The sequence below is a fragment of the Chiloscyllium punctatum genome, chromosome 8 (assembly GCF_047496795.1).
Source record: "Chiloscyllium punctatum isolate Juve2018m chromosome 8, sChiPun1.3, whole genome shotgun sequence".
Lineage (NCBI taxonomy): Eukaryota > Metazoa > Chordata > Chondrichthyes > Orectolobiformes > Hemiscylliidae > Chiloscyllium > Chiloscyllium punctatum.
In genome coordinates this window covers 93,342,121-93,460,358 of record NC_092746.1, presented here as the reverse complement: position 1 = coordinate 93,460,358, position 118,238 = coordinate 93,342,121, and the positions used below count along the sequence as shown (strand labels likewise).

Here is a 118,238-nt window from a genome sequence, read left to right as displayed (position 1 = left end):
TGAAATGAGTTTTAGACAGTGAGAGAATGAGGTGTTAACACTAAATCATATGGAAGTGGAAAAGAAAATGAAGACATATTTGTATGTCTTCACGGATGAGGAGAAATAAGCATTCCAGTAAATGAGGAGGTGGAAGAGAGAGAGGAACTTGCTGAAATTACAAATCACTAGGTAGTGAGCAAACCGATATAGTTGCGAGCTGATAAATATCTGTTTCTAATTAACTTCCTTCTTGTAAAACAGGACATTTGAACACACATTTGGCCCAAAGATCATGAAGTAGGGATTCTTTATTCCACTGGCATCAGGACATTACAGACAGGAAGGAGAAATTAGGATAAACATGTACATTGAATGACTGTCTGAGTTATGTTAAACTTAGAAATTCAGTTGTCTGTCTCTATCCCTTCCCATTAACACTATCTTGTACCAGCAAGTCCATTTGACTGCTCCAGCTGCTCTCCCACTCTATTGCCACCTATTGGTGGACATCACACAGACTTGTTCAACTTTCTCGCGCTGTGCGTACCCTCATTGTCACAACCAGTGACTGGAGTTCTAGGGTCTTAAAAGAGGTGGCTAATGAGGTAGTAGATGCATTGGTATTAATTTTCCAAATTTCCTTAGAATTAGTAAAATTCCTATAGGACAGGAAAATAGCAAATATAACCGTTCTGTTAAAGAAGGGAGGAAGAAACATGAAACTTTCAGCTAGTTAACTTGACATCCGTCATGGAGAAGCTGTTACAATTAATCATTTATGAGTATACAGGATACTTTCAAAACACAAGGAAATCAGGAAGAGACTTGTGAAAGAGAAATCATGTTTCATTAATTTACTGAAGTTCTTTGAAGGAGCAACATAAGCTGTGAATAAAGGGGAGCCTATAGATATAGAAGAAGATATAGATATAGATATAGATACTGAAGAAGCCTAGGTAAATGCTCCGGACATGTTCCGATCCCATCACAGCAGATGAAGTAATTGAATTCAATTCATAAATTCAGGAATTATAAAAAGCTAGATGCAATGTACTCAACACTTCCAGAAGGAATTTGACAAGGTGCCACATAAAAACTGTTATGATATGGGGTAACCAACCCCCCGCAAATTTAAACCAGCAACACTGAAAAGATTTACCGGTCAGTAATCTGTGAAAAGTCAAACTAGTACTATAGAAGGAAAAGTAAAAGATAGGTTAAAGGAAGGAGTTGTAAATAGGTGATAGTTAATTGTTCTCTATTATACTTTAAGAAATAAAGTTGTTAATTTTTACTTTAAAAGTGACCTTTGGGATAGTTCTTGGATTTCAAAACTAGCCAGCGGGCGAATCTTCTCTTTATATCTTCCTCTGTAGATTTACCCTCCAGGTCGGTGTTGATGTTTTGCTCTGTGCAAACTCTTTTTCCGGACAGGTACCTCTCAGAGAGTTCTGACTAGATGCCTACATCTGTTGGTCTTTTGGCAGTTCTCCCCCATCAGATGTGTCATTGGTTTTTAATATTGTCAATATACTAAATTCAAGCTTGATTGGGGTTCGGGTTTTTTTTAGGTATAATTGAAACTGATTGGCCTAATTCAAATTTGTTTTTGTCTCCAGGCAACCAACTACCCTAGCTGCTGGTCCACATGTTACATTGTATCTTATTCAGAACACTTGGTGCTGCTAGCTTTTATCTTTCTTAAAGGTACAGTACACCCACATCTTCACAACACCTCTCCTATTAAGAAAAAATGAACCACCATAATGAAAAGATAGCTTGTTTTTTTCTCTATTCCTTTAACACATTATCCTAACATACTGATAACTTTAATCTAAGTTCACTATAACTTCTTCCCATCTAACTGTATGTGTATATAAAACATTAAATAACTACAAATCTCATCTAAACTTTATCAGTTAAATCAGTGATAACAGCATCTGCAATTACATTCTTACGACCCACAACATGTACGATTTTAAAATTAAAAGTCTGTAACATAAGACTCCAATGAAATAGTCTTATTTTCTTGTCTTTAAAGTGTTCTAAGAATGGAGGAGGATTGTGATCCATGTACACCACCGTCTCCGACACATTGTTCATGACATACACAGTAAAATGTCGTGAGGCCAGTACCAAACTCAATTGTTCTTTTTTGATTGTGTAGTATTTCCTCTGATGGATGTTGACCTTCTTTGAAAAGTAACCAATTGGCAGTTCAATCCCATCCTCATCTTCCTGTAGTGGTACAGCTCCAACTCCTATGTCACTAGCATCGATGGTGACTTTCAAAGATTTTGAAAAGCTTGGTGTAGCAAAATCTAGTTTGGTGGTTAATATGGCTTTCAAATGGTTGAATGCCTCCTGGCATGGTTCTGTCCACCATAACTTTGTGTTCTTCTTCAGCAAATCGGTTAACGGTGCTACTACGCTGCTGAAGTTTGGAACAAACTTCCAATAGAATTTGCTGTGCCCAAAGAACTGAAGCACCTCTTTCTTCGAAGTTGGTCATGGAAATTCCTCAACAGCCTTTGTCTTTGCATTCCATTGGGTCAACCTTCCATGGCCAATATTATATCTAACGAACGTCACCTCTGCTTTCGCGAATTCAGTTTTATTTAGGTTTATCACCAGTTTTGCTTCTTGTGGTCGTTCAAAGAGCTCTGCCAACTGTGATCTTTCCAGGACTTATTAAAGATCACTACATTGTCCAAATGGACAGCACAGTTTGTTAATCCAGCCACAACTCTGTTCATGAGTCTTTGGAATGTGGCAGGTGCATTCTTAATTCCAAAGGGCATTACTTTAAACTGATATAGAGTCAAGATTAGAGTGGTGCTAGAAAAGCACAGCAGCTCAGGCAGCATCAGAGGAGCAGGAAAATTGACATTTCGGTCAGGAGGAAGCATGTCCTCCTCCACCTCCATCTGGACCCATCTGGCTTTGAAAGGATTAAACCGATAGGGGTATTGGTTTATTGGAGCAGTATTGCATACGTCTACTTCATGTACAACAGTCCTCCCCATCTGATTTTACTTATGTCCTTATACTGAAGTAACAAATCTTTCAATTGTATTCTGTGCTCCTGAGACAGATAGCTTACTAACCTATCTCACTCCTCAAGGCCTTCTTCATTTTTTAATCTATTTTGAGGCACATCAAAATCCACATCATCTGGATTTGATTCCTCACTCTGCAGGATAGTGACTAACACCTGTTTCTCCAGTTCTTTCTCTCTAGTATAATATGGTTTCAACATGTTAACATGACATACCCGATACTTTTTAAAAATCTATCTGGCATCTTTACTAGATATTTCACCTACTCAACTTTGCCTCAATTTGATAGTGACCACTAAACCTGGCTTTGAAGGTGAAGCCCTGAAACCTGAGGTAACTAGTTGTTGTCAGGAACAACCGCTCAACACATGCTCTTAGGTGGCAATAAAATGGCTTCTCAATATAAATACAATGACAAAATGGCTTCTAGGCTGCAAATTGACAATTCTGCTAAAAGCTGCATAAAATGGCATTCAATTCTGCTATAGCTGCATAATTGACTAAACCACAGTCTGCTTCAAGAGATTAGCAGACAACGCTTTCTTTACAACATAGAAATAACTAGACAAGACATTACCGACCATCCTAACTGACCTTCAAATGCAGGTGCAATGGCTCTGTTAGTGAGATAGGGTGGCTTGAGGATTGGAAAACAAAGCTGGTTCCCAGGAAATATCATTGGACCAAGTAACTGTCAAATAAAGGAATGTCGTATATTGATTGGTAATTGTCTGAATGTACTATGTGATCATAGCCTGTACCTTTCTTTAAGAAAAGTATAAAAATGTCTTTGTTTTAAGCCATGTGTGCAGCTCCTCCGAGGAATAAGGATGTATACAACCTCTGTGTTTCCAGATGCTTTGTACCAGGCCGTATGAAAAAATAAAGAATGAAGCCTTAAAGAACCAGACTGATTGTGAGTGCTTATTGACCAATTACGGAACAGAGAGACGTCCCCCACCCCACCTCCCAAACCGAGGGGTCCAGATCTTCAAAGGGATCTCCTACCACTGGTAACAGTACTAACACGTCATCCCCTCGGGAAAACGTCCGAGTCTCAGAGCTTTTATCTGCCACCTGCTTCATTCTACACTGTGCCCTTTTTATGTGCTGTTTAGCTACTCATCTACTTGATTTAGTCTCTCCCTTACCTCTGATACATAATCTAAGTATGAGATCTCAGACTTTGGGCCTGTCAATTTTTCTTTAATTAATTTCAAAGGGCTTCTCACTTCATGCCCGAATATTAATTCAAAGGGAGTGAACTGAATAGATTTATTTGGGGCCTCTCTAATGGCAAACAATACGAATGGGATACCTTTAACCTGATCATTCAGGTAATCCTGACAGTATGCACTCAACGTGGTCTTCAAGGTCTGATGCCACCTTTCTAAAGCTCTCTGGGATACAGGATGATACGCACTGGATTTAAAGTGCTGCATACCTAAGCTATCCATAACCTTCTTAAAAAGCCTAGCAGTAATAATTGACCCTTAGTCTCTCTGGGTAGCCCATACCGTGTAAAGAAAGCTACCAACTCCTCTACTATCCTTTTTGCCTTGATACTCCATGATGGAATTGCCTTCTGAAATCTAGTTGACACATCCAGTATGGTTAACAAGTACTGGTTCCCACTTTTAGTTCTCAGGAAGGGACCTACACAATTAGTTATAACCTGCGTGAAAAGTTCTTCAAATGCAGGAATTGGCAATAAAGGCGCTGGTTTTATTGCTGCCAGTGCTTTACCTAGCATTTGGCATGTATGATATGTGTGGCGAAAGTTAACCACATCCTTGTGCATTGCAGGCCAGTAAAAATGGTTATGTACTTTAACCCAAGTCTTTTGAATCCTTAGGTGACCTCCTACAGGTAGTTCATGTGCTACCCATAACACCCCTTGTCTGTATGCTACCAACAACACAATCTGGTGCAATTTGCCCATTTCTCCTCTGCACTAACCTGCCGTGGTCTCCACTTTCGCCTTAGGATTCTATCTTTCAGATAATAGCCCTATAGAATATTCTCTGCTTCCTTTTCAGATTACGCATCCACATATATATCTTTTATTGTCTTGTCTTGCTGTCACAAGTCTCTTAGTCTTTCAGGGGTAAACAGTTCTGTTTGACCCTCTGCATGTTCAGGTTTTTCCTGCATCATTACGTCAAACAGGGTGTCCACTAAGTGAACCTCAACTCCTTCACCTTTCTCTTTACTTTTTGCTTCGTGCTGTGACTTATGATAGTGGGATCTAGTTACCACACAGTCTGGGAAAATGCCAAGATATTTCTGTTTTAACTCTTCAGTTTCTTGGTCTTCCTTCGGCTTCTCCACAAGGGGTGTCACTCCCACCTTGGATCCTGCCACATCATTCCCAAGAACAAACTGAATTCCTGGAGCTGACACTCTGTCAATCACTCCCACTGTAACTTTCCCAGTCTTAAGTTGGTACTCCAACCTGATCTTACATAGGGGAATGCTAAATTTCTGTCCATCTATCCCACAAATTACCACACTCTTGGTTAACAGATCAGAAAGAGTGCATATTCGCTCATCCTTTCTATTAGCAACTGGTTAGATCCGGTATCTCTCCCTGTTCTTTCTGAGTAAACTTTACCCACACAGGCAAATTTTTTGTAGAGATCAGGTACTAACTCCATACCCAGCCCCTGCTTGGGTGTGCACTCTCCTGCAGCTCCTCGGCTCTTCTTGGGGTCTCCTTTACCACCTTCACTAATGCCACTGACTTAGCTGCTTTTATCACATCTTTTCCTACAGTGCCTTTCTTTAACGACCAGCACTATGACTTTACATGTCCCACTTTACCACAGTGGAATCACCTGAGGCCTTTCACCTCCTTTCCACCATCTTGAACTTCCCTTTTTATCCTGTGCTAAATTCTTACCAGTGCTCTCTACTCTTGGTTTTGGAGTGTAAGATCTCCCAGTCTCCTAATTTCTATTCCTCATGGGATGAAATTTTGGCTGGAAGCTTGTCTTATGCAACAACATGTATTCATCTGCTAATTTTGCTGCCCTTCTCACATCCTGGACTTTCTGTTCCTCCATGTGAACTCTTACCATCTCTGGAAATGAGTTTTTAAACTTCTCCAGCAGAATATCCTCTTGTAGAGCCTCAAAGATTCTAGCTATTTTCAAAGCACACACCCATCTATCAAAATGACTATGTTTAATTCTTTCAAATTCAACATAAGTCTGACCTGGTTCTGTCTTTGAGTTTCTAAACCTGCTGTCCATATGCTTCAGGTACCAATTCATAAGCATTTAAAATAGCCTGTTTAACCTCTTCATAATCTCTTGACCCCTCATATGACAGCACTGCAAATAACTTACTAGCTCTGCTTACCAGTTTAGTCTAAACTTACATTACTCCTAAATCCTCAGACCACTCCATCTGCATAACCAATTTTTCAAATGAAATAAAGAAGGCTTCAACAATGTTCTCATCAAAATGTGGCAGAGCTTTGACATATTTGTATATATCACTATCATCTCTTTTACTCTCCATCCTGCATTTATCTGTTTCTCTAACACACCTAAGTGTTTGAGTAAATCTCTTACAATTTCAGTTTTACTTTTTCCTTGGTTCAGCCCAAATCTAATTTCTTTGCTAATTCTAAAAGTTTGGTTTTTTTCTTTCCTTCTAAACTTTCTTTGCAAATTTGAGAATCATCTTCAAATCTGAGAACCTCTTTAGCAATTTTCAGAGCCAATTCTCTCACTTTTAACTTAATCAACCACAAGTCACCTAAAGTAGACAAATTGCCACACCTATGTTTTATTTAAATATCTAGGACATTAACCTATGAGTGTTTAAATCTGCTGGGATTTTTCATACCCTGAAATCTATTCAAATCTGTCTAAACCAGTTCAAATCACAAATCCAAGACCCAAACTGTTCAAATCACTGACAAAAGCTCCTCAAACCGTTCAAGTTTCGGATGAGCCCCCAAACTGTTATGACATGGGATAAACCCCCCCCACTAATTTAAACCAGCAACACTGAAAAGATTTACTGTACACTAATCTGTGAAAATTCAAGGGGCCAAGAACTATTCCAAAGGTCACTATTTAAAGTAGAAATTAACAACTTTATTTCTTAAATTATAACAGAGAATAATTAACTAACAATTATTTAAACTCCTTCCTCTAACCTATCTTTTACGTTCCCTTCTATAATACTAGTCCGAAAAAACCCCCTCAAGTAAGATTTACCAGTCATCAAATCTTAGCTTTGTCTTCCTCTGTAGATTTGCTCTCTAGGTCAGTGTTGACATTTTTCTCTGTGCAAACTCCTTCCCCAGACAGGTACCTCTCAGAGGGTTCCGACTAGCAACTTACATCTGTTGGTCTTTTGGCAATCCTCCACCAACTGTTCAATTTTTCCCAGTCTTATTCCCCCAAAGCATCGGATTGTTTTGGATGTAGGTTTGCTTGCTGAGCTGGAAGGTTCATTTCCAGATGTTTCATCACCCTACTAGGTAACATCTTCAGTGGCCCTCCAGGCGAAGCACTGAACATGATTCCTGCTTTCTATTTATATGTTTGGATTTCTTTGGACTGGTGATGTCATTTCCTGTTCTTTTTCTCATGGGGTGGTAGATGGGGTCTAACTCGATCTGTTTGTTGATAGAATTCCAGTTGGAATGCCATGCTTCTAGGAATTCTTATGCATGTCTCTGTTTGGCTTGTCATAAGATGGATGTGTTGTCCCAGTCAAAGTCTTGTCCTTCCTCATCTGTATGTAAGGATACTAATGAGAGAGGGTCATGTTGTTTTGTGGCTAGTGTTCATGTATCCTGGTGGCTAGTTTTCTGTCTGTTTGTCCAATGTAGTGTTTGTTACAGTTCTTGCACGATATTTTGTAAATAACATTATTTTTCCTTGTTGTCGTATAGGGTCTTTCAAATTCATTAGCTGCTGTTTTAGTGTGTTGGTGAGTTCGTGGGCTACCATGATGCCAAGGGGTCTGAGTAGTCTGACAGTCACTTTCGAGATGTCTTTGATGTAGGGGAGAGTGGCTAGAGTTTCTGGACGTGTTTTGTCTGCTTGTTTGGGTTTGTTGCTGAGAAATTGGTGTACTCAGACCCCTTGGCACCATGGTAGCCCACGAACCCACCAACACACTAAAACAGCAGCTAATGAACTTGAAAGACCCTCGACAGACAACAAGCAAAACTAATGTCATTTACAAAATACTGTGCAAGAACTGTAACAAACACTAATTGGATGAACAGGTGGAAAACTAGCCACCAACTTGCTACAAAACGACATGACCCTCTCTCACCACTATCCTTACATACAGATAAGGAAGGACACCATTTCGACTGGGACAAAATATCCATCTTAGGACAAGCCAAACAGAGACATGTGCAAGAATTCCTAGAAGCATGGCATTCCTACGAGAAGTCCATCAACAAACACATCGAGTTAGACCCCATCTCCCACCCCTTGAGAAAAAGAACAGGAAATGACATCACCAACCCAAAGAAATCCAAACATATAAATAGAAAGCAGGAATTGTGTACAGTGCTTCGCCTGGAGGGCCACTGAAGATGTTACCTAGTAGGGTGACGAAATGTCTGGAAATGAACCTTCCAGCTCACAAGCAAACCTACATCCAGAACCTCAACCTGAACTACAAATCTTCTCAAAACTTGCGAAGACCTATGGGCGCATCAGATTGTGTCATTCGCTTTTACTGTTGTCAATATACTAAATTGAAACTTGATTGGAGTTTGGGTTTTTTTGGGATATAATTGAAACTCATTGGCCTAATTCAAATTTGTTTTTGTCTCCAGCCAACCAGCTGCTGGCCCATGTTACATTGTATCTTATTCAGAACACTTAGTGCTGTCAGGTAGTTCTGCTAGCTTTTAACTCTCTTAAAGGTACAGTACACACACATATTCATAACAAAACATTTCTGTGCAAAGTAGAATCTCATGGAGTAGCGGCTAACATATTAGATGGATGGAAGATTGGCTGGCAGAAAATAGAACGTATAAATGGATCTTCTACTGATTGGCAGAATGTAACATGTGGAATCCTATAGAGGTCTGTACTGAGGCTTCAGCTTTGATAACTTATATCAATTAAAAGAGGGGAGCACAGGCATGATAGCTAGACTTGCAGAAGATACTAAGAAAGCTAGGAAATGTTGTTGTGATGAGGACGTGGGGATGCAGACAGATATAAATAAGTTGAGAGTGGACAGAAATCTGGCAGATTGGAGTATAATGTAGGAATACAGGGAGTTGCTAAAGGTGCTGAATGTCTTCTGCTCTTAATTTATATTTAGGTCTTGGTGTCACACTTTATAAAAGGCAAGAACACTTTAAAGAGACTATTTTAAAATTCACTCGTGGCATTTGGGGATCACTGTATAGGCAGCATTTATTACTTGTCCCTAGTTGCCCTTATGAAGGTGGTAGTGACCTGTCTTCTTGAACCGTTGCATATGCTATAGATACATCAACTACTCTGTTAGGGAGGAGTTCTAGGATTTTGATCTAATGACAATGAAGGAAAGGTAACATATTTCCAAGTCAGGATGATGAGTGGCTTGAAGGAGAACTTGTCACTGATGGTAACTTTCCATGTATCTGCTGTCCCAGTCCTTCCAGGCAGAACTGGGTGTGGATTTGGAAGGTTTAAGGTGCCTTGGTGAATTTTGCAGCTCACCTTGTAAATGGCACACACTGCTGCTATTGAGTGTTGATGGTAGAAGGAGTGGATGTTTATGGATGTGGTGGCAATCAAGCCAGTTGCTTTATCCTGGATGGTGTCAAGCTTTTTGAGTGTTCTTAGAATTGTACTCATCCAGGCAAGTGAGACTATTCCATCACAATCCTAACTTCTGCCTTATAAATGGCGGACAAGCTTTTGGGAATCAGGAGATGAGTTACTTACTGCAGTTCTCCTGTTCTTGTAGCCACTGGATGTTTGTGGCGAGTCCAGTTGAGTTTCTGGTTGACAATAGCCCCCAGAATGTTGATAGGTGGGGATTCAGTAAAGTCAATGCCATTGATTAATTAGATTGGTGGTTAGATTGTCCCTCATTGAAAATACTAATTATTTGGTATTTGTGTGACATGAATGTTACTTACCACTTTTCAGCCTAAGCCTGGATATTGTCTATTTTTAATAAGACTGCTTGAGTATCTAAGGAGTTGCAAATGGTGCTGTATCTTGTTGCAATCATTGGTGTACTGAATTCTATACCATTTGTCAAGGGCTGTCACTATCACCTCACCTATGGAATTCAACTCTTTTGCTGATATTTGAACCAAGACTGTAATGAGGTCAGACACTAAATGACAGTGGTGGAACCCAGACTGGACAATGAGCAGGTTATTGTTGAGCAGGAGTTGCTTGATAGTACTATTGATGACAACTTCCATTACTTTACTAATCATCAAGAGTAAATGATGATCAAGGTTGCAGAAAGGAATCATGAGAATGATTCCAGGAATGAAAAGAACTTCAATTAAATAGATAGATTGGAGAAGTTGGGGCTGTTTTCTTCTGAGAGGTTTGGCAAGAGATTTAATTGAAGTATTCAAAATCACAAGCAGTCTGTATACAGTATAGAGAAAAATAAGTGCTATTCATAGAGTATTTGGAAACAAAGCAAAGTAGACATAATGTAGTGAGCGACTGGGATCTGATCATATATAGGTTGAGAGTGGTGGAAGCAGGTTCAATAACGTATTTAAGAGGAAATTGGATTTTAATCTGAAAAAATTGCAGATCTTTGGGCAAAGAAACAGGCATATAGCAATAGATAATTTGTTCATCGAAGAGAAATTAGATTAAATGGCCTTCTTCTGTGATATAATAATTCCGTGATTCTGATTATTCACTTTGCTAATCAGCATAATCCTCCAGATTGTCCTGGAGTCTACATAAACGAATGCTTGATATTCAAGTTGCTGTTATGACAAATCATAGGGGCATCAATAACAATTGTCATTGAATCTAATCTAATTAAATGGCCTTCTTCTGTGATATAATAATTCCGTGATTCTGATTATTCACTTTGCTAATCAGCATAATCCTCCAGATTGTCCTGGAGTCTACATAAACGAATGCTTGATATTCAAGTTGCTGTTATGACAAATCATAGGGGCATCAATAACAATTGTCATTATAATTTTTAAAAAACTTTGTTTAATAGTTATAAAGGCATTAGAACTCGGAGGTAGGCAGAGGGAACTGAATGGATGAAGAGTAAGCAACAGGATGTCATATGATGTAACCTTTACAGAGCACAGCTGGTAAACTTATTAGTTATCTATTACTGTTGTATAAGTGCTTCAGGACCTTGGAGCAACTGTGCAATGATATTACAGGTTTTCACATCACTGAGTAGAAAGAGCAGCACGTGGGTGGAGTCTCGAATTACAGACTGGACAGCACACGAGGAAGAGGTTACCAGGTGCATAATAGCTTGGTATGGCAACTGCTCTATCCAGGATTGTAAGAAACAACCCAGACCCACATGGAAGTCAATCACAACCTCCATTTACATAGCTCATTGCCATGGAAAGACTACCAACATCAAAGACCCATCACACTCCAATAATAGCCTCCTGCAACCTGTTCCACCAGATAGAAAATACAGAAGCTTGAACACACACACACACACACCAGAAGGTTCAGGAACAGCTTCTTCCCAGTTGTTATTCGACTGATGAACAGATTGTCTGGCTTCAAATAATGCTGATCTTGCTAATATTGATCTTGCCTATCTCACATGCCACATGACATAACCTTTATGGCTCAAATCTTTTTTACTCTGTGATCTGTATGTCCTCACTTACTTGTACCACTCATAAACAAAGTTTTGCACTATACTTAAGTACATGACAATAAATAAATTAAATTAAACTTTAGTCTATATCTAATATTTAAAGTCTGTTGGATCTATGATTACCATGTACAGCCATACTTAGTTTAGTATATAATAAATAATACTACATTGAAACCTAAATCTGGAGACAGCTTTTAACTTTGCCTTCTCCATCATTGTCTTGAACCCAAACTCATTGTACGATATCAAAGCATATGATAACCAAATTGTAGAGTTTTTACAAGATGCTTTTCTGTTCATCACTGGACATCAAACTCTGGATTAGTGGTGCTGGAAGAGCACAGCAGTTCAGGCAGCATCCAAGTACCTTCGAAATCGACGTTTCGGGCAAAAGCCCTTCATCAGGAATAAAGGCAGTGAGCCTGAAGCGTGGAGAGATAAGCTAGAGGAGGGTGGGGGTGGGGAGAAAGTACAATGGGTGAGTGGGGGAGGGGATGAAGGTGATAGGTCAAGGAGGAGAGGGTGGAGTGGATAGGTGGAAAAGGAGATAGGCAGGTAGGACAAGTCACGGGGACAGTTACTGAGCTGGAAGTTTAGAACTAGGGTGAGGTGGGGGAAGGGGAAATGAGGAAACTGTTGAAGTCCACATTGATGCCGTGGGGTTGAAGAGTTCCAAGGCGGAAGATGAGGCGTTCTTCCTCCAGGCGTCTGGTGGTGAGGGAGCGGCGGTGAAGGAGGCCCAGGACCTCCATGTCCTCGGCAGAGTGGGAGGGGGGGAGTTGAAATGTTGGGCCACGGGGCGGTGTGGTTGATTGGTGCGGGTGTCCCAGAGATGTTCCCTAAAGCGCTCTGCTAGGAGGCGCCCAGTCTCCCCAATGTAGAGGAGACCGCATCGGGAGCAACGGATACAATAAATTATATTAGTGGATGTGCAAGTAAAACTTTGATGGATGTGGAAGGCTCCTTTAGGGCCTTGGGTAGAGGTGAGGGAGGAGGTGTGGGCGCAGGTTTTACAGTTCCTGCGGTGGCAGGGGAAAGTGCCAGGATTGGAGGGTGGGTTGTTTGGGGGCGTGGACCTGACCAGGTAGTCGCGGAGGGAACGGTCTTTGCGGAAGGCGAGGGAGGTGTCAGAGATGGTCCAGGTAAATTTAAGGTCAGGGTGGAATGTATTGGTGAAGTTGATGAATAGCTCAACCACCTCGCGGGAGCACAAGGTGACGCCAATGCAGTCATCAATGTAGTGGAGGAAGAGGTGGGGAGTGGTGCCGGTGTAATTACGGAAGATCAACTGCTCTACGTAGCCAACAAAGAGACAGGCATAGCTGGGGCCCATACGTGTGCCCATGGCTACCCCTTTGGTCTGGAGGAAGTGGGAGGATTCAAAGGAGAAATTGTTAAGGGTGAGGACCAGTTCGGCGAAACGAATGAGAGTGTCGGTGCAAGGGTACTGTTGGGGACGTCTGGAGAGGAAAAAACGGAGGGCTTGGAGGCCCTGGTCATGACGGATGGAAGTGTAGAGGGATTGGATATCCGTGGTGAAGATGAGGCGTTGGGGGCTAGGGGGGCCCGTGGACCAACATTTCAACTCCCCCTCCCACTCTGCCGAGGACATGGTGATCCTGGGCCTCCTTCACCGCCGCTCCCTCACCACCAGATGCCTGGAGGAAGAACGCCTCATCTTCCGCCTCGGAACACTTGAACCCCAGGGCATCAATGTGGACTTCAACAGTTTCCTCATTTCCCCTTCCCCCACCTCACCCTAGTTCTAAACTTCCAGCTCAGTAACTGTCCCCGTGACTTGTCCGGACTTGTCCTACCTGCCTATCTCCTTTTCCACCTATCCACTCCACCCTCTCCTCCTTGACCTATCACCTTCATCCCCTCCCCTACTCACCCATTGTACTCTATGCTACTTTCTCCCCACCCCCACCCTCCTCTAGCTTATCTCTCCACACTTCAGGCTCACTGCCTTTATTCCTGATGAAGGGCTTTTGCCCGAAACGTCAATTTCGAAGCTACTTGGATGCTGCCTGAACTGCTGTGCTCTTCCAGCACCACTAATCCAGAATCTGGTTTCCAGCATCTGCAGTCATTGTTTTTACCTCACTGGACATCAAACGTCCACTTGTTCTCCTGTTCCAGTAGAATCATAGAATCCCTGGCAGACCATTTCACCTATCGAGTGCACACCGACCCTCCTAAAGGTACCCCACCCAGGCCCCCTACCCTAATCTCTGATACTCTGCATTTCCCATGACTAACCCATCTAGCCTGAACATTCCTGGGCACTGGGCAATTTAACATGGCCAATCCGCCTATCCACACACTTTAGGACTGTGGGAGGAAACCCACGCCGAAACAGGGTGAATGTGCAAACTCCACACAATCAGGCTGGAATCAGTCCCTACCACGAGCATTCACTCCCTTCTTAGGTGGGCATTTATTACAGGTAGCCCGGCAAAAGATGGATCTTATTTGCAACAAATGCACCCCTCCAGTTCTAGAACAAACCACGTGGCTCAGCTGCCCACGTTCAGCCATTCCATGGTACGTCCCGCGCCCGCCTGCTGACGTCAGTCCCGACCCCTCCATCACAAATAGGCGCGTTTTTACCCATAATGCCCGACGAGCGTAGGCACCAAGAAGGGATCTTTTCCCTCCTACTGGGATAGCAGCCTTTTTTTGAGGAGGGGGGGAAAAAACAAAATTAGCGTTGTAAAAGCCTTAAAGAAACACAGCAAGGACAATGCCGGTGAAATCTTGCTGTTGATTTGGCCTTGTCTCTCCTTATTACCATAAACTGCCGATGCCATTGGGAAGTGTGGGGAATGGAAGGCACGGCGCATGCGCAATTGGTTGGGAGCGCGCGTTAGCTTGATCTGCAGATGTGACGTCAGACCCCAGCCCCACTCGGGCGCGCGCTGAATGAGAGCGAGGCTGCGGCCGGGAGACGCCGGTTTAATGGCGGCCATGCTGGATCGGAAGTGAAGTGGAAACGAGAGAGAGGGGACAAAAAAAATAGAAACTCTTCAGTCAGGAACGGAAACCGGTTCTCCGCCGTTCCCCGGAGAAACGGTACCCACTGATCCGGAGGACAAAAGGCACCCACTACTTTTAAGGAGAAGGGGGGGAAGTTTGACTTGTATTTTTTATATTTACCCCCCCCCCCCCTTCCTCGCTACAATATATAAAAAAGGACAATGGCGGATCCGGCAGAGTGCAGTATAAAAGTGATGTGCCGTTTCAGGCCGCTGAATAACTCGGAGATCCAACGCGGGGACAAATATATCTGCAAATTTCAAGGGGGTGAAACCGTGGCGGTTGGGGTGAGTTTTTATTTTTGGTTTCCTACGCTGTTATTCTTTGTTCTTTCTGAGGCCGGATTTTGTTCAGTGTTATGTGTTAATATCGACTATATTAACTTTGAGATGTGAGTGAATCCCCTCTAAGTAGGAGACTTGAAAGTGATTGCGGCTGTTTATTTAAAAAGTGCGTTCATCTGTCAAGGCGTCTCCCCGAAGTGCGCCTGTTGTTTCAAAACTTCTCCCAGGTTTGCTACTGCTTGCCTTGGTGTTTTATTTTCTTAGTACAAATCAATTTATTTATTTTACTGTCGAATTTTTAGAAATTGCCACGTCTTATTTTAGAGCCATAGGGAGCATAACGTAGGGTGTGGAATTTTAAATCGACAAAAAGGAACCGTAAATCTTCCTCTTGAGTAATTCTTAGTGCTTCAGGCGAATGGGATGCGCCATATATTGACATTCGGGAGGATCTTTTCTGAATGCTTCTTTTGAAGGGTGGGGGCAATAATTATAATTCAATACAAATATGTCTTTGTCGTGATCTTAATTGTTTAAAAAGGCAAGTTCATACATTAATTAGAAGTTGAAGTCAACCTGGTAGTTATGAATTGTTTTCGGATTGAGATTATGACAATCAAATAGTACATATTGAAGTTGAAATTCTAACTAGTTTGGATATGCTGTTGACCTGGAGTGATTTTCCCCACCCTAAAAGTGGTAATTAGTTATGATGTAATTTGTGTTTTAATGGGTGTAGATTGGTAAATATTGAGTATGAAACATGTTTTAAAATTTTATTTATTGGTTGGTTTGAGTAAAGATTGATCTCTTGTGCTGTTTCATGGCCTTTGTTTGTCTTGGAACTGCTGTGTAAGAATGGTACTCCAGGGTTATAATTCCAGCAATGCTCACTTAACTTCTAGAATCCCTTTTTAAAAATAAATCCTTAAACGTCAGAATTTAAGCAGCGTCCCTTTTCAACAAGGGAAGCTGATAATTCAGAACTTCTGAAATGAATGTTATCTGTACAGAGATTCATTTGCAGGTCTTTAAAACAGGCTATCATTTTCAAGGTACCACCTGTTATGTAGAGTAACTGCTGGATATTTCCTATCTGAAGTCTTAACAATGCTCTAGATATTTTAAAAATATGTAAAAACAGAAAATGTTGGGGAAACTCAGCAGGTCTGGCAGCATCCCTGTGTGGAGGGAGAGGGGAGGGGATAGACAGCTAACGTTTCAAGTTCTATGTGAATTTTCTTGAACTTTCTACTTTTGTCATTATTTAAAGCATTGTAAAAGCTGTTCAATAATGTGTATTTAAATTAAAGAACAGTGAAATAGTTAAAGTAAATCAAGTGAAACTGTACTTTTATTTCTGGGTTAACTCTTGTGTAATGTACACAAGCTTCCTGTCACATCAGAATGTTTTTAAGCAAGGGTGACTTGTCAATTAACAAAAACAAACTACTGTAATGCTGGAAATCTGAAATAACAATGTTGGCAAAACTCAGCAAGTCTGGCAACATCTCTGGAGTGAGAAACCGTTAATGTTTAAAGTGCAATATGATTCTTCAGAACTGAAGAACATGTGTTCTGAAGTAGTCATATCAGACGTGAAACGTTAACTGTCTTTCTCTCTCCAGAGATGCAGACAGATCTGTTCAGTATTTCCAGCTTTTATTGTTTTTGGATTTTTTAACCAATCTTTTCAGACGTGTGTAATGTATATCTGGAGCAAGTGGAACCCTCCTGGCTCAGAGGTGGGCCAAAACACCTTTTAAGCCATCAATACTAGTTACTTGTTCCCTTGAGCTGATGTACTTGAGGCATTGGTTATAGAATAATTGAATTGTAGCATAGTTTTCTGAAAATGTACCTCTTCAAATTTTGAAACCTCATTGATTTAGTTTATCACTAAAATGGTCTTATTCATATCAAATATATGGTTCATTTTGGGATAGAAGCTTGGAAAATAAATCAATCTGAGAACTATTACAATAAGCTGATTTGTTCCTTAAACACTGACTTCTTGTGTGGTTTTGTTAGAGGAAATAGTACAGTTCTGATGTTAGGCATTTATAATCCCTTAACCTTGTCCCAAGATGTCAGTTGAGTTTAGACAACTTGGTGTCAGTTTCTATCTAGAAAATTAAAGGAGATGTTTTCTTCATGTATAATTATAAATAATCTCTATCTGTAAGGTGGTTTGTTTCGGAATATTTAGTTGTAGCTTTCTGGCAAAAAGCTTAAGCTTTTTTAAAAACTTGCTGTTCACCTTAACTTCTGAGTTGGGTGTACTTTTTCAGAATTAATATTTTGGACAAATTTTAACATTTGTTATTCTTTTTCCTCTTTTCCCCACCCCTAACATGAAATTGGTACCTGGTGCTTTGTAGAATTTTAATACCTTTCTATTGTCTATTCATACTTGAAAGCTTTAAATAGTAATATCACTGTGCTGATCAATTTTTGAGGTTGTTGAAGTTGAACAGGATTCTTATCTGCTGTCAAAACATGCAGTGACCAGGAGGGGTTACTTAAATAGAGTTTCAATCATATTTTCTATTAATTAAATCTGCCATTTTTTTTCCCAACTTGGGCCACATATACTAATTATGCTCCCGCTGATGTTTTGAAAAATTTCATGCCTGATTAAATGGATAAACTGAGAGATACTCATTTTCACAGTTGTCTTGTTTAGTGTTGAGATTGAGCACTGGCCTGTTTAACTGAACACTGACCCCTTAAGTCTAGGACTGGATTGGTATAGCATACACCGTGGTCTGGGCAAGGTCACTGTCTCTCTTTCGCCTTTCCTTTAGGCCTTCTATGGTTAAACATATCCTACTTTTGATTGTTGGAAGTTTTTTTTTATTCAACTAGCTGATGTAATTGGTAGGATTTTTTTAGAGTAGATTACTTAGTGTGGAAACAGGCCCTTCAGCCCAACAAGTCAAAACTGACCCTCTGAAGTGCAACCCACCTAGACCTATTCCCCTACATTTACCCCTTCACCTAACACTACGGGCAATTTAGCATAGCCAATTCACCTAACATGCACATTTTTTGGATTGTGGGAGGAAACCGGAGCACCCGGAGAAAACCCACACAGACACGGGGAGAATGTACAAACTCCACACAGACAGTTGCCTTGAGGTGGGAATTGAACCCAGGTTTCTGGTGCTGTACGGCAGCATTGCTAACCCCTGTGCCACCGTGCATGTGGTTAGTCTGTTTGTTTGTGCCCCACATTAGGATTTGAGCCTCCAGTGCAGTTTGTGGAAGTTGGATTTATTTTTCTTTGAATAGAGTCATAGAGGCCTACAGCACAGAAAAAAACTTTTTGGCTTTTAAAATCTCTGTAGGTTTAAAAGAACTTTCTACATTATCATCCTATTTACCAGCGGTTGGCCTGTGGTCTTGTATGTTTTTGTATTGTAGGTGTACTTCTAACATGTTGTGAGCTCTTCTGTTCCTACCGCGCTTACAAGCAGCAAGCTCTAGATTCCTACCACCATCCAGGAGGAAGAAAAGCTTTCCTCTCATCCCCTGTAAACGTCCTGCCCATTACCTTTAAATCTATACCCCGGTCGTTGATCCTTCCACCAAAGGGAAAAGTTTCTTCCTGTCTACCCTATTTATGAAACCTTAAGCTATCATCTTGTCAACTGGTTCTGAGAAGGTTAAAGGTATTGAACCTATTTGAAAAGAGTTTGCACACTGTCCAGATGAAATTTACTCCTTTCAACCAACATTAAAAACTGATTATTTTGCGATCACAGTAGGGAAGAGCTTTTCTGAAGTATATCTTAGGTTCATGATTAGCTCTGCTGAGATTGAATTGTTCAGAAATGCAAAATCAATTTGCTGCAGGCATATTTCTCAAACTTGTATTTCGTTGACAAATTTGGAATTAAAAGAATTTTAAAATTGAGCAGCAAGCATTGTATACTAATTCCGCCTAAAAGCAAAGTTTTTAAATTAATTTATTTCAAACTCTGCACATTTCCATGTGAAGTTATTAGAATAACTTGCAGTTGAGGCATAGATGACCGATCTTTCGTTTTGACTTGATCTCATAAAATAAAGCTTAGATTCATGTTGCTTTTGGATTTTGCAGCTCTTTCCTATTTCCTGCAGCTACAGAGCATCACATGGTAAATAGGGATGAGGGCCATATTATCCATTATACCTTATCTAACTGAGAAAAGATCGTAGCTCCACTTGTTAGCCGTCCTAAACATCATTTGAGTGTTTTTACACATTATGCACAAAAGAACTGTTTTTGGGCCCAAAGCCACAATAGATAAATTTCTTTTGACCTAGTGTACATATCTAATTGAGTAGTTGCTTGGCTTTGTATATCTTCACTACTTATTATCTTGTATGACAGTGTGAAATCAAAGATCCTCATCATTCAGATTTTTGCGCATTGATCACTGATTCGTGTTTATTTTAACACTTTGTCCTGACTTTACCCATGTTTGAGGATAGCATTCTATTATGTAGTCAATTCACAATATAACTCATCTATTTGTACAAATTGGACATGTTACATTCCAATTTGATCCTATAATCTTAGTGTTGTTTCAAGGACCATATTCTGCAATGTTTTCATCTTGTGAAATCCAGTTAGTGGACATGCTCATATCCCAGTCCTTTGTCACGAGTGAGCAACCTCAATCTTGGAGGCTGATTGTCTCTTGAGGAAATCCTCTGACTTAGTCCTTTATAAACATGATTTTTGAATTGTTCTCCATCATTTGTTTTAAAGAACCATACAATCTAATTTCAATCCAGTTAGATAATACAAATTACAGTTTTAGTTTTCATGCAGGGCAGTTGTGCAATGATCAATGTTTGCCTGACTTTATGGCACTATATAGTCTCTAGGTCAAAGTGGATTAATCTGTATTACAGCTAGCTACTGATTTTTTAAATATATTTTCTAATCAACCTGTTCAGAGATAGTATTGCACACCTCTGGAGTGGATAAGATATGAACCCAGCTCTCCTAGTCCAGAGGTAGAGATTTGATACTGGTTAGCCGGCCAGCCTAAAAATCAGTGGTTTAATCATTGTGCTTTTTCTAAAGAACAAAAATCACAACTGTCAGGGTCTTTTGTTACAGGATTATTTGATTTTAAAATTACTGTTTATCTGTTAATTGTTCCCTCAACCTGCATGTTGCACTGTAAACACAAGATGTGCTAGCAGTATTGTATTGAAATGATTTGTAAACTTTCCAACAATGCCAGTGAATTAAAAGTAATATTTGCAACAAATATTAACAATTGGGATTAATAATTTTTGCATTTTGTGACAACGCTGTGGCAAACAACACTTTCAAATTGTCAAGGATGTTGCTGATGAAATAACAGTATTTTTGCAAGGATATTACACAGCAAAATAACTTGTGCTCTTAAATTAGATTTAGCTTTGATTTATTGTTTTGATCTGGGTGTTTTGCTGGAAAGGCCAAAATTGATTGTCTATCCCTAATTGTCTTTGAAGGTGGTGATTGCTCGAGTTCTGCTATATAGACCCATATGCAGTCAGGGAGTGTTCCAAGATTTTACCTGTGCAAATGGTGAAGCTAGGGGTAATCTAGTTCCAAATGAAGATGGTGGATAGCTTGAATTGTCCCTATTTATGCTAAGCATTTTGCTCATTAGTTGCAGTGTTAAATGTTGAGTACAATAAGAAGGACATGAAAAAGTCTCTTTTTTTAAAAAATCGGTTTTGCATCATCCTGACTGAATTTAAATTCCTACTTGCAAAATTCATCACTTGCCATTATTATAAAATAGTTTTAATTTTGCTTTTCATAATTTGTGGAATTTCATTTTGCTAAATATTATTCTTGAAATAATTTAAGGTAACAGAACTAATAGCAACTGGACTTTTTACAGAGCAAACTGGAATCTTGATACTTCAGGATAGTAGTTTCGCTCAATACATGGATCCACAGTATGTTTGCACTGTTTGGAGTTTATTTTTGCACTTAATCAAGGTCAGTACTGGAAAGTAGAATGTGGTCACTGAGTTAGCATCCAATGTTCCTACTGGCTTTTTGAGATTGGGTCTAGCATGGGTAAATACAGAATTATTGATAATTTCAAAATTCAGACATATCTAGTGTCTATGATAATGCTTATGTTTTGCATATCAGTTTTCGGCAGATAGTTTATAAGCATATTGAGTTGTTAGTAATATAACAATGACCCTTTCAGAGATTTGTTTGGGAGTAGCTGGCATTACATACATGGCATTGGTTCATTTGTAACAGTGGCCTGTATCATGTAGTATGAAGTGTACATTGTTTTTTAATTATTGAATGATTTTCAGGTTAATGTTTGCAGTAGCTAATGTGCAAATATTCAAGTTTCTTTTTAAGAGCCAGTGGTAGAGAGGACGTAATCAGTTTTAATTCAGTGTAGTAAATGTAGATGTTGGTGATGATTGCATTGATTTTTTTTTCCTCTATAATCCTTCTGCAGACACTGTTCATTCTTTCGTTAGGTCTCCATACCCATCCTTTTCAAATATGTTTAATCGAACATTTTAATTCGTGTTTGACATGTTATTGTGATTTATTGACCTCTTTATATTTTAGATCTCAGAAGTTTCAAAGAAAACCGTTGAAGTGGAGTTGCACAAGTCGTCACCTCGTTGTATACCTCACTTAGCATTTGTGATAGGGGGTCAAAAAACAATTTCGTGGATAAATTTGGCATATAAGTTGTCTTAATTAGACACTTCAGTTTACATTCAGGCTATGTGAGCAACTTAAAATTAAAATTTTAGATTGTTTAACTGTGGAATGAGAATTTTTTTGTTGTCATGCATTAAATTAATTTAATTCTGGCTTCTGATCATCCACTATTTTAACCCATTGATTGTACCTTCAGTTCTCCTCATCTTTGGAATACCCTCTCTGCACCTCTTTATTTTTTCCACTTTGATATTATTCCTTATTAAACACTCCTTAAATTGCTGTTTTAACTAATATTTTAGTCATCTGGTCTAATATTGCTGAATGTGATGTTCTTTTTCTTTGTTCCTGTGAAGCACTTTGGGGGAGTTTTTTTTCCAATTTTACTGTATGTTATGACTTTAAAATTTGAGATAGGAGCAGAGATGGTAGTTTCAAAGGTTGGGAGAATGTAATGGCGGATGAGATATTAAAGGGTTAGGACATATATCAGCTATATTTATAACTCTATATTAAGCAGAGTTTGTGAACATGGTGATGGTTAATTTTAATTGTCGTCATGTCTAATGAATAAACGTTGGAGTATAAATATAGAAGCAGAGGCCGTAAAAGTGCTTGTTCTGGTGTTTTGGCTCTTTAATCTGAAGTTAATTCTCACTACTCACCTAAGATATTTTGTCCTGGGTGCAGTGAGTACCCTGATTCTTTGACTGTTCACATGTTTGTTTTCAACTTTCCCCAACAATGTATCTGATCAAACTCCGGAGTTGTGATGGTACACAACTTTCATTTGTAATTTCGGCTTTCCAGCATTTCAAAGCCCATTTACTTGGGTGTGAAGCAGTTAAAACATGTTTACATAATCATATTCTTCAACCCAAAGTGACCTACTTCAGAATCATTTGCATTTTTATTAGGTGCTGTTTCTGTTGGGTAAGCAAACAAAAAGCCAGCTTACATATCAGGGTCCCAAAATGACACAATTAGTGGCCAGCTAAGATACCCTTTCTTTGGTTGTATTGTGAGTTGAATGTTGCCAGTTGCACACAAGTCTGGGCTTTGATTATTGGTTTGGAATCTCTTGATTTTTGCCTAAATAGGAATGGGAAACTCTTGTATATTGCATTTGAAAGGTACTGTTTCCATTACTCTCCTGAAGCACTTATAGGATGATTTTTTTAAAAAAAATCTAAAGATGAGTAACAATGACAAGGAACACCCCAATATGCCTAAGAAGGCTCATGCTGCATGTTTCAATGGTGACCACCTAACTTTGGTCATGAAGTGCTTTTGAAAGGCTGCTCGTGGATTAATCAACTCCAGCCTCCTCACTACTCTTGACCCACTCCAATTTACCTATCGGACCAACAGACCCACGTCCAATGCCCACATCACTTGCTCTTCACTCCTCCCTAGAATATCTTGACGCCTAGAACAGCTGCCTAAGAATCCTACCTCATTGACTACAGTTCAGCCTTCAACACTATTATCCCCTCGAGACTGATTACTAAACTTAGTGGTCTTGGACTAAGGTAAAAACAATGACTGCAGATGCTGCCCCACTCTCTGCAACTGGTTCCTCAGTTTCCTGACCTGCAGGCCATAATCAGTGAAGATTGGGGCCAATATTTCATCCCCACTAACGCTCAACTCTGGAGCCTCCCAGGGGTGTGTACTCAGCCCCCTACTGTACTCACTGTATACCCATGACTGTGTTGCCAAATACCAGACAAATGCCATTTACAAGTTTGCTGATGACGCCACCATAGTCGGTTGAATCTCCTATGACGACAAAACAGACTACAAACAGGGGTTGGAAGATCTGGAAAAATGGTGCACTGAGAACAACCTAGCTCTCAGTGCCAGCAAAACCAAGGAACACATTATTGACTTTCGGTGGGATGTTAATCATACCCCCCCCCCCCCCCCCCCCCCCGACACGCCAGACATGCCGCTGGAACGAGTGTATAGTGTCAAGCTCCTGGGAATGGTCGTCATCAACAAGCTTTGTTGATCTCTTCACGTGGACGTGCTGGTTACAGAGGCCTAACAACGTCTCTTCCTCAGGCAGCTGAGAAAATTTGGCAATAGGCTAATACCCTTGTCAACTTTTGTAGGTGTGCCATTGAGAGCATTCTGCCACCGGGTATGGCAACCGTATCATTAAAGATCGGAGATGGTTACAGAGAATGGTGAACTCAGCCCGGATAATCAAAGGTCAACCTCCCATCTATAGAATCGATCTACCAGGTCTGAGGTCAAGGAAAGGCCACCAGGGTTCTCAAAGATCCATCCCACCCTACAATCTCAACCATCAGGGAGAGAAGGTGCAGAAGCCTAAACAAGCACTAACTGGTTTCGAAACAGTTTCTATCCTACTGTGAAAATACTGAATGGGTACTCGAACGCTTAGCATTTGCCTGTACCTGTGTTTTTGTTTTGCTGCTGTTTACCTATTATTTACTTATCTGTGCTATTTACACGTGATCTGCCTGTATTGCTCGAAGACGCAACTTTTCACTGCGCCTCTGTACACGTAACAATCAATTCAATTCAAAGTAGTTGGACTGTTCCACATCACTTGTTCTTAAGAGAAATTTGCAAAAAAAACCACTTTTTTTTTTGACCACCAGTCCATCAGGAAGTGGTCAACAGTGTCCTTGAGACCATGAGGGAAAAGGGCAGGGTGAATGGATCCTCTCACAAGGTTACCTGATCAGACTGTCAAAATCATTTGGCAGAATGTCTAATCAACCAGAAATTTCCAACAAACACCAAGATATTATTTGGCTGGTGGTAAGAAGAGTTTAAGTATGACCGGTCAGTCCGTGCTACCGCACACTGCCCTGGAAGTAGCTGTGACGAGGGGGGCTGTTGAGATTGTCTTGGATCTGCTGGAATGTGCCTTTGCAAAGGAAGTTTGGAGAAAAATTTAGTGGTTTTTGTGGCAGTTTGTCCTGAGCAGCTCCATGACGTGGAACTGTGGTCTGCAGTCTGTTCCCTGGGTTGCAAACCTCAGTTGCGTCTGGAGGGCCATCAACTCTGTGAAAGACTCTTTGGTCCGCCCAAAACTTGTTGGTCTTCCAGACCAACAGGTTGAACCCGATTTTGAGTGTTGCAGACTGGCACATTCCAGGGTTCAGGACTACGTGCTGAGTGCATTAAAGCTTAGGGCGGCCTTCACCAAGGCATAGTGGGGACAGACCACTGTCTGACATCTTCCTGCTGATGGCAAGTGGGGGTCTGTTCAGTTATCGGACCCTCCCAGTGTCTCAAGTATATGTAAATATTAGTATTGTCTGTTTGAGAGGGTTTTGGTTTTTGGTTTGAGTCAAAGTTCATTTGTGACTGTGTGTGTATTTTTGAAGTAGAAAGGGAAACCCTATCAGTCTCTAAGGAATTAAAGGTTGAATTGCATAATATCGAGAATTATAGCATCATAGAATGACATCAGCTGTGATACTGGCACTTGGAATTAAATTATTTGGATAGTCTTCTCTGCTCTATTTCCAAATCATTTAAAGCTTTTTCCTTCAAATGATTATCAAATTTTCCTTTTTAAGGTTACTATTGAATCCAGTTTCCCATGATTTCTACACTGAATTCCAGATTACAATTATTAATATCTTTGGAAAAGATTTCTTGTGATTCTTTTATAAGTCAACTTAAATCTCACTCCTCTGCATCTGGCATGGGTTATTACATTGGGAGCAGTGAAGAAACTATCCAACCTTCATGATATTAGTATCCTTTAAGTCTTTCAGGAGAGCAACTCCAGGTTTTACACAAAACTGAATTTTCTTATGATTGGGACCAATTTCAGACAAGTTTTCTATGCATATCCAAAGCCTTGACATTCTTAAGACTTCATCTGGCAATGTTTTACAAAGACATTAGATAACCTCTTTATTTTGTGCACTTGACAAAGCCAAGGATTGTATATGTAATTTGGGCAGAAAAGGATCTTCTGAAATTGTACTACTTTCAAAAAATTGGTGTATACATCTTAGGGGCCTCTGTTTCTGCACTCCTTTATAATTTATATTGCTATGGAAATTCAGTGGGTCAAGTAAATGTAATTCATATCTTCTAGGTAAACTTTCAACTGTTATGTGTCTATTGTTTTCTCAGGTTCCTTAAGTTAGATACTGTCCTCATTGTTTACAACATTTACAAGTTTCATGTCATCTTCAAACTTTGTAGTTAGTACCATTTTTCTAATCAACCGATTTAGATGTAATTACAGACCTCTGGAGAGGGTGGGACTTGAAACCAGGTCTCCTAGTCTAGGGGTGGAGAAGCTACCACAGTGTTGCATGAGGGCCCTATAATTAGTATCCATCTCTGGGTCATTAATAGATGTCACTTGTGGTCCTAATTCAGATTCTTAGGGACCATAATTTCCCATAGAAAAAGAAACAACTGTTCATCACCTGCCTTTAGTCAGTTTTGGTATCTGTGGTCTCTTTTTAATCTGATTAATTTTAGCTTTGCTAACGATTCTATATGTAGACCTAAGCATGCATGGTGATAGGATTTGTTGAATTCCGTTCTGCAATTGGCCATGGGGAGATTTGAACACTCATGTTAAATCAGTACAATAATAGACTAAAATGTTTATGTGCAAATCAAATGGGGTTGGAAGCCTCAAAATTCTAGTACTGGTGCTATTATCGACAACTGAGCGGCTCTTCTGTAAGTCTGGCTGATTTGTCAATAATAGCGTGGAATATTTTCTCTCTTCAGTCCAGCGTTCTGCTGCATACTTTGATTTTTCTAATTTTTATGCCAGAGTGTTGCTACTATCAGAATGGTAATTCTTGTATCTAGAATACTTCCAAGGAAGTTTGAGCTTGAATTGGTAACAATCTGCTCTTGCTCAGTGTATCCTTTTGAGGAGGCCACCAGTTAAAACACACTTCAAAAGTGGTGATTGTCCTTCCAGCCCTCTGAGGTTTGCTGTAATCATTTTGATTGCCATAGTGATGACACAATGACCATATCGTCTAATTAATTATGAAACTGTTCCTTCAACTCCTTATTACTGATGCATTACCACTCATGGTTATAGCATTCTGATTAATACCTGACTATCATAAACAATGTCCTTTCGCAAACTAGCAAAAATGTAATGGTGAATCATTCAACTTATTAGATTTATGTGGTGATCAATGATCTAGGTCAACGAGAAAAGCTCTGCATGCTGGGTATGAGGAACTAGGCTCTAAATTGATAAACAGGCCCTCCATTGTTATAATCTGTAAGTTATCAGGTGGGGATTTGAGTGCGTTAAGCAAAATAGCTGGGGCCCGTGATCAAATGTGGAATGATATGGTATATCAAAGAGCTGAGACAAAGTTAGAGGAAAATAATATTCTGGGGAAATGAGGGATGAGGAATGACTGAAACAAGTAAATTAAAACCTAGGAATACATCAATCTGGTCTAGCTGTTAAAAGGATAATAGTCAAAACTAAAAGCTCTGCATAGTATTCATAACAAATTGGTAATCCACATTGTATTTACTTCAATCTCAGTCATTCCAGAGACATGGCTTCTGAATGACAAATATGGGATCCTGAATATTGAGAAGTAAAATACTTTTGTTTTAAAAAAGTGAATAGAATTAGACTTGTCTCTATCTATGGCCCTCAATTTTGTACACTCCCCTCAGAATTCTATAAGAAAATAACCCCACATAAAAACAAGGTCTGCAGATGCTGGACACCAGATTCTAGATTAGAGTGGTGCTGGCAAAGTACAGCAGGTCAGGCAGCAGCCAAAAAGCAGGAAAATCGATGTTTCGGGCAAAGCCCTTCATCAAGAATAGAGGCAGCCTGGGAAAATAACCCCAGCCTATCTAGTCTCCCTTCACATTTGAAATGCTACAGCCCAAGCGACATCCTGATCAACCCCTTATACACCCTCCCTGGTGCAGTCGCATACTTTCTGGTGACCAAAACTATACTCAGCTATCCTTGTTATTGTATTCAGTGCCTTGATGAATAAAAGCAAGTATCCTATATGCCTTAAGCACCTGTTCAAATGATTTATTGCCTTCGAAGATCTGTAAAGACCCAGGTTCAAGCCCCACCTACACCACAGATGTGTAATGACTTTTCTCTGAACAAGTTAATTTAGAAGATATTTGTGGATGTGCATTACAAGATCTGTCTGATCCTCTGTACTTCCATGGGTCCTACTATTCTACCATAAACTCTTTGCCTTGTCCCAAAATGCATCACCTTATGGGTGACAGAATATAAAGAACAATGGAGAATGCCTGACAAATTTAGTTCTTCTAATGAACTAATTTTATGTGAGGAAGCTAGCTAGGAATGTAAAGACTGGAAAGCAAGATTTTCTACAAATCCTGAAAAAGGAAGAGTAAGTGAAATGAGAGTTGGTCCTTTAGACAGTGAGAATATGGAGTTAATACTGGATAATCAGGAAATGGCAGATGAATTAAGCAAATATTTTGCTTCTGCCTTCTCTATACAGTATATAAAAATATTTTCTGGTAATGGCTGTAAACCAGGGTGTGGAAGAGGAGAGGAGTTTAATGAAATTAAGTGTGAGCAAAGTTTTACTAAGCAAATTGATGGAACTGCCGATTGACAAATCCTTAGGTCTGAATGAGTTGTATCCCCAGACTGCTCTAGAAAATGAGGGAGGAAACTAGAGGGACCTTGATCCAAATTTTCAAATCATCTCTGACCGCAGGAGTGGCACCAGAGGACTGCTAATGTTCCAGTTTTCAAGAAGGGTGTTGTGCCTAACATCAGTAGGAAAACTATTGGAGAAAATAGCAGAAAATTTAATCCTCATTTAGGCAGGCAAAGTTTGATCAAGGATAGTCAATATAGCTTTGACAGAGGGAAATCATTCTTCATAAATCTAGTGGAAATTTTTCAAGGTGGTGACCAAGTGTTCGTTTGAGGGTAGGGCGGTTGATGTAGTTTGTGGATTTTGGCAAGGTCCCACATGGGAAACTGGAAAAAGGTAAAAGGTCATGGGATCCAGGATAACCTGGCAAGTTGGATTCAAAATTGGCTTAGTTAACAGGATACCGTTGGTGGAAGAAAGTAGTTTGTCTAACTAAAGCTTGGTGTGCAATGGTGTACTAAAGGAATCTGTGCTCGATCCATTATTACTTGTGATTATTCATAAAAGATGTAAATGGGAATTGGTGGTGGAGGAAAGGGTGTTGATAAGTTTGTGGATGACACAAATATTGGCTGTCTCGTTGATAGTCTGTCTCGATACCTGTCAGAAGAAGGAACGTGATAGCAAAGTATTCAATAAATGGCAAGACGCTAGGAAGCTGAGGAACAGAGGGATCTTGGTGGGCTTGTCCACAGATGCCTGAAGCTGGCAGGGCAAATCAATAGGGTTAATTAAGAAAGTGTACGCAGTGCTTCCTTTTATTGGTAGTACATTTTTGGCAATACAATCTGACTTGATTGGCTGAAATCTGGAAATGAGAGTCTAAGAGATACTAGTGAGGTAGTAGGTAGTGGTTAATTTTCCAAAGTTCCTTAGCTTCAAGAAACTTTTCAAGTCTGCGTGAATCTAACCAATAAAACCCCTCTAGTCAAGACAAGGGGGATGCAGAAAACAAAAAAAAACTATAGGCCAGTTAGCTTGAAATCTGCTGTGGGGAAGTGTTGGATTTGATCATTTGAGTTTACTTTTTTTGTAAACATGCAGGTATAATCTGCAAGAGTCTGCATAATTTTTGTGAAAGAGAAATCATGTTTAACCAATATATTAGAGATCTTTTGAAGGAATAACAAGCACTATGAGCAAAGAGAAGCCTGTAGATATACTAATATGGATTTCCAGAAAACGTTTGATAGGCTGACATATCAAAGTAGTGGGTCATAGATTACCCCACAAAGCGAAACATCACTTAGCAACCACTCTGCAGTTTCAATAAAGAGCTCTCATTCTTCTGAACTCCAAGGAGTATGGGCCCAACTTACTCAACCTCTCATCGTAAAGTCCCTCTGTACTGACATTAACTTAGTGAGCCTTCCCTGGACTGCGACTAAAGCAGGTCCTTTTCTAAAAGCAATTTTTTGGGGAGTGGAACTAAAATAGTTCACGTTTTCAGATCTTCAAAGTTTGGGAGAAGATTTGTAGCTCGGGTGCTCATTGTTGTGGTTCTGTTCGCCGAGCTGGGAATTTGTCTTGCAAACGTTTCATCCCCTGTCTAGGTGACATCCTCAGTGCTTGGGAGCCTCCTGTGAAGCGCTTCTGTGCTGTTTTCTCCGGTATTTATAGTGGCCTGTCTCTGCCGCTTCCAGTTGTCAGTTCGAGCTGTCCACTGTAGTGGCCGGTATATTGGGTCCAGGTCGATGTGTTTGTTGATAGTCTGTGGATGAGTGCCATGCCTCTAGGAATTCCCTGGCTGTTCTCTGTTTGGCTTGCCCTATAATGGTAGTGTTGTCCCAGTCGAATTCATGTTGCTTGTCGTCTGTGTGTGTGGCTACAATAGACAATAGACAATAGACAATAGACAATAGATGCAGGAGTAGGCCATTCTGCCCTTCGAGCCTGCACCGCCATTCAATATGATCATGGCTGATCATTCCTAATTAGTATCCTGTTCCAGCCTTATCTCCATACCCCTTGACTCCACTATCTTTAAGAGCTCTATCCAATTCTTTCTTAAAAGAATCCAGAGACTGGGCCTCCACTGCCCTCTGGGGCAGAGCATTCCACACAGCCACCACTCTCTGTGTGAAGTAGTTTCTCCTCATCTCTGTCCTAAATGGTCTACCCCGTATTTTTAAGTTGTGTCCTCTGGTTCGGCACTCCCCCTACTAAGGATAGCTGGTCGTGTTGTTTCGTGGCTAGTTGGTGTTCGTGTATAAGGATAGTTAACTGTCTTCCTGTTTGTCCGATGTAGTGTTTTGTGCAGTCCTTGCATGGGATTTTGTACTATACATTAGTTTTGCACGGAAAACAGTGTTGCAGCATTTGGCCCATATTCCTTGAAATGCTTCATACTTATCCTCCAGATGTTTTTTTAAATGTTGTAATTGTACCAGCTTGCACCACTTCCTCTGGCAGTTCATTAATCTCTGAACAAGTTGATGAGAATTTTATTTATACCTCCCATAAGGTGTAGGGTCAATACGAATCACAGATCATTTCTCAGAACCTCCTAAATTTGCCACCTCTTTCATCCAGAAAGCTGATGGCAGCAACCATATGGGGGACACTACTTACCAGTTACCTTCCAAGCAATACACCATCTGGACTTGAACAATCTCACTGTTCCTTTACTGTCACTGAACAAAATTGTGGAATTGCCTCCCTAATGCACTATAGATCTACTTGCACCTGCAGTTCCAGAAGGCAGTTCATTACCACTTTTTTTTATATAGGCCAATTGGGATAGACCATATTGGCCTTTCTAGTGATGCCCATGAAAGAATTTAAAAAATAAGTTGACTCCCTATCACTGACTGAAACCTGTCTTACAGGTAATGACTCATTCCCATCCTTTTAGTTTAGCTGTCAGGCTGCATTTTTTGTCATCGCCCACAAAGTCCAGGTGTGGCTGTCAGCACATTAGCCTAATAATGTATCCTTTATGCAATAATTTGACTTATTTATTACGAGTGCAGTCTTATCACTTGCGCTCAGGCCAACAAGAATGGAGTAAAAGCTGACCTTGTCAGTGACTCTATCTTCAGAATAAATTTATTTTTTCCTTGACCTGTAGTTCTATTTTGATATCAACTTTTTAATGTCCCCTCTGATATTAGTTTTTTCCCTGACTTCACCAGTCTTTATCACAGGAGATTATCCTTGACCATTTCATTGTCTTGCCATTCTTGCCTAACTCTCATTTCCCTCCTACACCTTTACTTTTAGAAAATTGGCGCTACACACTTACTAGTTTAAGTCCCTCATTCTTTTGGTACTTGACCATCATTGTCACTACCCTGCTTACCAGCTTTTTTTTTACTTCTAACACAGGTGTCCATGTCATCACCCACAAAGTCCAGTCTTTCAAGTCTATACCATGTTCTGATGTTCACTGAAATTTGCATTGTCTGAGATCCACATCCTGACCCCTCCAGTGTTTTCCTGTTAAGTAATTGAGCATCTAACTCCCTGCCTCCAATTAACTTGTTTTCTTCAGGGATCATCTCCTTCTTTATCTGGTGGTGTCATCCCTTTTTTTCTTTAAAAACTTCTATACTTCACAGTATTTAGTCTTTTTAATGACCAGCTTTTCCTTTTGAGACTGGAGTGTTCATTGTTCAAGGAAAGAGTTTCAAATAGCTATCTGCTTGTTAGCTTGGCAAAAAAACAAACCATTACCTGAAACTCTTGATCACTTTTTAAAATTTTACTTTGGCGATATAAACTTAAAGCTATGATTTGCTACATCCTTTCCAGGTATGCATCTGTATCAGATATATTTTGAAGTTTTTGTGTCAAACACAATTTATGCGCACCGTTTGTATGTGATCTTTTACTGGTGTGCCAACAAACTAGTGACCATAGCAAATTGAAGACATTGTGCTGTGTTGATATATGGGGTATTAAGAACTAGTTGTGACATTGAATACACTGTGTTGATAATTTCCTCATGGGAATAATGCCAAACTAGTTTCTTTCTCAGATTATTTAGTGGTTCTGTATCTTGCGACAGCATTAGTGAATGAGTACCATCATATTGTCTTAGTGCATTTCTCTTTGTTTGACAGACCTTTATTTCATTGGTCTATGTAAATACTATTCTTGTCAGACAAATTCTGATGTACTAATGAAGTAACATTTGTATCCTTACACTTCACAATAACCCACCACATTTATTTTTAATTTATCCACTCAAACAATTGTTATATCTGTTGAGTAGCTACTATTTTGGAGATGGTTTTATTGCATCTATGAAAAATATTTGTTTTCAAAGGGCATAGTAACTTCTGGGCATGGAGCTACCTTGATGAGCTCAGTGTACTGTTTATACACTTCAGTTTCTGGTCATTACTTAATTATCGCATGTCAAAATAGTGTTGGAAAGGGATGGAAAAGTAACCTAGATTCTTGCTTTTATTGGCTGTTCAATAACTTCTAGAAAGTGTTCCCTAAAACGGTAGACAGAATAATAAAGGATAAGCGGCAAATAGGAACACAGTACAAACAAAAGTTAGAATGATGAAAAATGGGAAAAGGACAAGCCTATAGACTGGTATAAATTGAGGTAAATGGACTTGATCTTGTAGCCATTGCGGAGACATGGTTATGGGATCAGTACTCGGAACTTAACATTCAGGAGTATTCCATCTTTTGGAAAAGTGGGGTAGATGAAAGGTCTTAAGAGGTGAAATGAGGACAATTATGAGAGATGATGTGGGATTAAATGGGAGGAGCTAAATAAAAACAAGGAAACAAAGACATTGATAGGAGTGGTATATAGGCACTCAAACATTTCCCACAGCCTAGGAAAGGGTATAAATCAACAAATAATAGCTTGGAAAAAGAAGAGTAATAATTATTGGTGGTCTTAATCTTTGTGTTGATTGGATCGATCAAATTGGAAAGATATGCCAATGAATTTATAGATTGCTCTCGGTCACTCTCCCTAATGCACTCTATCGGGGAGCCAACCAGGAAACAAGCTGTCCTCTATCTTGTATTGGGTAATGAGACCTCGGTTTTAAAAAAAAAATCCCCCAGGAAATAATAATCATAACAAGATAAATTTTAAATTCTGTTAGTGTGAGCAACTTAGATTGGAAACAATTGTGTTTAACTTAAAGGGAATTGCAGTGAAATGAAGATGGAATTTAGCTAAAGTGGACTGGGCAGATAGATTAGCAGGAAAGACAGTAAGCAAGCAGTGACCGACATCGAAGAAGGTATGTCATGACTCTTACCAGAAGTACGTACCAGTAATGAGGATATGTTCTGAATGGGAATACCCTTTCATGTCTAACTCAGGAAGTTAAGGAGAGTAATAAATTAAAAAGCATATAAAGGGGCAAAAGTCAGTAATGACCCCAAAGAATGGGATAAATTTAGAATTTAACAGAGGAGGACTAAAAAGATAAAGACAAAATAAACTGCAAGGGGAAACTTGAGGAATATAAAAAAAACTAATAAAGGCATCTTTTAAATATATGAAAGGGAAGAGGAGAGGTCAAAGTGACCATAGGCTGCTTAAATAGAACTGGTGAGATGGTTATGGAGACTATTAAAGTGGCAGAGGAGTTAAAACAGATACTTTGCTTCACTCTTTACGGTGGAAGATATTTCACACATCCTGCTAATAAAGAATAAATGGGAGGAAAAGGTACCATCAATGGAGAAGTACAATCAAACAAACTAATTGGGCTAAAGGCTGATATGTTCGCCATCCTGTTGGCTTTCACCTGAGGATTCTAAAAGAAGTAGCTGCAGAGATAGTGGACATATTGACCCATCTGATTGAAAAATTTATAATCAATGAACTGAGTAGTTTAATTTAGATAAATGTGAGGTGCTGCATTTTGGTAGGGAAAATAAAGGCAGGACTTGTACACGTAATGGTAAGGTCTTATGGATTATTCCCGAACTCAGACCTTGGGCTACAGGTTCATTGTTCCTTTGAAAGCAGAGTCAAAGTAAACAGGGTAATGAAGGTGTCGTTTGGTACGCTTGCTCTTATTGGTTGGTGCATTGAGCTTAGGAGTTGGGAGATTAGTCAGGGGTGTCTGTTAGACCACTTTTTTTTTTGGAATGCTGCATTCAGTCCTGTTCTCCCTGCTAAAGGAAGGGAGTTGTGAAACGTTAAAGGGTTCATAAAAGATTTAAAAGGATGTTGCCAGAGTTGAAGGCTTGAGCTATAGGGAGGAGCTGAATAGATTGGGGCTATTTTTCCTGGAGTGTCTAAAGCTGTGGGGTGACATAGAAGTTTATAAAATCATGAAGGGCACAGATAGGATAAATAGCCAAAATCTCTTCTGCAAATGGGTAAAAGTAGTTCTGGCTCAAGCTATTAACGCAACAAGAACGAGAAGTGGATTTTGGATGACTGGAAATAAGAAGCAATGTACTCCAACAGAAGAATGTGAAATGCTTTACCACGTTATAATCCCAATTTAAGCATGTAATTCCTAAAATGACAGGAAAAATGGAGAAAAATGCAATTAACACAGAGCACCTATTTCAACCATGAGTGGATGTTATCACTTTTTTTTTTGAATGTCTCAAATGTTCATATAATAACTAGACATTGTCCTTAATTAAGCTATTTAAAATATTAGGATAACTTTGATCTCTCAAATTCATTGGATCACAAGGCTTTGTGCAATCTTAAATGAAGGGTTTAACCCTTTGCCATAAAATAGGAGAAATTTAGGAATTTGTAAATGTCTCTTACCCTTTAGAATTTTTTTTTTAGAATTAGAATTCCTACTGTATGCAAACAGGCCCTTTGGCCCAACAAGTCCACATGGATCCTCTGAGCAACCCACTTGGACCCATTCCCCTACCCTATATTTATTCCTGACTAATGCACCTAACCACTATATGGGCAATTTAGCATGGCTAATTCACCTAATCTGCACATTTTTGGACTGAGAGGAAACCGCCATCAAGCACAAGGCAGACTATTTGGCAGGCTTCAAAAAGAATGTGTCGCATTCTGTGTTGGCAGCAATGTTGTTTAATCCACGCATGTATTTTCTCATTATATTTTCCTCAAAGGAGGAATAGAATGATCTAGTCTGTTATACAGACTAGCCATTCAGGACTACACTGATTTTTGTGTATAGGATCTTGTTTGGTAGTCAACTTCATTCAGTTCATTTTTGTCCACTGGGCGTGGTATGTTCTGTTAGTACGTCTAACACTATTCACTTTTTGTCACTTTTTTTTTTGAAACATTGGAGATGAGATTAGAGATTAGCTTCCCTACACTGTGGAAACAGGCCCTTCAGCCCAACAATTCCACACCGACCCTCCGAAGAGAAACCCATCCCCCTATATTTACCCCTGACTAATATACCTAACACTACGGGCCAATTTACCTAACCTGCTTAAATGCATTTTTATTTGGAAGTCATCAACCTTTATTTTGAAGTTGATCTTGTTTCTAAGGTTAGTTTTTAGTTTTGTGGACTTCAATGTGTGTTTCAGCAAACTTGCGATCAAGGCAGGTGGCTGTTATATTTCCACATGTAATTGAAAGTAATATACTTTTAAATACAAAGTTCTGTGCAAAATATTTTTCAAATTTTATTTCAATTTTTTTCAGGGCAAGTCTTACGTATATGACTATGTTTTCTCTTCAAATGCAACACAAGAACAAGTGTACAATGCCTGTGCAAAAAATATTGTCAAAGGTAAGTCATAGTGACGAAAAGCAAGTGTTTTGAATTGGGGTTTGCAAATTTCCATTGCAAAGTATTAGCAAAATTTAGAGTTGCCCAATATGTTTTAATACGTTAAAGTTAATGCTGGTTATCTGGCCACATATATATTAATCTGCATACAGTTGGTGGAATTGTTTGACTTCACGAACCACAAATATTTTGTATATGAATGCTTTACTTCTGTATGCACAAAATCTCAAAGAAGTAACTCTCAATCCACAGATCTTGTCCAAGTATTTATTCTTGTGTGAGCCTTTGTGATGGCTAACCTCCGATCAAATGGCAAAACCCTTTAAAAATGAAGAGATTTTATAAAAGAATCATGTTGCATTTTTTTGCAGATATTTATTAACCATATAGATTGGCAATTGATTTGAGGACTAATTGAATAGAAGGAACTGTGGCAGCATAGATACTGAATTGGTTTAGTGACAGGAAACAGTAGTGTTTGATGTGTTTTGGGCTGGCAGAAGACTGTGTACAATGCAGAATTTCAAAGTTTGCGAATCATGCAAAACGTGGAAGCATTTGTGAACTGAGCATGATTGTAGAACTTGATAAGGATATAACAAGTTAGTGGAATGCGGACAAATGTGAAATTATTCCTTTTTTTAGTAGGAAGAATAATGGAGATTTTTTTAAAATTAAAAAAGATTACTTTCTACAAAGGTTGCAGGACCCCTTACGTGGATGCATACGTCATATGTCTCAACCCAGCACACACTCCTTCCTTCAAGGGTTAGTAATCGGGATGAAGATTCATGACAACTTTAATCTCCAATGCAGGGATTCTGACACTAATTCTTAAGCATTTGTACCAAGAGTTGTTTACACAAATAGAAATTAATGACTTGATAGATACTAGATGTTTTTTGCGGGGTTACCAGGACTAGAAGCTTGATATTCGAGGGTATTCGATGTTTGATTAGATTAGATTTTCCACAGTGTGGAAACAGGCCCTTCGGCCCAACAAGTCCACACCAACTCTTTGAAGAATAACCCACCCAGACCCATTTCCCACTGACTTATGCACCTAACACTATGGGCAATCTAGCATGACCAATTCACCTGACCACAACTTTGGACTGTGGGAGGAAACCCACGCAGATATGGGGAGAATGTGCAAACTCCACACAGACAGTCGCCCAAGGCTGGAATTGAACCCAGGAGCCTGGTGCTGTGAGGCAGCATTGCTAACCACTGAGCCACCGTGCCACCTGATGTTCCAGAAAAATAAGCACAAATCAGAAGAAGATGCGGTTGTCAATAATGGAATGTATCAGTGCAGTGTTGAGTAGTGATTTTGAGGCTAAACAGCCAACCATGTACAGTTGGTTTTGGTAGAAAATAAGGTATCACAACGGTAAGAAGTCGCACATGGGAGTCATTTGTTGAGAGCTATAAAGACCTGACATGAACAAGTATATCAGCTAATGTATTATAGAATGGCAGGGCAGGCTTGACAATCTGAATATTGTACTAATTTCTTATGCTGTTAATTCAGATTTCCTCACCAACAATCTGCCTTGGATCCTGGTGTGCAGCACTGACCACATGCACTTCTGTTGAAGCACCTGGATGTTTTTAACAAATGTTTAACAGACAAAATGTGTCATCAAGTCACAATTACATCTCCAGTTAAGTGGTGGGTTTTTGGATGTCCCATCCTCTGGTAGGGCATACCAGATAGATAGTTGGAAAGAAGTGGCCCAGGGAGTCCTTAATATTGATTCTGGTCCTTGTGATCTTTTATCAGGGTAAACATAGGCAGGGAATTATCCTACTGATAATTACCTTCTATTCTAACTGGTTGATATATCCGTGCTTCTCATGTTGAACACGGAGGGTATAAAAATATATTCTGGATTGGGGACTCCACTATCCAGTGCAAGAGTGGTCTGATAGCACCATTACTAAATCTGACCTGATTTGGAGATGCCGGTGTTGGACTGGGGTGTATGAAGTTAAAAATCACCTGAGTAGGAGCGTCACTCCAAAAGTTAGTGTGCTTCCCATTAAACCTGTTGGACTATAACCTGGTGTTGTGATTTTTAAACCTGACCTGGTAGAGACCTATAGGGCATAGTTGCCAGATGTGAATAGCATCAACTCCAGTACATGCCACCTTTTATACCCTCAAAAGGGATTGCAGGTGAATCTCTGCTTGGCAGTATTGGTAGGAGTAACTTCTGTGTAGTTCTTGTGGGCAAAAACATTCTCATCCATTGTGTTTGTGGCTTTACCACCATACTAAATGGGTTAGATTGAGACAGATCTAGCAACTCAAAGCTCTGCATCTCCCAAATGTTCCTCACTAGCAACAGCACTATTCTACTATACTTTGTAATCTCAGATCTTAAAGGCACTCCTTGGGCTTGTTGTGCATTTTCATTGAGACATTCAAGTGGGCATTAGATTGTTTCTCTTTCAGTAATGTGGAAGGGTATGGGGAAAAGGCAGAATCACTGGGTCATGATGCACGTTTCATAATTCTTTGCAGAAACAACAGATTTAATGACCACTTCCTGCACTAATGTTTGTGATTCTGTATATTCTCGTGGCCTCAAGTACCCCTTGGTCTGCCATTACCTTAGAGCTAGGAGATCCATCTTGGCTCAATGAAAAGTGTAGAACAGGTACTTGTAAAAATGAGATATTAGCCCTTTATGAAGTTAAAACAATACTGTCTAAAAGTTAAATTTAAAGATGCTGTACAGAACTAAAGGATTCCACATGTAGCTGATCAGGTCAAACCTCTGCAGTCTTGCCATTTTGAATGGTGAGCAATTAAACATCTAATGGATGGAAGAGGCTGCACTATGAATATCACAATACTAAAAAGATATCAGCTGAGTGCAAAAGATGAGACTGAAATGTTTACATTTGTTTTGCATTTCTGTTTGAATATAAATTTTGGTTGTCTTTTCCGGACCCCACTAAAATGGGTGCCAGCTGTCAGCCAATTAATTTCACTCCACTATATCCAGAAACTGCTGAATGTAGATTATGGTTTCCAGCAGTATCTGGACTGTTGTGCTAAAACTTGTACTACAGAAATAACCAGATCTTTAACTAAATTGTTTAACCAAACCACTGGCATCTGCCAAACAAAATTGTCCCAAATATGTTGTCTCTAAAGACTGGTCAATCCATTCAATTACTTCCCATCAGCCCCTCTTGTCAAGTGGTAGAAAAGGTTTGTAATGACATTTACTCACCGATAATCAGATATATAGTTTAAGTTTCACAGGACCATTTGCTCTGGACCTCATAATCTTGATCCAATGGGTCAAAATGTCTTAGTTCCAGAAGTAAGGTGAAAATGATTGTCTTTGATTTTAAGGTAGCATTTGATGCAATAAACCATATACATCCTGTGGCCAGGAGAAAGTGAGAACTGCAGATGCAGGAGATCAGAGTTGAAAAGTGCTGGAAAAGCACAGCCAGTTAGGCAGCAGCCGAGGAGCAAGAATTGAAGTTTTGAGCATGACCTCTTCATCAGGAATGAGAAATGAAAATAAAATTGATCCTTACATTCTGTGGCTACAAAAGTAGCACAGAAGCTGGCATTCTATTATATATAACTCTCTCTCCTTTTTGACTTACTCAAAGCTTTTCTGCCATCAACCAGGCACAGGCTCTATACCATCCTAAACAGTGGTCCACTTGATTGCTAATACATTCAGTGTAAAGATGACAGATGTATTATCTACCATCTACAAGATGCATAGTATCAACTTGGCACTATTTGCTTCTGTAGCATCATAGAAACTTCTGGAAAAATAAGGCTGATGAAAAAGAAAGAGAAAGTTGTCCTACATGATCTGAATGATGGAATATGTGGTCATCCCTTCAAAACTTATCACTTCAAAATTTTTAAAAAATTGTTATCTGGCATTACTGTGGGAATACCAATACCAACACCAACCCGGATACAGTTTAGGCAGACAATTCCAGCATCTTTAGGGTAGCTAGGGATGGGCAATAAATGATGGCCTAGCAATGATACCCACATGCCATGAACAAACAAACAAATCCCATGAAACATCTGTGTTTGTTTTGATCAGATTGCTTGTCATGAGTCCATTACAAATGTAAGAAATTTGCTTTGAGCTGCTGAATCAAGGCTATTTAGAAGCAGGACTGCAACACTCATTGACACATATGCATATTATTGATTTTGTAAATATACCTTTCTAATACTGAATTTTATAATAATCTCTGAACCAAAGGAGACAGATTTAACCTTGGATGATCTCAAATCCATTCTGACATGAAGTGGTGCTGGCTCATAGTTGCATCTTAAGTGTAGAGTCATGGAGATGTACAGCTTGTCCAACTCGTCCATATTGATCAGATAGCCCAACCGAATGCTGTCCTATTTGCCAGCACTTGGCCCACATCTCTCTCAACTCTTCCTACTCATATACCTTTCCAGATGCCTATTAAATGTTGCAATTGTCCCAGCCTCCTTCATGTCCTTGTCCTCTCCCAAGCCCAGCTTAACAGTTTGTCATGATCCTATAGAATTGTGTTTCAAAGTTGTTATGGACCAGACCAAACCCTCAAAATAAAATGTATTAAGATTAGCCTCTACCCTAACTTTTCCATATCTTAAAGACCAATTCCAAATGTGCGTTTTGGATACAATTCGATTGGTTAACCAATCAGTCTTGAAGCAAAACACTTCATTTATACACTATAGTTAAAATACAACAAAACAAAAGAAATTGGAGCAACTTAACTCTTCTGGAAAACTTAACAGAAAAATAGGTTATTTAATGACTAAGCAGTCAATGATCTAATATAGTAACATCCTATAAACACCCCCTGAGCAAAGATTAATTCTGTAAAATTCTCACATGCAGTTGTCCAGCCTAGGAGGAAGAAAGTAAAGAGTGTTACTGGAAAAACTAAAACTCAAAACCTGGTCCTTTTGTGGGAGTTTCAACCCACCCATTCTTAAAACTACTGCCCCTCAAACTGTTTGTTGGATCTTTCGATTGATCAGAATCTCTGTCACAACCTTTCTTCAATTGAAAAGGACAAAATACACCTCTGAAAACCATAATAAAGTTGATTTCAGAAAAATATCCTCTATATTCTACTAGTGTTGTAATATCACGTTGAAAATATTTAAAGTTGGGAAAAAGAGTGTTCATGCCTTGGAATCTAGGGATATGGTGAGTATGAAATAGTGGAGTTGAAGCCCAAGATGACAATGATCGAGTTGAATGGAGGAGCAGGCTTGCAAACCAAATACTCTGCAAATACTTTAGCACGCAAGAGATGAGCAATGAGATTTGTGGTCAGTTGTACAAATTTTATTTTGTTTTTTTTTCATTTTCCAGATGTACTTGATGGATATAATGGCACAATATTTGCATATGGCCAGACATCATCTGGTAAAACTCACACTATGGAAGTAAGTGTTTTCCTCGCTTGCCTGTAAGGCCACCCAATAGAATGTGTGCCGAGTATTCACCTGTCATGTTACTCCATGCCCTCATTAAGTTTTGGCCAAATTCCTTGTAAAAGGAGCAAAAATTTGTTTTAAGCAAATAAATAATATTGCTAGTACACCCTCTGGACTTCTGGCTTATGACAAAATTTATAAAGGTACAAAAATATTCAAGAGCTTCCACGCATTTCTTGAGCGAGATTAAGGACCTAAAAACAGAACTCTGGATAATGTGCAGGGGGACCTCGATTATCCGAACTTGATGGGCATGCACTATTTCATTCGGATAATCAGTTATTCGGTTAATTGATCAAATGCCTTTCCTCTGGGCTCAGAGCTTTTTTAAAGTCTGCTCCCTTTCAGGAGACTGCAGCAGCACACAGTGCGTGAGACTCTGCCCCCAACACCGCCCCCTGCTCCCCGGCCCTGTCTGCACCTGGTCCTTGGCCCCCTGTTCCCCAGCTCTGTCCAGCACCCGGCCCCCCTCTGGGGCAGCTGAACTGAACACCAATAACAACACTGCTGTTTCCTTTGTGGGGTAAGTCTCCAAATAGCGCGCACATAGCCACAGCTGCGCGTGCACAGCCCCACACAACTGTTTACTGCAACTTTTTTTGTCAGTTTCCATATTTGCCCTGTACAGGACAATGTTGCAGAGATTATCTGGGGAAGGATGGGTGGGTTAGGGTGCACCCCTCTGTAGAGCCCCAGGGAAAGTGTGGGGGGAGAGACTGTCATTTGGAGACAGTGCCTATTTAATCACTGTAAGCCTAAGACGCGATCACTGTTGGAAAAACACGTCTTCGTAATGTTTCCAACAGGACCACGAGATCTCCTTCAGATAATCCGATTTTGGATAATTGGTATTCGGATAGAGTTTCCTCTGTAAATCAGAAACAAAAACAAATTACTGGAAAAGCTCAGCAGGTCTGGCAGCATCTGTAAAGAGAAATCAGAGTTAATGTTTCTGGCCTGGTGACCCTTCCTTAGACCAAATACTGAGTTGGGAAAACTCAACTTATTCTCTCACTCTGTAATGGTAGCAACTGAACTGCTAACTGTAGCTGCATTCTGAAATGTTAATTTGTTTGGTTTAGCAAAATGTACATTGGCTATTAGGTGTCACTTAAACCATAATTCTACTTTTAATTGCAGGGTTCACTCCATGATCCTGATTGTATGGGAATAATCCCCAGGATAGCCCAAGATATTTTTAATTACATTTATTCCATGGATGAAAATTTGGAATTCCACATAAAGGTAAAAATGACAATGCAACAAATTGTTTTCTCTTAAACACGCGCTCTCGTGATATGGCCGTCATTGATAAAGCTGGAATTTCTTGGTGATCTCTAGTTACCCTTGAGAAGGTAGTTCTGGATTTTTAAAACTTGTGTAATGTTTCTATATACTTGAGTAGCTTGAGATTGGATAATAGCTAATTCATTTATTGGCCAGACTCTTTAGGAATGACCAGGTTTCCACCCTGAAGAACAGAAGTGAACCAGTTGTCTTACGCTGACAGCAATGCTCACTTATTACTGGCTTTGTATATTTGCAGATTTTATTTTTAAGAACAGAATTCAAATTCTAAAATGGTCCTGTGGAGTTTGAACTGTCGTTTGCAGGAATAAAAGAATTGTTGAAAATAGTTTCCATAAACACCCTTTAAGTGTATTTTCTGTACATTTCAGTTTCTGTGAGATTAACTAATCGTTTAAATTGTATGTTCTAGGTTTCGTATTTTGAAATTTACTTGGACAAGATTAGGGATCTTTTAGATGGTAAGATGTTTAATTTGTCTGATATGGTATTTGTAAATATTTTGAGCAACTGGGATTTCTTTTTATGCACAAATTCTATATTTGGAAATTGGAAATATAGAATCTAAGCAGTTGCACTCAGCAGAGTGATAGCTATTTCCATCACAATAGCATTGTGAATTTTACAAGAAAGCATTGTGAATTTTAATAGCAGTCATTGTGAAGTGAAACTAGCTGGTTAAGGTTCTAAAAAATAAGTAAACCACTTTTTTCACAACTGGCACTTGATCCAAATGAATTTGTATTTGTCTATCACAAATTGTTTACTGTGTTGTCAGATTAGTTAAAATAGACTTTAGTCCTGAACACCTTTCTGTAATCATAAATGTAAAGTTTTTTGCACTGTCGCTCCTATACAATTACAACTTGCTTCACTTACTAATGCAATTTTATAGAAACGTAGACAGGAGCAGGGATAGACCTTTTTTGACCTGTCTAGCCTGCTTGCCATTTAATATGATCCTGGCTGATCATTGAGCTCAATACTCTAATCACACCCTTCACCAAAATCTTGATCCATTTAGAGGTATATACACTCCTCCTCATACCCCCACCTCATTCTTGAAAACCCCAGAGAATATAATCCTACTGACTGACATTCCTCTTATATCAGTGCTGCCATCCCAAGAACCAATTTGGTAAACTTTCATTGTAGTCCCTGTATAGCAAGAACATCCTTCCTTCGAAAAGGAGGCCAAAACTGCTAACAACATTCCGCCTCTGGCCTCAACAATGACAGCAAAGTATCCTTGTTCCTGTATTTGAAACCTTTTGCTATAAAGGTCAGCATTCAGTTTTGCTTTCTTCACTGCCTGCTGCATCTGCGTTTGCTTTTAGTGACTGGTGAACAATCCCCCCTCAATTTGCAGCCATCCAAATAATAATCTGCCTTTCTCTTTTTACTACCAAAGTGTATGACATCACATTTATCATGCATTTGCTTACTCCAGCTGTCCAAATCACATGACATACTCTGCATCCTCATCCTGGCTGACGCTTCCACTGAGCTTTATTTTATCTACAAATTTTGAGACATTTAGTTCCCTCACCTAAATCATAACATTGCGAATAGCTGTGGTTCTAGTACTGATCCCCATAAGTTGCTGCCTGCTAGTCACAAAAAGACCCTATTTATTCCTACTTTGTTTCCTGTCTACTAACCAATTTTCTGTCCATCTCGAGACACTACTCCCAATCCCATGCATTTTAATTTTACACATTAATCTCATGTCTGATTTTGTCGAAAGCCTCCTGTAAGTCCAAATAAACCACGTCCACTGGTTACCCCGATCGATCCTATGAGTTATATCCTTGATGAATTCCAATAGAGTTGTCTAGCATAATTTCCTTACATAAATTCATGCTGACTGTCTAATTCTACTAATGTTTTCTAAGTGCCCTGCAATAAAGTTCTTGATGGAGTCTATCATTTTCCTCACTACTTCCATAATTCCCCATTTTCTTTCTCTACCTCTTTAAGTAGTGGGGTTACCTTAACTACTCTGCAGTCTGTAGAAACTGTTAGTCTAAAGAATCTTGGAATTCGGCCACCAGTGCATCCATTATTTCTAGGGCCCACTTCTGTAATAATCTGGAATGTTGATTAGTCACTGAGGATTTATCAGCCTTAAATTCTGTCAGTTTCTCCAACACTGTACCTCTAATAGAATTGTTTCAGTTCCTCCTCTTCATGAATCTGTGCTCGTCATCTTTTCTGATAAGTTATTCGCAACTTGCTTTGTGAAGACAAGTGAAGTATGAATTTACCTCATCAGCCGTTTAGTTGTTCCCCACTTATAAATTTCCCTGCTTCTGACTGTAAGGGATCTACATTATTTTTCACCAATCTTTTTCTCTTTATATACTTAAAGAAGATTTTAAGACAGTTCTTGTGTACCCTACAAGCTTACACTCATACTTTTTTTTCCCCCCTCCTTAGTGAATCTTAGTCCTCCTTTGCTGACCACTTCTAAAACGTTCCCAATTCTTAGGTCAATTGTTTTTTCGTGCCAATTTGTATGTTTTTTTCACATCTAATACTAACCCCCCAATCCCCTCATAAACCATGGATTTGCCATTAGGAGATTTTTTTGAAACAACATTATGGCAGCTTTGTGAAGAAATTTTAAAATAAACAGTTGTATCACTGAAAGAAATATTTTATGAAAATCAAAATGTAAACTTCCAGTTTAAGCAACAGAATTAGCAAAAGTGGCTCAGGTCTTTGGGGAATTTGAGAGAATCCACATGATGGATGTAGGTGTTGGCATTTGTCATGAGAAATACTTGAATCTTTCTCTTTTTATTTTATGCTTGTGTTTTCTTTCTGTTTTTCCTGTGAGTGAAGGTGTTGTTAATGAAGAGTGAGCTTAATCCCACTGTTTAGTGAACACTCTACTTGTTCCAGACATTCTCACCATTGCAAAATTAATGAGTAAGCTCAATCTCCATTATTTTGAGTTGGTTCCTTGTGAATGAAGATGAACTTTACCCATACTTGTTATGAGTGAAACCACTGTAGTAATGCTTTGTTTTTACTGAAACGTATTGGTTTAGTTGGCATAAGTCTGAGAAACACTTGACTTGGATTATGCTGACAGTCCTGACCCATTTGGTCATTGTCATAAAACAGTATTTTTTGAAGTATTAATGCTAAACTTTAAAGATTGAATAGTTTATAACACTGCACAGGTTTGCAGTCTTTTTGACACTAGCGAATTATCAATATGCAATTTATTGCCTTCTATTTCTCATTTTTAGAAAAAGCTGTTGGTGAATGTCAAGGATCAATGTACCATTAACTCTTAAAAAATCTACAAAATAAGAGCAGCAGTAGACTATTTATCCTATTGAGACTACTTCACCATTCAATCAGATCACAGTGATCTGTGTGTTTTGAATTCCACATTCAAAGGTTATCAGGAATAGATAGGTTTCCCCTGCTTAACAAATCTCTATTTATCTCTGCCCAAAAAATATTGAGTGACTCTGCCTCCACCATCTTTCAAGGCAGAGATCCAAAATCGCACACTGTTTGGAATGAAAAAAAAAATTCTTCTCATCTTTTGTCCTGAGGGGATGATCCTAATTTTACAAGTGTTTCTAGTTCTGGATTTGCCCACAAGAGCATCCACCTTAAGGTCATTCAGGATCTATCTTGACTTCAATCAGGTCACCCTCGCTCTTCTAAACACTGGTGGGAACAAACCAAGCCTGTCTGTGACAACCCACTCATTTCCAGGTGCCAATCTAACAAATCTCTTATGAACCACCTTCTGATGGATTTACAATCCTTCCTTAAAAAGGCAGACCAAAACTGCACACATCTGAGATATGGCTTTACTAATGCTCTGTATAACTTAAGAATAACATTCTTTATGTTCAATTCTTATTAAGGGATAGCATTCCACGAGCTGTCTTCATTACATGATGTACCTGCATGCAAACTGTGTGACTCATGAATCAAAACACCTAAATTATAGACAATAGGTGCAGGAGTAGGCCATTCTGCCCTTTTGAGCCTACACCACCATTCAATATGATCATGGCTGATCATCCTTAATCAGTATCCTGTTCCTGCCTTATCTCTATAACCCTTGATTCCACTATCCTTGAGAGCTCTATCCAACTCTTTCTGAAATGAATCCAGAGACTAGGCCTTCACTGCCCTCTGGGGCAGAGCATTCCACAAAGCCACTACTCTCTGGGTGAAGACGTTTCTCACCATCTCTGTCCTAAATGGTCTACTCCATATTTTTAAGCTGTGTTCTCTGGTTTGGCACTCAGATCAGCAGAAACATGCTTCCTGCCTCCAGAGTGTCCAATCCGTTAATAATCTTATGTCTCAATCAGATCCCCTCTGTGTTCTAAACTCAAGGGTATTCAAGCCCAGTCGCTCCAGTCTTTCAGCATAAGGTAGTCCCGCCATTCCTCTACTCTTGGAATTTCGCAGTCGTCGTTGTTTATTTCACACTGGTGTCAGCCTGAAAATTGGCTAAGGCATCAATTAAAGTATTCCCTCTAAAATAAAGTATCAAGGAGATTGTTACAGCCTAAGTTGAAATGCTTATTGATTGAGTTCATTATTTTGAGCATCCCTGAATTATGCACAAAAGGGGTTATCTTGAATTGCTGTTTCATTCTCACGGAAAACCTGCCTCCTGTTTTGATAGGTAAAACTGGGCTGTTGCTATAGCAGTTGAGCAGCCTTGTAAGACTATGAATTAGTCATTTAAATAAATGTTGATATTTTAAAGCATAATTGCACTTGACATAGCAGTCAGTCATACAGCACAGAAATAGACCTCTTGGTTCAACTCCTCTGCGCTGACCTGACATCCTAATTTGACTGAGTCCCATTTACCAGTATTTGACCCATATTCCTCTAACCCTTTCTGTTTAAAATTTATCTAGCCATCCAGACACAGTTTTTAAATGTTGTAATTGTACACACCGCTACCACCTCTGGCAATTCGTTTCATACACTCGCCACCCTCTGTGTGGAAAGAGTTACCCCTCAGGTCCTTTTTTTTTTAAAATCTTCCCCCTCACCTTAAACTTATTTCCTCTAGCTTTTGACTCCTCTCACCTGAGGAAAAAGACCGTGGCTATTTTCCCTAATGATTTTGTAAACCTCTATAAAATTACCCCTCAGTCTCCATAAGTTTTGCTTAAACTGGTTACATAATTTTTCTTGTTCTTGGGCAGTCTTGCAGGTTTGGCAACTGTTACAGCATACGTGGGCAAGCTGTGTATTCTAAATACACTGAATATGGAAATCTTACTGCTAGTGGGTAGTGCCACCTACTGGATTAATAGCTTATCACCAGTTTATCTTGTCATTAAAGGAAGTTTAGTAGTCAAATTATTAGAGTGGGAAAGGTAACTTAGTATTTGCAACGTTTTGTTGATTTTTGCTAATATAATATTCCTTCAAATGATGGAAATTGGTAGTTATCATGTAGGTATCACAACTGGGACTGTAATGTTATTCCTTTAACTATGTTATAACTGTCTTATTTTAGATACTAATGCTACTACTTTTCCTTTTATTCCTCTTCTGTATCCAAGATTTGTACCTAGGTACTTATACCAAAGATGGTACCATTTTCACTGTACCGGAGTACACATGGCAATGTGATATTTTATTCTAGGAGATCAGGGTTGAGAACTAAATGTTCAAGGATACATATCGTATTGAAAAGACTGGCAGTTGGACAGAAGGTGAGGGGTTGTCCTGTTAGTGAGAAATGAAATTTAAATCAATAGCAAGAAGTGATTATAGGTGGAAAGTGTAGAATCTGTGTAGGTAGAGTTGAGAAACTGCAAAGAAAGAAAGTTCCTGATGAGGGTTGTGTGCGGGCATCCTAGCAGTAGTCTGGATGTGGGAAAGGAAGTAAATCAAGAGATAGAGCAGCTATGTAAGAAAGGCACCATTGGAATAATTGTGGGGGATTTCAATATGCAGGTTAATTGAGAAATCGGGATGGTGGAAGCTCTCGAGCATTTGTAGAATGTCTATAAGATGGGTTTTTGTTTGGAGCAGCTTGCAGTGTACCTCACTAGGGAACAGGTCAGTCCTGGATTTGGTGATGAGTGAGTCTTGATTGGGGAGCTTATGGTTCAGGGACCCCGAGGAGGCAGTGACCTGCAGATGAAATCCGATGTAACAGTTTTACAGTTGAGTAAATGTAACTACAAATGCATGAGGGAGGAGCTGGGCAGCATGGGAACCCAGCAGAGAAGGTGGTAGAGCAGCAATGGTTGGAGTTTTTGGAGGTAATTTGGGAGGTGCAGCAAAAATCCATCTCAGAAGAAGGAACATGCTAAAAGGAGAATGAGACAATAATGTCTGCTGAAAGGAGGTCAGGAAAAATATTATAAACAAAAGAGAACGCATACAATGTGGTGAGAGTTGGGGAGTATTTTAAAAACCAGAGGACAACTTTTTTAAAAAAAAAAGTCATAGATGGGGAGAAGATAATGAGATTAAGCAAGCTATTAATATAAATGAAAATTTTTAGAGTTGGTGAATTGTACAAGATCTGGAAAATTGTAATCCCTTCTGCTTTAATGAAATTTTATGATCCACTATGGTTTTAATGTCTGGACTAAATTGCAATGAAATCTGTGGGATCTGTCATGATTGCATTTGTTATTTGATGTCTGCTGTGGGTTGTTCAGTTTTACCCACTTTTGTCGCATGTTAGTTCTGGATTTTAAAATAAGTTGTACATGTAGATTGTACAACTGTTATTGTATTATAGTACATTTTTTATTGTTTGTCAGTGCCAAATCTTGTGGCTTTATTCTGAGTAGGTCCCCTGAATCTTTCTTTTTTTATTTTAAAAGTAAAAGTTACTGATTTCTAACCAGATTGTGTACTAGAAGTTTGGCCTGGTTCAGGATATGAGGCGAAAGTGAGGACTGCAGATGCTGGAGGTCAGAGTCTAGATTAGAGTGATGCTGAAAAGCACAGCAGATCAGGCAGTATTCGAAGAGTAAGAAAATCGACATTTTGGCCAAAAGCCCTTCCTCATTCCTGATGAAGGGCTTTTGCCCAAAACGTGGATTTTCCTGCTCCTTGGATGCTGCCTGACCTGCTGTGCTTTTCCAGCACCACACTAATCTAGACTCTGGTTCAGGATACTAACTACATTGTAAATACTAGTTCAACCACAACTGTACTACTCTATCTAGGTCTAGATACCACACTTCAGGAAGGATGTGAAGATGTAAATGGGGCTTAGAAAGGTGGAAATAAGATGCATGAGAGTGGCTTAAGGGATGAAGGTCATCAATTACTTTGAGAAGCTTGGACCATTTTTCTTGGAGAAGAGATTTTAGAGATTCAAAATCTTGGACAAAGATGGGGAAAATATTTCTATTGATGGAAAGATTGCGAATCATATGTTGCCAATGGTGACATGGGCAAAAATTGTTAATTCTTCACACGGTTAGGATTGGAATGTGCCTCTAATAAATGTGGTGGAAGCAGTTCAACTGGGGTTTTCAAAATACACACTCAAAGGGAAAACATACCGGAGCTCATATAGGCTCCTTCAAAAAGCTAGCAGTCACATAGCCAAATGATCTCATTCTGTGCTGTAACTATGCTATGACGATATGACAGAATTATTAGGAAAAGGGAGGGGAAGTGTTAGTCAACCTCTTGTATTCTTTGTGCCTTCCAGCTATAAACAAAGTGGCTTAATTTTGAGAAGTCAGATGTTTTTCAAACCCCTGTTTGTGAGAAGTAAATTTTAAACTGTCACGACCATACTCTTAGATTTAAACCAGGAGATTTGCTCATCCATTTGTTCAATCCTGGAATGGTTTTATGCAACTGTGCATGCAGACAAGATAGACAAACTCCATTACAAGTCTATCTATGATTATTAACTGCTACTATTTTGGTTTTATCAGATCACTTTATGATCAGAAATCAAATAGCTAGAACCAGCAGTTATAATTCCTTCAGAGTTTGAGATAAGACAGTTTTGGCTTTCATTAACAGGGGGATTGAGTTTAAGAGCCGCGAGGTTTTACTACAGCTCTAAGTCCCTGGTGAGACCGTACTTGGAATATTGTGTCCAGTTCTGGTCGCCCTCCTATAGGAAAGATAGAGGCTTTGCAGAGGGTGCAAAGAAGGTTTACCAGGATGCTGCCTGGACTGGAGGGTTTGCCTTTTGAAGCAAGGAATATCCCTGAAGTATTGAAAATTAATGTATTGATCTGAATTGGAGGGCATATTGGATTATATATAAAACATTATTTGTGTGTTTGCAGTGTCCAAGACCAATCTTTCTGTCCATGAAGATAAAAATAGAGTCCCTTATGTGAAGGTGAGTAAAATATACTAAGTATGAAATGAAAGCAAAACAGTGCTGGAGAAACTGACAAGGGGTTAATTGTTTTCCTCCCTTCAGGTGCTGCCAGATCTACTGAGTCTCTCCAGCACTTTGTTTTGGCTTCAGATTTTCAGCATATAGTTCTTTGCTTGTACATACTGAAAGTATTTTGTTTACAAGTTTGGTCTCTGTTTTTGTCCTTCTGGTATAGGGCTGCACAGAGCGTTTTGTTTGCAGTCCTGAAGAGGTCATGGATACAATTGATGAAGGAAAATCCAACAGACATGTAGCAGTCACAAGTAAGTGTTGATGTAGTGGGTTGAAAACGAATCCATTTTAAACTAAATGTGATCCTGCGATATTGTGTTGGAAGAAGGTGATCGAATTTTTTTAAAAATTGATTCAGCTCTGTTTGTGGAACTAATTTTGGGCAAATAATTTTAAAAATACATTGTGGATCTTGTGGAATTTTTATTTATGTTTTGATCAAGACATCTGTTGGTCTTGGAATAATCTAGATGAGGATATCCTTGATTTTGGTTAACTTAGATAATTTAATTAGATTTAAAAAGACATTTCAAAACATAAGGTGCCCACACATCCATAGATTATGGCAAGATGAGTAGTCAAGGTAAGAGTGATGGCTTGAACCTGGACTAAGGATGGTAGAATAGGAATACGCAGGTTGTTTTTGGGTTGTCAAGTTTTAACTGGTATGTTTTCAAGATCAGCACTTTGGTCCTCTGACAATCTATATCAATGATTTAGCTTAAGGGACTGAGCATGTTGTATCCAATTCTGCTGACCTTGCAAAGCTAGGTAGACCAGCAAGCTAGAAGGTCACAGGCCGTTAAAGAAATCTTGTGCACTTCAATAAATCACTGCTCATTCTTTTAAATTCCAATGATTACAGTCCCAAATTCCTCAACCTTTCCTCAAGGTAATCCCTTCATTCCAGATTCAACCTGATGAGCCTTTTGAACTGTCTCCAGTGCAGTAAGGTTCCTTAAAGTTAAGAGACCAGAGGTGTATACTGTACTTCAGGTGTGGTATAGTCAGTTTTTGTACAGTTACAGCAGGAGTTGCTGTTCTCGGGAGCAGGAGAATTGACGTTTCACGCATAAGCCCTTCATCAGGAATGAGGCTTGAGGGCTGTGGCTGAGATAAATGAGAAGGGGTGGGGTGGGGGGGGTAAGGTAGCTGAGAAAGTGATAGGTGGATGCAGGTGATGGAGAAGGTGATAGGTCAGACAGGGCAGTATTAGTCAGGTCCGGAGGGTGCTACAGAGTTGGACGCTTGGAACTGGGCTAATGTTGGGGGGAGCTGTTGAAATCCGCACTTATCCTGTGGTCGCAAGGTCCCAAGGCGGAATGTGAGGCGTTCTTCCTCCAGGTGTCTGGTGGTAACGGTTTGGCGGTGGAGGAAGTCTATGATCTGTGTGTCCTTGATGGAGTGGGAGGGAGAGTTAATGTTCAGCTATGGGGTTGGTGGGTGCGGGTGTCCCGAGATGCTCTCTGAAACGATCCACAAGAAGGCGACCTGTCTCCTTGATGTAGAGGAGACCAGACTGGGTGCAGTAGAGGAGAGACCATTCCCTCCGCAACTCCCTTGTCAGGTCCGCCTCACCACCACCACCACACCACCAACGAACACCCCACACCCCACTCCTGGCACTTTCCCTTGCCACTGTAGGAAGGGCAAAACCTGCATCCACACTACTCCCCTCACCTGCGTCCAGTACCCCAAGGGATCCTTTCATATGTCAGAAATTTATCTGTATCTGTACCTCTACCAATGTCATCTGTTGCATCAGTTGCACCAATTTGGTCTCCTCTACATCAGGGAGATGGGACGCCTTGTGGATCATCCCAGAGAACATCTCTGGGACACCTGCACCCACCAACTCCACTGCCCCGTGGCTGAATACTTCAACTCCCTCTCCCACTCCGTCAAGGACATGCAGGTCCAGGGCCGCCTCCGCTGCCAAACCGTTGGCACCCGACGTCTGGAGGAAGAACTCCTCATTCCGCCTTGGGACCCTGTAACCACACGGGATAAATGCGGATTTCAACAGCTTCCTCATTTCCCCTCCCCTCACACTATCTCCAGTCCTAAGTCTCTGACTTGTCACTGTCCTCTGGACCTGTCCATCACTCCCTCCTCCAACCTATTGTCTTATCCTTCATCTTCATCCACCTATTGCTTTCTCAGCTACCCTCCTCCCATTTATCTCTCAGCCCTGACCCACAAGCCTCATTCCTGATGAAGGGTTTATTCCTGAAACGTTGATTCTCCTCCTGGGATGCTGCCGGACCTGTCCTCTGCCAGCAACACACTCTATACTCTGATCTCCACCATTTACAGTCCTCACTTTCTCCTCCCTGCTCTCATCCCCCTTCTAATTAAGATTAATATTCTATTTGCCTTCTGAATCACATGCTGCTTGCTCACACTTAGATTTGTACCTGAGGCAACTTTGTAAATCCACAATCTCTACCAGATAGAACGATAAGGGCGGCAGATGCATGGGTTTGACAAGTTAGTTGCAATAAGTCTGTTTCCCTGATTTAGAGAAGAGCCTTAAATCTTGTTTTTCTTCTATTCATTCATGATATGTGGGCCATTCTGGCTGGGCCAACATTTATTGCCTGTCCACAATTGCCCTTGAGATATTGGAGAGCTACCTCTTGAACTGCTGGAATCCATTTGGTGTAGGTCCACCCACATTACCAGTAGAGAGCCAGTTCCAAGATTTTGACCTTGTGATACTGAAGAAATTGTGATATTTCCAGATCAGAGTTGTGAGTGGTTTGGAGGTGAGCTTGCAGGTGATGGTGCCCCCCCCCCCACCTTTCCAATGTAGGTTGTAATCTCTGGATAAGGAATTAAACACTTTAGGACTGGGATGAAAAATTTCTCCACTTAGTTTTGAATGTTCGTTGGAATTGGGTGCATTTTTCAGTTGATGAATGTGTTCGTTCAAGCCAGGAGACTTTTGAAGACAAAAGATGGAACAATGCAGGGATAGGATTTGAAAGTAGAGTTGAGCTAGAAGACCGACATGATCTCACTGCCTGGCAGAGCAGTGTTGAAGGATTGTGTGGCTTAATCCTGTTTCTAATTTTGCGTTGTAATGCAATGAATTGGAATTCTCAGGTCTACACTTGTATAATAACTAAATATGAACTTTGAAAGAGTTCCAGGATTTTGAGCATTGATCATTGCATCTAGAAACAGTTTGTCTATTTTAATTGTGACACTCCATTAAGTATTTTGTTTCTCTACTAGCTCTTGTATTCTCCCCACCTCAACATATTCTGGATATACTTAAATTCTTTAATCTCACCTTTTCTGATCATATACTTTTATTTATGCTTTGCAGGGAATTTGATTTGCTACTTTGCTGACTGTTTCTCTGTGGCTGCATAAAAGTGCTACAGAATTGTAAACAAAAGTTCTGTACTTCACAAAATCATATCTGCTGTGCTGAGAAGATACCCTCTTGCTCCCAATCCACTGTGTCATGGTTTCTTTGTATCATGCATCATCCGAAGCTAATAAACCTAACACGTGATAACGTGCTAGATGATCAATTTTGGCCTGTACTTAAAATGTTCAGCTACTGGGTTTGCAATTGCCCTGAAAAGTAGGGAACCAATTGATTTGGATGTGTAGGAGATATGGTTAGTAAATTTGCAGATGACTCCATAATTAGTGATGTAGTGGACAACCAAGAAGGTTACCTTAGTACAACGGAATCTTGATTAGATGAGCAAATGGGCTGAGGAGTCACAGATGAAGTTTAGATAAATGTGAGGTGCTGTATTTTGGTAATGTAAATCAGGGGAGGACTTACACGCTTTTTGGTAAGGTCCCAGATCTGTTGCCAAAGATACGTTTGGGGTGTAGGTTCATAGTTCCTTGAAAGTGGAGTCTCTGGTAAACTGGATAGGGAAGAACATGTTTGGTAGACTTGCATTTACTGATCAGTGCATTGTGTAGGAGTTGAGAGGTCATATTGCAGCAGTACAGGACACTGGTTAGGCCACTTTTGGGATACTGCTTTCAGTTCTGGTCTCCCTGTTGCAGGAAGGATGTTGTGAAACTTGAAAGGTTCAGAAAAGATTTACAAGGATGTTGCCTGAGTTGGAGGGTTTGAGCTATAGGGAGAGACTGAGTGAGTATGCTGGGGCTATTTCCCCTAGAGTGTTGGACATGGTTAGGGTGAATAGCCAAGTCTTCTCCCAAAGTAAGGGAGTGCAAAGTGAAGGGGGCATAGTTTTAAGGTGAGAGGGGAAAGATTTAAAGGGGACCTGAGGGATAGCTTTATCTCAGAGGGTAATGTGTGTATGGAATGAGCTGCCAGAGGAGATGGTTGAGGCTGGGACAACTAAAACATTTAAAAGGCATCTGGATGGGTATATGAATAGGAAGGGTTTAGAGCAAAATGGGAGGAATGCTGGTAAATGGGACAAGATTAATTTAGGATTATCAAAATCCAAAGGGACTGAAGGGTTTATTTCTTTGCCTTAAAACTCTTTTGCTCCAAGTTAAAGAAACCAAGCTACCACGTCACTGTTTTGTTTAGAAGTTAGACAAAATGCAAATTTTTAATCAGTGCCTCGCTCTCTTTCAGATATGAATGAACACAGCTCACGTAGCCACAGTATCTTTCTCATTAATGTCAAACAAGAAAACACTGCAACAGAGCAGAAACTAAGTGGTAAACTTTATCTGGTTGACTTGGCAGGTAGTGAAAAGGTATGCTTTAATGTTCACTTATCGTGCTATATCTTAAGTGTTCATCCAGCAGTCATGTTGAAGTAGGTTTCTGATTTCTAGATCAATTGAATGAAGAATATGCTTTATGTCAGCATAATTGTTTTCCTAAAAAAATCATGGCATCCTTATGTCAAAATTAACCCCCAACATCATTTTTATATAGAGATTTAAGGAGAGGTGCACAATACAGTTTTGGACAAAAATGTAACCACATTTGTAGCACTTTTCAAAAAAAAAAATTGATTACTTCAGCCCTTGTTTTACAGATTAGTTTTACTAAAAACTTCAGCAGCAAGATAACAGTGCCTAATCCTGTTGAATACCACCTGCTTTGAGAATCCCAAGCATCTAATGGTAACAAAGCAGTAGCAGTCAAGTGAAAGATATTTGTGTCAATTTGAAAATAAGATTTGGCCATTTAATGGATGATGAGTTATAAAAGGACATTGTGAAATTGTGTTGCTCATATCTGAATGGATCTCCATATTGAATGTGTCCGAATCCAGATTGGCATCATTCTTTAGGAAATAAAATCTTTGGTCTTCACTCAGTTGGATGTGTGTGACTCCAGAAATGTGGTTGATTCTCAACTCCCCTTTCCAATGGCCTAACTAGCCACATATTTGCATTTAAGGATAATAGTTCACCACAGTCTATCAAGGGCAGATTGATGTAAACAATAAATGTTGACTTGCAGTAATGTCCATCTCAAGAATATTCTTTCTTTAAAAACTTGAGGGAGTGTTTGAAAGAAACAAGGTATCTCAGGGGCCTGAAATCAGATTAGTAATCCATTAGCTGACAAAACTACAACATGTCAAGATAGTTAGTTCATTGACCGTTGCGTCCTAAGTAAAAATTAAATCAAACTAGGCAGCACAATGATCTATCTTGTTTGCCAGAGTTTATGACAGATGTGAGTTTCCATCATTATGCAGTTCCTGGCACTGTTCCACAATGTAATAAAGTGCTGTTTGTCCTTGTTTTTGGAAATTTGATGTATTGATTGCCATTCAGAAGGAAATGCTGGTATGCCTTACACATACTTGTCAGACGTGCATATTTTGTGAAATGGATACTGCAATATTTCTAACTTCAGTAGCCTAAACTAAATTCAAAAAATGTAAGGTTTTATCCCAACACAACAGTTCGAGTATTAGGATTAAGCTGAAAGTAAGAACTGAGATCAGTTTAAACAAAACAAAACCCCAAAGCTATCTGATTGCTTTTAAGAATCCTACCTGTGTGACTGTATCCTTTAGAGAAAAGCTTTACTGATCAGGTCAATTTGTGAATCCAGTCCCACAGTGACACTTGACCATGAAGTGACTTAGTAATCCATTTGGTTGTATCAAATAACAATATTGTGGGGGTGAAAAAAACATTTACCGTATTGAACTGCAGGATTTGGGAAGTTAATTGAACTTCTCACAGCAGTTAAGGATGGGTTATAAATGATGGCCTTGTCGGCAGTGCATTGATCCAAAAGAAAAGCAAACAGTTGGCCCCCTGAGCATTGTCAAATGTCCAAAACTTGACTTTCACTTACATCTGTTTGTCTGGCTTGAGGAAGAGTCCATGAATGTGATTTACTGTGATAATTAGTGTTCAGTAGAAATCGCATAATACAGCAATCGAATATTTCTATAAAATAAAACCTTTTGTGGTAAGAAGTAATGTGAAAGGAAGAAGGAACAAATTTTTCAAAAAGCAAATAATTGGACTAATGCTATAATATGTTGTTTTCCTTTTGTTGAAAATCCATCAAGGTCAGTAAAACTGGAGCAGAAGGGGCTGTACTAGACGAAGCCAAGAATATCAACAAGTCTTTGTCAGCACTGGGGAATGTAATTGCTTCTCTGGCAGAATCAAGTGTGAGTAAACCCTAACAAATTATAGATTTTTAAAGGCATCAGAATTTATCAACCAACCTAATTTTACTGCTGTATCATTTATTGAGAGAGGAAATTAGTATATGCAAGTATATCCACTTGTGCGATGCTGCTTTAACTGATGTGCACTGGTTGTCAGTTATGTCCTGTGCATCAGTTTTTAGGATCCTTCTCTACAAATCCCACTATAGCTTTGCTCTGCCTTGTGCAGCTTTGCATCTCTGTGCTGCCATTTTCTTTCTTCCCACTGTGCCACTATTAACTTTATTTCCTCTCAACTTGTTCTTGCTCACCACCGTCCCTCGCTGTTGGTCGCACGCTGCACGCCCCTGCTCTCCAAACCCCCCCCCCCCCTTACAGGTTCCCCAAAATGCCCATCTCTTCAACTGAGTTTCTCAAAGACCAACGCGTCTTGTTAACTACTTTTGCTCCTCACCCTGTGAGGTCCGACAGGATGTTTTCAATGCCAAGTACTATATGAATGCAAGTTGAAAAACTGGCTAATGGATGTAAAAATGTTTTAGATAATGTATAATTTTAAAAATTGTTTTCAGACATATGTACCATACCGTGACAGCAAAATGACCAGAATTTTACAGGATTCACTGGGTGGTAACTGCAGAACGACGATAGTTATTTGCTGTTCTCCATCATCCTACAATGAAGCAGAAACCAAAAGTACATTGATGTTTGGTCAGAGGCAAGTAAACTATTTTAGCAACTATTATATAAGAGGATAGTGTCCTGGAAGACATTTGTGGGAGAGGGTGTTATCCTGTGTTTGCACTTGAATATAGCCCAGTTTCTTTGGAAGGAGAAAGTGAGGACTGCAGATGCTGGAGAACCAAGCTTAAAAATGTGTTGCTGGAAAAACGCAGCAGATCAGGCAGCATCAAAGGAACAGGAGAATCGATGTTTCGGGCATAAGCCCTTCAGGAAAGGCTGAAGAAGGGCTTATGCCCGAAACGTCGATTCTCCTGTTCCTTTGATGCTGCCTGACCTGCGCTTTTCCAGCAACACATTTTTAACCATTTTCTTTGTAATACTTGTTTCATAGTTTTCTTTCAAACCACTGGAATGTTCTGCTTGACTGAGCATATTCTACTGCTTCATTCACTTTTTTAAAATAACTTTTTGTAATTGTTTTTTTCCCTGAATTTGTAAAGATGAAAATAAACACCTTTTTCAACCAGTAAAATTATCACATTTTATTCTACTGGTTTTAATTTGAAAGTCACTTTTTTTCTCATTTTCCACCCTTCCAAATAGTTTCTTACTGAAATTGTTGGGTATGTACTTGATTGTGTATTGAGAATTTGTCACCATCATCGACCTTCCGCATGTATCAATATTTGAAGCGCTGGATTGTTGACTGGTGACCATTATAGATGAGCCAATCATCTGTTTTCAGTAGTGTGTACTATGTTTATATACTTCAATCTGGGGTTATATATGAGCATCAAGAATTGGAACTCATGCTGAAATTTTTTTTTTCCCTCCCAACACTCAGAAATATCCCACAGAATGTTTACTTGCATTGTCACACTATTGACCTTTGCAAAGTGGTGTTTATCTTAAATCCAATTTGAGCATATTTAGTCTGAATGGACTACAATGGTTCAAGAAGGCAGCTTGTCATTACTTTCTCAAGGACTCTTGGGGATATGCAATAAATCCTGGCCTTGCTATAGAAAGTAATTCCCCTGAAAAGTTTCTTAAACTGGGCTTCTGTTTTTGGAAGTTTGACCTGGAAGTACTGAATAGCATAGTTCCCTGGTAAAAGACATTATGGAAGAGGCAATAAACACCTGGCAGGGGAAGGAATAATCAAAGCTGTAAAAATAGTATTTAAAAATCTGGAAGTACTCCGCAGGATAGATTGGCTTCTGTGCTGAAAGAAGCTGCTGACTATTCAGGTTGAACTTGCATCATTCAACTGAGACTTGACTCTGCTTCTCACTAAGGATGCTGCCAGGTCTACAGTCCGATGTATTCAGCATTTTTTTCCTTTTAAATTTCAGATTCTAGCATGTGCTTTTCTTCAGCCAAAGTTGTAGTTTGTCATTACCTCATGTGCAATCTGGTTTGGGTGTCAAGAACCACTGTTAAGCAATTTAAAACTATCATTAAGGCGACATAGTAACACATTTGGTGAGCATGGGATATCTTGCTACAAAACTGTTAAAGATCATTTGGAGGAAAGTTCAGCTAAACATAAAAAGCATAATAAAATGCAAGTCTATGGAAGGAGAGAGAAGACTCAGTACAGCTGTTTTGAGTTGAGCGACATAAATTTTTTTTCATCTATTTAAACCGTTCTGGGTTTACTTTGTGCCATGCTAAACAACTGCAGTGTGCATGTGGATGAGGCCAGATTATTCAAAGAGCAAAAAGCTTGTGTGGAGGTATTAATGTACAACATTTGGTTAACAAGTTAGGGAAGATCTGTGCTTTTTCTTTAGACCAAGTAAACGAGTAATTTGTTCACCCCTTTTCTGTTTCTGATAGGGCCAAGACTATTAAGAATACTGTAACCGTTAATGTTGAGTTAACAGCAGAACAATGGAAGAAGAAGTATGAAAAAGAGAAAGAGAAAAACAAGACTTTAAGAAATACCATACAGTGGCTTGAAAATGAACTCAATAGATGGCGTAAAGGTATGTAAGCTTTCATTAGTAAAGTTGAACCACACATTACGACTTGAAAAATGATTTAACTTGCGCCAGTTAAGATTTGGAAGGGACTCTGAGTTACTGTTAGTTTTGACTTGTCCATATCGATTTCTGTGAGACTACTTCACCTTGACCAGGACTCTGGGCATCCAAATTCATCCCTGTGCACTGTTTCAGATGCATTAGTGTGGTCTATAAGTGACATACAGGGCTTAGCCTTGCTTTCAACACCTTTTCTTGAACTAGTATGAACAGAGGTGCCATGTCTCTGATGGTTTTGTCCGCTCTGAAGCGGAACTGACTGTTTTGGGGAGAGCGGGGGTTTCTTCACAAGATGGTTGGCACAAGCCTGTTCAGAAGTATTCAGGCCAGGACTTTCCCAGCAGTAGGAACTGAGGTGATCCCTTGGCAGTTGATCAGTCTGATGTTTCCCCTTTGTTTTTATACCAAGTTTTCAACTCTGTATAGTTTCTGTATACTCCCTTCCATGCCAACTCTGAAATTGCCAAATATGACAGTTTTGACCTTGGGAAGTGCATTTCGGATGAGTTCATGTAGATAGAACCCATCAATGTCAGCCTTATGGATTGGAGAAAAAACACAGATTTGACTTGTAGCCTGCTAGTCTCAAATGAAATGGTGAATAGATATTGGCAGACTTAAGTTTAGGGGCTGAAGTCGTCATCACTATGAAGGAAATGCTGAGGATACAATGTTCATCTTCAGGCCTAAATGACCATGGCAAGTGTAGTCAATATTGTCTTCTGAGCTAAGTCTTAGTCTGAGATGCAAACCTTGCTCACAGGCTATTACATAGCTATCCTGTATAGCTAGCGCATGAGCCACCAAACCACTATTGAGTATCATTGAATGACTATTGCATTCTGAGTTGTCCAGTGTGTTCAGGCAGGCCTGTTTCAGAATTTTTCTTTTTCCCTGTTTTGAAATGACGTTTTTGAGTTCACATTTTTTTATTATTGCTTACTCTGATTTAAGCTGGCAATACCAGCATTTGCTTCGGTCCTTCAAATCAGAATTAAGCAGTGCTGTCTTTCAGAAAGGCTGCTTGGTCACTCAAGGTTCTATTGGCTAATGAAGTCATTGTCACTGGGCTGTTGTCAAAATAAGCAGTATCCTGAGCCACTGCGTGCAGTGTCATCTTGCATCTGTGTTTTTTTTACATCTTTCCCAACACTGTAGTATGAACTTGTTTCAGGTGGAGTGAATATTTTTTCCTACCTGTCTGTGGTTGCAATTTAAGTTGGAGTACAGCTTTGCCAATTGATCCCACCTTTGAAGTCTGGAGCTCATCTCTCATGGCCAACAAACTAGGATGATGGTAGTGAAGTCATGGGTTGAATTGGGAGTTTGAGACTTGATTGGCAATCCACCTGTGCAACAAAGGCCCTGCCTGTCTGCAACCATTCCATATTTAGCTGGTATGCCAACAACTGTATGGTATGGCATGTTTTTGATCATCTGTTTTGTTTCAGCCATTTGGCAGCCTACTGCCCTGGTCATCTCTCTGCCTAGGAGAACTTGTGCATAAGTGTTTGTCACTTCTGTGCTCACTACAATTTGCAAGTCAACTGCTACAGTGTGTCTTAGTATGGTATTTGTAGCCAGTAGTGAGAGTTGGGTGTCAATGAGGATATGATTCCTGTCCAGTTTGTGTATGCAGTGTTCCCTAATGAATGTTTTTGCTACTGCACGGGCCTTCAACATCAGTGCAGCAGCAGCAGCCAGAAGCAGAAACCATACATTGGTTTACCAATTGGTGTGTGGAGCTTACCTGCAGCCATATGACCATGCAGCAACTAGGATGCAATAGCAAATGACACTTTAGCCAAAATAATTGTTGTTCATTCTTGGGAAAAAAAATACAGCATGTCTAGATTGCTTTCAGTCTGGCTACCTTGGATTGGAACCTTGGAACACCTAGACTCTGTTGGAAGTCACTAGACAGGTGTGTTTGCCCCTGTCTCTTCAGATGTAATTTGTTCAGGATGTTGACAGGATATTTTACAGAAGCCCTTCAGGGAGGCTAGCTTATTCACCTTTTCAGCTCTTCCACAGGACCTTTTACGTGGGTTCCTCAAAGATAGCAGTCTTATTTCTTACTGGATACATCTTAACTGTATCCCAAAACAATGAAATAACCATACTCCTGACCAGCATTAACTCTGTCAGCTGTGTGGGCCTCTGAAGTCTGTGTGCAGCAGCGACTTCGCAAACTGGAAGTCAGTGCTTCAATCAGAAAATTGATAAGCTTGGAGGCAATGTTGCTCCTCATGGTCATGAACCCAAAGATGATTTTTGGTATAGGAGTTGTGATGTCAATTTGAGGTTGTACAGGATGTTGGTGAGGCCTCTTCTGGAATACTGTGTCCAGTCCTTGTCACCTTGTTATAGGACTGATGTTATTAAATTGGCGAAGATTTAAAATGATTTACCAGGATGCTGCTGGGAATGGAAGGTTTGAGCTATGAAAATAGGCTGAGACCTTTTTCACTGGAGTGGAGAAGATTGAGGGGATACCCTTAGAGGTTTATAAGATCACTGGGGCTCGGATAATATGAATAGCAAAGCCCTTTCCCTAAAGTAGGGGAGTTCAAGCTAGGGTAATATTTTTAAGTTGAGAGGAGAAACATTTTAAAAAGGACCTGAGGGCCAACTTTTTTTTAAAGTGGTTCGTATGTGGGACTACCAGAGGAAATAGTGGATGCAGGTACAGTTACAACATTTTAAGTCATTTGGATGAGTACATGAATAGGAAAGGTTTGGCGGGATATGGGCCAAAAGCAGGCTAGTGGTACTAGTTTGGTTTGGTTTGAGAACATGGTCAGCATGGACTTGTTGGACTGAAGTGTTTTTTCATGCTGTGTGACTCAGTATGATTAGGGATAGTCAACATGGCTTTGTGCGTGGGAAATCATGTCTGTCAAACTTGATTGAGTTTTTTTTTGAAGAAGTAACAAAGAGGATTGAGGGCAGAGAGTAGATGTGATCTATATGAACTTCAGTAGGGGGGTTCGACAAGGTTCCCCATGGGAGACTGATTAGCAAGGTTAGATCTCATGGAATACAGGGGAACTAGCTATTTCGATACAGAACTGGCTCAAAGGTAGAAGACAGAGGGTGGTGGTGGAGGGTTGTTTTCCAGACTGGAGGCCTATGACCAGTGAAGTGCCACAAGGATCAGTGCTGGGTCCTCTACTTTTTGTCATTTACATAAATGATTTGAATGTGAGCATAAGAGGTACAGTTAGTAAGTTTGCAGATGACACCAAAATTGGAGGTGTAGTAGACAGCAAAGAGTGTTACCTCAGATTGCAATAGGATCTTGACCAGATGGGCCAATGGACTGAAGTGGCAGATGGAATTTAATTCAGATAAATGTGAGATGCTGCATTTGGGGAAAACAAATCTTAGCAGGACTTGTGGTAAGGTCCTAGGAAGTGTTGATGAACAAAGAGACCTTGGAGTGCAGGTTCATAGCTCCTTGAAAGTGGAATCGCTGGTAGATAGGATAGTGAAGGAGGAGTTTGGTATGCTTTCCTTTATTGGTCAGAGTATTGAGTACAGGAGTTGGGAGGTAATGTTGTGGCTGTGCAGGATGTTGGTTAGGCCACTGTTTTAATATTGTGTGCAATTCTGGTCGTCTCCCTATCAGAAAGATGTTGTGAAACTTGAAAGGGTTCAGAAAAGATTTAAAAGGATGCTGCCAGGGTTGAAGGATTTGAGCTATAGGGAGAGGCTGAACAGGCTGGGGCTGTTTTCCCTGGAGCATCGGTGGCTGAGGGGTGACCTTATAGAGGTTTACAAAATTGAGGGGCATGGATAGGGTAAATAGGCAAAGTCCTTTCCCTGGGGTCAGGGAGTCCAGAACTACAGGGCATAAGTTTAGGGTCAGAGGGGAAAGATATGAAAGAGACCTAAGGGGCAACTTTGTCACACTGAGGGTGATATGGGTGTGGAATGAACTGCCAGAGGAAGTAGTGGAGGCTGGTACAATTGCAACAGTTAAAAGGCATTTGGATGGGTATATGAATAGGAAGGGTTTGGAGGGATATGGGCCGGGTGCTGGCAGGTGGGACTAGATTGGGTTGGGATATCTGGGCGGCATGGACGGTTTGGACCGAAGGGTCTGTTTCCATGCTATACATCTGACTGTTTGTTTGTTTGTTTTTTCAAAAATAGTTTTCCACTGTATTCCTTTAGTGTTTTTTTAAAAATAGGAATAGACACATCTACCTACACCTCAAATGAGCCAAATTTTATCATTCAGAAAAAAAAAAATTCTAATGGGGAAGAACTGATTTGCTTTATATCTTCAATGTATTCTTTTCTAAAGGGGAGTCTGTGCCTATAGAAGAACAATATGACAAAGAGAAACACAAGGAGGCACTTGAGATTGTTCTCACCAATGACAAAATTGAGGAAACTCCGACTGTTAAACTCACTGATGCCGAGAAGCAAAAGATGGATTCAGAAATTTCTAAACTGTATAAGCAGCTGGATGATAAGGTGTGTTAATTCCCCTTCCCCAACTGTACTGCAAGAGTTGATGCATTTAAATTGTTTCTAGTGTTTTTTTTGATATCGAAAGCAAATTAGTTTTACTGTAATAGATTGTTCCTTTGATTCTTAGTCCCCATGAGAAAGCAAAATTCTGTGACATTAGTGAAATAGTTGACCTATTCTAATTGAATTGGTCTCTTTTAATAGTTAGAGTACTAACTGTGAGATATGAAGCAGCCATTTTAAATTGAAAGGACCAAGTTTAAAAACAGGCTATCTCCATTTTTACTTAATCTATCTCTCTCTTAACCAATTAAGTGAGTATATTCTGAAAAGTGTTCAAGGTGAATTATTTTAAAATAAGTCTGTTACATCTTGATGGTACTTGATGAAAAACAGTTTGGATATGGAGCTGGTTGGAGGATAAATGCCATCAACCATTTACAATCATTGAGGCATATCAACTCAATTAACTTGTTGTTTTCAGAGGAGGTAAAATTGAGAACTGGCAGTTTTAAGGTACTGTGAATTGTTTATTATTGATGTAATCAGGTTAATTTGAATAGTGGTTATATGCAATACAAATCGACTCCAATGGGTACCTTTTCCTTCAGGCGCTAGCTTTGTAAAAGAAATTTTAAATTGTAGCTAAATTAACTGTTATTTCGTTTCTGAATAAGGAAATTGGTCAATTATCTTGAAAGGGTATTGACAAATAAATTGAATTGAATTTATTGTCAGGTGTATCGAGGCACAGTGAAAAGTCTTGCGAGCAATAAACGCAGATCACATAGTTAAGTAACATAGCATAAATAAAAGGATGGACATGGATGAATCAAAATTTGCCTTTGCTCTCTTCAGGTTATAAGACTGTCACTTTGCTATTTCATAGGCTGGGATAAATGATGTCAGGTTACTCTTAAAAACTGCATATTGTTTGCAAGAAATTGAACACTTGATGAAAGTTATCATTTAGTACTGATACAATTTTAAAAATTACTTTTACTTTTCAATGATCATACGTGAACAAAGGTCTAATGTTTGGTTGATAGGAAAAGTGAAGTATTTAAATTATGTTCTGATGTATCTTTGCAGGGGGTGTTTTTCTTTTAGTGTACTGTTAGTATTGCTGGTAAATCCATCTAAATGTGAATTGATTGTATTTTAACTCTGATTATAGGATGAGGAGATCAACCAACAGAGTCAGCTGGTGGAAAAACTTAAGCAGCAGATGTTGGATCAGGAAGAAGTAAGTCTGATCAAACTTGCTAACATTGTTTTCATCTAGTTGTATTAGACAGGCTTTTACTTGTCAATTGATTGCACCCTGCATGTCGATGGTCTCATCAACAGCCTATTCAGTTTCTGTATTTTTGAGCAGAAATCTAATGTAACCATTGAGCCTGACACTTTTTTTTTCTTTCTGCTTCATAGCTCAGGGTATTAAGACCATTTGTGCTGCTAGTCCTACAAATATATTACTACCTAATTCAAAATAGATCAGAGATCCTACCTGAAGTCTTTCTCATTTCTATTCTTAACGAACATTGTTATGAACCCAACATTGCCGGCTGTGTTTACACATTGAAGCATTGGGAGATTTTGAACTCCTTCGCTGATTTATCTTGCAAGTATTAAATATATCACTGAAGGATTTATTAAACTTTAAGAATAAAATGACTGAAATATTGCAGGTGTAATTAGCCAATTTTTATATAACTAAACCTGTAATACAGTAAACATGAAAGTAATAAAGTGCTTTCATTTATCTGGTGCTGATTTTACATCTTTATGTAGCTTCTGGCATCCACCAGACGAGACCAAGACAACATGCAGTCAGAACTTAATCGCCTACAGGCTGAGAATGATGCCTCTAAAGAAGAAGTGAAGGAGGTGCTGCAAGCATTGGAAGAACTTGCAGTCAATTATGACCAGAAATCACAAGAAGTTGAGGACAAGACAAGGGAATTTGAGCTACTAAGTGATGAACTGGGTCAAAAATCGGTAAGGAGTTGCTCTAGGTGAAAGCCTTTCACAATTGTGCACCATGTTTAAAAACAGCTGGTATCTTCCTTGAATATTTTGGTGCTGTGTATGGATTAGGTAGAGAGGTGAACTTTAGAGGTTAATAAAATTGTGAGGAGTATAGACAGACTTAATGATAGGTGTCTTTTCCCTAGGATGGGGAATTTCAAGAGTGGGGGCATATTTAAGGTGAGAGAAGAGAAATTTAATAAAGATGAGGGGAAAATTTTTTTAAGAGGATGGCATGTGGAGTGAATGTCCTGAGGAAATGGTGGATAATGACGCAACTGCAATGTTTAAAAGATGCTTTAGTAAGTACATCTTTTATTTTGCAGAGATATGGACCAGAGCAGGCAAGTGGGTCTAGTTTTTAGTTTGGGATTGTTTGGTATGGACCAGTTGGACCCAAGTGTCTGTTTCTGTGCTTTGACTCTATAAAAGATGAAATTTTTGCTAAATAATTGTAAAGAGACTTTGTAGCCTGTTGAAAGGGTATTTTGTTTCTTGATTGGTTAGATGCAAATTAATTGTGTATGCTTGTGTCAAAGCAACACTTTACATCCTGGTTCATATCTGATTCTCAATCTGATTCTTATTAGCTTAAATAACTGCTTAAATTTTTGCTTTGCTTGTTATGAAGATGATTACTTCATTTCTGTTGATGCAGGCTACATTAACGTCCATTGATGCAGAGCTGCAAAAACTGAAGGAAATGACCAATCATCAGAAGAAACGAGTCACTGAAATGATGACGTCATTGTTAAAAGATCTAGCAGAAATTGGAATTGCAGTTGGCAACAATGATGTTAAGGTAAGCAATACTATCTTGAAACATTGATTTGTGGCTGTCTGCCAACAAGCAAAAGCAATGTTATTGTCAGGGGAAACATACTTTTTGATCCTTTTTTATCCATTCCTATCTCTAGGAATTTGAAAAGTTAACATGCTACTGTCAAACTCAAAAATTCTGCAATTAGTTTTCAGACCGCTTCAGTCAGTCTTGACTGTGTATTGAATGTTGCCTACTCCGTGCAGTGGTAACTTTTTTTTTTAATCAAGGTAATCATTTTACCTTTCTAAACATGATCCTTTACCAGTAGCGTTGCCAACTTTAGAAGTAAGTTTGTTGTCACGTGTAAAGTACAGTGAACGACTTCACCGTTCCTGGTGCCATCTTAGGTATAAAGGTGCCAAGGTACAAAATAGAAAAAGAAATGTCAAGAGTTCAATATTACAATTGTTCTGTAGCCATGGGCCTGCAGTTGCTCCACGCTGGGCTTTCCCATGAGGGGTCATGTTTCCCCATATCGGGCCCACACTCCCCACTAAGGCATGCTCTCCCCCCACACTGGGCTGAGTCAATTGCCATCCTGGCTTACCAACCGCCTCGCTGCTGACCATCATTCAGCTTTGCTTACTATACTGCTTAAATATTCTAGTTTAAATTTATACACTCACACTACTTTTCAAGGATAAAATGCTTAGTTTCTGTAGTTCTTCCTAATCAAATGAATTGTCCAGTATGATCCAGTAATAAACTGCGTAGAATGTAACTAACACAAGTGAGTCATTCTTCAACCTGACAAGTCTGTGCCGTTGATTCTGCTCTGTTAGCTGTCTCCTACACCTCTGCACTAACACTGTTAGCTATATAGAATAGAATGACCAAAAGACAATGCGGTGATCACTCCTGATACAGGCTCCCAATTTTCAAAACCACCTACTATATGGCTGCAACTAGACCAGTAAAGAGACAAAATAAATGCAGATGCTGGAATCCAAAGTAGACAAGCAGGAGGCTGGAAGAACACAGCAAGCCAGGCAGCATCAGGAGGTGGAGAAATTGACATTTTGGGTATAACTAGACCTGTATGGCCTGTTTGCTGCTTAGAAGAAGGAAAAATAGGTTCAATAGAATAATGCCAATCTGTTTCACTCCAGATTTGGGCAGACTTGAGATTCTTAATCTTGTGGAGCACAGTCAGTATTGTATATCTGCAGATAGATTGATTAAATATGTAGATTTTCCTAATTGGGACACCTGGACTCATCTAAATCCTATGTTAGTTAATATGCTATTGATCTTCAATTGCTAAACTGTTGGGCTCAAGGATTGTAATGTGTTTTGAAGCTGAAACTAGTTCTTAAGATTCCTTTTGTCAGCATAAAGTTTTGTCTCAATTTACTGGAAAGACATTAAAGGTAAATTATTGAAAAGAAATATAGTTTGCTTTATTATTGTGAGCAATCAGTTGTAGGCTAGGTGCTTCCTGTTATCAGATGTCTAGCAAATACATTTAGAATATATGTAAAAGAATTTTGAGACAAAAGTCTGTCTAAAGTTTAGACAGTAAGCTAATTTTGAAAATATGCACTCAAGTTTCATTATAGAATTTCAAGTTTCAGAAATCAAAAAATGGGCTCCTGGGTTTCAAACAAACCTACAAATTTGAGAACTTCAACCTTCTCTGGTATTTTTCTTAGTCTTTTTCATCTGATTAACTTTAACTTTAAAAAAGTAATTGATTTATTTTATGACTAGACTTGAGCAGGGCTTTCCAAATAATATGTACTTAAAGTGAATGAATTGTTTAACACCTTTTATTGAAAAAGGGGAGGCAAGAAACAGGTAACCATAGGTCAGTTAGCCTAATACTTAGGCAAAAGTGAGGACTGCAGATGCTGAAAATCAGTCTAGATTAGAGCAGTGCTGGAAAAGAGTAGTAGGTCAGGTAGCATCCGAGGAATAGGAAAATCGACATTTCGGGCAAAAGCCCTTCATCAGGACTGAAACGTCAATTTTCCTACTCCTCGGATGCTGTCTGACCTGTTGTGCTTTTCCAGCACCACACTAACCTAATACTTACCCAATTACAGATATTACGGATCTAATTGTAGAGCATTTAGAAATGCATGATCAGAGTATGGCTTCGTGAAGGGGAACTCATGCCTGACAAATTTACTAGATGACTTTGAGGAGGTAACAAGCAAGATAAATAAAGGAGAAGCACTGGATGTAATATATTTGGATTTTCAGAAGGTGTTTGATAAGGTATCTCATTCTGACAAAGCTATCTTATCATGATAAGAGGCCATGTGATAGAGGTATGTTTCATAGTTGGATATTTGGGTATCTAAACAGAGATGGAATAAGGGGGTCTTTTTCAGGATGGCACCCTGAAACTAGTGCTGTGGCCACAATTATTGACTATATATAGTAATGACTCAGATGAAGGAAGTGAATGTATTATAGCCAAGTTTGTATATTATGCAGGAATGGGTAGGAAGGCACATAGTGATGAGGGTAGAGTCTGCAAAGGGATATACACAGGTTAAATGGAAAAACTTGGTAGATGGAATAAACTGGGAAAATTAGAGGTTATTCACTTTGGCGCAAAGAATAGAGGAGCAAAATGTTGCTTGAAATGGAGAACGATTGCAGAAAGCTGCAGAACAGATTTGGGCGTCCCTGTGCATGAATCAGAAGTTCAGGTAATAAAGGAATGTTGACCTTACTTCAAAGGGAATGGAGTATAAAAGTAGAGAAGCTTTGCTGAAACTACACAGGGCACTAATCAGATCACACTGGAATACTGCAAACAGTCTAATAAACCAACCCAAAGAATTTTCTCTGGACTGGCTCCAGTGCCAATATAGACGGGCAGGAGGCTGGAAGAACACAGCAAGCCAGGCAGCTTTAGGAGGTGCAGAAGTCAAATGTTTTGGGTCTAACCCTTCAGGACTGGGGGTGGGTGTGGCGAGAGCTGCAGATGGAGGCTGGGGCAGGGTGGTGAAGTGGGGATAGGATCCATTGCTAGTTTGACCTCCTTTCAATAAGGGGGCCTAATCTGATTGCAGTATGTCAGCTGTGGTCTGACGTGTACCTTTTAAAGGAAACCACCCTACTTCTATATTCTATTCCATTTGATGTAAAACTGAAGTTGATGCCAGGTAGATGGAGCCTGTCCCACAAGGAGCGGTTGCGTAGATTGGATTGGATTCATTGTAGTTTTGAAGAATAAGAGGTGACCATATTGAAACATACAAGATTCCTTAAGGGTCTTGACAGAATAGATTTGGAGACGTTTTTCCTTGTGGAGAACCTGGCATCAGGAGATATAAGGTCAAGCATTTAAGACACAAATTTCTCGAGAGTTGTGTATCTATAGAATTGTTTATAACAAGGGTGTGTCATTAGAATATTCAAGGCTGAGATGGACAGATGTTTACTTAGGGAATCACCTGGCTGTGGAGGGAAAAGCAAAAAAAGTAAACTTGATGGTTGCCAGATCTCATTAAATGGCAGAGCAAATAACACTGGCTACACGGCGTACTTTTGCTCAAGTGGACAAAGGAAGGTTGCCTTATTACTAAGAAATTAAATTTAGTCAATAGTAAGAAACTAAGTGGGTCGGATGGTGTAGAATCTGTTTGGGTAGAATTGAAGAACCATAAAGGTTTTAAAAAGAAAACCAAAGTTGGAATTATGCACAGGCCTCCAAATAGGAGGAGCTGGGGTGCAAGGTACACCAGGAGATAGAAAAGATGTGTAGGAAAGGCAAAGTTAGTGATCTTGGGGGATTCCAAAATGCAGGTGGACTGGGAAAATCGGGTTGGTAGTGGATTGCAAGAAAAGGAATTTGTGGAATGTCCACAAGATGGCTTTTTAGAGCAGCTTGTGGTGGAGTCCTCTAGGAACAGGATTTAGTGTTGTGCAGTGAGGCTGACTTGATAAGGGAGCTTAAGGTGAAGGAACCCTTAGGAGGCAGTGATCATTTATATGATTGACTGACTTTATCCTGCAATTTGAGAGGGAAAAGGTGGAATCAGAGGTTTACAGTATTACAACTGAATAAAGGCAACTGCAGAGGCATGAGGGAGGAGCTGGGTAGAATTGGCTGGGGGAGGAGCTTAGCAGGAAAGACAGAACAGCAATGGCAGGAATTTCTGGGAGAATTCAGGCGACGCAGCAGAGATTCGTCCCCATGAAAAAGAAACATGACACAGGGAGAATAAGGCAACCGTGGCTGACTAGGGAAGTCAGGGATAGCATAAAAGCAAAAGAGAAAGCATGTAATGTGGGAAAGGGTAGTGAGAAACCAGAGGATTGGGAAATGTACAAAGACTAAGGGCAACGAAAAAAGTGAGGGAAAAGATTAAATAAGAGGGTAAGCGAGCCAGTAATATAAAGGAAGACTTAAGAATTTCTTTCGATTTGTAAAGGGCTGAAGTGTACACTGGGCTGTTGGAAAATGATTCTGGAGATGGTAGTGGGGAACAAGAAAATGGCTGAATTATTTACTTCGTGTCAGTCTTGTCTACGGCAGACATGAGTAATATCCCAAAAATTCGAGTGAGGGGGCAGAGCTGAGTATAGTGGCCATCGCCAAGGAGAAGGTGCTAGAAAAACTGGCTTGAAGGTGGATAAATCAGCTGGACCCAATGGACACACTCTTAGAATTCTAAAGGAGTGGTAGTGGAGGCATTAGTGGTGATCTTTTGAGAAATTGATAGATTCAGGGAGGATCCCAGAGAACTGGAAAATCGCTAACGTGACACTCTTGTTTAAAAAGGGTGTAAGGCAAAAGACAGAAAATTACAGACAGATTAGCCTAACCCCAGTCGTGATCCATTGTGAATGAGATTTCTGAATACTTGGAAGTGTATGGTAAAATAGGGTAAAGTCAGCATGGTTTCATCAGGAGGAGGTCATGCATGACAAATCTGCCAGAATGCTTTGAGGAAGTAACAAGCAGGTTAGACCAAGGAGAGCCTTTTGGTTTATCTACCTGGACTTCAAAAAGGCTTTTGACAAGGTGCCACACAGGAAGTGACTGAGTAAGATAAGGGCCCATGATGTTAAGAGACAAGATGCTAGCATGGATAGAAACTTGGCTGTCTAGCAGAAAGCAGAGCGTGGGGATAAAAAGGTCCTTCTCACGATGGCAGTTAGTGACAAGTGGTGTTCCGCAAGGCTCTGTTGGGACTACATCTTTTCACTGTATACATTAATAATCTAGCTGAAGGAACTGAGCATTCTGGCTAAGTTTGCAAATTACACAAATGTAGAAGGGACATCAGTGAGGAGTCATGGAGGCTACAGAAGGATTTGGACAGGTTAGAATGGGCAAAAGAAGTGGCAGATAGAGTACGTTGTGGGCAAGTGTGAGATCATGCACTTTGGTAGGAAGAATAGAGGCATGGACTCTTTTTTTTCTAAATGGTGAGAAAATTCAGAAGTCTGAAGTGCAAAGAGACTTGGGAGTGCTAGTCCATGATTCTGTCAAGGTAAACTTGCAGGTTGAATCAGTAGTTAGGAAGGCTAATGCAATGATGGCAATTTTGTTGAGCGGAGTTGAATGTAAAACCAGGGATGTATTTCTTGGTTCAATAAAGCTCTGGTCAGACCACATTTGAAGTATTGTGTGCAGATTTAGGCCTATCTCTCAGGAAGGATGTACCGGCACTGGAGTGTGTTCAGAGGAGGTCCATGAGAATGGTCCCAGGAATGAACAGCTTAGCATTTTGAGGAATGTTTAAGGACTCTATACCCTATGGAATTTAGAATGATGAGGGGGGATCTAATTGAAACACACAGAATACCAAATGGCCTGGTCAGAGTAGATGCTGGGAAGATGCTTCCATTTGTAGAAGAGACTAGGATCCAAGGACACAGCCTTAGAGTAAAGGGAAGATGTTTTAGAACAGATCAGGAGAAACCTTTTCAGCCAGAGTGGTGAATCAATGGAATTCATTCCCACAGAAGACTGTGGAGGCCAAGTCATTGAGTATATTTAAGACTGAGAGAGGTTCTTGAGCATCAAGGGTTATGGGGAGGATAGTGTTGCAACACCAATCAGCCATGATTGAATGGCAGAGAAGAATCGATGGGCTGAATGACCTAATTTCTTATCCTATGTATTGTAGTCTCCGAGGTATTAGGAAAATGTTCAGGTTTAGTCACAGTATGTTGCAGCTATCTTTTTGACCAAATTTTAATGATGATTCTTTATGGTGTCTAATTTTGTTGCCTGCTGTTTGTGAAGTGCCTTGGGGTGCTTTACTATATTAAATGTGCTGTAGAAGTATAACCTGTTATTTAAGGATGATTTCACTTTTGAGAACAGTAAAACTATTTTAGTTACCTCCTGTTCAATTCTGTTTGTCCCAATAATTTGGATTAATTATTCCCCACATATCTTTTCTTTAATAAATTTGCAGATCTTTGTCTGAAAGTTGTGCTGATATTGTGACAAACTTTATAACTATAATTTATTTCTCTGCAGCCTGAGGGAAGTGGCCTCCTAGATGAGGAATTTACTGTGGCACGGCTGTACATTAGCAAAATGAAATCTGAAGTGAAAACCATGGTAAAACGCTGCAAGCAGTTGGAAAGTACACAGGTCGAGAATAACCAGAAGTTAGAAGAGAATGAAAAGGAACTGGCAGCTTGTCAACTTCGCATTTCCCAGGTAATTGATGTAGTAGTCTCAGAATTGCTAATTCTTTGTGCTGTCCTACCTGTAGCTTCAGTCCAAAGGGATGTCAAAGAAGAACACTTTTTTTTGTTTTTTACAGAGCTTCAACAAATCATTAAAAAAAAGGTTTTAGAGTCCTAGAGATGTACAGCATGGAAACAGACCCGTCGGTCCAATCCGTCCATGCCAACCTGATATTCCAACCCAATCTAGTACCACCTGTCAGCATCTGGTTCATATATCCCTCCAAACCCTCCTTATTCATATACCCATCCAAATGCCTCTTAAATGTTGCAATTGTACCAACCTCCTCCACTTCCTCTGGCAGCTCATTTCATTCATACCCATATAACCCTCTGTCTGAAAAAGTTGCCCCTTGGGTGTGTCTCACATCTTTCCCCTCTCACCCTAAACCTATGCCCTCTAGTTCTGGACTCCCTGATCCCAGGGTAAATAGTTTGTCACACCTCAGCCTCTGCTCCAGGGAAAACAGCCCCAGCCTGTTCAGCCTCTCCCTGTAGCTCATCCTCCAACCCTGGCAACATCCTTCTAAATCTGTTCTGAACCCTTTCAAGTTTCACAACATCTTGCCGATAGGAAGGAGACCAGAATTGCACGCAATATTCCAACAGTGGCCTGACCGATGTCCTGTACAGCCGCAACATGACCTTCCAACTCCTGTACTCAATATTCTGACCAATAAAGGAAAGCATACCAAACGTCGCTTTCACTATCCTATCTACCTGCGATTCCACTTTCAAGGAGCTATGAACCTGCACTCCAAGGTCTCTTTGTTCATCAACACTTCCTAGGACCTTACCATAAGTCCTGCTAAGATTTGTTTTCCCCAAATGCAGCATCTCACATTTATCTGAATTAAACTCCCATTTGCCACTTTTCAGCCCATTGGTCCATCTGGTCAAGAATTTGTGTAATCTGAGGTTACCCTCTTCACTGTCCACTACACCTCCAATTTTGGTGTCATCTGCAAACTTACTAACTGTATCGCTTATGCTCTTATCCAAATCATTTATGTGAATGACAAAAAGTAGAGAACCCAGCACCGATCCTTGACACTCCACTGGTCACAGGCCTTCAGTCTGAAAAACAACCCTCCACGACCACCCTCTGTCTTCTACCTTTGAGCCAGTTCTGTATCCAAATGGCTAGTTCTCCCTTTATTCCGTGAGCTCTAACCTTGCTAATCGGTCTCCCATAGAGAACCTTGTCGAACGCCTTACTGAAGTCCATATAGATCACATCTACTGCTCTGCCCTTATCAATTCTCTTTGTTACTTCTTTTAAAAAACTCAATCAAGATTGTGAGACATGATTTCCCACACACAAAGCCATGCTGGCTATCACTAATCAGTCCTTGCCTTTCCAAATACATGTACATCCTGTCCCTAAGGATTCCCTCTGACAACTTGCCCACCACTGAGGTCAGGCTCACTGGTCTATAGTTCCCTGGCTTGTCCTTACTACCCTTCCTAAACAGTGGCACCACGTTTGCCAACTTCCAGTCCTCTGGCACCTCACCTGTGACTATCGATGATGCAAATATCTCAACAAGAGGCTCAGCAATGCCTTCTCTAGCTTCCCACAGAGTTCTCTGGTACACCTGATCAGGTCCTGGGGATTTATCCACCTTTACCCATTTCAAGGCATCCAGCACTTTCTCCTCTGTAATATGGACATTTTGCAAGACGTCACCATCTATTTCCCTACATTCTATATCTTCCATGTCATTTTCCACAGTAGATACTGATGCAAAATACTTATTTAGTATCTTCCCCCCCATTTTCTGCGGCTCCACACAAAGGCCGCCTTGTGGATCTTCTCTCTAATAGGACCCCTATTTTCTCCCAAGTAACCCTTTTGTCCTTAATATATTTGTAAAAGGGAAAATTAACAAAGTGAATTTCACAACTAATCTTGGAACCGGTTTGGGCGAAGTTCACAATACAGAATCAGATAAGTTAATTGATGTTTTAAGTCTGTCCAAGAGAGAGGCTGTATTAGTGAGTACAGTGGGTTCGTTCTTAATTGTTTTTGGAGATAAGTCTCTTGATTAAACTTAAAATATAAGCCATAGTTCTTAATTTAACCTGGTGCAGTGTTTTGTAGAGGAATAAGATGGTGTTGTTTTCTGGGTCTGTAGATTGTGAAGGAGCAAAAATGGCCTTTGCAGTGATGTGCACGTCTTATCAGATGTGGGAGTTTAAAGAGAGTTTAAGGGTTACTGCGGATTATATCTGCCATAAATGCTGTTGGATGCGAATCGTATCAGATCGAGTGGATCAGTTGGAGAGACAGATAGAAGCAATGAGGAATTTACAACAGCAACAGTATGTGATACATGGCAGTTATAGGAAGGGGGGGAAAAGTCTCAGATACAGTCACAGATGGGTTAACTCCAGGAAGGGTAAGAGAGGTAGGCACCTAGGGCAGGAGTGTTTTATGGATATACCCATTTCAAACAGGTATGCTGTTTTGGAAAATGTAGGGTTTGATGGATTCTCAGGGGGACGTAGCACAAACAGCCAAGTTTCTGGCTCTAATGCAACGAGGGGTACGTCGGCTTCCAAGAGATCAATTGTGTTAGGGGATTCTGTAGTCAGAGGTACAGACAACGTTTCTGTGGCCAGTAGAGAAAAAACAGAATGGTGTGTTGTTTCCCTGGTGCCAGGATCAAGGATGTCTCTGACAGGGTGCAGAATGTTCTCATGGGGGAGAGGGGCCAGCAGGAGGTCATTGTCCACATTGGAACCAATGACATTGGAAGGGAAAAGGTTGAGACTCTGAAGGAGATTACAGAGAGTTAGGCAGAAATTTAAAAAGGAGGTCCTCGAGGATAGTAATATCTGGATTACTCCCAGTGCTGCGAGCTAGTGAGGGCAGGAATAGGAGGATAGAGCAGATGAATGCATGGCTGAGTAACTGGTGTACGGGAGAAGGATTCACATTTTTGGATCATTTGGAATCTCTTTTGGGGTAGAAGTGACCTGAACAAGGACGGATTGCACCTAAATTGGAAGGGGACTAATATACTGGCAGGGAAATTTGCTAGAACTGCTTGGGAGCATTTAAACTAGTAAGATGGAGGGGGGGGGGGGGGGGGGGGGTAGTGAGGAAAGGGATCGATCTGAGACTGCTACAGTTGAGAACAGAAGTGAATCAAACAGTCAGGGACAAAGTAGGACTAATAAATTAAACTACATTTTATTTCCATGCAAAAAGGGGACATGAGTTGGCTTTGGCAAATAGAGTTATATAGATAGAGTTAGAGATGTACAGCATGAAAACGGACCCTTTCGGGATATCACGGTGATGTGAAGTGAATTGGCTGAAGACTGGCACCTGAAGATTACTTTTCATGCTTCAGCCATATTTCTTGCATTTGTGTTAGGCTCCTCCATCATTGACGATGGGGATAGTTGTGGAGCTGCTTTGGTGTCTTCCAGTAGGTTGTTAAATTGGCTACCGCCATTTAAAATGGACTTTGCAGTTTAAATAAGATCTACCGATTGTGGTATTGCTTAGCTCTGTCTATTACTTAGGCAAAAGTGAGGACTGTAGATGCTGGAAATCAGAGTCTAGATTAGAGTGGTGCTGGATGAAGGGCTTTTGCCCGAAACATCGATTTTCCTGCTTCTCAGACGCTGCCTGACTGGCTGTGCTTTTCCAATACCACTCTAATCTAGACTGTCTATCACTTGCCAAACAAAAGCAGCATTCAAATAGTCCATTTTGGTAAGGTGACTCCTAATTTTTTTTTTATTCTTTAGTTATGCCTGGTGCTGTTCCTGGCATGCACATCAGCACTCCATTGAATTTAATACTCAATACTGATTGACCTCCTAGACAGTAATGATTTGAGTAGGGGATGTGCTGGGCTATGAGGTTGTAGTGCAATTCTTCTGCTGATGGCCCACAGAACTTCATGCTTATCTGTTCTCGAGTTGCTAGATCCGTTTGAAATCTGTCCGACTTAACACTGTGATTGGACCACACAACACAGTGGAGGACATTCTCAATGTGATGGCAGGACTTTGGCTACACAAGAATTGTATAGTGGTCACTAACTGATATTTTAATGGATAGATGTATCTGCAGCTGACAGATTGAGGCCAAGTTTTTTCTCATTGGTTTCCCTCACCACCTGTTGCAGACCCTGTGTAGCAGCTATTTTGCAAATATGTATTTTTAGGCTTTGCGGAGCACGCGAAGAGCCAAGTTCATGAATAACTGGACTGCAATTTGTCTATTTTGTCTCTACCATGCTACATTTCTCTCTCTTTTAAAAAGTAAGGCTGGGAATTTTGGGTCATTCAACTAGTTACAATCAATCATAATACAGCATTGTGCATAAACATGTGCCATTGAGATCAAAAGCTTGGAATCTAAATCATTATTAAAAATAGTGCAGATTTTGAGCTGAAAAAACAGATTTTCAACTTGGAAAAGGTGTAAGAAAACAAATTCAAGAGGAAAACTAGTACTTATATTGCTCGAACACATTTGGGTGCTAAATGAGCTCTGGCAGAGGCATTACCATGGATAATGTGCCCATCAATGCTGATTAACAGTTAACGGCCAGGTTTTGTTAAATTTTAAACCAAACAGGTTTACTCCGGTCAGGGCATTACCCAGACAAATGAGCTCGTAAATAGCCTGTCATCTATTTTGTTGATTTGAAACAACAGGCACAGTTGCTTCTGTCCAGAAAGAACTGGGTCCTATGTATTAATGTATAAGCTTACTGTGCATACAAGCACATCATAACAACAAGCTCAGCTGAACATCCTAAATTTAGTGTTGCGAGTTTTGCAAGTGTGGGCTGATAGGAAAGGTACTGATTGTAAACAACTGAAGTGGAATTCTGTTTGATGTCAGTCCTCCAATCTTTGGGGGACACAGCTTCATACCTGACATAGCATTGCACCATCACTAAAATTCCTACTCCACAGTATATATTTGTGCTGTACACAGAATGGCTTTACGACTTGATGGCAACATCCTATTAGTGGTAGAAACCATTCCAGTTACTACTGGTATAGCTTATGGTGGACATAATCTGGTGTTGCTTGGGATGTTGTGTCTTATAGATGAACGTCCCTGATAGGTAGTGGCCTCTAGAAATATTTGTTCATTTTTTTTCTATCCTCTTCTCTCATGTTATATTCTGTCACTTTTTCAATCTATGTAATTCTGCCATGATTGGAGTGATTTTTGATCTTGACTATTCAGCGGACTGTAGTATGTTGACTCTCAATGTGGTCAACTGTGATATTTTGAGGGGGCGGGGTTACAATTGCTGTCCTAGGACATAAAACAAATTGGCAGCAATTGTATCCTATTTTGCTTCAAGTTTAAAAATCTTTTTATATTCAGATTAATTAATACACAACCATTTAGTTTTTATATCCAGTCATGGAATATATGTCCGTAACTAGATCAACACATCAGCATCTTCAAGGACAATGGAGGATAGATAATGAGTTGTCTTCATCCATTGCAGCACTTCCCAGTGCTGTTTGGATGAGAATTCCAGGATGTTGACCCAGTAGCAGTGAAGAAACTGATATAGCTGCAAGTCAGAAAAATTAGCGTATTGGTGGGAGTATCAGGTGGTGCGTTCCTGTGCAACTGCCATTCTCGCGAATCATAAGGGGTCATGAGTTTAGAAGGTGCTGTGTGAGAAGTATTGGTGTGTTGAGACATTACATGTTGTTGGACAAACTAATGTAATTGTATATTGGATTTAAAGGTGGTGTATAGATAGCTAATAAGTGGGGCTGAATGGTGTTGAACTACTTGTATAGTTTGAGCTGTACTCATCCGCACAAATAGGAAATATTCCATCACTATGATTTAGTTGATGAACCAGCTTTGGGGAGATGGGAGGTCAGTTGCTCACTGCAGAATTCCTAACCTTTGATCTACTCTTGTCGTATTTTGTTTATGATTGGTCCATTTCAATTTCTGGCCAATGCTAAGTCCCAGATGTTGATAATGGGTGATTCAGTGGTAATTCCATTGAATATAAATGTTACTAATTGCAAACAACTTTCATGAAAAGTTTGCAGTTTTACTGTTTCTATTTCCTGGATCTATGTTACCCATTCACTGTCCTCCTCTTCAAGTATGTTTTTCTACCTCCTGCATATGAAATTTATTTCTGGCCTGTTGTAGTTATAACTGTGGATCATTGGACTGCAAAAACACACAAGCCTACAAATTAAAATGGTAATATTCATTTGTTTCATTTCATAACAATATCCAAAAAGAAAGCTCCACAAAAATTATTACGTTGTCTCTCTTTACCTCAAGGGAAAAGAGACTTGTTCATTTTTATTTAAACTATAATTTTTTCTTTTAAATCAATGATACTAGCATGAAGCAAAGATCAAGTCACTTACAGAATATCTACAGAATGTGGAACACAAAAAGAGACATCTGGAAGAGTCTGTTGATTCATTGAATGAAGACTTGGTCAAGCTTCAGGCGCAAGGTATGTTTGAGTCTTAGTTCTGAGCAAGGGTATGTTTTGTTGTACCATGTAGCATTTTTGTAGAAATCTTAGAAGTAGAATAGTTTTGCGGTTTGTAGGAATATTCTGATGCCAAGTGTTCAGGTGCACTATTGTAAATTGTTTGCTTGATTTTTTAAAAAAAATTTCTCTTCCCCGGTCCTAACTACCACCACCTAATTTCCCCTACTTACCTGTGCAGTTGTCTACATTTTGCCAAGAAATTGTTTATCGTGGTATAAATTTGCAACAGAATTGTAGTCTTAAAATTTTGAAAGCAGAATTTTTTGAAGGGGTGGGTGGGGGAGGAGTAAAATGAGGCGGGTAACTATGTAATTTCATGCTACTGGTGTCCACATCATTAATGGAGTGAACTGCTCACAGTTGGTGAACATCCTCTTCAGTTACTTGAAAGGCCAAGATTGAGAGGACTACTAGAATCCATACAGACTTTGACCTTCTCCCCCTCCCCCCTCCCCCTCTCTTTATCTTGCTGCAAAAGTTCGAAGTACTAAATGCTAAAACTTAGATAGAGATGTCCTCTTATTCCTTTGCCTGCAGTGGCAGAATGCTGTCTCTTCTATGCTGGCCATTCAAATTTAAGAGCTTACCCACTGTCAAGGGCGGCACGGTGGCACAGCGGTTAGCACTGCTGCTTCACAGCACCAGAGACCCAGGTCCAATTCCCGCCTCAGGCGACTGACTGTGTGGAGTTTGCACATTCTCCCCATGTCTGCATGAGTTTCCTCCGTGTGCTCCGGTTTCCTCCCACAATCCAAAGAAGTGCAGGTTAGGTGAATTGGCCATGCTCAATTGCCCATAGTGTTAGGGGAATGGGTCTGGGTGGGTTATGCTTCGGTGGGTCGGTGTGGACTTGTTGGGCCGAAGGGCCTGTTTCCACACTAAGTAATCTATCTAAAATAATCTAAATTAAGGTAAAACTTGGGTGACTGCTTGCAATATGGTGTGGCAGTAGGGCCCCTACTTGATTCCAATGTCAAAAATGCAGCTCAAATTGTCCTTAGGTCTTGAGTAAATTAAGTCTTCTCTCCTTTTGCATCTTTCTTAAAAAAAATTAGAGCTCTTAATATTTGGCTAGTTGATCTTGGTCTCATGGCATCCAGTGCCTGGATTAGGCACTGTATTTAATCAGGTAGATTGAAAGGGCAGGAGGAAGCTTGTAATTACTTGATAGGGAAAGAAAGGTAAATCTGGTAGATGGGGTTAGTACTGCAGATAATTTTGTCAGTGGGGTCAGCTGGGCTCTGCAATAATTCTCCATTTCAGAGGGTAAACCGACAGACATAGCCAAGTAAAATTTTAACAAGGGAGGTGGGGGTGTAGCAAGGTATTGTTCACAGCTAGATGTAGTGATGGTTTGGATTTCAGAGCCAAAAAAATTCTTTGAGGTGGGGCCAAAGTCAACTCTCAGCAAGATGGTTGTAAATTGTTTCAGCTTGCTGAGGAATAGAGGCTAGGAATTTATGCAATTGGTTGCAAAACAGGCCAAAAACATTATTGAAAATCTGAATTCTATTATAGATCCAATCTATCATCAAATATGACAGTTGAGAGAAAACGTAGTCATGAAAAACACATTAATGTTCAACAGTTTATATTTTGAATTTATCAAGTTTCTGTAATTCAGATTTGATGAAATTTTAAAGGATTCAAGTAATGAACTTTTTGAATTTACAGAAAAAGTACATGAAATGGAAAAGGAGCACATGAACAAAGTGCAGACTGCCAATGAAGTGAAGGTAACTCCTTCCTTTGGAACTGTAGGAATTAATTCTTTGTGTACTATTTTGCTCTGGTCCTTTGTGATTATTGTGCAGGTTGTATGTTCACTTATCACTTGTATCACAATATTTTGACTGTGTATATTGTTAAGGCCTCACCTTGATAAATAATATTTCTACTATTCATTTCTAACTACAGAAAGCTGTAGAACAACAAATGCAGAACCACCGGGAGGCCCATCAGAAACAGATCAGCAGTTTGAGGGATGAAATCGAAAAGCAGGAAAAACTCATTACTGACCTTCAAGAGTATGTGTTTCATTAGTATTTAACCTGCAATATTTGAATTTATAAACAAATTAGTTGAATTTTTTTTGTAGGTTTTCAGCAACACTTTTTGGTGTATGGTAGTTACCTTTTTCTGATCCTGGGCATCACTTGGCACTTGCTCATTGATTTAAAGTCGAACTGTAATGTCTTAGACATGCACACATACAGTTTGAAATGTTGAATGAAGTATTGACACCCCATATTATTAAATTTCAAAAGTCTCATTCAATAAAGTTTGCTATTTTGGGCATCTTTTGTATCAAAATTTGTTGCATTAGCAGAGCAAATTAATCCATTCTTGCAACAGATCCTCACTTCCCCAGAATTACCTTATATGTTGGCTGAGATTTTGAATAAAAGCTGAAGTTATCCTGAGCTGGCCCCTCTGTGGAATTACTGACTATCAATAATTTTCTCCTGATTGAAGTGCAGAAGAGAATATAAAATCTTCAGACCTCGCTAGTGTTTTTTGCTGCTTATTAGTTCTGGATTGCATTAAAATTGTTTACAGCTAAAACAAAACATTCTGTTCATTTTCTTTTTCCATTTGACAACAGCCAAAATCAGAAAATGATGTTAGAGCAGGAGCGTCTACATGTAGAACATGAAAAGCTAAAGACTGTTGATCAGGAAAAAAGCCGCAAATTACATGAACTGACGTAAGTAATATGAATGTTTTCAAATGAGTGTTTTCATATGAACGTGTAGCTGAATTACAGCACTACTTTTTTTTTTAAAAATCAGATTTTGAAAAATTACTTAACTCAAAAGTTATACTATTGAAATCCGTTATTTTGAAACAAATTTTAGTTAACATGTTAATGTACTAAAATCACAAAGTGCTCAACCACTTCTCTACTTTTTAGACCAAGAATAAAGCTTGATATTTATTCTAGAATCATTGCTAGTGCATGTACTATGTCTTCATTCATGTAAATATTCTGAATAATACAATGTATTGCGATGTAGGATTATGCAGGATCGACGAGAACAAGCAAGGCAGGACCTCAAAGGACTGGAAGAGACTGTGGTAGGTTAAGTTGAATATGCAAGTCTTGGGTTTAGATTTTATTTTAGAAATTCATTCTTAAACTTTTATTGGGCAAGGATTAATCTGTATGCTGTCACTTTTTTTATTTCTGTAGGCAAAAGAACTCCAGACGCTTCATAATCTTCGGAAGCTGTTTGTTCAAGACTTGGCGACCAGAGTTAAAAAGGTATGGAAACAGTGACTTTGATTTCTAGGTCAGTTGTACATTTGTTGGAACATGGAAAGGGAAGCCCATTCACAATTTGTAAACTAATTATATTTTCTCTCCTATCATGGGTATCAATTAGAATGTACCGAAGTAGAACAGAGCTTAAGCAGTATGTTGAAAATTTGAATTTGGATCATTAAAGCTGGCCTACTAAAGCATGTTTATTGAAAAGTAGCTCCTTTGCAGACCAGAAGAGACAGGAGTAGAAGTAAGTCATTGGAATGTCATGTCTGCTCCACTGTTTAATAAGATCATGGGTAATAATAATCTTCAACTTCACTTTCTTGCTATTGCTAAGTAATCCTTGATTTGCTTACTCATTCTGTAAGGAGCCTATATTCGCATTGACCTTTTTTTTTTAAAAGGAGCCCCTATTTGCTTTTATATAGCTTTCCTCCCTTTTTTGGCTATTAATGTTGGCTTTTAAAACCTTCTCAATCCACCAATACAATATGTACAGATCTAGCCCTTGTGCAATTATCATGATTTGTATATGTAGCTTTGACTATTTGTTATCATTTTGCATGTGCTATGGCTAGTCATATACAACTCAGATTTGTAATCTGCCACAATTTATGATCAAACGCTTGTGAAACCGTGTCATGTGACCTAGGCTGAACATAACATCGTAGTGTCTTTCACATACCGTACAAAGATCTCAAACTATGATATTTTACCTTAGTTCAAGTTAGGATAACTTTGAATTTTCATTGATCATGCTGTTGTACCATTTATTCCTTTCCAACAATGTGTTGTGTGAACGTGGTTCGGTGGTGACAGTATATGAGGGACAAACTGTGTGGATCAGTCTTTCAAACCTAAGAGATGCTGGTGAGGGCAAGCTATTACCTTGAGAAGGAACAAGTAGATTTATAATGGCTATCCAAAATTTTTGGTTAGCAGCTTTGTATTTAATAATTGTGGTTTTCACTGGGCAGGAAGTGCATGGTGTAAGACCATTACCACCTCTTTTCACTATCCTCAGTCTAATGTGTTGAGCACTCCGGTTCTCTTAGGTATTGTGGAAGAGTGCACTAGTGTATTGCAGGCTGTTGTCATACTCAATTTGATGATGAACACCAAGCATACTGAATATGGCAATTAAATCTGTCAAAAGCTGTTGCACAAGTGGTATCTTTGATTTGTCTCTGAAAAGGGAATTTCATGAAATAGCCAGTCACCAGGATGTAGTCATGTCCTTGGACATGAAAATTTTGGTAGTGACCTTGCACTACATGTCAGATGGAATTTTGTGTGGAGTCAGTTAATCTGTATGATGGCAAGCCACTAGATTCATATGCAAACCTCTTAGTTCACACAGATGCCAGAGCTTATGTGTATGTGGTCAAACATGATTTAGTGCAGAGCATTGGATTAATCACTCGTTTGCCTTAAAAATTACATTTTTGCCACGTTCTAGTTCATCTCTGGTTATAAAAAATGTTTGTTCAAGGACTTGCCCAATGTGTTTGAGCAAACAGCCGATAATCATTTTGAGCTGTTGCAATTGGATAGCATCAGGCATGACTTGCTGAATTAGTACTGCTGGCATTGGCCGAAATGAATGAGATTGCTGTGGAGATTACCTTCAAACTCTGATTTGACTATCTACTTGTAAGTCTAGAAGAATACCTTCATTCTTAGTAGAGTTTAGAACTCTGCCGAAACATCAAGAAAAATCCTCAGAGCTTGGTTTTAATTATACTTTGAAAATCAAAGGATGCGATTTCACAATTGGATGGTATAGTCTTGGAATACATGAGAATTTTTTGACAGGTCATTTCCAATGGTTTGTGCTTTTATAATCAATGAGTCACTGAAAAAAAAATTCAAAATTAATAGCAAATGGAGGGTGTAGGAAATGTCGGTAATTTTTTTTTTAAATTTAAAAAAACACTCTGTACCTGAATTGACATGCCACAGCTGTTACCATCTTATATCCTTGGTATCAGTAGCTGAAACTACATTTTAATTATATTGCATGAAATGCTTGTTGAATAGGTCCATGTGGAAACTTTGTATTTCGCAAAGGGGAGCAAGTGCTTATTTTTTGGATTTTGGAGTCTGAACTATTGTAATGACTTGAGAACCAAATGCAATAAGCTTGTTACCCTGTAGTAGACATATTCTGAGGCCTTTCTGGAATGTGTTTATTTCCACAATATTGAAGAATATACTTATTGGGTGATGAAGCATTTTTGAGAGATTGAGATATATGTTGCCCTTTTCAGTCTTCCTGTATGGTGTGTCTTTGCAGAGCAAATCTCAGGAGATAAAATTTAGAATATAAGGAGGTAAAAAGTTCAAGATTCAGTGATATTTTTGTAATTTGCCTTTGTCTTGTGGTATAATTTTCTATTTTGGTAACATCAGACTTGATACTTTTTGAAGAATGTATCAATGCAAAGAAGTTGACTTGCCTTAATATAAAATTTTTGGCTGCTGAAAGCTTTTATCTTGTTTTCTTGCAACCTCAATGAGCTGATGGCAGTTTGTATCAAGTTGTTGATTAGTTTTCGCGGGAACTGGAATGTCTTCTGCAATAGAGACAAGCTCGTAAATTGTCTAATACGATTCATGTTGTTGGAATATGTCTCAGCGAACAGATAAGTCAAGCCAATCCCGAAAGCTATTTTAAAAGTTTTGAGTTCCTGTGTCTTTAGGGAAAGATGTATGGACTGATGCTTATTCTCAGCATCAAGCTGGAAAGATACTTTGTGTCTGGAAAAGTTGGGATTAAGATCTTGCACGAACTTATTTTTTGTGCATTGTTGAGTCACCTTGATGTAAATGTGCAGTGTGTTGTGGACTAGACCAAACCCTCTTTAAAATATATCAAGGAGATTAGCCTAAATCTGAACTTTTACCTTGTTAAAGATGAGTGTTAGGTGCCGCCTTCTAGATGTGATTTGATTGGTCAAACAACTAGGCTTTAAGCAAAACACTTTATTATTACATAACCGTTTAAATACAAGCCAAAACAAGAATTGGCATGAACTGTATTTTAATTCTATTAAAATAATTAACTAAATATATAACTGCTACTCCAACATAGCATCATCCCATAAAGGGATCCTTGGCAAAGGCAAATTCAGGAAACTATTTCCCCACTTGCCATCTCCTCCTTCAGTCTAGGCAAGACAACATTGACAGAAGGAATCTATCAGCAGAGATCATTTCAGCTTTCTGTTGCTGCAAAAACTTTAACTAGCAGTTTCAGCCCCAAAACTCCAATTTCTAGAATTGAAAGCAAAAAAAACCCCAGGTCTGTGAGACTGACTCCATCCACTCCTGCTGCTTTTGTTAAAGAAAAAGCTACTTGCTCTTCTTTCCATGAAGTGGATATCTTAGCACCAGGTTTATAACATCTCTCTTCAAGAGAAACAGGACAGAACAAATGACTCTTTGGTGTAATTCTATGATTTATGTTTGAAGATGGCACTTGTGACGAGATGTGCCTCAATCTGTGTGATGTTTGACTTTCTAGATCGAGTTCCAGTTTGAGCTTATCCTGACTGTAAATGCTGCGCTTCCAGTGCTTGTTTGGGCAGTCTCTTTCAGATGTGGTACTGCATCACTATTTCAGTTTGCCAGAAGAGTACACTGGGATTATTGATTCATTAATACAGTTTGGGACCTATAGTGTTGAATGGATATATTTGTTAACTTTTGGATCATAATATGGCAATCTGTGCATGATGGAAGGCCCCATTGGAACAGCATGAAATACTTCAGAGGTCCATCATGAGCTATATTGGCATTAAAATACAGAATGCCAATGCATGAGATGGAAAATCCATTATAAATAGTTAGAAGCACAAGAATAGGAGGAGTCTGTTCAGTTCATCAAACCTGCCTCATTACTTAATATGATCGTGGCTGATTGAATACTTCAATGCCTTTTATCATGTCTCCAAAACCCTTACTTTGTTGATAATCAAAAAGTTATCAATCTTTAAATACACTCAAAAGACTGATTTTCCCCTATGAAGTTGAATTCCAAAGATTTATCACCCTTTGAGTTAAAAAGACATTTTCCTCCCCTCAGGACAACCCTTTATTTTGAAATTGTGCTCTCATTTCTAGATTCCCCAACTAGGGCAACATTATATCTGGCATTAACACTATTCCTTAAGCACTATGTAGACTTAAATGAGAACCCCTCTCATGCTTCAAAACTCTGGAGAATGCAAGTCCAATTTGCCCAGTCTCTCTCCGTAGGTCTTTGTCATGTTGGATTTCAAAACATTGTGCTAATTTCTCAAGAGCATCTCATGGAAGATGCATAATGGGATAATATGCATTCTTGGACCAATATGTCACTCTTGGCATGTAGCACATTTTGCCATTTTCATTGGGCTGTGCCACTTGGATAGAGGTGAAACGTTTAGATTTTCTGATGGCATCCATGTGTGTCACCATATACTTTGACATGTTGCAGTTACCTCTTTGTCTTTTAATGAGCCTGTTCACTTGGATGGAGCTTTGAGAATACATTTGGTAATGTCCTTGGTTGGCAGTTGTTCACATGCTGTAGTGGAGAATTGTATTGTACTTTTGGTTTCTGTGGCCACTTCAATTTGCATTTAGTACAGTGTCATCTTGTAGACCAGAGCTTGCACATGGCACAAAATGTTGGACACTGGATGAGACAGTCCAAATCAAGATTTGAATATACTGTTCTTGATGGATAATAGTTGCAGCATCAAGTACCTACAGTGGCTTCAATAAACGTTTCTCCTCCTCTTTCCTCCCTCTCCCCCCCACCCCCCCAGCAGTATGTTGATGGTATAATCTTGAGCATTGCCCAGAAGTGCCTTTCGGGAAGGTAGGGGCAATGACCAGTTCCACCAGCTGTTCAGCTAGGTTATCTTTGGTGTAACCACATGTCTGATTGGTACGCATATATTCATTGGATTTTTGGTGTATGACATGGCCTCAAGGGTTTGCCTTAAGTTGATCTTCTAGGACTTGGAAAACCTTCCTTGAACCTTTTTGGTACCAAATTGTTGTCACCACCTTCTAGTCCCTGCTTGCTTTTCCTACTTGTGATTTTCTGTGTGAACACATTCCCCTCAGTCAGGTTCACATTGGCTCAGGTATCTGAAAGTTTATTGATAACTAAATGTATACTCAAATAAGTCTGAATGTCATATTAATAAATTCTGGGTTATATGCTTATTTTCTATTTCTGTTACATAGTTGGCTAGCAGGCTGACACACAAATAAATGTGCAGAGGACTAGATCTGTGGTTATCTAGTTGTCTTGGTGTCTTTCCGAAATATGTGCAAGAGTACATGAGATATAGTATAATTTCTATAGCAAATTTAAACCAGTAATTTTACCCATTAATTACAAGAGTTTTGATGTTGATTTCTTAGTCAGACTCTCAAAAGCACTCAAATCTATTTGTAAACTTTGATCATCAGAACAGGGTATCTTGTTCCTGTGAGTGGGATAGTTTCTAATTCAAGTACTCCATTTCTGTATCAAAAACCAATTGGCCAGGTGTGAATTTGTTCTAGCCCATTCCCAAAAGAGTAGCCTTTACTACACCATAGCAGTAATTTATTTTCTTGTGATTGGTGATCCTGTGACTGATCAGTGGTGCTAGCTTATTTGCGTATGCGAGTACAGAGGGCAATTTGCATTGTGAACTCTGTCCCACTAAGAGCTGTTTCGAGGCTGTCCAATTTTTTGGTACACTTGATTTTTATTTGCTGGCAAGTGAAGTCAGTGTTAGCCCATCAGACAAGACTGGTTTGAAAACCACATTCCAGAACAGAGTATGGTTTCTACCTATTCATGCCGTCAAGTTGCTTACGTGTTTTATCTTTAATGGTATAAATCTTAATTGTAGAGGCCCTGAGTGTTTTGTTTACTAACACTCATTAATTTAAAATGAGTTGTGTAGATATTGCACTTCCTTGTAACTAACTATAACTTTTAAAAGCGCCTAAATAAACCATGAAATGGATATATGGTATGAAGCCTAGTAGCTGATTCAAGTTTCATTAAAAAATGAATTAAATTTTTTTTATTGAATTTACTATTGTCTAGTAATGTAGAGATCCTCTGGTGTTCAGGATAAAGTATTCATAAGTTATAGAAAACAATGTTATTTAAGCGGGATGATCTGTGACTTGCACAACTCCTTTTTATGTTAGCTGAGACGTAATATTAAATTGCAAGTTTGCTTACCATCTTTCAGGTTATCTTCTAGATGAAATTTCTATTAGTGAAAATATTGATTATTTGGGCTCTTGCTGTGTACCTTTTTTTCCTGTTGGATAAATTTTTATTCTCAAGATTTTGGATTTTCCTGCTGCTGGCTGAATTGCATTAGTTGTAAAAGTGTTGCTGCCCAGTGTTAAAATTGAGCTGTTTCAGTTTGAACATTGCAGTTAATTTGTGTGACCCATTTCCAGTTTGAAACAGCTGGTTCAATTCCGAGGCCAGAAAGTGTTTAGAACTGAAGAGCTGTATTGGGTAAAGACGGACGGCAGATTTCCTTTCCTACAAGAACTCATTAGTTCTTAAAATCTGGCAGCTTCATGGTCACATTTAGTGATATCAGTTTCTTGTAACAAAGTTATCAAACTGCCGTGATAAAATTTGACCATGGATTCTCTAGATTATTAGCTCTGAAGCACTGACCCAATAACATGCCACTGTGCTGCTATTAGTTCAAAGTGACTTTTACTACTGCATTTTTAGCCCTTGTGGCCACTGATCATTTTAATTAATAGCATTTGGAATGTATTTCATAGCACTTTTTAAATGATGAATTACTCAGTTTAGTATGAAGTCCAGTTTCCATTTTGTACAAATTAACATTAAAAATTATTGCTTGATACCATAATACTCCCCAATGAATCTTCTCATTTGTTCTTAATCCTGAAGAATTTTACAAAAGATTTGCAAGGATGCTATCAGAACTGAGGTGACACTCGCCCGGAAAGGTTGGGGCTCTTTTCCTTAGAAAAGAACACTGAGGTGTAGCTAGTGGTCTTTGAGTCAACCCTATCAAATTCCTTTTACAAATGAAGATATTTTTCCCAATTTGTGGAGAGTCTTAAAACTGGAACTCATATGGAGGGAATTTTGGAGAAAACCTTTACCTAAAGAATGTTCGAAATGTGGAGCATGCTACTGCAAGGAATCATTGACCATAGCTAGCATAGATGCATTTAAGTGAAAGTTAAATAAGCATTCAGGAGAAAGTAGTAAAAGCATATGCTGATAAGATTAGGTGGGCGAAGGCTTGTGTGAAGCACAATTATTATGTACATCAGATAGAAGGAATGGCCTGCTTCTATGCTGTAGATGCTATACAGATGTGCAGTTATCCTCTTGGAAGTAACTTTGCATGGACAGTTTATTTTTCAACTAGTAGACTCAATGTTAAGTGTACTGCAACATTGTTCAATCTGTCACCTGCTTTCAGTTAGTACAATAAATCGCTAATCTAAATGTTACACTTTTTGTTACCTTTACAGGTTGGTCTGCTATAATATGTGTTTAGTTAACCCGATTGAGGACACTGTTTCTAAAGTGCAAACTTTTAAAAAAACATGTTCACTGTAACATGATTACATCACCAGCAATTTAAGCACTGTTTCTAAAGTGCGATTTTTCTATGATGCAGGGTTGCACAAGAATGCAACTATTGCATTATAGAAGAACTGCCTTTTTAATAAATTATTATATTGTAATTAAGTTGTTTTACAGTATTAGACTTCCAGTTGAAGATGTCTGAATAAGTCTTTATCCCTGTTTTATTCCAGAGTGCTGAAATGGATTCTGATGACACTGGTGGTAGTGCTGCACAGAAGCAAAAGATCTCCTTTCTTGAAAACAACCTTGAACAGCTCACAAAGGTTCATAAGCAGGTAAATCAAAGGTGTTAACATTTCTGCAAATGTTTTTACTTAAACTCAGCATCAGATCTATTTATATGCTTGTTTGATCATTTGTATTTAGAAAACAGCAGCAATAACAGCTTTAAAATTGTGGAACATGCTAATGGGGACTGGATGCCATGAGTCAAACTTCCAAAAATTAGAAACTGACTTAGGCTTTTTTTCCCTTTTTAAAATTCATCTTCATTAGATGGTGCTATTAAATCACAAGATTTACAAGAAAAAAAAATCAACTTGTACAATAACTATTTCGATAGGATATCTATCGAAGTAACTTTGCATGGACATTTGAGAATGTTGCATAAATTCATTGCAATTAGCCAAAGATTTATGTTGCAGCCTATAGCTGCCAAGATCCACCTGCATAACTACAGCAGCTATAGTTTTTTTTGTCTGACACAAGAACAATAATTCAGCGTGCCAGGACTTGCATTTAACTCTACTAATTTCAATGCTAAATTACTGAACAAAACCCCCAGGGAAACCTGTTTTAAGAATAATCAGAAACAAAAACAGATTGCTGGAGAAATGCATCTGAAGAGAAAGCAGATTCAATATTTTGGGTCCAGTCACCCTTCAGAATTGATTGTATCTATGGAAAGTTATATATGCTCAAGATCATATGAGCTAAAGGAGTAAATGATAGGTGGAGAGCAAGTTAATGCTGTACAAATTTAAAACTGCTTTAAATCAGAAGGGGTGTTTGATTTGGAAATTAGAATCTACGAACAGTAACAACTGATCCTCTTGATCTTAGTTTGTAAGCACCTACAATTATTTTGACATTGCTAATTAGATTAGGATTTGCACTCTATGTAGTCCTAGGTGTGGCTTCTGAGTTGTGACATTTAAAGCCTCAAAATTAAGGTACCATTGTCCTTTTTACATTTGTAATTCTTTCTTCTGGTTTGTCCTGTTTGTTTTTGTCCTGGAGGTAAAGAATTGCCTATTAGCTGTTTTGCTTCCTTGATGGACAAACCCTGAAACAGAACACCTGAGACTGTAACTAAATAACAGGTGATTGTGGTTTTAAAATTCGAAGAATCCAATAATATGTTCAGCCCAAAAAAAGCTTGACTGTTTGAATTTAAACCATTTCCCCACAAAGACAGGCCAAGTTAGTAGTTATAGAAGCAATTAAATCCATCAAACTGTGCAGTATGCAATCCCTTTTTTGTCTTTCAAGATTTGTTATTTAAAGTAAAGCTGACTCTTTGAAATAGAAACAATGCATTTAAAATATTGTCATTAAACAATGAGCAATGGTTTAAATTGTACTTTAATATTCACATTGCAGTTAACTCATGACTGCCAATAAAATCAATCTGAAGAGCAGAAAAATCAATGTTTTGAGCAACAGTCCTTTTCTGCTCGTCTGATGCTGCCTGACCTCCTGTGCTTTTCCAGCACCGTGCCCTTGACTCTAATCTCTAGCATCTGCAGTCCTCACTTTCTCCTAATAAAATCAATCTCCCAAGTTTAAAAGTAGCTTATTTTTCTCTCACTTGTAATCAATTAAAAAGTGGCAACTTCATAACATTATGAATTACTGTTATCCCATCTGAAATGTTTCAGCTCCCTGGTGCTTCATTTGAACCATCACAAAATCTTAGTCAGTAGGGCTTCATATACATCAAGGATTAGGAAGCAAATTGGATATCTTGAATTTGCAACAAATGAACCAGGTCAAAATCTGTCACTGTATTCATTCTGTTATGTGCAGTTATTTTCCAATTACTTGCCTTTAAGTTGTAATTCCTTGAAGTCCTGATACAACCTGATCATGTTCTTAGGTTTATTAATATTAAGATGTTGTACTTTCCTTTAGTTGGTACGGGATAATGCAGATCTTCGTTGTGAGCTTCCCAAACTAGAGAAACGTCTCAGAGCCACAGCTGAGAGAGTCAAGGCTTTGGAATCTGCATTAAAGGAAGCCAAAGAGAATGCACTTAGAGATCGCAAGCGCTACCAGCAGGAAGTGGACCGTATCAAAGAAGCTGTGCGAGCAAAGAACATGGCAAAGAGAATGCACTCTGCTCAGATTGGTAAGATAAGTATGGTACAACATTGTAGATTCCAACAAACTATCTAATGGCAATTTGTGCAAGTTGTCTTGACTGTAAGATGGAAAGCTTCAACAGAGTGCCGTTTTCCTAGCAGTATTCGAGTCCTGTGCTATTAGACAACTATAACTTAGCAGTCATATCTTGTTATCATTATCTTAACTTTTCTAAAATAAGTTGAGGTTGTCATATAGTTAAATTGTTGCTCATGTAGAGAGCCATCATGGATGTGACAGGCAAATGTCTCCTTATGTGGTGTAATCATTCTGATTGAAATGCACTTAGTACTTTAGGTTGTTAATTTACATTTATCTCAATTTTAAAATTATTTCTGTCAAGTATGAGTCTCCTTGCCTAGACCAACAATTATTGCTCTTAAGTAGGTGTGGTGAGCTGCTGCCTTAAACTATGCATTCTTAAGATATGGGGGCTCCCACAGAGCTAATAGCAAGGAATTGAATTTAAAGCTTTGTCTTTGTGAGCGATACAGGCAGATCACATAGCATAGATAAGTAAATAATAGGCAAAAACAAAAACACAGGTACAGGCGAATGCTAAGAGTTTGAGTCCATTCAGTCTTCCTATAACAGTAGGGTCGAAACTGTTATGAAGCTAGCTGGTGCATGTAGAGCATCTGTACCCTCTTTCTGATAGTATAGGTTGTAGAAAAACATTGCCCGGGTGGGATGGATTTTTGAGAATGTTGGTGGCCTTTCCTTGACAGCGGGCCTGGTAGATGGATTCTATAGATGGGAGGCTGGCCTTTGTGATTGTCGGGGCAGAGTTCACTACTCTCTGTAACCATCTCTGATCTTGAATGGTACAATTGCCATACCAGGTAGTGATACATCCAGACAGAATGCTTTCAATGGCACATCTATAAAGGTTGACAAGGATATTTGCCGTTATGCCAAATTTCCTCAGCTGCCTGAGGAAGAGGAGATGTTGGGTCTTTGTAACCAGTGCATCAACAAGAAGAGTCCAAGGAAGCTTGTGGATGACTGTGCCCAGGAGCTTGACACTCCCCACTCATTCCACCTCTGTGCTGTTAATGTGTAGGGGGGCATAAGTAACATCCCGTTGAAAGTCAATGGATTCCTTGGTTTTGCCAACATTTGAGAGCTAGGTTGTTCTCAGTGCACCATTTTCCCAGGTTTTCCACCTCCCGTCTGTAGTCTGTTTTGTCACCATCTGAGATTCGACCGACTATGGTGGTGTTATCAGTGAACTTGTAAATGGCATTTGTCTGGTATTTGGTGACGCAGTAATTGGTATACAGCGAGTATAATAGGGGGCTGAGTACGCATTCTTGGGGGGGCTCCAGTGTTAGTGAGGATGAAATATTGTCCCCAATCTTCAGATTGTGGCCTGTGGGTCAGGAAACTGAGGATCCAGTTGCAGACATTTGGGCTTAGTCAGAGATCACCAAGTTTTGTAATCAGTCTTAAGGAAATAGTATTGACTACAGTTCAGCCTTCAATGAGTAGGATTCTTAGCTAGTTGTTCTTGGTGTCAAGATATTCTAGGGAGGAGTGAGGGGCAAGTGATATGGCATCTGATGTGGATCTGTTGGTCTGATAGGTAAATTAGAGTGGGTCAAAAATAGTGAGGAGGCTGGAGTTAATGCCACAACCAGCCTTTCAAAGTATTTTGTAACGACTGAAGTTAGGGCCACTGGGCAGTAGTCCTTGAGACATGATGCATGAGCCTCCTTAGGCACAGGGATGATATTGACCCTCTTGAAACAGGCAGGAACAGTGGCCTGCTGCAGGGAGAGGTTGAAGATGTCTGAAGACCTCTGCCTGGTACTCGCTTTCCTTGGATTCACATGAAGGAAAACTGATCTGACCTTTTGATGCAGTGACTGTTGGGATAGGTTCGTCAGGACTTATCGGAATAGGTGTTACTTCTCTGCCTAAATTCTGCGCAAAGCGAGCATTGGCTTTGAGACAATCTGGGAGGGATATATCATCGTCTGCTATTTTACACTCTCTCTTTTTTTGAACATGTGATGTCATTCAGTCAGTGCTTGCCAGAGTCGCTCGGTCTCTGTCTGGGTATCTAGTTTGGATCGGTTTTGGTCCTTGGCTGTCTGAATGGCTCTGTGAAGGTCATACTTGGATTCCTTATTTGAGTGGGTTTTCTGATCTGAAGGCCTTACATTGGTTTTTGCCAGGTTCTGCATGTCCTAATTCATCCAGGGTTTCCTGTTGGGATTGACTTCCTTGGTATGCAGTCCTCCACGCACGTACTGATTTTAAGCCTGTGACAGTGGTGGCGTACTCATCCAAGGTAGTTTGTTTGGGCCAGGTTCAATCAACCAATTCCAGACAGCACCAGAGTTGATCCTGTCTCCTCCGACCAACACTGCCCCTACATCTGTTAGGGGGTCTCCTGCTCGAGTTTTTGCCTGTAAGTTGGGAGAAGAAACATAGCATTGTGGTCAGAGTTCCCAAAATGAGGGCAGGGGATGGAGCGGTAGGCATCCTTCACAATGGTGTAAAATGTTCAGGCCCCTGGTGGGGCAGGTAATGTTCTGGTGGTACTTGGGAAACACCTTTCTTAGATTGGCTTGATTTGAAGTCGCCAGTTACAATAAACAGGGACTCGGGGTGTTCCATCTCGAGTGTTAGTGGTGGAGTACAGCACATCCAGAGGTTCCTTAACCTTTTTCTTATGGCGGTATGTATATAGCAGCAGTAACCTTCCTTGGTAGATAGAAGGGGTGGCATTTGATGGTGAGGAATTCAAGGTTTGGGGAGCAATGGCTGCTCAGGGTTGTAGTGTCCGTGCACCACAAGTTTTAAATTAAAAAGCAAATCCCTCCACACTTTGTCTTACCTGAGGACGCTGTACAGACTATACAATGGATAGAAAAACCAGCTTGAAGTGCGCAGTCAGGAATGGATGGAAGTTCACTATCCAACTGTAAAGGAGCCTTGAAGAAGGTGCAGGTCAGAATGTGTGGGGCTTGGAAAAACTTGTAGGTTGGGGTGTTCCTATGCAGCCAGCCCTTCTGGGTGGTAGATACTACAAGTTTGGAAGGTGATACCAAATGAGTAGATTTAGTTGCATAAATGATATAATTCAGGGCAGACTATACTTTCACTGAAATATCAGCTGAGGTAGCTTGAGCAGCATTATGACTGGCCTTGATGCTCTTGAGCTGGAAACAGTAAAATTAGTTTGAATTGAATGAGTTATTGTCACTTAAATCTTAATTAGTATAGCATTTTTAGTAAAATACTGGTACACTGTGGTTTACTGAAGTAGGAGAAAATAAGATTAATAAAACTAGAAAACAGGTTAACCATGAAGCTAGCAAAAGTTAGCGTTAATTGATTTTTCTGCAGTCGAAAGGTTTGTTATATCTTGATTAGACAGCACTTGCATTATGGAGTAAAATTCTGATTGCCATGCTGCTAAAAGGATATTGAGAACTTATTTTTAAAAAAGTGACAAGGATTTGACCAGACGGAGAGGGAAAAAAACCATTGGTAAAGTTAAGCAGACTAGGGCTGTTTTCTGTGGAAAACAGATCCTATCGAGGTCTTTAAAATTAAAATGGAGGATTAATGAGAAATAGTTTGCACTTGCCTAATCTAGAGTAAGAGGCTAGAAATATGATTGCCACAGATTCTGTAGCAGTTAAGATTGTTGGACTCACTGCCACATGGAGTGTTGAAGCAGAGGTAGCATCGATCCACTTGAAGGAAAGACGTGAGTGAGAAAGGAATAGAAGGATGAGAAATCCAAGTTGGTAGAGGTAATGAGCAGGTTTGTGGATTGCGTAGACCGGTTTGGAACATGGGACAGGAACAGTAGTAGTCTATTTAACCCCTTGAGCCTGATTCCAAATTGTGCTAGATCATGGCTGATCATCTTTCTTACTGTCATTTCCCCACATACATTCTATCCTTGATATTTTTAATATCTGGAAATCTACTGACTTCTATTAAAATATACTGACTTGAACAGGTTTGTCAAATATTATTTTTCTTTCCAAAATTCATGTTGACTCTCCCAATTCCTAATCATAGTTTTTATGTTTACTAAAAATTCGAAAGGACTGTGGATGTTGGTAATTGGAAACAAACAAATTGCTAGAAAAACTCAGGTCTGGCATTATCTGTGGAGAGAAAAGTTAATACTTCAGATCCAGTAACCACAAAGGTCACTGTACCTGAAATGTTAACTCTCCATAAATGCTGCCAGACTTGAGTTTTACAGAAATTTGTTTGTCTTGTTGTTTTAGTGCCCAACTGTCATATCCTTTTTTATTAATATTTTAATAATTTCCCTGTGATAGGTATCAGGTTACCAGGTCTGTATTTCAGTGCCGCCCCCCCCCCCCGCTCCAATCGCCACCAGGACAGAACCCCACTGCTCCTCACCTACCACCCCACCAACCTCCATATACATCATATCATCCGCCGTCATTTCCGCCACCTCCAAACGGACCCCACCACCAGGGATATGTTTCCCTTCCCTCCCCTATCAGCGTTCCGAAAAGACCACTCCCTCCTTGACTCCCTCGTCAGATCCACACCCCCCACCAACCCAACCTCCACTCCTGGCACCTTCCCCTCCAACCGCAAGAAATGCAGAACTTGTGCCCACACCTCTTTCTCCCCCCCCCCCCCCCCCCCCCCCCCCCTTACTTCCTTCCAAGGCCCCAAGGGATCCTTCCATATCTGCCACAAATTCACCTGCACCTCCACATCATTTACTGCATCCGCTGCACTCGATGTGGCCTCCTCTATATTGGGGAGACAGGCCACCTACTTGCGGAACATTTCAGAACACCTCTGGAACACCCGGACCAACCAACCCAACCACCCCGTGGCTCAACACTTCAACTCCCCCTCCCACTCCACCAAGGACATGCAGGTCCTTGGACTCCTCCATCGCCAGACCATAGCAACACGACGCCTGGAGGAAGAGCGCCTCATTGTCCGTCTAGGAACCCTCCAACCACAAGGGATGAACTCCGATTTCTCCAGTTTCCTCATTTCCACTCTTCCCACCCCCCCCCCCCCCCCCCCCACCTTGTCTCAGTCCCAATCCTCGAACTCAGCACCACTTTCCTAACCTGCAATCTTCTTCCTGACCTCTCCGCCCCCACCCCCACTCTGGCCTATCACCCTCACCTTAACCTCCTTCCACCTATCGCCTTTCCAATGCCCCTCCTCCCTACCTTTTATCTTAGCCTGCTGGACACACTTTCCTCATTCCTGAAGAAGGGCTCATGCCCGAAACGTCGATTCTCCTGCTCCTTGGATGCTGCCCGACCTGCTACACTTTTCCAGCAACACACTTTCAGCTCTGATCTCCAGCATCTGCAGTCCTCACTTTCTCCTCATAACTTTGAATATGGGAAAAGCTCCAGCTAATGCTTGACTTCCCATTTTTTACCTCTACCCAAACTGATCTAAGATTTACACATTCTAACTTCCTCATCTAAGATGCTGTTTCATCAATGTGTTGATCCCATCCTTTATTATTAGCAGTACCCATCTCCTTTTCTTTCTTGCCTATCCCCCCACTCCTATTTATCTCTCATCCTCCTCCCCCACTTCACATACCTGATGAAGGGTATATGCCCAAAACACAGATTCTCCCACTCCTTGGATGCTGCCTGACCTGCTGTGCTTTTCCAGTGCCACCCTTTTCGACTCTGACTTCTCCAGCATCTGTAGTCCTCACTTTCTCCTATTCTTCCTAAATATTGAATACTCTTGAATATTCCAGTCTGAGCCTTGGTCATCTGCAGTTACATCTCCATAATGGCAGTTAAATCATACCTGTTTGACTCCATTCATAGAGTCACATGGTCAGAGAGTCCTACAGCATAGAGGCAAGCCCTTTGGTCCATGCCAACCTAAATGCCTATCCATGCTGACTTCTATACTCTGCCCTGACTGATGAAGGCCACTGTGCCAAAAGCCTCCTTCATTGCCCTGTCTATCTGTGACTCCAATTTCAGAGACCTGTGAACCTGAACTCCAAGATCCCTCCATTCCATTACAATCCTTAAGGCCCTAACATTCACCATGAAACTCCTAACATGATTTGGCTTTCCAAAATGCAACACTTCACACTTAGCTATATTAAACTCCATTTGCCATTTCTCTGCCCAATTCCCCAGTTGATCAAGGTCATGTTGCAATTTCTGATAACCTTCCTCACTGTCCGTGGTGCTGCCTGTTTTAGTGTCATCAAACTTGGTAATTTTACCTTGTACATTCTCATCCAAATCATTGATCTAGATAACAAACATCAGAGGGCCCAAAACCAACCCCAGAGGCACTCCACTCGTCATAGACCTCCTGTCTGACAAACCTCCTTCCACTATTGCCCTTTTACTTCCTACAACCAAGGCAATTGTGTATCCAATTTGCCAGCTCGCCCTAGATTCCATGCGATTTAACCTTCCAGAGCAGTCTATCCTGTGGAACCTGATTGAAGGCCTTCCTGAAACCCATATAGACTCTGGATAAAAGCAAATTACTGCGGATGCTGGAATCTGAAACCAAAAGAGAGAATGCTGGAAAATCTCAGCAGGTCTGGCAGCATCTGTAAGGAGAGTAAAGAGCTGACGTTTCGAGTCTAACTGACCCTTTGTCAAAGCTAAAAAAAAAGGGGAGCTTTGACAAAGGGCCAGTTAAACTTAAAACGTCAGCTCTTTTCTCTCCTTTATAGATGCTGCCAGACCTGCTGAGATTTTCCAGCATTTTCTCTTTTGGTTCCATATGGACTCTGTCTACTGCACTGCCCTCGTCAACCTTCCTGGTCACTTCAAAGAACTCTAGCAAATTTTGTGAAGCATGATCTCCCACTCTCAAAGCCGTGCTGACTACTCATAATCAAACCCTGTCTTTCAAAATGCATGTATGTCCTATCCCTCAATCTTTTCAAATAACTTACTGGTGTTAAACGTGCTAGTCTAAATATAGTTCCAAGGCTTTTCTTTGCAGCTCTTGAATAATGACAGCATTCACTACCCTCCAATCTTCCGGGACCTCACCCATGACTAACGCTGATACAAAACTATCAGCCAGGGCTCCTGCAATTTCTTCTCTAGCCCTTTGCAGTGTTCTTGTATATATCTGGTCAGGACTAGGAGATTTATCCACCTTTCATACATTTTAATGCATCCAACACCACTGTGATACAGACTGTCCCCAAGATATCACCACTAACTTTCCCAAGTTGTCTTTCTGTATGATAAACACACAGGAAAATATTCAAGAACCTTGCCCATCTCCAGTGATTCTAATATACATGTCCATTTTGGTCCTTGAGCATCCCTATTCTCTTCTGTTACTTTTCTTTCAATATATTTAAAGGACCTCATTGTATTTACCCAAATCTTCTCAGCCAAGGCTATCTTGTGCCCCTTTTACTGAAGGATTTCCTTCAGTAAAATCCTGGTATTGCCAGTATATCTCCAGGGATTCTTTTGATCCCAGCGCCTGAACCTGTGCCATCCCTCCATTTTTCTGGACAAAGCCTCAATATCTTGTCATGTCATCCAGGGTTCCCTACTTCTGCCAATCTTTCCCTTCACCCTCACAAGAATCTTTTAGACCTTGAACTTTAAGTATCTCACTTCTTTTAAAGGCCTCCCAGTTGCCAGAGGTCCCTTTGCCTGCAAGCAAACTACTCCAATCAACCCCAGCAAGCTCCTGTCTAATTCCATCAACATTTGCATTGCTCCAATTTAGAATTTTAATCTGTGAATCAGTTTTTGTCCCTTTCCAAACTATTTTAAAATCAATAGAGCTATGGTCACTGGCCCATGTGTTCCCCTACTGTCCCCTGTCCTGACCTATTTCCCAAGAATAAGTTGAGTTTCACCCCTTCTCATAGGTCCCTCTGCTTGAGGAAACATTCCTGAACATACTTAACAAATTCCATTCCTGGTAATCTCCGTTTATGTTAGGAAAACTAAAATCCCCTACTTTAACAATCCTTTTGCAAGTCTCCCCAGACTCCCTGCATATTTATTCCTCTAATTCTTGTTGACTATTTGGGGCACATAGTACAATTGCAATCAGGTCACCATACTCTTCTTATTTCTTAGCTTTCCCCCACCAAGCCTCACTGGATAATCCTTCAGTTACTTCATCTGATTACTGCTGTGATACTCGTATTAATCAAAAATGCAGCTTCCTCTCCCCTCCTTCCACCACCTCTGTCCTGTCTAAAGCACCTGTACCCTGACACATTAGGCTGTCTTTCCCTTAACCATGTTTGTGTAATGACTATAATATCGCAGTCCCACATAACTATCCACGTCCTGAGTTCATTGTCCTTATCTGCCAGCCCTCCTGCATAGAAATAAATACAATTTAATCCAACAGGCGTTCCTTGTTCCCGGTCATGTTCCATCCAGCCTGACCTGTCTCTTCAACTTTTTTTTTTCTGTTTACTGTATGCCCTTCGAGCAAGTGCCCTTGCATTTGCCTCCCTGCTAATGTGGATCCCATCCCCATGGCAATCTAGTTAAACCCTGTCTTGCAGCACTGGTTCCCCTCCAGTTTAGGTGCAATGTGTCCCTTTGAACATGTCACATCTGTCCCAGAAAAGAGTCCAGTGATCTCAATCTGAAACCCCTCTCCCTGCACCACCACTTTAGCATTCATCTGTGATAACCTCTTGTTCTTACCCTTGTCAGCACGTGGCACTGGAAGTGATGTGGAGATTATCACCAACAAGGTCCTGGTTTTTAATTTTTCTCCTAGCTCTCTATACTCCCTCTCTGCAGGATCTTGTCCCTATTTCTACCCATATCATTTGTGCCAGTCTGTGCAGTGACCTCTGGCTGCTTCTCCCTCCCCTATCCCTCCACTTCTCTTTTGGGTAGAGGAGGTGGGAAAGAGGAAAACTCTCGATGTAGTGTTTGGGCCTTATGCACTCCTCAACACGAGGCCCATGATGACCTGCTCTTCAGTGCAGGTGGCTGCTTGTCCTTGGGGGGTGTCTTGCTGAGGTCCTCCCTCTGGTACTGGTGACTGTGCTGATGTGTACAGAGTCCACCTACATTGTTTCAATTCTACTATCCATTTGGATAGAATTCCTTTAATTTATTTTGACACCCTCTCGCCTTACCTGCTGGTGTGGTTTTACTCTTAATTTAGGAATTATGGTCAGTTTCTTTGTAGATTCTGTAAATCTAATGCAATTCAAAGCATAATTCCTAAATTGTATAAACCTTTTTCTTGTTTGTATAAGCGTAGCAAGGTGTTTAAAGTGTAACGTTATGACTATGGCTTGAAGCAAGACTTAATGTTTTTACAAATGCTTTTCCTTTTGTTTATCTAGCTAAACCAATCCGCCCTGGGCAGCCCCCTATGGCTTCCCCAACTCACCCAAGTGCAATTCGTGGGGGAGGTGGCTTCTTCCAGAACAGCCAAGCAGTTGCAGTCCGTGGAGGTGGAGGCGGTGTAAAATCAGATAAGTTGTATGTATCGTGCGTGTGAAAATTTGTTCTTGGAATATTCTAATAAGTCAAATACTTTTGACTAAACTTGACTATTTTCAATGCTTTTGTTGTGTGCTCTGGCACACTAATAATTTGTACAGCCTATTTTAACAAGTTCCAGGTTTTACAAATCTGCAGAATTCTGCTGGTGCTCTCATTGTAATACCTATTCCCATGATTAAAAATCTCAACACCAGATTATATTCCAACAGATTTATTTGGAAGTTCTAGCTTTTGGAGCACTGCTCCCTCATCGGGGTAGTTCGTGGGGCAGGATCATAGGATGACTTATAGCAAAAGATCAAAGTATCATACAACTGATGCAATGTATTAAGCAAACCTAGATTGTTAAATCTTTCATATTTTAGAATGGGTTGCAGGTTTCATTAATATGTAAATCTCAGAACTTCTTTCAAGTCACATTCCTACGATAACTTAAGGTTTTATTAAAAATTAAATCTTTTAACAGCGGGTTATTTGGAAGTGCTAGCTTTCAGACCGCTGCTCCTTCATCAGATGGCAGATACATTTTACTTTGTTCAAAAAGCACAATCTGCAGGCAGTCAATCTATGTGACATTTTAGAAATTCCTACTTTGGAAACGGAACCAGTCTGACTGAAGACTGGAATACAGACAGACTAACCTCACACCTTTTAATGTATTGTCTGAGCTGAGATGTTTTTTTTATATAGTAAAACCTTAAGCTATCTCAGGAATGTGTCTTGAAAGAAGTTCTAGGATTTACATATTAATGAATGGAAACCTGAAACCCATTCTAAATGATAAAAGATTTAACAGCAATCTGTTTGTTCAGTATATTGCATCAGTTGTATGATCATTTGCTATAAACTGTCCTATGATACTGCTCCATCATTTACTGACAAAAGAGCAGCACTCCGAAAGCTAGTACTTCCAAGTAAACCTGTTGGACTATAACCTGGTATTGTGTGCTTTTTACCTTTGTTCATCCTAGTTCAACACTGGCACCTTCACATTACTTTTCCCATTGAACATTGGAAGTGCTATCTGAATTGAATTAGCTTTGTCTCATGTACTAGAGTACAGTGAAAAGTTTACAAGTTGCCACTCATGGTGCCATCTAATGTTCAAGATACATAGGCACAGATTCTTAAGTATTTGATATAAGATAGAAAAAATAAAAAAAACCTAGCATGTAGAAAAATAAAAATGCGCAATTTAGTCCTTCCAGCCTCTAGACCATACCGGACTTCGAAACTCCAGGCATCATCTGCAGTCCACAAGGGGCCTTGCCTCTCCATGAAGGGGACTCACCTTCTTCCGATAGGCTCTCCTTCACTTCCCTGCAATGGCCTCCAGTCTGGGGACTTGCCTCATGTTCACACCAGGATCTCACCTCCCCATGACTGCCTCCAATCCGCACGCTAACCTTGCCACCATTCCCAACCAGTTCTGTCTGAATAAGTTTAAAAAGTTCAAAAAACGCAGACAAAAGCAAAGCAAGAGGATAGAGCAGATGAGCTGCTCTGCTGTCATCTTGAAGTGGAGAGAATGAATTTTGTGTATACCATTTATTATTGGTCAGAATAGTGGCACCATCCTCTTCTAGCATGATGAAGAGAATCCCTGTCCCTCAGTGAAGAATTACATTATGTGGCAAGTACTACTTCTTAATATGTTGGTCTTGTTCATGGAGTTTATCAACATCCTGGAAACTGAATGAAGACTAGGATTAGATAAACAATATAAATTGCTTTTAATATTTAAGTTGCAAGGTTGAAATTAAATTTGGGCATTTACTATCTCCATGCAGTAACAAGCGATAATATATTGAGTCTTCTGTAGCCAAAATGTTACTGATAATTAGTATAATTGGTATTGTGGATAATTAGACCTCTGAGCAGGAGTAGGCCATCTGATCCTTCGAACCAGCTCCATCATTCAATAAGACCGTGACTGATCTTTTCATGGCCTCAGCTCCACTTATCCACCCCCTCACCATAACCCTTAATTTTTTGATCAGTAAAGGAATTATCTATGTTAGCTTTAAAAACATTCAATGAGGAAACCTCAACTACTTCACTGGGCAAGGGAATTCCACAGATTGAGGTGTGAAACATAGAAATTAGGACTGGCAATAGGCCATTTGGTCTTTTGTTCCTGGTCTACCATTTAAGATGATCATGGCTAATCCAACTCTGTATCCTGTCCACTTTCTCCCCTTTTAGTACTAAGGACTACACCTGACTCTTATTCAATTGACCTCAACTGCTTTGGGATGTCATGTTGAGGCTGTACAGGGAGTTGGTGAGGTCTCTTAGAGTCACACAGCGTGGAAACAGACCCTTTGGTCCTACCTGTCCATGCCAAACATAATCCCAAACTAAACTTGTCCCACCTGCCTGCTCTTGGCCCTTCAAACCTTCTGGAGGACTGATTGTAGTTCTGGTTGCCTTGTTGCAGGAAAGATATTAAACTGGAGAGGGTTCAACAATGACTTAAGATTTTGCTGGGACTGAGCCTTTGAGTTGGATAGGCCTGGACACACTTCACTGGACCATGGGAGTTTGAGGGGTGACCTTTTATAGAGGTTTGTAAAATGGTGACGGTCATAGATAAGATGAATAGCAAAGGTCTTTTCCCAAAGGTGGGGGAGTTCAAAACTAGGAGGCATATTTTTAAGGTGAGGGGAGAAAGCTTTAAAAAGAACACGAGGGGCAACTTTTTTTTTTAAACAGTGGTTCATAAGCTGCCAAAGGAAGTGGCAGATGCAGGTGCAATGTTTAAAAGGCATCTGTCAAATAGGTGAATAGGAAAGGTTTGGAGGCATATGGGTCAAAACCAGGAAGATTAGACCAGGGTGGGAAGTGGTTGGCATGGACTAGTTTGACTGAAGAGTCGATTTCATGCTTTGTGACTCTGCTTTCTGTAGCAGAGGTGTCAACACTCCGGGCAAAGAAAATTCTTAGCTCAGTCCTAAATGGCAAACCCAGTACCCTTGGACTAATTTTGGTCACTCGGAACATCCTGTGCTTACACTGTCTCGGCTTGCTAGAATTGATGGGTTTCTGTGAATCCCTGTTCATTCTTGGAATCGAAATTTTAATAACTTATTCTTTTGACTGAAATACAAAATCTGGACCATGTTACTGACGATTGGAAGAATCAGTTGAGTTTGATTAAGTTATGTCTCTAACTGATTGCATGGAGTATACAATACAGAAACAAGGCCATGGTCAGAAAGTAGATGTGGAGCTAAACTCTGATTTCCCCAGGACCCATCAGCAGAAAGAGCTGAATGATTGTCTCCTGTAGTAAGAAAGTTTGAGACTCTAATGAGGCAATTTTGTTGAATAACTTTTCCTCTGAGATTAGCTGATTGTACAATAAATTTACAAGGAGGTATTATTTTTATTTTAGAAATGTTCATATGATCTAATTTCACCTTCATCTTCATCTGAGAAGTGGAATAGTTTAGCCCCCTGAAAGGAAGGGGGCATGAATCTTACGTAAGCATCTGATGATCTAGTTGACACATTTTATTTGGTGAAATGAATCTAGCTTGAATGTCAGTCAGATTTGAAATTGATCTTTCAATATCCTTTCATAGGATGTGGGTATTACTGGCGTTTGTCCAGCTGTATATCTATCACTGAAATTCTAAGGCCTATGCTTTAATTGCTTTCTTGATTCTACGTTTTACACAAAACTTTGAATCTTTCAAGATGCTGTATTTCCAAGACTGTATAGTGTGGATGAACAAGATCGTGGTAATTGTAACAACATGAAATTTTGAAATGCAGTTGTTATATTTGTCTAAGATGAATTGCTTGAGGTATAAAGTATCACTATATTTTAAGAGGAATTTTACAATTTAAATTTAACTAAATCCATTACAGCCAACATAATCAAAGACCCCTCCCACCCCTGTAATCTTCTGCCTAATGGAAGAGTATATAAATGTTTAAAAACATGTATCAATAGATTCAAGAACAGCGATCACATGCAAAACAATACTTTTCACTATCTCTATTCATGTGATAATAAATCATTGAAAGTGTTCAAGGAATAGAAAATATTAAGCATGGCACTGTATTGGTAGCTGCTATCTTTATATGATTGCACATTATTATGAAATGATAACTGTATTTTGGGAGATGTGGTAAATTCAGGAAGGATGTTCTTGGTAATCAAAAGGGGAAGTGGTGTAATGGGTAGTGGTGACCACAGTGATCAGTGATCTGGAACTAGGCCTCTGTCTTAATATGGTGTCGTCTTCTCTGATTAGATTATTGTGCTCTTTTTTTTAAACTGATGTTTTTGTTCCAGATGGGTAAGTGCTGTTTGCATACAGCTATTTCTGAATGCAAACCAGTGTTGGGGCAAATTATTGGGCCAGCTAGGCAGAAATTGAAAACTGTTCAGTTCCTCTCCTTTTTATATATATATTTTTTTTAAAATCCCCATTTGGGAGTTTGGAATATAATAGCTTTTTTTTGTTTTGTAGTGTTGGTGGAGGGATGGCTAATAATGCTGAAATTGGAGACATTGGCTTCGTGCCTTCATCTGTTAAAGGTAAGCTACCTTGATGTAATATGTAAGTTTATTACTTATGTAAGCTGGAGGTTAAGGCAGTGTTTTAAATGTCGTTTCTGAAGAATATTGGGTATGTTCAGAATGATCGAACAAATAGTTTATATTTAGAATGTACAGTGCATGTGGCCTTGTATATAGGTATCTGAATACCTGTGATTCATAAGCCATTTTGCTTACATAGCCCATGCAAATAAAAAGTTGTGAATGATCATTTGCGTTGAAGCACAGATGAATGGATCTTGCAGTATTTATGACAATGAAATGGTCAGTCATTACTTTTCTTAAACTGACACCAACTTCTTTAGTTCATATTTGCAGTTTAAAACAAATATTCAGCTTCTGTCTGAAATGCTTGAAAATAACTATGCCTTGTTGAATGAAGTATAACTAGTTTATGATTACTTTTGAACAATCATTCAAACACTGAAACAAATTTTATTTGGACAATGTCAATTTTCTGTATTATGGTCAAAAATGCACAATTTAAAAAAAAGATATACCAGGTTTCAACTTAATCCCATGTGCATGTCCCGATCATCTAGTTACCTATTTAACCTTCATTTTCATACCATTCATTTTACTACTAGATTCGCAAAATGTGTTGTTCGGTGTGATTGACTGCCCACCAAGTTTGAGGTCGTCCTTATTGCTGAATGCTTGGGATCCCTATGACTTAGCTTCAGGTTTAAGCTAATACTCAGAAGGGGAACATCCAGGCCAAAAAGCTTAACAAATCTTTGTGAATAGTTTTCTTTTGAGCTCAAGCCAGCTTTGGGGCTTTGCTGACCACAAAATGCAGCCTCCAGTCTGATGGTGCAAATATATTGATTTATTTTTTACACTTAGTGTAAAAATCTTGTGTAGAATGTTGATTTGACAAAGACTGCCTTGTAGTAAATTAACTTGTTGCCTTTACATTTACAAGATCATACTTTTTTTTTCTTTCGATGGTTATGCAAATATAAATTACTTGACTTTGATATACATTCCTGCTTTGCCAACTGGTATAGATGGGTTTACTCCACTCAGTGGATGTAAAAGCTCTTCATTCGAAGTATTGTTTCTGAAACATTGTATTCTTTTCAGGAAGCATTCTTCCATCTTACCTACTCTCCCGATAATAGAACATTCTTTTCTGCAAATTCCATTAACTTTACTGTTGCATTTTTTTTCTCGCTACTGGATATACATGGATCTTGCAGGTGACCTGAGAGATATAAATGACAATAGGTGAATACATAACCTCCTATTCTTACACTTGTGATAGATAATTCCTTCCCACAGACTTTTCCTAATCCTATAGATTCTGAATGATCCTTTTGTGTATTTGAAATGATTTAAAATAATCCCTTAGACTTTATCTGTAACTTTTTTGTCCTTTTTACTCCATACCAACATTCAAATCGGAGTAGGGCGGAGCAGGAGTAGACTCGTTGGCCCTTCAAGCTGGCTTGCCATTTAGTAAGATCTTAGCCGATAACTCCGCATGTGACCACCTAGCCCCACACCACCTTGCTTCAAGAATCTATGCACATCTGCCTTAAAAATATTCAAGGACTTTTCCTTAAAAGGCTTTGGAAGCAGAGTTCTAAATAGTTGCAACTCTGAGAAAAGATTATTCTTATCTGTTAAATTAAATCTCTGTCACGCTTTTTGTAAAAGTGGTTCTCTACATCCTTTTTATATGGACCCCATAAGCCAATAAAATTGCATATTAACAAGCTAGTTACAATTCTCCATCCAACCCATATGTACTGAGCCTTCCTAAGTAATTGCTTCCAAGACTGGGCTTTATTATTTTGTGTATGTGAGATCACTAGTTGTCATTGTTCTTGCTATGCGTGATTTCAGCATGTAGTAATTTTTTGCATTCTACTTTTAAGTGCCAATTTGACCCAACACCCTACCTTTAAGACCAGGCAGGCAACAGCACCTGCAAGCTAACCATTTACATTGCTTTCCAATTCGAACAAATTTCAATGACCCACCTTAAAATCTCAAACTAGTTGTTTATAGCTCTACTAGGTAAGCAAAGGTAGAATAATTGGTATTTTCTTAAAAGTATAAACTTTGAATGGAGTTCATTAAAGTTTGAAAATGGTTAGTGAAGTTTCAAAATATTAGCTTTGTATAAAAGTTTTATTCTTAGTGGTATATTACCAAGAGACTACTGTTTGTCTTCCACAGTGAGCTTTTAATGTAATTTGTCTGTTAGCCCATCATACTGTCACAATGTGGTGAGCAAATCTTTTAATTTCCCTGTATGTATATATAAGTCTACGTTTAACACATTTTTGAATTTCCCAAGGTCAGGAATTGAAAGAAAATCTCTCTTAAAATTTTAATAGATTAATTAGTGATTAAACATATTATCATTTTGCTATACATTTCATTCCATGATAGATATTATCCAGTAGAGAAAAGTAACTTTGTTTGGTTGCTTGCTTCTTTCACTAAGTGCTAGGAAGAGGAGCAGGCTAATCAGTGAGATCATGGCTGATATGTATCTTAGTTGCATCCATCTCGCCTTTCATGATATCACTTTATATTCTGGGCTTGCAATGAGCCTTTTTAAAGATATTGACAAAATATTTGAAATTTAAAGATTAAATCGAGTTAAATTGGCATTACCACCCTGTGTGAAGAAAAGTTCATGTTTCATGCAGTGCTGGGTTCTAATTTTAAATACCGAAACAAGATATAGTTGAATTTAAATGTAAAGTGCCTACTTTAAAATTAGAATTTCCAGTTATAGCTCTTTGATTCTTCCTATCTTTCCTTCTAGACTTCCATTGAGAGTTTTGTTTGTTAACGAAAATAAAAAATGCTGTTTTATGATTTCAAAACCACTCAACACATGGATTTGACTAGGTTTTATAATACTGATTTCATTTTTTTCTTTACAGCTGCTAAAGCAACAACATAATCAAAGAGGTATCATCCAAACAACTTATCATTCCAAAGCAGTGAACTCTCCAACTAGACTTTTCACAGGATTATTTTTGAAAAATTATATTTAAAAAAAAAGCCCTGGCCTGTACAGCTCCACCCTTGGCAGAACCTCCTTACTGATCTTCTTGCAAAACAAGAGTGCAATGTAGGCGCCTTGCAAATAACTACATTTAATTTAATGTGTAGCTCCATTGCACAGTACATTGTCATTCATGTCTTACATTTAGTCTGCACTGTGCCAAGTTGAATGTACGTTGTTGCAGGAAAACTTTAGCAGAAGCAATGAAGCCTAATTTGTGTACATTTCATTGTTTTAGGACTTGTGAAACAATGTCGCCAAGTAGATTTGATAAGCTTGTTTTACAGTGAAAAGTGATTTGGAGGAACGCAGCTATCACCCTTGTGTAAATTAAGATAGTACTTGAAGTTTTTTTCTTGAAATGGATTTTTTTTGGTTTGAGATGAAGAGGAGTAGAACAATTTGAATACTGAAGGTACATTCATGACAGTATATGGTTAGAGCAGATTTAGGGTAGTACAGAATAATAAGCTGCTAACAGTAAAATACAGAAATGTCTAATGAGACTGTAACATAAATATATTGTGGCATTGTCTGACTAAGTTTATGGGAGAACGCTAAAACACATTATCTGAGCATAAATATGGGGGTAAATTAAAAGGCATTATATTTTGATTTGGAGCACGCAACATAGTCTGTCCGGATTTTGCCATTGCTTTTTATGATAAACTAAAGATCAGTATTTCGTCTTTAGGCTCATTGCACAGGGAGAGCATTATTTAAAAGTATTTGAGTTAAAACATTGCACTTTTACTGTTTTTAAAATAGATTTCAGGAGAAGTGCAAACACTCAATTTAAAAATAAATCTAATATTTGGCCATTGCTTGAACATTTTATCCTAATCTGTTTTTTAATACCTGGAATATGCTATTAGTCACCTATTCAATGATAACTCAAAATGCAAAATGGCTCATTTGAAAATACCCACAAATGGAAAGTAAGTGTAAATTTGTGAAGTATTATTTTGCTATAATTGGCCTTCGTTAGGAAAGCAAAATACTGATGTTGAGTCTAATATTTTAAAAAAACTCCCCAGGAGGAAAAACTGGTTCAGTCCTGGCACTTGTCCAGAAACCCTGTTCACAGTATAGAAGGTTATTAACATGAATGGGGAAAGATGAGAACAGACTAAATGCTGGATAAGGTCACATAGCCAGCTAAGATTCTTTAGTGGGATAAAGTGAGTAAGCAATATGCAATGAACAAAACTTCAATGAAGTGTCTCCATGGAGCTAATAGTCTAAATTTAGAACTGACTTAAACATTATTGAGGCATATTTTTAAGTGGTGCATCCCCTAAAATGCCTTTGTTTTACATACCACTTATAATTTCAAAAAAGGGTGTGTCCGCTTGTCGATTTGGTTAGTTACTTGTGGAGTATTATTACTTGTGACTAATCAGCAAGGTATATCCTTAACCTGATGGATCAAGTCTTCTGGCAAGATATTGGCTACGGTATTGAATATTTGAGTAGGTGGATCATTTATGTGCTAAAGAAAACAACTTTACAAGGAACCAACCAAATTGACAGGAAGTACAAATGTGATCTGAATAAATGATGAATTGATGTGCTAAATTAAACAGGTGATTGTTTTTAGCATTGTGTGCTCTCTCTCTTCCTTGGCCTCCCAATTTTCCAGCTCTGTTTTACTCGCTGACTGGAGGCTGACCAACAAATTAGCTAATAATGCAAATCTGAGTTAAACATAGTGCTGAATGTACTTTGACCACTTTTGAAGGTCAGTTTTGAATCTAATAATACTTGGACTTGTTGCTCTGATACTGATTTGACCAGTTTGTCTATCAGGGCATTTGATCACCAGGCCTCCTAGATGATGCAAAAAAAAAACCATACTCCATTTGCATCTGAAAAAAGGAATATTTGGTCCATCAGATTTATTATTTAAGATGAAAGTTAATTGCTTTTGTATGTTTGTTGTCTTGATAATATAAAAAACCATCTGATTTTGCATATTTACTTGTTAGATATTCTTTTCAGATATTGGGTCTTATGTGCCTAACACTCTATACTGGCCATTAGGTGCAGTCACTGCACTGGAAACATAACTGGTTTAAGGACCTGTTTATTGTATTTCAACTTTCTGTGCAATTTCCAATATGTGATGTTAATCAAAGTTGCCATGGCAAATCATCTGGACAGGACTACACACAAGGTGTTGAATATAAATTTGTCATTTGAATAGTAAATGCCTTGTTATCCTGATTGCATTGCAGTGTACCCTTCAAGTGCTTATTGTGAGCTTGTTCCTCAGATCTTGTAGAAATGAATGATCTTGAGCATAAATGCAATTGAATAAAAATCTAATATTTATTCATGGTGATCAACTAAATTATTTGCATAATTTAAACAATGCTAAGGAAATTACTGTACTGTTCTCAATTTGACATGAGAAGACACTAAGGTTTCCGCCTGTGGAACGTGGTGCAGACTAAGTCGGACAGGAGAAGGCACATAAAATGTTTTTGTTAAGCCATCATTTAGTTTTGACTGACTGCATGCTGTAAATGTATTTTGTGTTTAAATAAATGAACTTTATCTGGGAATTCAGTGAACATTTGAGTAGAAACATTTTTTATACTTAAAAAAAAACTTCAGTCCAACACACAACTAATGGTTGCAAATCAGCAGTAATGAGTGCAACTTGCAATAGTTTATCCAGAGGAAGGTGCATAGGGGTATGGTTATAGTTCATTAAAATTCAGGTCTGGGTTTAACTAAGCGGTTTGCAAATTAAAATATCACTGCAGACGATGACTTTTTGTGACTTGAAAGTTTGTTAAAGCTGATAGGCTGAACAGTGGTAAATGGAATTTAATCCTGAAAAGTGAGTGGTGATGCTTTTAACAAGACAAGCAAGTATATCCTGAATGGTAGGACTGTACAAGGTACTGAGGGACCTTAGTGTATCTGCCCATACATTCTTGAAAGTAGCAGAACAGATGGATCAATGGTTAAGAAGACAATGGCACATTTGCCTTTATTTATCAAGACATTGAATACAAGTGCAAGTAGGTTATGATGGAACTGTATATTAGTTCAAAGTCTTGGATCATGGTTGCTGGTGGAGGACTGTGCAGTTCCAGTTGTCGCATTATAGGAAGGATGTGATTGCACTGGAGAGGGTGCAGATGAGATGCATGAGGAAGCTCCCTAGGCTGGAGAGATTTCACTATGAAGTGAGACCAGATGGGCCAGGGTTGTTTTATTTAGAACAGTCATCTGAGGAGGTTCTGATTGAGCTGCAGAAGTTGAGCATATATAGGGCAGATGGGGCTTAGTAGAAGGATTAATAACTAGGGACATAGTTTTAATGTAAAGAGCAGGAGGTTTAAAGGTATTTGCGGAGAAGATTTTCCATGATGGGTATCAAGAATTTGCTACCTAAAAGAGTCATCAAGATAGGAACCCTCAAGGCATTTAAGAATTCTTTAGATGACATTGAAATGCCAAAGCATACAAGGCCAAGTACTGGAAAGTGGGATTAGAATGGATAGATGTTTGATGGACACAATGGGCCAAAGAGCCTTACTCCATGCTGTAGAACTCTGACACTGATAGGAGCTATATTTGAGGCATGTAAATTTTCCCATAAAACTACATAAAAGCTGAGTGTTTCAACATTGGAATAAGACCTCGTTTTAACTTATGAGTGGAATCTTGTCATATGTGAACATGCTGAAAATCTTGACTTTCAACATGATTTTAATGTATTGGTAACTAAAATTGTCCCTCCCACGAAATGTAATAGCACAGAACAGATGACTTGCATGACCATGAAATATTGTAATCATATCTGTAGTATATTTAAAACTTAAAGTTTTTCAAGATTGCTGTTGAGTAGAACTGCATTTTGTTTTTCCTATGTCCTCCCAACAAACAACAAACTCACATCATCTTCTAGCAGGATCCTGAAGTATCATTGCTTTGGCTGAAGTTGAGAACTGCAAGTTGTTCTGTTGGAGATGATAGAACGGATATGTATGAAAGATCATTCTACCACTGATTAGCTTGATTCCTGATGTCACTAAATCTAATGATTTGAAAATTCAACATTGCAGGCAGTCCTGCAAATAAACTTGTACAAGAATGATTGTGGTTTGTTGTTATTTGTGTGCAATAAACAGGCATTGTTGCAGAAGACATGACATAAGCATACTTGACAAATAGCATTTGCTTTTTTAAAATTAAATGAAAATGAGGACTTGACCAGCTGATTTCATTTTCTTTTTTTTAATAAAAAGACTGGGATTGACTTGTATATGTTGCTTGTATACCACAATGTCTGAAAACTTGAAACAAAATTTGACACTCGGCACAAAGCAACATGAGGTCAGATGACCGAAAGCTTGGCAAAAGAGGTAAATTTTAAGACTTGTCACCAGGAAGGTGAGGCAGAATGGTTTAAGGAGGGATTTTCAGAGTATAGGGCCTTGGTAACTGAAAGCCAAACCTCCAACAGTAAGGCAATTAAAATTGGGCATGTTCAAGAGACCAGGACTGAGGAGCACACCTTTGGGTTCTGTGAAGGGTCACTGGACCCAAAATGTTAACTGATTTCTCTTCACAGATGCTGCTAGACCTGCTGAGCGTTTTCAGCAATTCCTGTTTTTGTATGACTTACAGCATCCACCATTTTTATTCAGTTTTTATTTAATGTGCATGTTTTTGTAGGGCTGTGAGAGGACCAAGCCCACGGAGGGCTCTGAAAGTGAGAGTGGAGGCATTCCTTAACTGAGGAGGTGGGTCTGTGAGCAGAGGATGACTGAACTGGATTTTACACAAGTTGGGAGATAGACAGCAGAGTTTGGAGAACGTATTATTTTAGAGGTTAGATATGTGGATCATGGTGGCTAGTCAAGGCTGCATCAAGTCTTCAGATAACAAGGTGCAATGGATGAGCAGAGATCTGGGGTGAATTTGGGTAATGTTTTATTGAAAATAGCTGGTTGTGATGAAGGTGCAGATGTGGTCAGGAACTTATGGCACCAAGGTTTGAACAATCCAGATCAATTTTAGATTTACCATTGAGTGGTGGTGTGGGTGACTAGAAAATGTGCTATGACATTCGTGTTCCCATTATTTAAATGGAGAAAATTTCAACAGGGTTGGATACCTGACAATTTAGAGAGAGCAGAGGTAGCTAGAAAGGTGTTGATAGGGAGTGCAATTGCATCAGTAAATATGTGGAAATGAGTGCTGATGGTGGCATGGCAGCATGTAGATGAAAATTGGGAAGAGATCAAAGATACATTGGGAAACACCAGAAGCCAATACAAGCATTTCTGTCCCCAATGGGATAGATAAGAACAGGGTCAAATGAGCATATACCACTAAGTTTTTAAAAATAAATTCACTTATGGGATGTGGGCGTCATAGGCCAGGTGCACATTCATTGCCTGTCCCAATTGGTATGGAGTCACACACACGCCAGACCAAGTAAGAACAGCAATTTCTTTCCCTACAGGGCATTAATGAACTGATGGGTTTTCCCCAAAAATCGACAGTGGTTTCACAGTTACCATTAGACGCTCTTAATTCTTATTGAATTTACATTTCACTATCTGCTATGGTGGGATTCAAACTTGAGTCCCCAGAGCATTACCTGAGTTTCTGTTTAATAGAGAAACTTTTTAACTGTTTAAACTCAGTGTCCAAATAGTTCAATATCTTTTTCTTTCAGTCCATAAAAGATAAAAGGATGTCATTTATTGCAGTATTGAGAGAAGGAGATATAAAACCTCCATTTGAGAGATTAAATAGATTATTTGGTTCTTAAAGGCTACTTAGACAGTTTGAGCAAGTATTTATTGCATAAAGTAGGTTAGTTTTATCATGCAAGTTAAGTCACATACAATAAAGAATATAAAGCAATGGAAGCAAAATATTGCATATGCTGGCAATCTAAAAAAAGAACTTGCTCAAGTAAAGGTCATGTTCTGTGAATTTAATATATCAATTGTGATTCCTACTGTAAAGATAAAATATTTGAGTTTGGTTGTTCATTTGCCATTGTCATTTTTCTGTCTGTACTTCAAAAGAACTCTTCCTCTCTTTTTTTACATTCTTGCATAGTTCCTGCAATCTTTTTATTTTATATCTTCTCATTCTATTTTCTTTCCCTGTATAACACAAATTCTTGGTCGTCTTTTGGTGAACATTAAATCATTTGCAGTCTCAACTCCATCACTCTTTAGCAACTTGGTCAGGCATCTCATTTTAATCTAGTACTGTACTATTCCAAGCCTTTCGACTTGGGCATGACTTCGCTACTTTCCTAGTGGAGTTTTTATTTCTACAGAGAATGTATGTTTGTTGTCATACAGCACAGAAACTTGGACTAATTTGTCCAAGCTGGCCAAGTTTCTCCGAACTAAATAGTCCAACTTGCCTGCATTTGGGTTACTTAAGAGGAGTTAATGGCCTAGTGGTATTCTCGCTAGACTGTTAATCCAGAGACATATAAGGATAGGCTTGGACACTTTCATTTTAAC

The 118,238-nt window shown here is 39.4% G+C and overlaps 1 protein-coding gene across 1 annotated transcript; it reads left to right on the top strand.

Moving 5' to 3' along the window:
• Window positions 1-14,507: 14,507 nt before the first annotated feature.
• LOC140480759 (kinesin-1 heavy chain) lies at window positions 14,508-115,837 on the top strand. Its single transcript, XM_072576101.1, has 27 exons — window positions 14,508-15,199; window positions 36,159-36,246; window positions 41,628-41,701; window positions 42,893-42,997; window positions 43,473-43,521; window positions 51,349-51,404; window positions 51,622-51,709; window positions 56,047-56,171; window positions 57,962-58,066; window positions 58,639-58,784; window positions 60,593-60,741; window positions 65,111-65,283; window positions 66,458-66,526; window positions 67,075-67,281; window positions 67,970-68,113; window positions 74,589-74,774; window positions 81,177-81,294; window positions 83,011-83,072; window positions 83,254-83,363; window positions 83,942-84,043; window positions 84,354-84,414; window positions 84,530-84,601; window positions 92,432-92,536; window positions 94,395-94,611; window positions 103,957-104,095; window positions 108,604-108,671; window positions 111,599-115,837. Exons 1-27 carry the CDS (start codon window positions 15,074-15,076, stop codon window positions 111,616-111,618), a joined length of 2,964 nt encoding a protein of 987 aa, XP_072432202.1. The 5' UTR covers window positions 14,508-15,073; the 3' UTR covers window positions 111,619-115,837.
• The last annotated feature ends 2,401 nt before the right edge of the window (window positions 115,838-118,238 follow it).

What these genes read in the sequence shown, in the direction of transcription:
- LOC140480759 (XM_072576101.1), top strand. Translation starts at nt 15,074, where the DNA reads ATGGCGGATCCGGCAGAGTGCAGTATAAAAGTGATGTGCCGTTTCAGG. An exon ending in ATAGAGTCCCTTATGTGAAG is followed by an intron (nt 51,405 to 51,621) that starts GTGAGTAAAATA and finishes CTTCTGGTATAG; the next exon opens with GGCTGCACAGAGCGTTTTGT. An exon ending in ACTCAATAGATGGCGTAAAG is followed by an intron (nt 60,742 to 65,110) that starts GTATGTAAGCTT and finishes TCTTTTCTAAAG; the next exon opens with GGGAGTCTGTGCCTATAGAA.